Genomic DNA, 144,179 nt, shown 5'->3' with positions numbered 1-144,179 from the left:
GTGTAACAACAGCCCCCCCCTGAAGATATTCATATGGTTTTAAGAAATGGGCGTGGCAAAAAAACTGACCAGCGCCCCCTATAGGGCAACCCCGGCACTACGATGGCCGACATTTATACAAATCTATCGGGACATGTGTCGTTTCATAACAAACAAAAAAATATCTTGGATAGGTATGCTTGACCAAACAGGGAGGCCGCCATTTTGGATTAAGTGGCCATTTTTTTTCCATATTCCACATTTTTACTTGATGCACTTGTCCCAGGGCTTTCATCAGATTAACTTCAAATTAAGATCAGTGCCATCACAACAAGATGGAGATAAAAAGTGATTAAGAGATTGACCTTTCGTCACACCGTGTGACCGTGGCGTGGCGTCTTGAGTTTGATTAAACGCCATCAAAACACGAGGTTCTGTATCTCGGACATACATTGTCCAATCGAGTCCAAACTAGACATGTAAGACAAGGGTGCCATCCTGATGACATCTACACAGAAATTATGACTTGAAATTACAGCGCCCCCTGGTGGCTACATGAAGTGACATGTTTTATACTTTGATGAACTGCTCCTGGCTGATTTACAATATACAGCTCAAATCAGATCAGTCAAGTCATTACATCATGGTCAGAATTGTGACGTTTCCTCAAACCGTGTAAACATTGATGTGCGGCGAAGGATTTTCCTTCGCCAAAGGACACGATGTTATCATAACTCCACTGTGCATTGTCCTATCACTACAAAACTTCTGTCACATGGTCAGAGTCCAAGCCTGAACAGCTCTATGTGTCAATATTTCCTCAGTGTCATAGCGCCACCTACTGATTCGCCAGGAAACAGGAAGTACTTTGTTAATCCACTCTGCATTATACAACCGGCTCCAAACTACTGACCTATGATCACAATCCTGAATAGAACAGCTCCATATATGAATATTAGTTCAGGATCATAGCGCCACCTATTGATCAGTGTGAAAATTAAGTTGCGGAAACATTGTCCAATTGACACAAAATTTCTCACGCTACATCAGAGCGCCTACTTGAACAGATCTATATGTCTGTGCGTAATAATAGTGATGGCGCCACCTACTGGCAAACCTACTGCCGCAGAGCGCAAAACGCATGCAACGTGGAGAAGTGCATGCTCGATCGATGATGTGCGCTTGGTCATCGATCGCTCTCTCCACCGACCGCAACAGGCTTCAACGTGCGGGTGCTCGGGCCCGCAAGTGCTACAACGTAGCCCTAGTTATTATTATTTCCCTTTGGGGGGCTTTTTCAGGGTCTAGACATGCTCAAAAAGTTATGAAACTTTGCAGGAAATTCAAGGTCTGCGGATATTTTAGTATTCTGGAGTAATTGGAATTGGGCGTGGCAAAATGGCTCTACAGCGCCCCCTGGAACCAGCCCCTAGGTTTCCACATAACGGATTTTCATCAAAATCTGGATATAGGTGTATCGTGACCAGTCATGAAAAAAAGTCTCATGGAGCATTATGAAAAACGCAACAGGAAGTCCGCCATTTTGCTTTTAGTGGCCATTTTGGCAATATCCCACATTTTTACTTTTACGTACTTGTCCCAGGGCTTTCATCAGATCAACTTCAAATTCAGATGAGTGTCATCACAACAAGATGGAGATAAAAAATGATTGAGGGATTTTTTTTTTATCACACCGTGTGACCGTGGCATGGCGTTAAAAATTGGTTACACGCCATCAAAACACGGGCATCTGTATCTCGGACATACATGTTCCAATCAAGTCCAAACTAGACATGTAAGACAATAGTCCCCGCCTGATGACATCTATGCATAAATGATGACTTAAAACCGCAGCGCCCCCTGGTGGCAACAGGAAATGTCTTGTTTTTTGCTTGTCTTACACTTGGATGAATTTCTCCTCATCCACTGACCTCAACCATGTCAAACTGTATCAAATGGGTCCCAAGACATTGACAATGAAGACATAAGATTACCGTGACTTTTCGTCAAACGCCATATGAATGGCGTGGCATTAAAGTTCATCAACTCGCCGTGAAACACGAAATTGCTGTAACTTCAGTGTTCATGATTCTATCTCTCTCAAACTACATGTGTGTAACAACAGCCCCCCCCTGAAGATATTCATATGGTTTTAAGAAATGGGCGTGGCAAAAAAACTGACCAGCGCCCCCTATAGGGCAACCCCGGCACTACGATGGCCGACATTTATACAAATCTATCGGGACATGTGTCGTTTCATAACAAACAAAAAAATATCTTGGATAGGTATGCTTGACCAAACAGGGAGGCCGCCATTTTGGATTAAGTGGCCATTTTTTTTCCATATTCCACATTTTTACTTGATGCACTTGTCCCAGGGCTTTCATCAGATTAACTTCAAATTAAGATCAGTGCCATCACAACAAGATGGAGATAAAAAGTGATTAAGAGATTGACCTTTCGTCACACCGTGTGACCGTGGCGTGGCGTCTTGAGTTTGATTAAACGCCATCAAAACACGAGGTTCTGTATCTCGGACATACATTGTCCAATCGAGTCCAAACTAGACATGTAAGACAAGGGTGCCATCCTGATGACATCTACACAGAAATTATGACTTGAAATTACAGCGCCCCCTGGTGGCTACAGGAAGTGACATGTTTTATACTTTGATGAACTGCTCCTGGCTGATTTACAATATACAGCTCAAATCAGATCAGTCAAGTCATTAGATCATGGTCAGAATTGTGACGTTTCCTCAAACCGTGTAAACATTGATGTGCGGCGAAGGATTTTCCTTCGCCAAAGGACACGATGTTATCATAACTACACTGTGCATTGTCCTATCACTACCAAACTTCTATCACATGATAAGAGTACAAGCCTGAACAGCTCTATGTGTCAATATTTCCTCAGTGTCATAGCGCCACCTACTGATTCACCAGGAAACAGGAAGTACTTTGTTAATCCACTCTGCATTATCCAACCGGCTCCAAACTACTGACCTATGATCACAATCCTGAATAGAACAGCTCCATATATGAATATTAGTTCAGGATCATAGCGCCACCTATTGATCAGTGTGAAAATTAAGTTGCGGAAACATTGTCCAATTGACACAAAATTTCTCACGCTACATCAGAGCGCCTACTTGAACAGATCTATATGTCTGTGCGTAATAATAGTGATGGCGCCACCTACTGGCAAACCTACTGCCGCAGAGCGCAAAACGCATGCAACGTGGAGAAGTGCATGCTCGATCGATGATGTGGGCTTGGTCATCGATCGCTCTCTCCACCGACCGCAACAGGCTTCAACGTGCGGGTGCTCGGGCCCGCAAGTGCTACAACGTAGCCCTAGTTAGGGCCCGAGCACCGAATGGTGAGAGGCCCTATTGAATCTGTAAGGATTTTTATTATTAGGGCCCGAGCACCGAATGGTGAGAGGCCCTATTGAATCTGTAAGGATTTTTATTATTATTATTATTATTATTATTATTATTATTATTATTATTATTATTTCCCTTTGGGGGGCTTTTTCAGGGTCTAGACATGCTCAAAAAGTTATGAAACTTTGCAGGAAATTCAAGGTCTGCGGATATTTTAGTATTCTGGAGTAATTGGAATTGGGCGTGGCAAAATGGCTCTACAGCGCCCCCTGGAACCAGCCCCTAGGTTTCCACATAACGGATTTTCATCAAAATCTGGATATAGGTGTATCGTGACCAGTCATGAAAAAAAGTCTCATGGAGCATTATGAAAAACGCAACAGGAAGTCCGCCATTTTGCTTTTAGTGGCCATTTTGGCAATATCCCACATTTTTACTTTTACGTACTTGTCCCAGGGCTTTCATCAGATCAACTTCAAATTCAGATGAGTGTCATCACAACAAGATGGAGATAAAAAATGATTGAGGGATTTTTTTTTTATCACACCGTGTGACCGTGGCATGGCGTTAAAAATTGGTTACACGCCATCAAAACACGGGCATCTGTATCTCGGACATACATGTTCCAATCAAGTCCAAACTAGACATGTAAGACAATAGTCCCCGCCTGATGACATCTATGCATAAATGATGACTTAAAACCGCAGCGCCCCCTGGTGGCAACAGGAAATGTCTTGTTTTTTGCTTGTCTTACACTTGGATGAATTTCTCCTCATCCACTGACCTCAACCATGTCAAACTGTATCAAATGGGTCCCAAGACATTGACAATGAAGACATAAGATTACCGTGACTTTTCGTCAAACGCCATATGAATGGCGTGGCATTAAAGTTCATCAACTCGCCGTGAAACACGAAATTGCTGTAACTTCAGTGTTCATGATTCTATCTCTCTCAAACTACATGTGTGTAACAACAGCCCCCCCCTGAAGATATTCATATGGTTTTAAGAAATGGGCGTGGCAAAAAAAATGACCAGCGCCCCCTATAGGGCAACCCCGGCACTACGATGGCCGACATTTATACAAATCTATCGGGACATGTGTCGTTTCATAACAAACAAAAAAATATCTTGGATAGGTATGCTTGACCAAACAGGGAGGCCGCCATTTTGGATTAAGTGGCCATTTTTTTTCCATATTCCACATTTTTACTTGATGCACTTGTCCCAGGGCTTTCATCAGATTAACTTCAAATTAAGATCAGTGCCATCACAACAAGATGGAGATAAAAAGTGATTAAGAGATTGACCTTTCGTCACACCGTGTGACCGTGGCGTGGCGTCTTGAGTTTGATTAAACGCCATCAAAACACGAGGTTCTGTATCTCGGACATACATTGTCCAATCGAGTCCAAACTAGACATGTAAGACAAGGGTGCCATCCTGATGACATCTACACAGAAATTATGACTTGAAATTACAGCGCCCCCTGGTGGCTACAGGAAGTGACATGGTTTATACATTGATGAACTGCTCCTGGCTGATTTACAATATACAGCTCAAATCAGATCAGTCAAGTCATTAGATCATGGTCAGAATTGTGACGTTTCCTCAAACCGTGTAAACATTGATGTGCGGCGAAGGATTTTCCTTCGCCAAAGGACACGATGTTATCTTAACTCCACTGTGCATTGTCCTATCACTACAAAACTTCTGTCACATGGTCAGAGTCCAAGCCTGAACAGCTCTATGTGTCAATATTTCCTCAGTGTCATAGCGCCACCTACTGATTCGCCAGGAAACAGGAAGTACTTTGTCAATCCACTCTGCATTATCCAACCGGCTCCAAACTACTGACCTATGATCACAATACTGATCTGAACAGCTCCATATATGAATATTAGTTCAGGATCATAGCGCCACCTACTGATCAGTGTGAAAATTAAGTTGCGGAAACATTGTCCAATTGACACAAAATTTCTCACGCTACATCAGAGCGCCTACTTGAACAGATATATATGTCTGTGCGTAATAATAGTGATGGCGCCACCTACTGGCAAACCTACTGCCGAAGAGCGCAAAACGCATGCAACGTGGAGAAGTGCATGCTCGATCGATGATGTGCGCTTGGTCATCGATCGCTCTCTCCACCGACCGCAACAGGCTTCAACGTGCGGGTGCTCGGGCCCGCAAGTGCTACAACGTAGCCCTAGTTATTATTATTTCCCTTTGGGGGGCTTTTTCAGGGTCTAGACATGCTCAAAAAGTTATGAAACTTTGCAGGAAATTCAAGGTCTGCGGATATTTTAGTATTCTGGAGTAATTGGAATTGGGCGTGGCAAAATGGCTCTACAGCGCCCCCTGGAACCAGCCCCTAGGTTTCCACATAACGGATTTTCATCAAAATCTGGATATAGGTGTATCGTGACCAGTCATGAAAAAAAGTCTCATGGAGCATTGTGAAAAACGCAACAGGAAGTCCGCCATTTTGCTTTTAGTGGCCATTTTGGCAATATCCCACATTTTTACTTTTACGTACTTGTCCCAGGGCTTTCATCAGATCAACTTCAAATTCAGATGAGTGTCATCACAACAAGATGGAGATAAAAAATTATTGAGGGATTTTTTTTTTATCACACCGTGTGACCGTGGCATGGCGTTAAAAATTGGTTACACGCCATCAAAACACGGGCATCTGTATCTCGGACATACATGTTCCAATCAAGTCCAAACTAGACATGTAAGACAATAGTCCCCGCCTGATGACATCTATGCATAAATGATGACTTAAAACCGCAGCGCCCCCTGGTGGCAACAGGAAATGTCTTGTTTTTTGCTTGTCTTACACTTGGATGAATTTCTCCTCATCCACTGACCTCAACCATGTCAAACTGTATCAAATGGGTCCCAAGACATTGACAATGAAGACATAAGATTACCGTGACTTTTCGTCAAACGCCATATGAATGGCGTGGCATTAAAGTTCATCAACTCGCCGTGAAACACGAAATTGCTGTAACTTCAGTGTTCATGATTCTATCTCTCTCAAACTACATGTGTGTAACAACAGCCCCCCCCTGAAGATATTCATATGGTTTTAAGAAATGGGCGTGGCAAAAAAACTGACCAGCGCCCCCTATAGGGCAACCCCGGCACTACGATGGCCGACATTTATACAAATCTATCGGGACATGTGTCGTTTCATAACAAACAAAAAATATCTTGGATAGGTATGCTTGACCAAACAGGGAGGCCGCCATTTTGGATTAAGTGGCCATTTTTTTCCCATATTCCACATTTTTACTTGATGCACTTGTCCAAAGGCTTTCATCAGATTAACTTCAAATTAAGATCAGTGCCATCACAACAAGATGGAGATAAAAAGTGATTAAGAGATTGACCTTTCGTCACACCGTGTGACCGTGGCGTGGCGTCTTGAGTTTGATTAAACGCCATCAAAACACGAGGTTCTGTATCTCGGACATACATTGTCCAATCGAGTCCAAACTAGACATGTAAGACAAGGGTGCCATCCTGATGACATCTACACAGAAATTATGACTTGAAATTACAGCGCCCCCTGGTGGCTACAGGAAGTGACATGTTTTATACTTTGATGAACTGCTCCTGGCTGATTTACAATATACAGCTCAAATCAGATCAGTCAAGTCATTAGATCATGGTCAGAATTGTGACATTTCCTCAAACCATGTAAACATTGATGTTTGGCGAAGGATCATCCTTCGCCAAAGGACACGATGTTTTCATAATTACACTGTGCATTGTCCTATCACTACCAAACTTCTGTCACATGATAAGAGTACAAGCCTGAACAGCTCTTTGTGTCAATATTTCCTCAGTGTCATAGCGCCACCTACTGATTCACCAGGAAACAGGAAGTACTTTGTTAATCCACTCTGCATTATCCAACAGGCTCCAAACTACTGACCTATGATCACAATACTGATCTGAACAGCTCCACATATAAATATTAGTTCAGGGTCATAGCGCCACCTACTGATCAGTGTGAAAATTAAGTTGCGGAAACATTGTCCAATTGACACAAAATTGCTCACGCTACATCAGAGCGCCTACATGAACAGATATATATGTCTGTGCGTAATAATAGTGATGGCGCCACCTACTGGCAAACCTACTGCCGCAGAGCGCAAAACGCATGCAACGTGGAGAAGTGCATGCTCGATCGATGATGTGCGCTTGGTCATCGATCGCTCTCTCCACCGACCGCAACAGGCTTCAACGTGCGGGTGCTCGGGCCCGCAAGTGCTACAACGTAGCCCTAGTTATTATTATTTCCCTTTGGGGGGCTTTTTCAGGGTCTAGACATGCTCAAAAAGTTATGAAACTTTGCAGGAAATTCAAGGTCTGCGGATATTTTAGTATTCTGGAGTAATTGGAATTGGGCGTGGCAAAATGGCTCTACAGCGCCCCCTGGAACCAGCCCCTAGGTTTCCACATAACGGATTTTCATCAAAATCTGGATATAGGTGTATCGTGACCAGTCATGAAAAAAAGTCTCATGGAGCATTATGAAAAACGCAACAGGAAGTCCGCCATTTTGCTTTTAGTGGCCATTTTGGCAATATCCCACATTTTTACTTTTACGTACTTGTCCCAGGGCTTTCATCAGATCAACTTCAAATTCAGATGAGTGTCATCACAACAAGATGGAGATAAAAAATGATTGAGGGATTTTTTTTTTATCACACCGTGTGACCGTGGCATGGCGTTAAAAATTGGTTACACGCCATCAAAACACGGGCATCTGTATCTCGGACATACATGTTCCAATCAAGTCCAAACTAGACATGTAAGACAATAGTCCCCGCCTGATGACATCTATGCATAAATGATGACTTAAAACCGCAGCGCCCCCTGGTGGCAACAGGAAATGTCTTGTTTTTTGCTTGTCTTACACTTGGATGAATTTCTCCTCATCCACTGACCTCAACCATGTCAAACTGTATCAAATGGGTCCCAAGACATTGACAATGAAGACATAAGATTACCGTGACTTTTCGTCAAACGCCATATGAATGGCGTGGCATTAAAGTTCATCAACTCGCCGTGAAACACGAAATTGCTGTAACTTCAGTGTTCATGATTCTATCTCTCTCAAACTACATGTGTGTAACAACAGCCCCCCCCTGAAGATATTCATATGGTTTTAAGAAATGGGCGTGGCAAAAAAAATGACCAGCGCCCCCTATAGGGCAACCCCGGCACTACGATGGCCGACATTTATACAAATCTATCGGGACATGTGTCGTTTCATAACAAACAAAAAAATATCTTGGATAGGTATGCTTGACCAAACAGGGAGGCCGCCATTTTGGATTAAGTGGCCACTTTTTTTCCATATTCCACATTTTTACTTGATGCACTTGTCCCAGGGCTTTCATCAGATTAACTTCAAATTAAGATCAGTGCCATCACAACAAGATGGAGATAAAAAGTGATTAAGAGATTGACCTTTCGTCACACCGTGTGACCGTGGCGTGGCGTCTTGAGTTTGATTAAACGCCATCAAAACACGAGGTTCTGTATCTCGGACATACATTGTCCAATCGAGTCCAAACTAGACATGTAAGACAAGGGTGCCATCCTGATGACATCTACACAGAAATTATGACTTGAAATTACAGCGCCCCCTGGTGGCTACAGGAAGTGACATGTTTTATACTTTGATGAACTGCTCCTGGCTGATTTACAATATACAGCTCAAATCAGATCAGTCAAGTCATTAGATCATGGTCAGAATTGTGACGTTTCCTCAAACCGTGTAAACATTGATGTGCGGCGAAGGATTTTCCTTCGCCAAAGGACACGATGTTATCATAACTCCACTGTGCATTGTCCTATCACTATAAAACTTCTGTCACATGGTCAGAGTCCAAGCCTGAACAGCTCTATGTGTCAATATTTCCTCAGTGTCATAGCGCCACCTACTGATTCGCCAGGAAACAGGAAGTACTTTGTTAATCCACTCTGCATTATCCAACCGGCTCCAAACTACTGACCTATGATCACAATCCTGAATAGAACAGCTCCATATATGAATATTAGTTAAGGATCATAGCGCCACCTATTGATCAGTGTGAAAATTAAGTTGCGGAAACATTGTCCAATTGACACAAAATTTCTCACGCTACATCAGAGCGCCTACATGAACAGATATATATGTCTGTGCATAATAATAGTGATGGCGCCACCTACTGGCAAACCTACTGCCGCAGAGCGCAAAACGCATGCAACGTGGAGAAGTGCATGCTCGATCGATGATGTGCGCTTGGTCATCGATCGCTCTCTCCACCGACCGCAACAGGCTTCAACGTGCGGGTGCTCGGGCCCGCAAGTGCTACAACGTAGCCCTAGTTAGGGCCCGAGCACCGAATGGTGAGAGGCCCTATTGAATCTGTAAGGATTTTTATTATTAGGGCCCGAGCACCGAATGGTGAGAGGCCCTATTGAATCTGTAAGGATTTTTATTATTATTATTATTATTATTATTATTTCCCTTTGGGGGGCTTTTTCAGGGTCTAGACATGCTCAAAAAGTTATGAAACTTTGCAGGAAATTCAAGGTCTGCGGATATTTTAGTATTCTGGAGTAATTGGAATTGGGCGTGGCAAAATGGCTCTACAGCGCCCCCTGGAACCAGCCCCTAGGTTTCCACATAACGGATTTTCATCAAAATCTGGATATAGGTGTATCGTGACCAGTCATGAAAAAAAGTCTCATGGAGCATTATGAAAAACGCAACAGGAAGTCCGCCATTTTGCTTTTAGTGGCCATTTTGGCAATATCCCACATTTTTACTTTTACGTACTTGTCCCAGGGCTTTCATCAGATCAACTTCAAATTCAGATGAGTGTCATCACAACAAGATGGAGATAAAAAATGATTGAGGGATTTTTTTTTTATTACACCGTGTGACCGTGGCATGGCGTTAAAAATTGGTTACACGCCATCAAAACACGGGCATCTGTATCTCGGACATACATGTTCCAATCAAGTCCAAACTAGACATGTAAGACAATAGTCCCCGCCTGATGACATCTATGCATAAATGATGACTTAAAACCGCAGCGCCCCCTGGTGGCAACAGGAAATGTCTTGTTTTTTGCTTGTCTTACACTTGGATGAATTTCTCCTCATCCACTGACCTCAACCATGTCAAACTGTATCAAATGGGTCCCAAGACATTGACAATGAAGACATAAGATTACCGTGACTTTTCGTCAAACGCCATATGAATGGCGTGGCATTAAAGTTCATCAACTCGCCGTGAAACACGAAATTGCTGTAACTTCAGTGTTCATGATTCTATCTCTCTCAAACTACATGTGTGTAACAACAGCCCCCCCCTGAAGATATTCATATGGTTTTAAGAAATGGGCGTGGCAAAAAAACTGACCAGCGCCCCCTATAGGGCAACCCCGGCACTACGATGGCCGACATTTATACAAATCTATCGGGACATGTGTCGTTTCATAACAAACAAAAAAATATCTTGGATAGGTATGCTTGACCAAACAGGGAGGCCGCCATTTTGGATTAAGTGGCCATTTTTTTTCCATATTCCACATTTTTACTTGATGCACTTGTCCCAGGGCTTTCATCAGATTAACTTCAAATTAAGATCAGTGCCATCACAACAAGATGGAGATAAAAAGTGATTAAGAGATTGACCTTTCGTCACACCGTGTGACCGTGGCGTGGCGTCTTGAGTTTGATTAAACGCCATCAAAACACGAGGTTCTGTATCTCGGACATACATTGTCCAATCGAGTCCAAACTAGACATGTAAAACAAGGGTGCCATCCTGATGACATCTACACAGAAATTATTATTAGGGCCCGAGCACCGAATGGTGAGAGGCCCTATTGAATCTGTAAGGATTTTTATTATTATTATTATTATTATTATTATTATTATTATTATTATTATTATTATTTCCCTTTGGGGGGCTTTTTCAGGGTCTAGACATGCTCAAAAAGTTATGAAACTTTGCAGGAAATTCAAGGTCTGCGGATATTTTAGTATTCTGGAGTAATTGGAATTGGGCGTGGCAAAATGGCTCTACAGCGCCCCCTGGAACCAGCCCCTAGGTTTCCACATAACGGATTTTCATCAAAATCTGGATATAGGTGTATCGTGACCAGTCATGAAAAAAAGTCTCATGGAGCATTATGAAAAACGCAACAGGAAGTCCGCCATTTTGCTTTTAGTGGCCATTTTGGCAATATCCCACATTTTTACTTTTACGTACTTGTCCCAGGGCTTTCATCAGATCAACTTCAAATTCAGATGAGTGTCATCACAACAAGATGGAGATAAAAAATGATTGAGGGATTTTTTTTTTATCACACCGTGTGACCGTGGCATGGCGTTAAAAATTGGTTACACGCCATCAAAACACGGGCATCTGTATCTCGGACATACATGTTCCAATCAAGTCCAAACTAGACATGTAAGACAATAGTCCCCGCCTGATGACATCTATGCATAAATGATGACTTAAAACCGCAGCGCCCCCTGGTGGCAACAGGAAATGTCTTGTTTTTTGCTTGTCTTACACTTGGATGAATTTCTCCTCATCCACTGACCTCAACCATGTCAAACTGTATCAAATGGGTCCCAAGACATTGACAATGAAGACATAAGATTACCGTGACTTTTCGTCAAACGCCATATGAATGGCGTGGCATTAAAGTTCATCAACTCGCCGTGAAACACGAAATTGCTGTAACTTCAGTGTTCATGATTCTATCTCTCTCAAACTACATGTGTGTAACAACAGCCCCCCCCTGAAGATATTCATATGGTTTTAAGAAATGGGCGTGGCAAAAAAAATGACCAGCGCCCCCTATAGGGCAACCCCGGCACTACGATGGCCGACATTTATACAAATCTATCGGGACATGTGTCGTTTCATAACAAACAAAAAAATATCTTGGATAGGTATGCTTGACCAAACAGGGAGGCCGCCATTTTGGATTAAGTGGCCACTTTTTTTCCATATTCCACATTTTTACTTGATGCACTTGTCCCAGGGCTTTCATCAGATTAACTTCAAATTAAGATCAGTGCCATCACAACAAGATGGAGATAAAAAGTGATTAAGAGATTGACCTTTCGTCACACCGTGTGACCGTGGCGTGGCGTCTTGAGTTTGATTAAACGCCATCAAAACACGAGGTTCTGTATCTCGGACATACATTGTCCAATCGAGTCCAAACTAGACATGTAAGACAAGGGTGCCATCCTGATGACATCTACACAGAAATTATGACTTGAAATTACAGCGCCCCCTGGTGGCTACAGGAAGTGACATGTTTTATACTTTGATGAACTGCTCCTGGCTGATTTACAATATACAGCTCAAATCAGATCAGTCAAGTCATTAGATCATGGTCAGAATTGTGACGTTTCCTCAAACCGTGTAAACATTGATGTGCGGCGAAGGATTTTCCTTCGCCAAAGGACACGATGTTATCATAACTCCACTGTGCATTGTCCTATCACTATAAAACTTCTGTCACATGGTCAGAGTCCAAGCCTGAACAGCTCTATGTGTCAATATTTCCTCAGTGTCATAGCGCCACCTACTGATTCGCCAGGAAACAGGAAGTACTTTGTTAATCCACTCTGCATTATCCAACCGGCTCCAAACTACTGACCTATGATCACAATCCTGAATAGAACAGCTCCATATATGAATATTAGTTAAGGATCATAGCGCCACCTATTGATCAGTGTGAAAATTAAGTTGCGGAAACATTGTCCAATTGACACAAAATTTCTCACGCTACATCAGAGCGCCTACATGAACAGATATATATGTCTGTGCATAATAATAGTGATGGCGCCACCTACTGGCAAACCTACTGCCGCAGAGCGCAAAACGCATGCAACGTGGAGAAGTGCATGCTCGATCGATGATGTGCGCTTGGTCATCGATCGCTCTCTCCACCGACCGCAACAGGCTTCAACGTGCGGGTGCTCGGGCCCGCAAGTGCTACAACGTAGCCCTAGTTAGGGCCCGAGCACCGAATGGTGAGAGGCCCTATTGAATCTGTAAGGATTTTTATTATTAGGGCCCGAGCACCGAATGGTGAGAGGCCCTATTGAATCTGTAAGGATTTTTATTATTATTATTATTATTATTATTATTTCCCTTTGGGGGGCTTTTTCAGGGTCTAGACATGCTCAAAAAGTTATGAAACTTTGCAGGAAATTCAAGGTCTGCGGATATTTTAGTATTCTGGAGTAATTGGAATTGGGCGTGGCAAAATGGCTCTACAGCGCCCCCTGGAACCAGCCCCTAGGTTTCCACATAACGGATTTTCATCAAAATCTGGATATAGGTGTATCGTGACCAGTCATGAAAAAAAGTCTCATGGAGCATTATGAAAAACGCAACAGGAAGTCCGCCATTTTGCTTTTAGTGGCCATTTTGGCAATATCCCACATTTTTACTTTTACGTACTTGTCCCAGGGCTTTCATCAGATCAACTTCAAATTCAGATGAGTGTCATCACAACAAGATGGAGATAAAAAATGATTGAGGGATTTTTTTTTTATTACACCGTGTGACCGTGGCATGGCGTTAAAAATTGGTTACACGCCATCAAAACACGGGCATCTGTATCTCGGACATACATGTTCCAATCAAGTCCAAACTAGACATGTAAGACAATAGTCCCCGCCTGATGACATCTATGCATAAATGATGACTTAAAACCGCAGCGCCCCCTGGTGGCAACAGGAAATGTCTTGTTTTTTGCTTGTCTTACACTTGGATGAATTTCTCCTCATCCACTGACCTCAACCATGTCAAACTGTATCAAATGGGTCCCAAGACATTGACAATGAAGACATAAGATTACCGTGACTTTTCGTCAAACGCCATATGAATGGCGTGGCATTAAAGTTCATCAACTCGCCGTGAAACACGAAATTGCTGTAACTTCAGTGTTCATGATTCTATCTCTCTCAAACTACATGTGTGTAACAACAGCCCCCCCCTGAAGATATTCATATGGTTTTAAGAAATGGGCGTGGCAAAAAAACTGACCAGCGCCCCCTATAGGGCAACCCCGGCACTACGATGGCCGACATTTATACAAATCTATCGGGACATGTGTCGTTTCATAACAAACAAAAAAATATCTTGGATAGGTATGCTTGACCAAACAGGGAGGCCGCCATTTTGGATTAAGTGGCCATTTTTTTTCCATATTCCACATTTTTACTTGATGCACTTGTCCCAGGGCTTTCATCAGATTAACTTCAAATTAAGATCAGTGCCATCACAACAAGATGGAGATAAAAAGTGATTAAGAGATTGACCTTTCGTCACACCGTGTGACCGTGGCGTGGCGTCTTGAGTTTGATTAAACGCCATCAAAACACGAGGTTCTGTATCTCGGACATACATTGTCCAATCGAGTCCAAACTAGACATGTAAAACAAGGGTGCCATCCTGATGACATCTACACAGAAATTATTATTAGGGCCCGAGCACCGAATGGTGAGAGGCCCTATTGAATCTGTAAGGATTTTTATTATTATTATTATTATTATTATTATTATTATTATTATTATTATTATTATTTCCCTTTGGGGGGCTTTTTCAGGGTCTAGACATGCTCAAAAAGTTATGAAACTTTGCAGGAAATTCAAGGTCTGCGGATATTTTAGTATTCTGGAGTAATTGGAATTGGGCGTGGCAAAATGGCTCTACAGCGCCCCCTGGAACCAGCCCCTAGGTTTCCACATAACGGATTTTCATCAAAATCTGGATATAGGTGTATCGTGACCAGTCATGAAAAAAAGTCTCATGGAGCATTATGAAAAACGCAACAGGAAGTCCGCCATTTTGCTTTTAGTGGCCATTTTGGCAATATCCCACATTTTTACTTTTACGTACTTGTCCCAGGGCTTTCATCAGATCAACTTCAAATTCAGATGAGTGTCATCACAACAAGATGGAGATAAAAAATGATTGAGGGATTTTTTTTTTATCACACCGTGTGACCGTGGCATGGCATTAAAAATTGGTTACACGCCATCAAAACACGGGCATCTGTATCTCGGACATACATGTTCCAATCAAGTCCAAACTAGACATGTAAGACAATAGTCCCCGCCTGATGACATCTATGCATAAATGATGACTTAAAACCGCAGCGCCCCCTGGTGGCAACAGGAAATGTCTTGTTTTTTGCTTGTCTTACACTTTGATGAATTTCTCCTCATCCACTGACCTCAACCATGTCAAACTGTATCAAATGGGTCCCAAGACATTGACAATGAAGACATAAGATTACCGTGACTTTTCGTCAAACGCCATATGAATGGCGTGGCATTAAAGTTCATCAACTCGCCGTGAAACACGAAATTGCTGTAACTTCAGTGTTCATGATTCTATCTCTCTCAAACTACATGTGTGTAACAACAGCCCCCCCCTGAAGATATTCATATGGTTTTAAGAAATGGGCGTGGCAAAAAAACTGACCAGCGCCCCCTATAGGGCAACCCCGGCACTACGATGGCCGACATTTATACAAATCTATCGGGACATGTGTCGTTTCATAACAAACAAAAAAATATCTTGGATAGGTATGCTTGACCAAACAGGGAGGCCGCCATTTTGGATTAAGTGGCCATTTTTTTTCCATATTCCACATTTTTACTTGATGCACTTGTCCCAGGGCTTTCATCAGATTAACTTCAAATTAAGATCAGTGCCATCACAACAAGATGGAGATAAAAAGTGATTAAGAGATTGACCTTTCGTCACACCGTGTGACCGTGGCGTGGCGTCTTGAGTTTGATTAAACGCCATCAAAACACGAGGTTCTGTATCTCCCACATACATTGTCCAATCGAGTCCAAACTAGACATGTAAGACAAGGGTGCCATCCTGATGAAATCTACACAGAAATTATGACTTGAAATCACAGCGCCCCCTGGTGGCTACAGGAAGTGACATGTTTTATACTTTGATGAACTGCTCCTGGCTGATTTACAATATACAGCTCAAATCAGATCAGTCAAGTCATTAGATCATGGTCAGAATTGTGAGGTTTCCTCAAACCGTGTAAACATTGATGTGCGGCGAAGGATTTTCCTTCGCCAAAGGACACGATGTTATCATAACTCCACTGTGCATTGTCCTATCACTACAAAACTTCTGTCACATGGTCAGAGTCCAAGCCTGAACAGCTCTATGTGTCAATATTTCCTCAGTGTCATAGCGCCACCTACTGATTCGCCAGGAAACAGGAAGTACTTTGTTAATCCACTCTGCATTATCCAACCGGCTCCAAACTACTGACCTATGATCACAATACTGATCTGAACAGCTCCACATATAAATATTAGTTCAGGGTCATAGCGCCACCTACTGATCAGTGTGAAAATTAAGTTGCGGAAACATTGTCCAATTGACACAAAATTTCTCACGCTACATCAGAGCGCCTACTTGAACAGATCTATATGTCTGTGCGTAATAATAGTGATGGCGCCACCTACTGGCAAACCTACTGCCGCAGAGCGCAAAACGCATGCAACGTGGAGAAGTGCATGCTCGATCGATGATGTGCGCTTGGTCATCGATCGCTCTCTCCACCGACCGCAACAGGCTTCAACGTGCGGGTGCTCGGGCCCGCAAGTGCTACAACGTAGCCCTAGTTATTATTATTTCCCTTTGGGGGGCTTTTTCAGGGTCTAGACATGCTCAAAAAGTTATGAAACTTTGCAGGAAATTCAAGGTCTGCGGATATTTTAGTATTCTGGAGTAATTGGAATTGGGCGTGGCAAAATGGCTCTACAGCGCCCCCTGGAACCAGCCCCTAGGTTTCCACATAACGGATTTTCATCAAAATCTGGATATAGGTGTATCGTGACCAGTCACGAAAAAAAGTCTCACGGAGCATTATGAAAAACGCAACAGGAAGTCCGCCATTTTGGTTTTAGTGGCCATTTTGGCAATATCCAACATTTTTACTTTTACGTACTTGTCCCAGGGCTTTCATCAGATCAACTTCAAATTCAGATGAGTGTCATCACAACAAGATGGAGATAAAAAATGATTGAGGGATTTTTTTTTTATCACACCGTGTGACCGTGGCATGGCGTTAAAAATTGGTTACACGCCATCAAAACACGGGCATCTGTATCTCGGACATACATGTTCCAATCAAGTCCAAACTAGACATGTAAGACAATAGTCCCCGCCTGATGACATCTATGCATAAATGATGACTTAAATCCGCAGCGCCCCCTGGTGGCAACAGGAAATGTCTTGTTTTTTGCTTGTCTTACACTTGGATGAATTTCTCCTCATCCACTGACCTCAACCATGTCAAACTGTATCAAATGGGTCCCAAGACATTGACAATGAAGACATAAGATTACCGTGACTTTTCGTCAAACGCCATATGAATGGCGTGGCATTAAAGTTAATCAACTCGCCGTGAAACACGAAATTGCTGTAACTTCAGTGTTCATGATTCTATCTCTCTCAAACTACATGTGTGTAACAACAGCCCCCCCCTGAAGATATTCATATGGTTTTAAGAAATGGGCGTGGCAAAAAAACTGACCAGCGCCCCCTATAGGGCAACCCCGGCACTACGATGGCCGACATTTATACAAATCTATCGGGACATGTGTCGTTTCATAACAAACAAAAAAATATCTTGGATAGGTATGCTTGACCAAACAGGGAGGCCGCCATTTTGGATTAAGTCGCCATTTTTTTTCCATATTCCACATTTTTACTTGATGCACTTGTCCCAGGGCTTTCATCAGATTAACTTCAAATTAAGATCAGTGCCATCACAACAAGATGGAGATAAAAAGTGATTAAGAGATTGACCTTTCGTCACACCGTGTGACCGTGGCGTGGCGTCTTGAGTTTGATTAAACGCCATCAAAACACGAGGTTCTGTATCTCGGACATACATTGTCCAATTGAGTCCAAACTAGACATGTAAGACAAGGGTGCCATCCTGATGACATCTACACAGAAATTATGACTTGAAATCACAGCGCCCCCTGGTGGCAACATGAAGTGACATGTTTTATACTTTGATGAACTGCTCCTGGCTGCTTTAAGATATACAGCTCAAATGAACTCAGTCAAGTCATTGAATCAAGGTCAGAATTGTGACATTTCCTCAAACCATGTAAACATTGATGTTTGGCGAAGGATCATCCTTCGCCAAAGGACACGATGTTTTCATAATTACACTGTTCATTGTCCTATCACTACCAAACTTCTGTCACATGATAAGAGTACAAGCCTGAACAGCTCTATGTGTCAATATTTCCTCAGTGTCATAGCGCCACCTACTGATTCACCAGGAAACAGGAAGTACTTTCTTAATCCACTCTGCATTATCCAACCGGCTCCAAACTACTGACCTATGATCACAATAATGATCTGAACAGCTCCACATATAAATATTAGTTCAGGGTCATAGCTCCACCTACTGATCAGTGTGAAAATTAAGTTGTGTTAACATTGTCCAATTGACACAAAATTGCTCACGCTACATCAGAGCGCCTACATGAACAGATATATATGTCTGTGCGTAATAATAGTGATGGCGCCACCTACTGGCAAACCTACTGCCGCAGAGCGCAAAACGCATGCAACGTGGAGAAGTGCATGCTCGATCGATGATGTGCGCTTGGTCATCGATCGCTCTCTCCACCGACCGCAACAGGCTTCAACGTGCGGGTGCTCGGGCCCGCAAGTGCTACAACGTAGCCCTAGTTATTATTATTTCCCTTTGGGGGACTTTTTCAGGGTCTAGACATGCTCAAAAAGTTATGAAACTTTGCAGGAAATTCAAGGTCTGCGGATATTTTAGTATTCTGGAGTAATTGGAATTGGGCGTGGCAAAATGGCTCTACAGCGCCCCCTGGAACCAGCCCCTAGGTTTCCACATAACGGATTTTCATCAAAATCTGGATATAGGTGTATCGTGACCAGTCATGAAAAAAAGTCTCATGGAGCATTATGAAAAACGCAACAGGAAGTCCGCCATTTTGCTTTTAGTGGCCATTTTGGCAATATCCCACATTTTTACTTTTACGTACTTGTCCCAGGGCTTTCATCAGATCAACTTCAAATTCAGATGAGTGTCATCACAACAAGATGGAGATAAAAAATGATTGAGGGATTTTTTTTTTATCACACCGTGTGACCGTGGCATGGCGTTAAAAATTGGTTACACGCCATCAAAACACGGGCATCTGTATCTCGGACATACATGTTCCAATCAAGTCCAAACTAGACATGTAAGACAATAGTCCCCGCCTGATGACATCTATGCATAAATGATGACTTAAAACCGCAGCGCCCCCTGGTGGCAACAGGAAATGTCTTGTTTTTTGCTTGTCTTACACTTGGATGAATTTCTCCTCATCCACTGACCTCAACCATGTCAAACTGTATCAAATGGGTCCCAAGACATTGACAATGAAGACATAAGATTACCGTGACTTTTCGTCAAACGCCATATGAATGGCGTGGCATTAAAGTTCATCAACTCGCCGTGAAACACGAAATTGCTGTAACTTCAGTGTTCATGATTCTATCTCTCTCAAACTACATGTGTGTAACAACAGCCCCCCCCTGAAGATATTCATATGGTTTTAAGAAATGGGCGTGGCAAAAAAACTGACCAGCGCCCCCTATAGGGCAACCCCGGCACTACGATGGCCGACATTTATACAAATCTATCGGGACATGTGTCGTTTCATAACAAACAAAAAAATATCTTGGATAGGTATGCTTGACCAAACAGGGAGGCCGCCATTTTGGATTAAGTGGCCATTTTTTTCCCATATTCCACATTTTTACTTGATGCACTTGTCCCAGGGCTTTCATCAGATTAACTTCAAATTAAGATCAGTGCCATCACAACAAGATGGAGATAAAAAGTGATTAAGAGATTGACCTTTCGTCACACCGTGTGACCGTGGCGTGGCGTCTTGAGTTTGATTAAACGCCATCAAAACACGAGGTTCTGTATCTCGGACATACATTGTCCAATCGAGTCCAAACTAGACATGTAAGACAAGGGTGCCATCCTGATGACATCTACACAGAAATTATGACTTGAAATTACAGCGCCCCCTGGTGGCTACAGGAAGTGACATGTTTTATACTTTGATGAACTGCTCCTGGCTGATTTACAATATACAGCTCAAATCAGATCAGTCAAGTCATTAGATCATGGTCAGAATTGTGACGTTTCCTCAAACCGTGTAAACATTGATGTGCGGCGAAGGATTTTCCTTCGCCAAAGGACACGATGTTATCATAACTCCACTGTGCATTGTCCTATCACTACCAAACTTCTGTCACATGATAAGAGTACAAGCCTGAACAGCTCTATGTGTCAATATTTCCTCAGTGTCATAGCGCCACCTACTGATTCGCCAGGAAACAGGAAGTACTTTGTTAATCCACTCTGCATTATCCAACCGGCTCCAAACTACTGACCTATGATCACAATACTGATCTGAACAGCTCCACATATAAATATTAGTTCAGGGTCATAGCGCCACCTACTGATCAGTGTGAAAATTAAGTTGTGTTAACATTGTCCAATTGACACAAAATTGCTCACGCTACATCAGAGCGCCTACATGAACAGATATATATGTCTGTGCGTAATAATAGTGATGGCGCCACCTACTGGCAAGCCTACTGCCGCAGAGCGCAAAACGCATGCAACGTGGAGAAGTGCATGCTCGATCGATGATGTGCGCTTGGTCATCGATCGCTCTCTCCACCGACCGCAACAGGCTTCAACGTGCGGGTGCTCGGGCCCGCAAGTGCTACAACGTAGCCCTAGTTATTATTATTATTATTATTATTTCCCTTTGGGGGGCTTTTTCAGGGTCTAGACATGCTCAAAAAGTTATGAAACTTTGCAGGAAATTCAAGGTCTGCGGATATTTTAGTATTCTGGAGTAATTAGAATTGGCCGTGGCAAAATGGCTCTACAGCGCCCCCTGGAACCAGCCCCTAGGTTTCCACATAACGGATTTTCATCAAAATCTGGATATAGGTGTATCGTGACCAGTCATGAAAAAAAGTCTCATGGAGCATTATGAAAAACGCAACAGGAAGTCCGCCATTTTGCTTTTAGCGGCCATTTTGGCAATATCCCACATTTTTACTTTTACGTACTTGTCCCAGGGCTTTCATCAGATCAACTTCAAATTCAGATGAGTGTCATCACAACAAGATGGAGATAAAAAATGATTGAGGGATTTTTTTTTTATCACACCGTGTGACCGTGGCATGGCGTTAAAAATTGGTTACACGCCATCAAAACACGGGCATCTGTATCTCGGACATACATGTTCCAATCAAGTCCAAACTAGACATGTAAGACAATAGTCCCCGCCTGATGACATCTATGCATAAATGATGACTTACAACCGCAGCGCCCCCTGGTGGCAACAGGAAATGTCTTGTTTTTTGCTTGTCTTACACTTGGATGAATTTCTACTCATCCACTGACCTCAACCATGTCAAACTGTATCAAATGGGTCCCAAGACATTGACAATGAAGACATAAGATTACCGTGACTTTTCGTCAAACGCCATATGAATGGCGTGGCATTAAAGTTCATCAACTCGCCGTGAAACACGAAATTGCTGTAACTTCAGTGTTCATGATTCTATCTCTCTCAAACTACATGTGTGTAACAACAGCCCCCCCCTGAAGATATTCATATGGTTTTAAGAAATGGGCGTGGCAAAAAAACTGACCAGCGCCCCCTATAGGGCAACCCCGGCACTACGATGGCCGACATTTATACAAATCTATCGGGACATGTGTCGTTTCATAACAAACAAAAAAATATCTTGGATAGGTATGCTTGACCAAACAGGGAGGCCGCCATTTTGGATTAAGTGGCCATTTTTTTTCCATATTCCACATTTTACTTGATGCACTTGTCCCAGGGCTTTCATCAGATTAACTTCAAATTAAGATCAGTGCCATCACAACAAGATGGAGATAACAAGTGATTAAGAGATTGACCTTTCGTCACACCGTGTGACCGTGGCGTGGCGTCTTGAGTTTGATTAAACGCCATCAAAACACGAGGTTCTGTATCTAGGACATACATTGTCCAATCGAGTCCAAACTAGACATGTAAGACAAGGGTGCCATCCTGATGACATCTACACAGAAATTTTGACTTGAAATCACAGCGCCCCCTGGTGGCAACATGAAGTGACATGTTTTATACTTTGATGAACTGCTCCTGGCTGATTTACAATATACAGCTCAAATCAGCTCAGTCAAGTCATTAGATCATGGTCAGAATTGTGACGTTTCCTCAAACCGTGTAAACATTGATGTGCGGCGAAGGATTTTCTTTTGCCAAAGGACACATTGTTATCATAACTCCACTATGCATTGTCCTATCACTACAAAACTTCTGTCACATGGTCAGAGTCCAAGCCTGAACAGCTCTATGTGTCAATATTTCCTCAGTGTCATAGCGCCACCTACTGATTCGCCAGGAAACAGGAAGTACTTTGTTAATCCACTCTGCATTATCCAACCGGCTCCAAACTACTGACCTATGATCACAATCCTGAATAGAACAGCTCCATATATGAATATTAGTTCAGGGTCATAGCGCCACCTACTGATCAGTGTGAAAATTAAGTTGTGTTAACATTGTCCAATTGACACAAAATTGCTCACGCTACATCAGAGCGCCTACATGAACAGATATATATGTCTGTGCGTAATAATAGTGATGGCGCCACCTACTGGCAAACCTACTGCCGCAGAGCGCAAAACGCATGCAACGTGGAGAAGTGCATGCTCGATCGATGATGTGCCCTTGGTCATCGATCGCTCTCTCCACCGACCGCAACAGGCTTCAACGTGCGGGTGCTCGGGCCCGCAAGTGCTACAACGTAGCCCTAGTTAGGGCCCGAGCACCGAATGGTGAGAGGCCCTATTGAATCTGTAAGGATTTTTATTATTATTATTAGGGCCCGAGCACCGAATGGTGAGAGGCCCTATTGAATCTGTAAGGATTTTTATTATTATTATTATTATTTTTTCCCTTTGGGGGGCTTTTTCAGGGTCTAGACATGCTCAAAAAGTTATGAAACTTTGCAGGAAATTCAAGGTCTGCGGATATTTTAGTATTCTGGAGTAATTGGAATTGGGCGTGGCAAAATGGCTCTACAGCGCCCCCTGGAACCAGCCCCTAGGTTTCCACATAACGGATTTTCATCAAAATCTGGATATAGGTGTATCGTGACCAGTCATGAAAAAAAGTCTCATGGAGCATTATGAAAAACGCAACAGGAAGTCCGCCATTTTGCTTTTAGTGGCCATTTTGGCAATATCCCACATTTTTACTTTTACGTACTTGTCCCAGGGCTTTCATCAGATCAACTTCAAATTCAGATGAGTGTCATCACAACAAGATGGAGATAAAAAATGATTGAGGGATTTTTTTTTTATCACACCGTGTGACCGTGGCATGGCGTTAAAAATTGGTTACACGCCATCAAAACACGGGCATCCGTATCTCGGACATACATGTTCCAATCAAGTCCAAACTAGACATGTAAGACAATAGTCCCCGCCTGATGACATCTATGCATAAATGATGACTTAAAACCGCAGCGCCCCCTGGTGGCAACAGGAAATGTCTTGTTTTTTGCTTGTCTTACACTTGGATGAATTTCTCCTCATCCACTGACCTCAACCATGTCAAACTGTATCAAATGGGTCCCAAGACATTGACAATGAAGACATAAGATTACCGTGACTTTTCGTCAAACGCCATATGAATGGCGTGGCATTAAAGTTCATCAACTCGCCGTGAAACACGAAATTGCTGTAACTTCAGTGTTCATGATTCTATCTCTCTCAAACTACATGTGTGTAACAACAGCCCCCCCCTGAAGATATTCATATGGTTTTAAGAAATGGGCGTGGCAAAAAAACTGACCAGCGCCCCCTATAGGGCAACCCCGGCACTACGATGGCCGACATTTATACAAATCTATCGGGACATGTGTCGTTTCATAACAAACAAAAAAATATCTTGGATAGGTATGCTTGACCAAACAGGGAGGCCGCCATTTTGGATTAAGTGGCCATTTTTTTTCCATATTCCACATTTTTACTTGATGCACTTGTCCCAGGGCTTTCATCAGATTAACTTCAAATTAAGATCAGTGCCATCACAACAAGATGGAGATAAAAAGTGATTAAGAGATTGACCTTTCGTCACACCGTGTGACCGTGGCGTGGCGTCTTGAGTTTGATTAAACGCCATCAAAACACGAGGTTCTGTATCTCGGACATACATTGTCCAATCGAGTCCAAACTAGACATGTAAGACAAGGGTGCCATCCTGATGACATCTACACAGAAATTATGACTTGAAATTACAGCGCCCCCTGGTGGCTACAGGAAGTGACATGTTTTATACTTTGATGAACTGCTCCTGGCTGATTTACAATATACAGCTCAAATCAGATCAGTCAAGTCATTAGATCATGGTCAGAATTGTGACGTTTCCTCAAACCGTGTAAACATTGATGTGCGGCGAAGGATTTTCCTTCGCCAAAGGACACGATGTTATCATAACTCCACTGTGCATTGTCCTATCACTACAAAACTTCTGTCACATGGTCAGAGTCCAAGCCTGAACAGCTCTATGTGTCAATATTTCCTCAGTGTCATAGCGCCACCTACTGATTCGCCAGGAAACAGGAAGTACTTTGTTAATCCACTCTGCATTATCCAACCGGCTCCAAACTACTGACCTATGATCACAATCCTGAATAGAACAGCTCCATATATGAATATTAGTTCAGGATCATAGCGCCACCTATTGATCAGTGTGAAAATTAAGTTGCGGAAACATTGTCCAATTGACACAAAATTTCTCACGCTACATCAGAGCGCCTACTTGAACAGATCTATATGTCTGTGCGTAATAATAGTGATGGCGCCACCTACTGGCAAACCTACTGCCGCAGAGCGCAAAACGCATGCAACGTGGAGAAGTGCATGCTCGATCGATGATGTGCGCTTGGTCATCGATCGCTCTCTCCACCGACCGCAACAGGCTTCAACGTGCGGGTGCTCGGGCCCGCAAGTGCTACAACGTAGCCCTAGTTAGGGCCCGAGCACCGAAATCGGTGGGAGGCCCTATTGAAATTGAAATGATTATTATTATTATTATTATTATTATTTTTCTTAGCTTAAATGAATTGGCTTTTTGAGGGCTTTAATGTGCTCAAAAAGTTGTAGGAGTTTGCAGTAAATTCGAAGGCGGCGTAAAATTACGTATTCTGGAGTATTTTGAAAAGGGCGTGGCAAAATGGCTCAAGAGCGCCACCTACGGAAAAGCCCCTCATTTAGCATTCACCGATCCTCAAAAAAAACAAAGATTATTGTGTATCATGACTAGATGCACAAAAAAGTCCATCAGTGCATTATGAATAACGCAACAGGAAGCCCGCCAGTTTGACTTTAGTGGCCATTTTGGTCATATTCCATATTTTTTCTTTGATGTACTTGTCGTACAGCTTTCATCAGATCAACTTCAAATTTAGACGATCGTCATCACAACAAATTGGAGATCTAAAGTTATTGAAGGATTACGTTTTAGCAAAACCGTCTGACCGTGGTGTGGCGTTAAAGTTTGATGAAACGCCATCAAAACACAAGCTTCCATATTTCAGACATATTTTGTCCAATTGAGTCCAAACTAGACACATTCGACAAGAGTCGCCACCAGAAGACATGGGTGCAGAAATTGTGACTTACAATCACAGCGCCCCCTGGTGGTAACGCGAAATGTCTTATTTTGGTACGTGTTATGTTTTTATGTACTACTCAGACAGCTTTCATCAGATCAACTTAAAAATTAGATGAGACTCTACAAAACAAGATGAAGATCTAAAGTTATCAGAATTTAAACTTTTCATCATACCGTGTGACCGTGGTGAGGTCTCAAAGTTCGACTAAACGCCAATATAAGCGAGCTTCTGTAACTTAGACATATTTTGTCCAATCGACTCCAAACTACACATATAAGACAAGAGTCGCGACCGGAAGACATCTACCTAGAAATCATGACTTAAAAGGAAAGCGCCCCCTGGTGGCATCAGGAAATGTCTTGTTTTGGTCATCTTACTCTTTGATGTATTTCCCTCCAGCCACTTTACTAAACCATGTCAAACTGTGTCAAATTGGTCTCAAGATATTGATAATGTAGGCATAACATTATTGTGACTTTTCATCATGCAGATTGTTAATGGCGTGGCATCAAAGTTCATCAGCTCACCATGACCAATGAAACCCATTTTAACAGAGTTACCCTGAACGCAGCATGAGACCGCTTTCGGTTTGTTACGTCTCACACTTGGATGTATTTCTCCTCATTCACTTTGCTAAACCATGTCAAACTGTGTCACATGGGTCTCAATATATTGATAATGTAGGCATAACATTGCTGTGAGTTTTCATCATGCGGATTATTCATAGCTTTGCAGCAGACTTCTTCAACTCGCCATGACAAACGAAGCTGCATTTAACACAGCTGCAAGTGAACGCCTCATGAGTTACGTCGTCACAAGCTGCGGAGCTGTGTATCACGAAGAACCGGAGAACGGTTGGCGAGTCTGGATGAGAGGACGGCGGCGGAGTCACTGTGGACGTTGTTCGCTCAGCAGGTTAGAGTGTGGGACTCAAAGCTTTTTTCCCCTCTCCCGTTGTGTCTTTTCCTGTGTGAACTCTGCCGCTCTCAACAGCAGCACTGGCTATGAGCTAGCTCCTGCTAGCTCCAACGAAGCATCTCTCAACTGCTACGTAAGTTAAACGGACACTTCTGACTGACTGTGATGATAAGCAAAAGAGACACTGTGGATGTGTGATGTGTTGTACTGCATTTGTTTGATCTGTTTACTAATACTAGCTCTAATAAATACTGTATAAATTATATTTTGCTCCTGAATTGAACTGTGTTAAAGGGGTTCACATGGAAAATATATGTTCAATTATGTAAAGGGTGATTTTTGTTACTATTATACTAATGGAGATTTAGCACTTGCTACACATTGTAAGAGCAGCTGTTCAAAGGAGCACTACGTCTTTTAAGGCTCTTTATTCAGAGTCACGGTGTTGATGTCCTGTCACGTGTTACAGTGAAAAATAACCGTGTCTCCCACCTTCAGTATTTAAATCGTTAATCTCAGACAGACTTCACTGAATTCTTTTGTTAAATATGAGTAAGTCATAGCCTTGTAACTTTACTAGAACAGACAGTGTCATACAGAGTTGTGGGCTTATATGCACTACCTATTTCCTAATCTGAAATGATTATGCTCTGATTAACTTTGAACTAATATTTTATTTTTACCATTTAAAAGTCTGTTAATTACTTAACCTGGCCCATGTATGACTTTACATATCTGTGTATTGGTTTCATGTTCCTCTAGAAGGTCCAACTTGACACACAACTTGAATCCAACCAGACTGAACACTGACTCCAGGTACAGACCTGATTTCATTACTTAAAAACAATCAAAGTATTGCACATAATACATAATGTATTAAATTATAATGCAATACTTTTAATGTGAAATAGCTCCATTAAAAACATTCATTGTCATGGTAGTGCACGTTTTAATCCAAAAGCATATTCAAATACACAGTTGAATATCCACAGAAAATAAGATTACACACTTTGTTCATATGTAACTCTTCCTCTACAATAATGACGATCACTTTCATGTTTCCTATCATTTTATTAGGGACAGACGAGCCTGAAGGACACAGCTGTGATGACCATGTTCTGTCTCTTATGGCAAAGCAGAAATATAAAACACTGGGTTCTTATCTAAAGTGTATCAAATCAGATCTCCACCATGTTGCTGCTGAGGACATCAGGTGCTGCAGTTCTTCATCTATGAAGAGAAAAAACGCACTGTTAAAGAATGTTTTGTGTTGTGTATAAAGCACAACAGATTTCAGATAGAACTGTTGTACTGTGGTCTTGGTTTATATCCTCATGGTGAAATGTACATATTTTAAGTCCCTTCTGATAAAAGTGCTGAAAGAAATACAACATTGTACAAATACATAAAATGTCTTTCTACCTCATCAGTACTATTCAAGGTGATAATCTCCCACAGACCTATTGATAACAGTCCAAATCAAGTCTTTCCACTTCTCTCAGTGTGAAAACATAATTCTATAATTAATTTGAGAACTGTTTACAACACTGATGTGTGGAGATTAAAATCATACCTAAACTGTCTAATTCACTGTAAAACTCCATGACATTCGCAGGCCATCTGTAGTTAAGGGAGCAACGCATGGAGTGATGTGTAGATTACTAGTTTGATGATGCATGAGGAGAGGCGGTGGTCGAGTGGCAGAAACTTGGACTATGGGCAGAGAAGGTCTCTGGTTCGTCTTTGGTTCGACTCCATGGAGAGACAACAAAAGTCGAACCTGGATTGATCTGTCCAAAAATCCAAGAGTCTCCCTACCCTCTCTAGTGCCCATGAGCAAGGCACCTCACTCCCCCAACATCTGCTCCCCCGAGCGCCGTACATGGTCGCTCACTGCTCTGTGTGTCCTGCACCAGATGGGTAAAAAGCAGCGATTAAATTTCCCTACCTGCATGAGTGTGCCTTTGCATGTCTGTGCATGTGTTTGGGATGAATAAATGGATTTTAATCTTAATCTTTTAATCTTAATCAGTTGTCTTCCAGTTGACCAGCATGAAGCTGCAGATCTCCACCATGTTGCTGCTGGGGACATCAGGAGCTGCATTAATGAGGAGCAGAAGCGTACTGTTATGAATGTTTTGTGTTGTTTATGAAGCACTACTTATTTCAGCTAGAACCGATGTACTAGGGTCTGGGTTTGTATCCTAATGGTTAAATGCACATACTTTAAATCGCTTTTGATAAAACGTGACAAAGAAATACAACATTGTACACATAGATAAAATGTCTTTCTACCTCATCTGTAATATTCAAGGTGATGATCTCCCACAGAGCTGTTGATAACAGTCCACATCAAGTCTCTCCACTTCCCTCAGTGTGAAAACATAATTATATAATTAATTGGAGAAGTGTTTACAACACTGATGTGTGGACATTATAATGTAATCACTACTGTCTAATTCACTCTACAACTCCATGACAGACTAAATAAACGATGTGAAAATAGTAATGGCGGATATACCATCCTGTATCAGAATATTAAACAGTTACTATCACATGAAACGTACACGTGTAGCGTATTGATAGTAACTCATTAAAAAAAATAATGTCACAACCAAAACAAGACTGTCGAGTTATCTTGCTTCAATCTGTTCATTAGACGTGATAAATAAACGGTAACTTTTATAACAATTACATATTACAAAAAACTTGAGGCATGTAAGCATATGATGATAAAGCAATAGGTTATGTTGGATAGTTTCCAGGTTACTTACCTCTAGTTCAGCACCAGCGGCTGGCCAGAAGAAGTGGAGCGATCTTCCTTGCCGCACAGGGCAAACGCAGGCAATGTGGAGACGAGCGCTTGGTCATCGAACGTTCTCTCTTCCCGACCGCAACAGACTTGAAATTGCCTGTGCTCGGGCCCGTTAGTGCTACAACGTAGCCCTAGTTATTATTATTATTATTATTATTTCCCTTTGGGGGGCTTTTTCAGGGTCTAGACATGCTCAAAAAGTTATGAAACTTTGCAGGAAATTCAAGGTCTGTGGATATTTTAGTATTCTGGAGTAATTGGAATTGGGCGTGGCAAAATGGCTCTACAGCGCCCCCTGGAACCAGCCCCTAGGTTTCCACATAACGGATTTTCATCAAAATCTGGATATAGGTGTATCGTGACCAGTCATGAAAAAAAGTCTCATGGAGCATTATGAAAAACGCAACAGGAAGTCCGCCATTTTGCTTTTAGTGGCCATTTTGGCAATATCCCACATTTTTACTTTTACGTACTTGTCCCAGGGCTTTCATCAGATCAACTTGAAATTCAGATGAGTGTCATCACAACAAGATGGAGATAAAAAATGATTGAGGGATTTTTTTTTTATCACACCGTGTGACCGTGGCATGGCGTTAAAAATTGGTTACACGCCATCAAAACACGGGCATCTGTATCTCGGACATACATGTTCCAATCAAGTCCAAACTAGACATGTAAGACAATAGTCCCCGCCTGATGACATCTATGCATAAATGATGACTTAAAACGACAGCGCCCCCTGGTGGCAACAGGAAATGTCTTGTTTTTTGCTTGTCTTACACTTGGATGAATTTCTCCTCATCCACTGACCTCAACCATGTCAAACTGTATCAAATGGGTCCCAAGACATTGACAATGAAGACATAAGATTACCGTGACTTTTCGTCAAACGCCATGTGAATGGCGTGGCATTAAAGTTCATCAACTCGCCGTGAAACACGAAATTGCTGTAACTTCAGTGTTCATGATTCTATCTCTCTCAAACTACATGTGTGTAACAACAGCCCCCCCCTGAAGATATTCATATGGTTTAAGAAATGGGCGTGGCAAAAAAACTGACCAGCGCCCCCTATAGGGCAACCCCGGCACTACGATGGCCGACATTTATGCAAATCTATCGGGACATGTGTCGTTTCATAACAAACAAAAAAATATCTTGGATAGGTATGCTTGAGCAAACAGGGAGGCCGCCATTTTGGATTAAGTGGCCATTTTTTTTCCATATTCCACATTTTTACTTGATGCACTTGTCCCAGGGCTTTCATCAGATTAACTTCAAATTAAGATCAGTGCCATCACAACAAGATGGAGATAAAAAGTGATTAAGAGATTGACCTTTCGTCACACCGTGTGACCGTGGTGTGGCTTCTTGAGTTTGATTAAACGCCATCAAAACACGAGGTTCTGTATCTCGGACATACATTGTCCAATCGAGTCCAAACTAGACATGTAAGACAAGGGTGCCATCCTGATGACATCTACACAGAAATTATGACTTGAAATTACAGCGCCCCCTGGTGGCTACAGGAAGTGACATGTTTTATACTTTGATGAACTGCTCCTGGCTGATTTACAATATACAGCTCAAATCAGATCAGTCAAGTCATTAGATCATGGTCAGAATTGTGACGTTTCCTCAAACCGTGTAAACATTGATGTGCGGCGAAGGATTTTCCTTCGCCAAAGGACACGATGTTATCATAACTCCACTGTGCATTGTCCTATCACTACAAAACTTCTGTCACATGGTCAGAGTCCAAGCCTGAACAGCTCTATGTGTCAATATTTCCTCAGTGTTATAGCGCCACCTACTGATTCGCCAGGAAACAGGAAGTACTTTGTTAATCCACTCTGCATTATCCAACCGGCTCCAAACTACTGACCTATGATCACAATCCTGAATAGAACAGCTCCATATATGAATATTAGTTCAGGATCATAGCGCCACCTATTGATCAGTGTGAAAATTAAGTTGCGGAAACATTGTCCAATTGACACAAAATTTCTCACGCTACATCAGAGCGCCTACTTGAACAGATCTATATGTCTGTGCGTAATAAAAGTGATGGCGCCACCTACTGGCAAACCTACTGCCGCAGAGCGCAAAACGCATGCAACGTGGAGAAGTGCATGCTCGATCGATGATGTGCGCTTGGTCATCGATCGCTCTCTCCACCGACCGCAACAGGCTTCAACGTGCGGGTGCTCGGGCCCGCAAGTGCTACAACGTAGCCCTAGTTAGGGCCCGAGCACCGAAATCGGTGGGAGGCCCTATTGAAATTGAAATGATTATTATTATTATTATTAGGGCCCGAGCACCGAAATCGGTGGGAGGCCCTATTGAAATTGAAATGATTATTATTATTATTATTATTATTTTTCTTAGCTTAAATGAATTGGCTTTTTGAGGGCTTTAATGTGCTCAAAAAGTTGTAGGAGTTTGCAGTAAATTCGAAGGCGGCGTAAAATTACGTATTCTGGAGTATTTTGAAAAGGGCGTGGCAAAATGGCTCAAGAGCGCCACCTACGGAAAAGCCCCTCATTTAGCATTCACCGATCCTCAAAAAAAACAAAGATTATTGTGTATCATGACTAGATGCACAAAAAAGTCCATCAGTGCATTATGAATAACGCAACAGGAAGCCCGCCAGTTTGACTTTAGTGGCCATTTTGGTCATATTCCATATTTTTTCTTTGATGTACTTGTCGTACAGCTTTCATCAGATCAACTTCAAATTTAGACGATCGTCATCACAACAAATTGGAGATCTAAAGTTATTGAAGGATTACGTTTTAGCAAAACCGTCTGACCGTGGTGTGGCGTTAAAGTTTGATTAAACGCCATCAAAACACGGGCTTCTATATCTCAGACTTATTTTGTCCTATCGAGTCCAAACTACACACATAAGACAAGAGTAGAGATATGAAGACATCTATACAGAAATCGTGACTTAAAGTGACAGCGCCCCCTGGTGACAGCAGGAAAAGTCTTGTTTTTGTCACGTTTTATGTTTTTATATACTAGTCGTACAGCTTTTATCAAATCAACTTAATATTTAGACGACTGTCATCACAACAAAATGAAGATCTAAAGTTATTGAAAGATCGACTTTTCGTCAAACCGTGTGATTGTGGCGTGGCGCTAAAGTTTGATGAGACTTCGGTGAAACGCACTAAAACACGAGCTTCTGTATCTTGGACATATTTTGTCTAATCAAGTCCAAACTAGACACATAAGACAATAGTTGCGATATGAAGACATCTATACAGAAATCGTGACTTAAAATGACAGCGCCCCCTGGTGGCAGCAGGAAATGTATAGCTGACACTCTGATGTATTCCTGCTCATCCAATATGCAAAACCATGTCAAACTTTGTTTAATGGGTCTCAAGACATTGATAATGTAGCCATAAGATTATTGTGACTTTTTATCATGCGGTTTATTAATGGCATGGCTTGAAAGTTCATCTGCTCGTCGGAGAGAGTCCCATTGAATACCATGTTAAAATGCCCAATTTTAGAGTAGAATTAAACCTGTTTACAGCATTATTCAAACTTTGGTTTTAGTCTCAATCGCTATGTTCTTCCTTCATTAAAACTCTGAGGGGGTGAACTTTTTCGTAACTACCTCTATATCGCTATAATAAGCGATATAGTGGTTTGAAATTTACGTGACGTCACAGTGAGCTGCGCCCTCCCTTCTCCTTACTTTTTCCTGTGTCATTGAACACAACTCGAGACTTTCGAAACCTCCCACTCAGTATCGGATGAATAACACAGTTTGATGTTTTGCTTGTTCTGCTGACGGACACGTTAAAGACGTCTGCGCTCCCGTTTCTGTGGTAAGTCAAGCTCAGTATTTTATTTAGATGTGTAGAAGTGATTCGCAGGGTGTTTTAGTACCATGCATTCGAGCTAACGTCCGTTAGCATGGAGGCTAAATACGAACTCCGATCTGGGGCATTAACTCCTGTTTAATGCGAACGGCACTATTACCGACACACACCGATATGAACCGACATGAGTAGGTCCGCCCAGCAGTGGCATGCGTTAGTTTATGAGGTTAAATCTGAGACAGGAGACTGTGTGTGTCCGGTGAATTAGCTCCATCAGGATATCTATTGCTATAAAATGGTTTCACTCGCCAAGGCATTTGACTTGACAATGTTACACAGTTAGTTATTCTACTGAAACAGACTTACAGTGATCAATTGAAACGTGCGTATTTAAAGTCACATCTGTATTTTAAGAGCAGATGTTTAAAGGGGAATTCAACTTCCAAAGCTCTTTATTCAGAGTATTGTTATGATGTCTTACAGAGAAAGCTAAACGTTCTGCTGCCTGCACTGTTTACATTGTAATCTCAGGCAGATTTCACTGAATTGTTCTGTTAAATATAAATAAATTATAGCCTTGTATCTTTATTAGAACAGACAGTGTAATAGAGAATTTGATGCTGATGTACACTAACTATTTCCTAAGCTGAAATGATTATGATCTGTTTAACTTTGAAGTAATACACTTCCTTTTTTACCATTTAAAGTGTGTTAAGGACTTAACCTGGCACATGTATGACTTTACACATTTGTATATTTATGTTGAAATTTTCTCTAGCATGTCCAGCATGAGACAACTGGAATTCAACCACATTGAACACCGACTTCAGGTACAGACCTCTTTTCATTAATTACAAACAACCATGGCAAAGTACTGCACATAATACATTGTGTATTAAATAATATATGCAATACTTTGAATGTGAAATAACTCCATACTGTACATTCATTGTCATGGTAGTGCACGTTTTAATCCAAAAGCATATTCAAATACACAGTTGAATATCCACAGAAAATAAGATTACACACTTTGTTCATATGTAACTCTTCCTCTACAATAATGACGATCACTTTCATGTTTCCTATCATTTTATTAGGGACAGACGAGCCTGAAGGACACAGCTGTGATGACCATGTTCTGTCTCTTATGGCAAAGCAGAAATATAAAACACTGGGTTCTTATCTAAAGTGTATCAAATCAGATCTCCACCATGTTGCTGCTGAGGACATCAGGTGCTGCAGTTCTTCATCTATGAAGAGAAAAAACGCACTGTTAAAGAATGTTTTGTGTTGTGTATAAAGCACAACAGATTTCTGATAGAACTGTTGTACTGTGGTCTTGGTTTATATCCTCATGGTGAAATGTACATATTTTAAGTCCCTTCTGATAAAAGTGCTGAAAGAAATACAACATTGTACAAATACATAAAATGTCTTTCTACCTCATCAGTACTATTCAAGGTGATAATCTCCCACAGACCTATTGATAACAGTCCAAATCAAGTCTTTCCACTTCTCTCAGTGTGAAAACATAATTCTATAATTAATTTGAGAACTGTTTACAACACTGATGTGTGGAGATTAAAATCATACCTAAACTGTCTAATTCACTGTAAAACTCCATGACATTCGCAGGCCATCTGTAGTTAAGGGAGCAACGCATGGAATGATGTGTAGATTACTAGTTTGATGATGCATGAGGAGAGGCGGTGGTCGAGTGGCAGAAACTTGGACTATGGGCAGAGAAGGTCTCTGGTTCGTCTTTGGTTCGACTCCATGGAGAGACAACAAAAGTCGAACCTGGATTGATCTGTCCAAAAATCCAAGAGTCTCCCTACCCTCTCTAGTGCCCATGAGCAAGGCACCTCACTCCCCCAACATCTGCTCCCCCGAGCGCCGTACATGGTCGCTCACTGCTCTGTGTGTCCTGCACCAGATGGGTAAAAAGCAGCGATTAAATTTCCCTACCTGCATGAGTGTGCCTTTGCATGTCTGTGCATGTGTTTGGGATGAATAAATGGATTTTAATCTTAATCTTTTAATCTTAATCAGTTGTCTTCCAGTTGACCAGCATGAAGCTGCAGATCTCCACCATGTTGCTGCTGGGGACATCAGGAGCTGCATTAATGAGGAGCAGAAGCGTACTGTTATGAATGTTTTGTGTTGTTTATGAAGCACTACTTATTTCAGCTAGAACCGATGTACTAGGGTCTGGGTTTGTATCCTAATGGTTAAATGCACATACTTTAAATCGCTTTTGATAAAACGTGACAAAGAAATACAACATTGTACACATAGATAAAATGTCTTTCTACCTCATCTGTAATATTCAAGGTGATGATCTCCCACAGAGCTGTTGATAACAGTCCACATCAAGTCTCTCCACTTCCCTCAGTGTGAAAACATAATTATATAATTAATTGGAGAAGTGTTTACAACACTGATGTGTGGACATTATAATGTTATCACTACTGTCTAATTCACTCTACAACTCCATGACAGACTAAATAAACAATGTGAAAATAGTAATGGCGGATATACCATCCTGTATCAGAATATTGGTGAAACAGTTACTATCACATGAAACGTAAACGTGTAGCGTATTGATAGTAACTCATTAAAAAAAATAATGTCAAAACCAAAACAAGACTGTCGAGTTATCTTGCTTCAATCTGTTCATTAGACGTGATAAATAAACGGTAACTTTTATAACAATTACATATTACAAAAAACTTGAGGCATGTAAGCATATGATGATAGATAAAGCAATAGGTTATGTTGGATAGTTTCAAGGTTACTTACCTCTAGTTCAGCACCAGCGGCTGGCCAGAAGAAGTGGAGCGATCTTCCTTGCCGCACAGGGCAAACGCAGGCAATGTGGAGACGAGCGCTTGGTCATCGAACGTTCTCTCTTCCCCGACCGCAACAGACTTGAAATTGCCTGTGCTCGGGCCCGTTAGTGCTACAACGTAGCCCTAGTTAGGGCCCGAGCACCGAAATCGGTGGGAGGCCCTATTGAAATTGAAATGATTATTATTATTATTATTATTATTTTTCTTAGCTTAAATGAATTGGCTTTTTGAGGGCTTTAATGTGCTCAAAAAGTTGTAGGAGTTTGCAGTAAATTCGAAGGCGGCGTAAAATTACGTATTCTGGAGTATTTTGAAAAGGGCGTGGCAAAATGGCTCAAGAGCGCCACCTACGGAAAAGCCCCTCATTTAGCATTCACCGATCCTCAAAAAAAACAAAGATTATTGTGTATCATGACTAGATGCACAAAAAAGTCCATCAGTGCATTATGAATAACGCAACAGGAAGCCCGCCAGTTTGACTTTAGTGGCCATTTTGGTCATATTCCATATTTTTTCTTTGATGTACTTGTCGTACAGCTTTCATCAGATCAACTTCAAATTTAGACGATCGTCATCACAACAAATTGGAGATCTAAAGTTATTGAAGGATTACGTTTTAGCAAAACCGTCTGACCGTGGTGTGGCGTTAAAGTTTGATGAAACGCCATCAAAACACAAGCTTCCATATTTCAGACATATTTTGTCCAATTGAGTCCAAACTAGACACATTCGACAAGAGTCGCCACCAGAAGACATGGGTGCAGAAATTGTGACTTACAATCACAGCGCCCCCTGGTGGTAACGCGAAATGTCTTGTTTTGGTACGTGTTATGTTTTTATGTACTACTCAGACAGCTTTCATCAGATCAACTTAAAAATTAGATGAGACTCTACAAAACAAGATGAAGATCTAAAGTTATCAGAATTTAAACTTTTCATCATACCGTGTGACCGTGGTGAGGTCTCAAAGTTCGACTAAACGCCAATATAAGCGAGCTTCTGTAACTTAGACATATTTTGTCCAATCGACTCCAAACTACACATATAAGACAAGAGTCGCGAGTGGAAGACATCTACCTAGAAATCATGACTTAAAAGGAAAGCGCCCCCTGGTGGCATCAGGAAATGTCTTGTTTTGGTCATCTTACTCTTTGATGTATTTCCCTCCAGCCACTTTACTAAACCATGTCAAACTGTGTCAAATTGGTCTCAAGATATTGATAATGTAGGCATAACATTATTGTGACTTTTCATCATGCAGATTGTTAATGGCGTGGCATCAAAGTTCATCAGCTCATCATGACCTATGAAACCCATTTTAACAGAGTTACCCTGAACGCAGCATGAGACCGCTTTCGGTTTGTTACGTCTCACACTTGGATGTATTTCTCCTCATTCACTTTGCTAAACCATGTCAAACTGTGTCACATGGGTCTCAATATATTGATAATGTAGGCATAACATTGCTGTGAGTTTTCATCATGCGGATTATTCATAGCTTTGCAGCAGACTTCTTCAACTCGCCATGACAAACGAAGCTGCATTTAACACAGCTGCAAGTGAACGCCTCATGAGACTCTGGAAAAAGTTACGTCGTCACAAGCTGCGGAGCTGTGTATCACGAAGAACCGGAGAACGGTTGGCGAGTCTGGATGAGAGGACGGCGGCGGAGTCACTGTGGACGTTGTTAGCTCAGCAGGTTAGAGTGTGGGACGCACTCAAAGCTTTTTTCCCCCGTCCGTCGTGTCTTTTCCTGTGTGAACTCTGCCGCTCTCAACAGCAGCACTGGCTATGAGCTAGCTCCTGCTAGCTCTAACGAAGCATCTCTCAACTGCTACGTAAGTTAAACGGACACTTCTGACTGACTGTGATGATAAGCAAAAGAGACACTGTGGATGTGTGATGTGTTGTACTGCATTTGTTTGATCTGTTTACTAATACTAGCTCTAATAAATACTGTATAAATTATATTTTGCTCCTGAATTGAACTGTGTTAAAGGGGTTCACATGGAAAATATATGGTCAATTATGTAAAGGGTGATTTTTGTTACTATTATACTAATGGAGATTTAGCACTTGCTACACATTGTAAGAGCAGCTGTTCAAAGGAGCACTACGTCTTTTAAGGCTCTTTATTCAGAGTCACGGTGTTGATGTCCTGTCACGTGTTACAGTGAAAAATAACCGTGTCTCCCACCTTCAGTATTTAAATCGTTAATCTCAGACAGACTTCACTGAATTCTTTTGTTAAATATGAGTAAGTCATAGCCTTGTAACTTTACTAGAACAGACAGTGTCATACAGAGTTGTGGGCTTATATGCACTACCTATTTCCTAATCTGAAATGATTATGCTCTGATTAACTTTGAACTAATATTTTATTTTTACCATTTAAAAGTCTGTTAATTACTTAACCTGGCCCATGTATGACTTTACATATCTGTGTATTGGTTTCATGTTCCTCTAGAAGGTCCAACTTGACACACAACTTGAATCCAACCAGACTGAACACTGACTCCAGGTACAGACCTGATTTCATTACTTAAAAACAATCAAAGTATTGCACATAATACATAATGTATTAAATTATAATGCAATACTTTTAATGTGAAATAGCTCCATTAAAAACATTCATTGTCATGGTAGTGCACGTTTTAATCCAAAAGCATATTCAAATACACAGTTGAATATCCACAGAAAATAAGATTACACACTTTGTTCATATGTAACTCTTCCTCTACAATAATGACGATCACTTTCATGTTTCCTATCATTTTATTAGGGACAGACGAGCCTGAAGGACACAGCTGTGATGACCATGTTCTGTCTCTTATGGCAAAGCAGAAATATAAAACACTGGGTTCTTATCTAAAGTGTATCAAATCAGATCTCCACCATGTTGCTGCTGAGGACATCAGGTGCTGCAGTTCTTCATCTATGAAGAGAAAAAACGCACTGTTAAAGAATGTTTTGTGTTGTGTATAAAGCACAACAGATTTCAGATAGAACTGTTGTACTGTGGTCTTGGTTTATATCCTCATGGTGAAATGTACATATTTTAAGTCCCTTCTGATAAAAGTGCTGAAAGAAATACAACATTGTACAAATACATAAAATGTCTTTCTACCTCATCAGTACTATTCAAGGTGATAATCTCCCACAGACCTATTGATAACAGTCCAAATCAAGTCTTTCCACTTCTCTCAGTGTGAAAACATAATTCTATAATTAATTTGAGAACTGTTTACAACACTGATGTGTGGAGATTAAAATCATACCTAAACTGTCTAATTCACTGTAAAACTCCATGACATTCGCAGGCCATCTGTAGTTAAGGGAGCAACGCACGGAGTGATGTGTAGATTACTAGTTTGATGATGCATGAGGAGAGGCGGTGGTCGAGTGGCAGAAACTTGGACTATGGGCAGAGAAGGTCTCTGGTTCGTCTTTGGTTCGACTCCATGGAGAGACAACAAAAGTCGAACCTGGATTGATCTGTCCAAAAATCCAAGAGTCTCCCTACCCTCTCTAGTGCCCATGAGCAAGGCACCTCACTCCCCCAACATCTGCTCCCCCGAGCGCCGTACATGGTCGCTCACTGCTCTGTGTGTCCTGCACCAGATGGGTAAAAAGCAGCGATTAAATTTCCCTACCTGCATGAGTGTGCCTTTGCATGTCTGTGCATGTGTTTGGGATGAATAAATGGATTTTAATCTTAATCTTTTAATCTTAATCAGTTGTCTTCCAGTTGACCAGCATGAAGCTGCAGATCTCCACCATGTTGCTGCTGGGGACATCAGGAGCTGCATTAATGAGGAGCAGAAGCGTACTGTTATGAATGTTTTGTGTTGTTTATGAAGCACTACTTATTTCAGCTAGAACCGATGTACTAGGGTCTGGGTTTGTATCCTAATGGTTAAATGCACATACTTTAAATCGCTTTTGATAAAACGTGACAAAGAAATACAACATTGTACACATAGATAAAATGTCTTTCTACCTCATCTGTAATATTCAAGGTGATGATCTCCCACAGAGCTGTTGATAACAGTCCACATCAAGTCTCTCCACTTCCCTCAGTGTGAAAACATAATTATATAATTAATTGGAGAAGTGTTTACAACACTGATGTGTGGACATTATAATGTTATCACTACTGTCTAATTCACTCTACAACTCCATGACAGACTAAATAAACGATGTGAAAATAGTAATGGCGGATATACCATCCTGTATCAGAATATTGGTGAAATAGTTACTATCACATGAAACGTACACGTGTAGCGTATTGATAGTAACTCATTAAAAAAAATAATGTCACAACCAAAACAAGACTGTCGAGTTATCTTGCTTCAATCTGTTCATTAGACGTGATAAATAAACGGTAACTTTTATAACAATTACATATTACAAAAAACTTGAGGCATGTAAGCATATGATGATAGATAAAGCAATAGGTAATGTTGGATAGTTTCAAGGTTACTTACCTCTAGTTCAGCACCAGCGGCTGGCCAGAAGAAGTGGAGCGATCTTCCTTGCCGCACAGGGCAAACGCAGGCAATGTGGAGACGAGCGCTTGGTCATCGAACGTTCTCTCTTCCCCGACCGCAACAGACGTGAAATTGCCTGTGCTCGGGCCCGTTAGTGCTACAACGTAGCCCTAGTTATTATTATTATTAGGGCCCGAGCACCGAATGGTGAGAGGCCCTATTGAATCTGTAAGGATTTTTATTATTATTATTATTATTTCCCTTTGGGGGGCTTTTTCAGGGTCTAGACATGATCAAAAAGTTATGAAACTTTGCAGGAAATTCAAGGTCTGCGGATATTTTAGTATTCTGGAGTAATTGGAATTGGGCGTGGCAAAATGGCTCTACAGCGCCCCCTGGAACCAGCCCCTAGGTTTCCACATAACGGATTTTCATCAAAATCTGGATATAGGTGTATCGTGACCAGTCATGAAAAAAAGTCTCATGGAGCATTATGAAAAACGCAACAGGAAGTCCGCCATTTTGCTTTTAGTGGCCATTTTGGCAATATCCCACATTTTTACTTTTACGTACTTGTCCCAGGGCTTTCATCAGATCAACTTCAAATTCAGATGAGTGTCATCACAACAAGATGGAGATAAAAAATGATTGAGGGATTTTTTTTTTATCACACCGTGTGACCGTGGCATGGCGTTAAAAATTGGTTACACGCCATCAAAACACGGGCATCTGTATCTCGGACATACATGTTCCAATCAAGTCCAAACTAGACATGTAAGACAATAGTCCCCGCCTGATGACATCTATGCATAAATGATGACTTAAAACCGCAGCGCCCCCTGGTGGCAACAGGAAATGTCTTGTTTTTTGCTTGTCTTACACTTGGATGAATTTCTCCTCATCCACTGACCTCAACCATGTCAAACTGTATCAAATGGGTCCCAAGACATTGACAATGAAGACATAAGATTACCGTGACTTTTCGTCAAACGCCATATGAATGGCGTGGCATTAAAGTTCATCAACTCGCCGTGAAACACGAAATTGCTGTAACTTCAGTGTTCATGATTCTATCTCTCTCAAACTACATGTGTGTAACAACAGCCCCCCCCTGAAGATATTCATATGGTTTTAAGAAATGGGCGTGGCAAAAAAACTGACCAGCGCCCCCTATAGGGCAACCCCGGCACTACGATGGCCGACATTTATACAAATCTATCGGGACATGTGTCGTTTCATAACAAACAAAAAAATATCTTGGATAGGTATGCTTGACCGAACAGGGAGGCCGCCATTTTGGATTAAGTGGCCATTTTTTTTCCATATTCCACATTTTTACTTGATGCACTTGTCCCAGGGCTTTCATCAGATTAACTTCAAATTAAGATCAGTGCCATCACAACAAGATGGAGATAAAAAGTGATTAAGAGATTGACCTTTCGTCACACCGTGTGACCGTGGCGTGGCGTCTTGAGTTTGATTAAACGCCATCAAAACACGAGGTTCTGTATCTCGGACATACATTGTCCAATCGAGTCCAAACTAGACATGTAAGACAAGGGTGCCATCCTGATGACATCTACACAGAAATTATGACTTGAAATTACAGCGCCCCCTGGTGGCTACAGGAAGTGACATGTTTTATACTTTGATGAACTGCTCCTGTGTGATTTACAATATACAGCTCAAATCAGATCAGTCAAGTCATTAGATCATGGTCAGAATTGTGACGTTTCCTCAAACCGTGTAAACATTGATGTGCGGCGAAGGATTTTCCTTCGCCAAAGGACACGATGTTATCATAACTCCACTGTGCATTGTCCTATCACTACAAAACTTCTGTCACATGGTCAGAGTCCAAGCCTGAACAGCTCTATGTGTCAATATTTCCTCAGTGTCATAGCGCCACCTACTGATTCGCCAGGAAACAGGAAGTACTTTGTAAATCCACTCTGCATTATCCAACCGGCTCCAAACTACTGACCTATGATCACAATACTGATCTGAACAGCTCCACATATAAATATTAGTTCAGGGTCATAGCGCCACCTACTGATCAGTGTGAAAATTAAGTTGCGGAAACATTGTCCAATTGACACAAAATTTCTCACGCTACATCAGAGCGCCTACTTGAACAGATCTATATGTCTGTGCGTAATAATAGTGATGGCGCCACCTACTGGCAAACCTACTGCCGCAGAGCGCAAAACGCATGCAACGTGGAGAAGTGCATGCTCGATCGATGATGTGCGCTTGGTCATCGATCGCTCTCTCCACCGACCGCAACAGGCTTCAACGTGCGGGTGCTCGGGCCCGCAAGTGCTACAACGTAGCCCTAGTTATTATTATTTTTCTTAGCTTAAATGAATTGGCTTTTTGAGGGCTTTAATGTGCTCAAAAAGTTGTAGGAGTTTGCAGTAAATTCGAAGGCGGCGTAAAATTACGTATTCTGGAGTATTTTGAAAAGGGCGTGGCAAAATGGCTCAAGAGCGCCACCTACGGAAAAGCCCCTCATTTAGCATTCACTGATCCTCAAAAAAAACAAAGATTATTGTGTATCATGACTAGATGCACAAAAAAGTCCATCAGTGCATTTTGAATAACGCAACAGGAAGCCCGCCAGTTTGACTTTAGTGGCCATTTTGGTCATATTCCATATTTTTTCTTTGATGTACTTGTCGTACAGCTTTCATCAGATCAACTTCAAATTTAGACGATCGTCATCACAACAAATTGGAGATCTAAAGTTATTGAAGGATTACGTTTTAGCAAAACCGTCTGACCGTGGTGTGGCGTTAAAGTTTGATGAAACGCCATCAAAACACAAGCTTCCATATTTCAGACATATTTTGTCCAATTGAGTCCAAACTAGACACATTCGACAAGAGTCGCCACCAGAAGACATGGGTGCAGAAATTGTGACTTACAATCACAGCGCCCCCTGGTGGTAACGCGAAATGTCTTGTTTTGGTACGTGTTATGTTTTTATGTACTACTCAGACAGCTTTCATCAGATCAACTTAAAAATTAGATGAGACTCTACAAAACAAGATGAAGATCTAAAGTTATCAGAATTTAAACTTTTCATCATACCGTGTTACCGTGGTGAGGTCTCAAAGTTCGACTAAACGCCAATATAAGCGAGCTTCTGTAACTTAGACATATTTTGTCCAATCGACTCCAAACTACACATATAAGACAAGAGTCGCGACCGGAAGACATCTACCTAGAAATCATGACTTAAAAGGAAAGCGCCCCCTGGTGGCATCAGGAAATGTCTTGTTTTGGTCATCTTACTCTTTGATGTATTTCCCTCCAGCCACTTTACTAAACCATGTCAAACTGTGTCAAATTGGTCTCAAGATATTGATAATGTAGGCATAACATTATTGTGACTTTTCATCATGCAGATTGTTAATGGCGTGGCATCAAAGTTCATCAGCTCACCATGACCAATGAAACCCATTTTAACAGAGTTACCCTGAACGCAGCATGAGACCGCTTTCGGTTTGTTACGTCTCACACTTGGATGTATTTCTCCTCATTCACTTTGCTAAACCATGTCAAACTGTGTCACATGGGTCTCAATATATTGATAATGTAGGCATAACATTGCTGTGAGTTTTCATCATGCGGATTATTCATAGCTTTGCAGCAGACTTCTTCAACTCGCCATGACAAACGAAGCTGCATTTAACACAGCTGCAAGTGAACGCCTCATGAGACTCTGAAAAAAGTTACGTCGTCACAAGCTGCGGAGCTGTGTATCACGAAGAACCGGAGAACGGTTGGCGAGTCTGGATGAGAGGACGGCGGCGGAGTCACTGTGGACGTTGTTCGCTCAGCAGGTTAGAGTGTGGGACGCACTCAAAGCTTTTTTCCCCTCTCCCGTTGTGTCTTTTCCTGTGTGAACTCTGCCGCTCTCAACAGCAGCACTGGCTATGAGCTAGCTCCTGCTAGCTCCAACGAAGCATCTCTCAACTGCTACGTAAGTTAAACGGACACTTCTGACTGACTGTGATGATAAGCAAAAGAGACACTGTGGATGTGTGATGTGTTGTACTGCATTTGTTTGATCTGTTTACTAATACTAGCTCTAATAAATACTGTATAAATTATATTTTGCTCCTGAATTGAACTGTGTTAAAGGGGTTCACATGGAAAATATATGTTCAATTATGTAAAGGGTGATTTTTGTTACTATTATACTAATGGAGATTTAGCACTTGCTACACATTGTAAGAGCAGCTGTTCAAAGGAGAACTACGTCTTTTAAGGCTCTTTATTCAGAGTCACGGTGTTGATGTCCTGTCACGTGTTACAGTGAAAAATATCCGTGTCTCCCACCTTCAGTATTTAAATCGTTAATCTCAGACAGACTTCACTGCATTCTTTTGTTAAATATGAGTAAGTCATAGCCTTGTACCTTTACTAGAACAGACAGTGTCATACAGAGTTGTGGGCTTATATGCACTACCTATTTCCTAATCTGAAATGATTATGTTCTGATTAACTTTGAACTAATATTTTATTTTTACCATTTAAAAGTCTGTTAATTACTTAACCTGGCCCATGTATGACTTTACATATCTGTGTATTGGTTTCATGTTCCTCTAGAAGGTCCAACCTGACACACAACTTGAATCCAACCAGACTGAACACTGACTCCAGGTACAGACCTGATTTCATTACTTAAAAACAATCAAAGTATTGCACATAATACATAATGTATTAAATTATAATGCAATACTTTTAATGTGAAATAGCTCCATTAAAAACATTCATTGTCATGGTAGTGCACGTTTTAATCCAAAAGCATATTCAAATACACAGTTGAATATCCACAGAAAATAAGATTACACACTTTGTTCATATGTAACTCTTCCTCTACAATAATGACGATCACTTTCATGTTTCCTATCATTTTATTAGGGACAGACGAGCCTGAAGGACACAGCTGTGATGACCATGTTCTGTCTCTTATGGCAAAGCAGAAATATAAAACACTGGGTTCTTATCTAAAGTGTATCAAATCAGATCTCCACCATGTTGCTGCTGAGGACATCAGGTGCTGCAGTTCTTCATCTATGAAGAGAAAAAACGCACTGTTAAAGAATGTTTTGTGTTGTGTATAAAGCACAACAGATTTCAGATAGAACTGTTGTACTGTGGTCTTGGTTTATATCCTCATGGTGAAATGTACATATTTTAAGTCCCTTCTGATAAAAGTGCTGAAAGAATAACAACATTGTACAAATACATAAAATGTCTTTCTACCTCATCAGTACTATTCAAGGTGATAATCTCCCACAGACCTATTGATAACAGTCCAAATCAAGTCTTTCCACTTCTCTCAGTGTGAAAACATAATTCTATAATTAATTTGAGAACTGTTTACAACACTGATGTGTGGAGATTAAAATCATACCTAAACTGTCTAATTCACTGTAAAACTCCATGACATTCGCAGGCCATCTGTAGTTAAGGGAGCAACGCATGGAGTGATGTGTAGATTACTAGTTTGATGATGCATGAGGAGAGGCGGTGGTCGAGTGGCAGAAACTTGGACTATGGGCAGAGAAGGTCTCTGGTTCGTCTTTGGTTCGACTCCATGGAGAGACAACAAAAGTCGAACCTGGATTGATCTGTCCAAAAATCCAAGAGTCTCCCTACCCTCTCTAGTGCCCATGAGCAAGGCACCTCACTCCCCCAACATCTGCTCCCCCGAGCGCCGTACATGGTCGCTCACTGCTCTGTGTGTCCTGCACCAGATGGGTAAAAAGCAGCGATTAAATTTCCCTACCTGCATGAGTGTGCCTTTGCATGTCTGTGCATGTGTTTGGGATGAATAAATGGATTTTAATCTTAATCTTTTAATCTTAATCAGTTGTCTTCCAGTTGACCAGCATGAAGCTGCAGATCTCCACCATGTTGCTGCTGGGGACATCAGGAGCTGCATTAATGAGGAGCAGAAGCGTACTGTTATGAATGTTTTGTGTTGTTTATGAAGCACTACTTATTTCAGCTAGAACCGATGTACTAGGGTCTGGGTTTGTATCCTAATGGTTAAATGCACATACTTTAAATCGCTTTTGATAAAACGTGACAAAGAAATACAACATTGTACACATAGATAAAATGTCTTTCTACCTCATCTGTAATATTCAAGGTGATGATCTCCCACAGAGCTGTTGATAACAGTCCACATCAAGTCTCTCCACTTCCCTCAGTGTGAAAACATAATTATATAATTAATTGGAGAAGTGTTTACAACACTGATGTGTGGACATTATAATGTTATCACTACTGTCTAATTCACTCTACAACTCCATGACAGACTAAATAAACGATGTGAAAATAGTAATGGCGGATATACCATCCTGTATCAGAATATTGGTGAAACAGTTACTATCACATGAAACGTACACGTGTAGCGTATTGATAGTAACTCATTAAAAAAAATAATGTCACAACCAAAACAAGACTGTCGAGTTATCTTGCTTCAATCTGTTCATTAGACGTGATAAATAAACGGTAACTTTTATAACAATTACATATTACAAAAAACTTGAGGCATGTAAGCATATGATGATAGATAAAGCAATAGGTAATGTTGGATAGTTTCAAGGTTACTTACCTCTAGTTCAGCACCAGCGGCTGGCCAGAAGAAGTGGAGCGATCTTCCTTGCCGCACAGGGCAAACGCAGGCAATGTGGAGACGAGCGCTTGGTCATAGAACGTTCTCTCTTCCCCGACCGCAACAGACTTGAAATTGCCTGTGCTCGGGCCCGTTAGTGCTACAACGTAGCCCTAGTTATTATTATTAGGGCCCGAGCACCGAAATCGGTGAGAGGACCTATTGAAATTGAAAAGATTATTATTAGGGCCCGAGCACCGAAATCGGTGAGAGGACCTATTGAAATTGAAAAGATTATTATTATTATTATTTTTCTTCGCTCAGTGAATTGGCTTTTTGAGGGCTTTAACATGCTCAAAAAGTTTCTAAAGTGTACAGTAAATTACAAATGTGCGCAAGTTTACGTTTTCTGAAGTATTTTGAAAAGGGCGTGGCAAAATGGCTCAAGAGCGCCACCTACGGAAAAGCCCCTCATTTAGCATTCACCGATCCTCAAAAAAAACATAGACTATTGTGTCTCATGACAAGATGCACAAAAAAGTCCATCAGTGCATTATGAATAACGCAGCAGGAAGCCCGCCAGTTTGACTTTAGTGGCCATTTCGGTCATATTCCATATTTTTTCTTTGATGTACTTGTCGTACAGCTTTCATCAGATCAACTTCAAATTTAGACGATCGTCATCACAACAAATTGGAGATCTAAAGTTATTGAAGGATTACGTTTTAGCAAAACCGTCTGACCGTGGTGTGGCGTTAAAGTTTGATGAAACGCCATCAAAACACAAGCTTCCATATTTCAGACATATTTTGTCCAATTGAGTCCAAACTAGACACATACGACAAGAATCGCGACCAGAAGACATCGGTGCAGAAATTGTGACTTACAATCACAGCGCCCCCTGGGGGCAACAGGAAATGTCTTGTTTTTAAGACGTGTTATGTTTTTATGTACTACTCGGAGAGCTTTCATCAGATCAACTTAAAAATTAGATGAGACTCTACAAAACAAGATGAAGATCTAAAGTTATTAATATTTAAACTTTTCATCACACCGTGAGACCGTGGTGAGGTCTCAAAGTTCGACTAAACGCCAATATAAGCAAGCTTCTGTAACTTAGACATATTTTGTCCAATCGACTCCAAACTACACATATAAGACAAGAGTCGCGACCGGAAGACATCTACCTAGAAATCATGACTTAAAAGGAAAGCGCCCCCTGGTGGCATCAGGAAATGTCTTGTTTTTGTACATCGTGCGCTTTGATTTATTTGTCGGAGAGCTTTCATCACATCAATTTAAAATTTAGACGGGTGGCATCACAACAAGATGGAGATCTAAAGTTATCAAAGAAACAACTTTTCGACACACCGTCTGACTGTGGCGGGGCGTCAAATCAGCTCACCATGACACACGAAACCGCTTAAAGGGGACATATTCGCTTTAAAGGGGACATATTATTTCCATTTCAACACAGTTGATATGGTTCCTTGGGGTCTTAATGAAATGTCTGTAAAATATTTTGGTAAAAATACCCCAAGGATAATTTAAAACAGCACCTTTTTACTCTGTCTAAAACAGACCTCCTCAGATCAACCCGCCCCCATCTTACCCCACCCCCTTTCACCCCTCTCATCCCTCCCCCTTCTCACCCCTCCCCCCTCTCATGGAGGTGTAGGACATGTGCTTGAATGTGTTCTCACTACAGAATAAATTCAACATCTATAGGGCAGATTATGGGCCTCGTGAAAATTTACGTAATCTGGGGTATTTGGAAATGGGTGTGGCAAAATGGCTCAACAGCGCCACCAACGGTGCTTTCCCTCATTTACGGAGAAACACCTCATTTAGCATTCACTGATCCGCACGAAATTGAAGACAGTTGTGTATCATCACCAGATGCACAAAAAACGCGCTCGGAGCAATATGAAAAACGCAACAGGAAGCACGCCATTTTTGATTTCGTGGCCATTTTGGTCATATTCCATAATCTTTTACTTTGATATACTTCTCGTACAGCTTTCATCACATCAACTGAAAATTTAGACGAGCGTCATCACAACAAGATGGAGATCTAAAGTTATCAAAGAAACAACTTTTCGTCACACTGTCTGACTGTGGCGGGGCGTCACATCAGCTCGCCATGACACACGAAAACGCTTTAACTTCCGTGTTCATGGGTCCATCTCCCTCAAACTACATGTGTGTATCATCAGCCCCCCTCCCTTGAAGATATTCAGATGGTTTTAAAGAATGGGCGTGGCAAAATGGCTCAACAGCGCAACCAACGGAGCTTCCCCTCATTTATGGAGAAACACCTCATTTAGAATTCACTGATCCTCACGAAATTGAAGACAGTTGTGTATCATCACCAGATGCACAAAAAACGCGCTCGGAGCAATTTGAAAAACGCAACAGGAACCCCGCCATTTTCTATTTGGACCATATTCCATGTTTTTTATTTTCAAGTACTTCTTGGAGAGCTTTCATCAGATCAACTGAAAATTTAGACGAGTGTCATCACAACAAGATGGAGATCTAAAGTTATTGAAAGATCAATTTTTCGCCACACCGTGTGACCGTGGCGAGGCGTCAAAATGTGACTAAACGCCATCAAAACACAAGCTTCTGTATCTTGGACATATTTGGTCCAATCGAGTTCAAACTACACATGTAAGACAAGAAGCGCGACCTGATGACATCAACAAAGACACCATGACTTAAAATCATAGCGCCACCTGCTGGCTACAGGAAGTGAAGCGTTTATATCGCAGCAGTGCGCAAATGCATGCAACGCTGAGACGAGCGCTTGTTATTATTATTTTTCTTCGCTCAGTGAATTGGCTTTTTGAGGGCTTTAACGTGCTCAAAAAGTTTCTAAAGTGTACAGTAAATTACAAATGTGCGCAAGTTTACGTTTTCTGAAGTATTTTGAAAAGGGCGTGGCAAAATGGCTCAAGAGCGCCACCTACTGAAAAGCCCCTCATTTAGCATTCACCGATCCTCAAAAAAAACATAGACTATTGTGTCTCATGACAAGATGCACAAAAAAGTCCATCAGTGCATTATGAATAACGCAGCAGGAAGCCCGCCAGTTTGACTTTAGTGGCCATTTCGGTCATATTCCATATTTTTTCTTTGATGTACTTGTCGTACAGCTTTCATCAGATCAACTTCAAATTTAGACGATCGTCATCACAACAAATTGGAGATCTAAAGTTATTGAAGGATTACGTTTTAGCAAAACCGTCTGACCGTGGTGTGGCGTTAAAGTTTGATGAAACGCCATCAAAACACAAGCTTCCATATTTCAGACATATTTTGTCCAATTGAGTCCAAACTAGACACATACGACAAGAATCGCGACCAGAAGACATCGGTGCAGAAATTGTGACTTACAATCACAGCGCCCCCTGGGGGCAACAGGAAATGTCTTGTTTTTAAGACGTGTTATGTTTTTATGTACTACTCGGAGAGCTTTCATCAGATCAACTTAAAAATTAGATGAGACTCTACAAAACAAGATGAAGATCTAAAGTTATCAATATTTAAACTTTTCATCACACCGTGTGACCGTGGTGAGGTCTCAAAGTTCGACTAAACGCCAATATAAGCAAGATTCTGTAACTTAGACATATTTTGTCCAATCGACTCCAAACTACACATATAAGACAAGAGTCGCGACCGGAAGACATCTACCTAGAAATCATGACTTAAAAGGAAAGCACCCCCTGGTGGCATCAGGAAATGTCTTGTTTTTGTACATCGTGCGCTTTGATTTATTTGTCGGAGAGCTTTCATCACATCAATTTAAAATTTAGACGGGTGGCATCACAACAAGATGGAGATCTAAAGTTATCAAAGAAACAACTTTTCGACACACCGTCTGACTGTGGCGGGGCGTCAAATCAGCTCACCATGACACACGAAACCGCTTAAAGGGGACATATTCGCTTTAAAGGGGACATATTATTTCCATTTCAACACAGTTGATATGGTTCCTTGGGGTCTTAATGAAATGTCTGTAAAATATTTTGGTAAAAATACCCCAAGGATAATTTAAAACAGCACCTTTTTACTCTGTCTAAAACAGACCTCCTCAGATCAACCTGTTTTTAAGGCCCCGCCCCCCTCTCACCCCGCCCCCATCTTACCCCACCCCCTTTCACCCCTCTCATCCCTCCCCCTTCTCACCCCTCCCCCCTCTCATGGAGGTGTAGGACATGTGCTTGAATGTGTTCTCACTACAGAATGCATTCAACATCTATAGGGCAGATTATGGGCCTCGTGAAAATTTACGTATTCTGGGGTATTTGGAAATGGGTGTGGCAAAATGGCTCAACAGCGCCACCAACGGTGCTTTCCCTCATTTACGGAGAAACACCTTATTTAGCATTCACTGATCCGCACGAAATTGAAGACAGTTGTGTATCATCACCAGATGCACAAAAAACGCGCTCGGAGCAATATGAAAAACGCAACAGGAACCCCGCCATTTTCGATTTGGACCATATTCCATGTTTTTTATATTCAAGTACTTCTTGGAGAGCTTTCATCAGATCAACTGAAAATTTAGACGAGTGTCATCACAACAAGATGGAGATCTAAAGTTATTGAAAGATCAATTTTTCGCCACACCGTGTGACCGTGGCGAGGCGTCAAAATGTGACTAAACGCCATCAAAACACAAGCTTCTGTATCTTGGACATATTTGGTCCAATCGAGGTGCAAACTACACATGTAAGACAAGAAGCGCGACCTGATGACATCAACAAAGACACCATGACTTAAAATCATAGCGCCACCTGCTGGCTACAGGAAGTGAAGCGTTTATCTTGCAGCAGTGCGCAAATGCATGCAACGCTGAGACGAACGCTTGGTCATCGAACGTTCTCTCTTCCCCGACCGCAACAGACTTGAAATTGCCTGTGCTCGGGCCCGTTAGTGCTACAACGTAGCCCTAGTTATTATTATTTTTCTTCGCTCAGTGAATTGGCTTTTTGAGGGCTTTAACATGCTCAAAAAGTTTCTAAAGTGTACAGTAAATTACAAATGTGCGCAAGTTTACGTTTTCTGAAGTATTTTGAAAAGGGCGTGGCAAAATGGCTCAAGAGCGCCACCTACGGAAAAGCCCCTCATTTAGCATTCACCGATCCTCAAAAAAAACATAGACTATTGTGTCTCATGACAAGATGCACAAAAAAGTCCATCAGTGCATTATGAATAACGCAGCAGGAAGCCCGCCAGTTTGACTTTAGTGGCCATTTCTGTCATATTCCATATTTTTTCTTTGATGTACTTGTCGTACAGCTTTCATCAGATCAACTTCAAATTTAGACGATCGTCATCACAACAAATTGGAGATCTAAAGTTATTGAAGGATTACGTTTTAGCAAAACCGTCTGACCGTGGTGTGGCGTTAAAGTTTGATGAAACGCCATCAAAACACAAGCTTCCATATTTCAGACATATTTTGTCCAATTGAGTCCAAACTAGACACATACGACAAGAATCGCGACCAGAAGACATCGGTGCAGAAATTGTGACTTACAATCACAGCGCCCCCTGGGGGCAACAGGAAATGTCTTGTTTTTAAGACGTGTTATGTTTTTATGTACTACTCGGAGAGCTTTAATCAATCAACTTAAAAATTAGATGAGACTCTACAAAACAAGATGAAGATCTAAAGTTATCAATATTTAAACTTTTCATCACACCGTGTGACCGTGGTGAGGTCTCAAAGTTCGACTAAACGCCAATATAAGCAAGCTTCTGTAACTTAGACATATTTTGTCCAATCGACTCCAAACTACACAAATAAGACAAGAGTCGCGACCGGAAGACATCTACCTAGAAATCATGACTTAAAAGGAAAGCGCCCCCTGGTGGCATCAGGAAATGTCTTGTTTGTGTACATCGTGCGCTTTGATTTATTTGTCGGAGAGCTTTCATCACATCAATTTAAAATTTAGACGGGTGGCATCACAACAAGATGGAGATCTAAAGTTATCAAAGAAACAACTTTTCGACACACCGTCTGACTGTGGCGGGGCGTCAAATCAGCTCACCATGACACACGAAACCGCTTAAAGGGGACATATTCGCTTTAAAGGGGACATATTATTTCCATTTCAACACAGTTGATATGGTTCCTTGGGGTCTTAATGAAATGTCTGTAAAATATTTTGGTAAAAATACCCCAAGGATAATTTAAAACAGCACCTTTTTACTCTGTCTAAAACAGACCTCCTCAGATCAACCCGCCCCCATCTTACCCCACCCCCTTTCACCCCTCTCATCCCTCCCCCTTCTCACCCCTCCCCCCTCTCATGGAGGTGTAGGACATGTGCTTGAATGTGTTCTCACTACAGAATGCATTCAACATCTATAGGGCAGATTATGGGCCTCGTGAAAATTTACGTAATCTGGGGTATTTGGAAATGGGTGTGGCAAAATGGCTCAACAGCGCCACCAACGGTGCTTTCCCTCATTTACGGAGAAACACCTCATTTAGCATTCACTGATCCGCACGAAATTGAAGACAGTTGTGTATCATCACCAGATGCACAAAAAACGCGCCGGAGCAATATGAAAAACGCAACAGGAAGCACGCCATTTTCGATTTCGTGGCCATTTTGGTCATATTCCATAATCTTTTACTTTGATATACTTCTCGTACAGCTTTCATCACATCAACTGAAAATTTAGACGAGCGTCATCACAACAAGATGGAGATCTAAAGTTATCAAAGAAACAACTTTTCGTCACACTGTCTGACTGTGGCGGGGCGTCACATCAGCTCGCCATGACACACGAAAACGCTTTAACTTCCGTGTTCATGGGTCCATCTCCCTCAAACTACATGTGTGTATCATCAGCCCCCCTCCCTTGAAGATATTCAGATGGTTTTAAAGAATGGGCGTGGCAAAATGGCTCAACAGCGCCACCAACGGAGCTTCCCCTCATTTATGGAGAAACACCTCATTTAGAATTCACTGATCCTCAAGAAATTGAAGACAGTTGTGTATCATCACCAGATGCACAAAAAACGCGCTCGGAGCAATTTGAAAAACGCAACAGGAACCCCGCCATTTTCTATTTGGACCATATTCCATGTTTTTTATTTTCAAGTACTTCTTGGAGAGCTTTCATCAGATCAACTGAAAATTTAGACGAGTGTCATCACAACAAGATGGAGATCTAAAGTTATTGAAAGATCAATTTTTCGCCACACCGTGTGACCGTGGCGAGGCGTCAAAATGTGACTAAACGCCATCAAAACACAAGCTTCTGTATCTTGGACATATTTGGTCCAATCGAGTTCAAACTACACATGTAAGACAAGAAGCGCGACCTGATGACATCAACAAAGACACCATGACTTAAAATCATAGCGCCACCTGCTGGCTACAGGAAGTGAAGCGTTTATATCGCAGCAGTGCGCAAATGCATGCAACGCTGAGACGAGCGCTTGGTCATCGAACGTTCTCTCTTCCCCGACCGCAACAGACTTGAAATTGCCTGTGCTCGGGCCCGTTAGTGCTACAACGTAGCCCTAGTTATTATTATTATTTTTCTTAGCTTAAATGAATTGGCTTTTTGAGGGCTTTAATGTGCTCAAAAAGTTGTAGGAGTTTGCAGTAAATTCGAAGGCGGCGTAAAATTACGTATTCTGGAGTATTTTGAAAAGGGCGTGGCAAAATGGCTCAAGAGCGCCACCTACGGAAAAGCCCCTCATTTAGCATTCACCGATCCTCAAAAAAAACAAAGATTATTGTGTATCATGACTAGATGCACAAAAAAGTCCATCAGTGCATTATGAATAACGCAACAGGAAGCCCGCCAGTTTGACTTTAGTGGCCATTTTGGTCATATTCCATATTTTTTCTTTGATGTACTTGTCGTACAGCTTTCATCAGATCAACTTCAAATTTAGACGATCGTCATCACAACAAATTGGAGATCTAAAGTTATTGAAGGATTACGTTTTAGCAAAACCGTCTGACCGTGGTGTGGCGTTAAAGTTTGATGAAACGCCATCAAAACACAAGCTTCCATATTTCAGACACATTTTGTCCAATTGAGTCCAAACTAGACACATTCGACAAGAGTCGCCACCAGAAGACATGGGTGCAGAAATTGTGACTTACAATCACAGCGCCCTCTGGTGGTAACGCGAAATGTCTTGTTTTGGTACGTGTTATGTTTTTATGTACTACTCAGACAGCTTTCATCAGATCAACTTAAAAATTAGATGAGACTCTACAAAACAAGATGAAGATCTAAAGTTATCAGAATTTAAACTTTTCATCATACCGTGTGACCGTGGTGAGGTCTCAAAGTTCGACTAAACGCCAATATAAGCGAGCTTCTGTAACTTAGACATATTTTGTCCAATCGACTCCAAACTACACATATAAGACAAGAGTCGCGACCGGAAGACATCTACCTAGAAATCATGACTTAAAAGGAAAGCGCCCCATGGTGGCATCAGGAAATGTCTTGTTTTGGTCATCTTACTCTTTGATGTATTTCCCTCCAGCCACTTTACTAAACCATGTCAAACTGTGTCAAATTGGTCTCAAGATATTGATAATGTAGGCATAACATTATTGTGACTTTTCATCATGCAGATTGTTAATGGCGTGGCATCAAAGTTCATCAGCTCACCATGACCAATGAAACCCATTTTAACAGAGTTACCCTGAACGCAGCATGAGACCGCTTTCGGTTTGTTACGTCTCACACTTGGATGTATTTCTCCTCATTCACTTTGCTAAACCATGTCAAACTGTGTCACATGGGTCTCAATATATTGATAATGTAGGCATAACATTGCTGTGAGTTTTCATCATGCGGATTATTCATAGCTTTGCAGCAGACTTCTTCAACTCGCCATGACAAACGAAGCTGCATTTAACACAGCTGCAAGTGAACGCCTCATGAGACTCTGAAAAAGTTACGTCGTCACAAGCTGCGGAGCTGTGTATCACGAAGAACCGGAGAACGGTTGGCGAGTCTGGATGAGAGGACGGCGGCGGAGTCACTGTGGACGTTGTTCGCTCAGCAGGTTAGAGTGTGGGACTCAAAGCTTTTTTCCCCTCTCCCGTTGTGTCTTTTCCTGTGTGAACTCTGCCGCTCTCAACAGCAGCACTGGCTATGAGCTAGCTCCTGCTAGCTCCAACGAAGCATCTCTCAACTGCTACGTAAGTTAAACGGACACTTCTGACTGACTGTGATGATAAGCAAAAGAGACACTGTGGATGTGTGATGTGTTGTACTGCATTTGTTTGATCTGTTTACTAATACTAGCTCTAATAAATACTGTATAAATTATATTTTGCTCCTGAATTGAACTGTGTTAAAGGGGTTCACATGGAAAATATATGTTCAATTATTTAAGGGTGATTTTTGTTACTATTATACTAATGGAGATTTAGCACTTGCTACACATTGTAAGAGCAGCTGTTCAAAGGAGCACTACGTCTTTTAAGGCTCTTTATTCAGAGTCACGGTGTTGATGTCCTGTCACGTGTTACAGTGAAAAATAACCGTGTCTCCCACCTTCAGTATTTAAATCGTTAATCTCAGACAGACTTCACTGAATTCTTTTGGTAAATATGAGTAAGTCATAGCCTTGTACCTTTACTAGAACAGACAGTGTCATACAGAGTTGTGGGCTTATATGCACTACCTATTTCCTAATCTGAAATGATTATGCTCTGATTAACTTTGAACTAATATTTTATTTTTACCATTTAAAAGTCTGTTAATTACTTAACCTGGCCCATGTATGACTTTACATATCTGTGTATTGGTTTCATGTTCCTCTAGAAGGTCCAACTTGACACACAACTTGAATCCAACCAGACTGAACACTGACTCCAGGTAAAGACCTGATTTCATTACTTAAAAACAATCAAAGTATTGCACATAATACATAATGTATTAAATTATAATGCAATACTTTTAATGTGAAATAGCTCCATTAAAAACATTCATTGTCATGGTAGTGCACGTTTTAATCCAAAAGCATATTCAAATACACAGTTGAATATCCACAGAAAATAAGATTACACACTTTGTTCATATGTAACTCTTCCTCTACAATAATGACGATCACTTTCATGTTTCCTATCATTTTATTAGGGACAGACGAGCCTGAAGGACACAGCTGTGATGACCATGTTCTGTCTCTTATGGCAAAGCAGAAATATAAAACACTGGGTTCTTATCTAAAGTGTATCAAATCAGATCTCCACCATGTTGCTGCTGAGGACATCAGGTGCTGCAGTTCTTCATCTATGAAGAGAAAAAACGCACTGTTAAAGAATGTTTTGTGTTGTGTATAAAGCACAACAGATTTCAGATAGAACTGTTGTACTGTGGTCTTGGTTTATATCCTCATGGTGAAATGTACATATTTTAAGTCCCTTCTGATAAAAGTGCTGAAAGAAATACAACATTGTACAAATACATAAAATGTCTTTCTACCTCACCAGTACTATTCAAGGTGATAATCTCCCACAGACCTATTGATAACAGTCCAAATCAAGTCTTTCCACTTCTCTCAGTGTGAAAACATAATTCTATAATTAATTTGAGAACTGTTTACAACACTGATGTGTGGAGATTAAAATCATACCTAAACTGTCTAATTCACTGTAAAACTCCATGACATTCGCAGGCCATCTGTAGTTAAGGGAGCAACGCATGGAGTGATGTGTAGATTACTAGTTTGATGATGCATGAGGAGAGGCGGTGGTCGAGTGGCAGAAACTTGGACTATGGGCAGAGAAGGTCTCTGGTTCGTCTTTGGTTCGACTCCATGGAGAGACAACAAAAGTCGAACCTGGATTGATCTGTCCAAAAATCCAAGAGTCTCCCTACCCTCTCTAGTGCCCATGAGCAAGGCACCTCACTCCCCCAACATCTGCTCCCCCGAGCGCCGTACATGGTCGCTCACTGCTCTGTGTGTCCTGCACCAGATGGGTAAAAAGCAGCGATGAAATTTCCCTACCTGCATGAGTGTGCCTTTGCATGTCTGTGCATGTGTTTGGGATGAATAAATGGATTTTAATCTTAATCTTTTAATCTTAATCAGTTGTCTTCCAGTTGACCAGCATGAAGCTGCAGATCTCCACCATGTTGCTGCTGGGGACATCAGGAGCTGCATTAATGAGGAGCAGAAGCGTACTGTTATGAATGTTTTGTGTTGTTTATGAAGCACTACTTATTTCAGCTAGAACCGATGTACTAGGGTCTGGGTTTGTATCCTAATGGTTAAATGCACATACTTTAAATCGCTTTTGATAAAACGTGACAAAGAAATACAACATTGTACACATAGATAAAATGTCTTTCTACCTCATCTGTAATATTCAAGGTGATGATCTCCCACAGAGCTGTTGATAACAGTCCACATCAAGTCTCTCCACTTCCCTCAGTGTGAAAACATAATTATATAATTAATTGGAGAAGTGTTTACAACACTGATGTGTGGACATTATAATGTTATCACTACTGTCTAATTCACTCTACAACTCCATGACAGACTAAATAAACGATGTGAAAATAGTAATGGCGGATATACCATCCTGTATCAGAATATTGGTGAAACAGTTACTATCACATGAAACGTACACGTGTAGCGTATTGATAGCAACTCATTAAAAAAAATAATGTCACAACCAAAACAAGACTGTCGAGTTATATTGCTTCAATCTGTTCATTAGACGTGATAAATAAACGGTAACTTTTATAACAATTACATATTACAAAAAACTTGAGGCATGTAAGCATATGATGATAGATAAAGCAATAGGTTATGTTGGATAGTTTGAAGGTTACTTACCTCTAGTTCAGCACCAGCGGCTGGCCAGAAGAAGTGGAGCGATCTTCCTTGCCGCACAGGGCAAACGCAGGCAATGTGGAGACGAGCGCTTGGTCATCGAACGTTCTCTCTTCCCCGACCGCAACAGACTTGAAATTGCCTGTGCTCGGGCCCGTTAGTGCTACAACGTAGCCCTAGTTATTAGGGCCCGAGCACCGAATGGTGAGAGGCCCTATTGAATCTGTAAGGATTTTTATTATTATTATTATTATTATTATTATTATTATTATTATTAGGGCCCGAGCACCGAATGGTGAGAGGCCCTATTGAATCTGTAAGGATTTTTATTATTAGGGCCCGAGCACCGAATGGTGAGAGGCCCTATTGAATCTGTAAGGATTTTTATTAGGGCCCGAGCACCGAAATCGGTGGGAGGCCCTATTGAAATTGAAAAGATTATTATTAGGGCCCGAGCACCGAAATCGGTGGGAGGCCCTATTGAAATTGAAATGATTATTATTATTATTAGGGCCCGAGCACCGAAATCGGTGAGAGGACCTATTGAAATTGAAAAGATTATTAGGGCCCGAGCACCGAAATCGGTGAGAGGACCTATTGAAATTGAAAAGATTATTATTAGGGCCCGAGCACCGAAATCGGTGGGAGGCCCTATTGAAATTGAAATGATTATTATTATTATTATTATTATTTTTCTTAGCTTAAATGAATTGGCTTTTTGAGGGCTTTAATGTGCTCAAAAAGTTGTAGGAGTTTGCAGCAAATTCGAAGGCGGCGTAAAATTACGTATTCTGGAGTATTTTGAAAAGGGCGTGGCAAAATGGCTCAAGAGCGCCACCTACGGAAAAGCCCCTCATTTAGCATTCACCGATCCTCAAAAAAAACAAAGATTATTGTGTATCATGACTAGATGCACAAAAAAGTCCATCAGTGCATTATGAATAACGCAACAGGAAGCCCGCCAGTTTGACTTTAGTGGCCATTTTGGTCATATTCCATATTTTTTCTTTGATGTACTTGTCGTACAGCTTTCATCAGATCAACTTCAAATTTAGACGATCGTCATCACAACAAATTGGAGATCTAAAGTTATTGAAGGATTACGTTTTAGCAAAACCGTCTGACCGTGGTGTGGCGTTAAAGTTTGATGAAACGCCATCAAAACACAAGCTTCCATATTTCAGACATATTTTGTCCAATTGAGTCCAAACTAGACACATACGACAAGATTCGCCACCAGAAGACATCGGTGCAAAAATTGTGACTTACAATCACAGCGCCCCCTGGTGGCAACAGGAAATGTCTTGTTTTTGGTACGTGTTATGTTTTTATGTACTACTCAGACAGCTTTCATCAGATCAACTTAAAAATTAGATGAGACTCTACAAAACAAGATGAAGATCTAAAGTTATCAATATTTAAACTTTTCATCATACCGTGTGACCGTGGTGAGGTCTCAAAGTTCGACTAAACGCCAATATAAGCGAGCTTCTGTAACTTAGACATATTTTGTCCAATCGACTCCAAACTACACATATGAGACAAGAGTCGCGACCGGAAGACATCTACCTAGAAATCATGACTTAAAAGGAAAGCGCCCCCTGGTGGCATCAGGAAATGTCTTGTTTTGGTCATCTTACTCTTTGATGTATTTCCCTCCAGCCACTTTACTAAACCATGTCAAACTGTGTCAAATTGGTCTCAAGATATTGATAATGTAGGCATAACATTATTGTGACTTTTCATCATGCAGATTGTTAATGGCGTGGCATCAAAGTTCATCAGCTCACCATGACCAATGAAACCCATTTTAACAGAGTTACCTTGAACGCAGCATGAGACCGCTTTCGGTTTGTTACGTCTCACACTTGGATGTATTTCTCCTCATTCACTTTGCTAAACCATGTCAAACTGTGTCACATGGGTCTCAATATATTGATAATGTAGGCATAACATTGCTGTGAGTTTTCATCATGCGGATTATTCATAGCTTTGCAGCAGACTTCTTCAACTCGCCATGACAAACGAAGCTGCATTTAACACAGCTGCAAGTGAACGCCTCATGAGACATGAAAAGTTACGTCGTCACAAGCTGCGGAGCTGTGTATCACGAAGAACCGGAGAACGGTTGGCGAGTCTGGATGAGAGGACGGCGGCGGAGTCACTGTGGACGTTGTTCGCTCAGCAGGTTAGAGTGTGGGACGCTCTCAAAGCTTTTTTCCCCCGTCCGTCGTGTCTTTTCCTGTGTGAACTCTGCCGCTCTCAACAGCAGCACTGGCTATGAGCTAGCTCCTGCTAGCTCCAACGAAGCATCTCTCAACTGCTACGTAAGTTAAACGGACACTTCTGACTGACTGACTGACTGTGATGATAAGCAAAAGAGACACTGTGGACTGACTTTGCAGAGTCAATTCCGTAGCGACATTGAGACTGCATGCTGGTGCACGTGTGATGTGTTGTACTGCATTTGTTTGATCTGTTTACTAATACTAGCTCTAATAAATACTGTATAAATTATATTTTGCTCCTGAATTGAACTGTGTTAAAGGGGTTCACATGGAAAATATATGTTCAATTATGTAAAGGGTGATTTTTGTTACTATTATACTAATGGAGATTTAGCACTTGCTACACATTGTAAGAGCAGCTGTTCAAAGGAGCACTACGTCTTTTAAGGCTCTTTATTCAGAGTCACGGTGTTGATGTCCTGTCACGTGTTACAGTGAAAAATAACCGTGTCTCCCACCTTCAGTATTTAAATCGTTAATCTCAGACAGACTTCACTGAATTCTTTTGTTAAATATGAGTAAGTCATAGCCTTGTAACTTTACTAGAACAGACAGTGTCATACAGAGTTGTGGGCTTATATGCACTACCTATTTCCTAATCTGAAATGATTATGCTCTGATTAACTTTGAACTAATATTTTATTTTTACCATTTAAAAGTCTGTTAATTACTTAACCTGGCCCATGTATGACTTTACATATCTGTGTATTGGTTTCATGTTCCTCTAGAAGGTCCAACTTGACACACAACTTGAATCCAACCAGACTGAACACTGACTCCAGGTACAGACCTGATTTCATTACTTAAAAACAATCAAAGTATTGCACATAATACATAATGTATTAAATTATAATGCAATACTTTTAATGTGAAATAGCTCCATTAAAACATTCATTGTCATGGTAGTGCACGTTTTAATCCAAAAGCATATTCAAATACACAGTTGAATATCCACAGAAAATAAGATTACACACTATGTTCATATGTAACTCTTCCTCTACAATAATGACGATCACTTTCATGTTTCCTATCATTTTATTAGGGACAGACGAGCCTGAAGGACACAGCTGTGATGACCATGTTCTGTCTCTTATGGCAAAGCAGAAATATAAAACACTGGGTTCTTATCTAAAGTGTATCAAATCAGATCTCCACCATGTTGCTGCTGAGGACATCAGGTGCTGCAGTTCTTCATCTATGAAGAGAAAAAACGCACTGTTAAAGAATGTTTTGTGTTGTGTATAAAGCACAACAGATTTCAGATAGAACTGTTGTACTGTGGTCTTGGTGTATATCCTCATGGTGAAATGTACATATTTTAAGTCCCTTCTGATAAAAGTGCTGAAAGAAATACAACATTGTACAAATACATAAAATGTCTTTCTACCTCATCAGTACTATTCAAGGTGATAATCTCCCACAGACCTATTGATAACAGTCCAAATCAAGTCTTTCCACTTCTCTCAGTGTGAAAACATAATTCTATAATTAATTTGAGAACTGTTTACAACACTGATGAGTGGAGATTAAAATCATACCTTAACTGTCTAATTCACTGTAAAACTCCATGACATTCGCAGGCCATCTGTAGTTAAGGGAGCAACGCATGGAGTGATGTGTAGATTACTAGTTTGATGATGCATGAGGAGAGGCGGTGGTCGAGTGGCAGAAACTTGGACTATGGGCAGAGAAGGTCTCTGGTTCGTCTTTGGTTCGACTCCATGGAGAGACAACAAAAGTCGAACCTGGATTGATCTGTCCAAAAATCCAAGAGTCTCCCTACCCTCTCTAGTGCCCATGAGCAAGGCACCTCACTCCCCCAACATCTGCTCCCCCGAGCGCCGTACATGGTCGCTCACTGCTCTGTGTGTCCTGCACCAGATGGGTAAAAAGCAGCAATTAAATTTCCCTACCTGCATGAGTGTGCCTTTGCATGTCTGTGCATGTGTTTGGGATGAATAAATGGATTTTAATCTTAATCTTTTAATCTTAATCAGTTGTCTTCCAGTTGACCAGCATGAAGCTGCAGATCTCCACCATGTTGCTGCTGGGGACATCAGGAGCTGCATTAATGAGGAGCAGAAGCGTACTGTTATGAATGTTTTGTGTTGTTTATGAAGCACTACTTATTTCAGCTAGAACCGATGTACTAGGGTCTGGGTTTGTATCCTAATGGTTAAATGCACATACTTTAAATCGCTTTTGATAAAACGTGACAAAGAAATACAACATTGTACACATAGATAAAATGTCTTTCTACCTCATCTGTAATATTCAAGGTGATGATCTCCCACAGAGCTGTTGATAACAGTCCACATCAAGTCTCTCCACTTCCCTCAGTGTGAAAACATAATTATATAATTAATTGGAGAAGTGTTTACAACACTGATGTGTGGACATTATAATGTTATCACTACTGTCTAATTCACTCTACAACTCCATGACAGACTAAATAAACGATGTGAAAATAGTAATGGCGGATATACCATCCTGTATCAGAATATTGGTGAAACAGTTACTATCACATGAAACGTACACGTGTAGCGTATTGATAGTAACTCATTAAAAAAAATAATGTCACAACCAAAACAAGACTGTCGAGTTATCTTGCTTCAATCTGTTCATTAGACGTGATAAATAAACGGTAACTTTTATAACAATTACATATTACAAAAAACTTGAGGCATGTAAGCATATGATGATAAAGCAATAGGTTATGTTGGATAGTTTCAAGGTTACTTACCTCTAGTTCAGCACCAGCGGCTGGCCAGAAGAAGTGGAGCGATCTTCCTTGCCGCACAGGGCAAACGCAGGCAATGTGGAGACGAGCGCTTGGTCATCGAACGTTCTCTCTTCCCGACCGCAACAGACTTGAAATTGCCTGTGCTCGGGCCCGTTAGTGCTACAACGTAGCCCTAGTTATTATTATTTTTCTTCGCTCAGTGAATTGGCTTTTTGAGGGCTTTAACGTGCTCAAAAAGTTTCTAAAGTGTACAGTAAATTACAAATGTGTGCAAGTTTACGTTTTCTGAAGTATTTTGAAAAGGGCGTGGCAAAATGGCTCAAGAGCGCCACCTACGGAAAAGCCCCTCATTTAGCATTCACCGATCCTCAAAAAAAACATAGACTATTGTGTCTCATGACAAGATGCACAAAAAAGTCCATCAGTGCATTATGAATAACGCAGCAGGAAGCCCGCCAGTTTGACTTTAGTGGCCATTTCGGTCATATTCCATATTTTTTCTTTGATGTACTTGTCGTACAGCTTTCATCAGATCAACTTCAAATTTAGACGATCGTCATCACAACAAATTGGAGATCTAAAGTTATTGAAGGATTACGTTTTAGCAAAACCGTCTGACCGTGGTGTGGCGTTAAAGTTTGATGAAACGCCATCAAAACACAAGCTTCCATATTTCAGACATATTTTGTCCAATTGAGTCCAAACTAGACACATACGACAAGAATCGCGACCAGAAGACATCGGTGCAGAAATTGTGACTTACAATCACAGCGCCCCCTGGGGGCAACAGGAAATGTCTTGTTTTTAAGACGTGTTATGTTTTTATGTACTACTCGGAGACCTTTAATCAATCAACTTAAAAATTAGATGAGACTCTACAAAACAAGATGAAGATCTAAAGTTATCAATATTTAAACTTTTCATCACACCGTGTGACCGTGGTGAGGTCTCAAAGTTCGACTAAACGCCAATATAAGCAAGCTTCTGTAACTTAGACATATTTTGTCCAATCGACTCCAAACTACACATATAAGACAAGAGTCGCGACCGGAAGACATCTACCTAGAAATCATGACTTAAAAGGAAAGCGCCCCCTGGTGGCATCAGGAAATGTCTTGTTTGTGTACATCGTGCGCTTTGATTTATTTGTCGGAGAGCTTTCATCACATCAATTTAAAATTTAGACGGGTGGCATCACAACAAGATGGAGATCTAAAGTTATCAAAGAAACAACTTTTCGACACACCGTCTGACTGTGGCGGGGCGTCAAATCAGCTCACCATGACACACGAAACCGCTTAAAGGGGACATATTCGCTTTAAAGGGGACATATTATTTCCATTTCAACACAGTTGATATGGTTCCTTGGGGTCTTAATGAAATGTCTGTAAAATATTTTGGTAAAAATACCCCAAGGATAATTTAAAACAGCACCTTTTTACTCTGTCTAAAACAGACCTCCTCAGATCAACCTGTTTTTAAGGCCCCGCCCCCCTCTCACCCCGCCCCCATCTTACCCCACCCCCTTTCACCCCTCTCATCCCTCCCCCTTCTCACCCCTCCCCCCTCTCATGGAGGTGTAGGACATGTGCTTGAATGTGTTCTCACTACAGAATGCATTCAACATCTATAGGGCAGATTATGGGCCTCGTGAAAATTTACGTATTCTGGGGTATTTGGAAATGGGTGTGGCAAAATGGCTCAACAGCGCCACCAACGGTGCTTTCCCTCATTTACGGAGAAACACCTTATTTAGCATTCACTGATCCGCACGAAATTGAAGACAGTTGTGTATCATCACCAGATGCACAAAAAACGCGCTCGGAGCAATATGAAAAACGCAACAGGAACCCCGCCATTTTCGATCTGGACCATATTCCATGTTTTTTATTTTCAAGTACTTCTTGGAGAGCTTTCATCAGATCAACTGAAAATTTAGACGAGTGTCATCACAACAAGATGGAGATCTAAAGTTATTGAAAGATCAATTTTTCACCACACCGTGTGACCGTGGCGAGGCGTCAAAATGTGACTAAACGCCATCAAAACACAAGCTTCTGTATCTTGGACATATTTGGTCCAATCGAGGTGCAAACTACACATGTAAGACAAGAAGCGCGACCTGATGACATCAACAAAGACACCATGACTTAAAATCATAGCGCCACCTGCTGGCTACAGGAAGTGAAGCGTTTATCTTGCAGCAGTGCGCAAATGCATGCAACGCTGAGACGAACGCTTGGTCATCGAACGTTCTCTCTTCCCCGACCGCAAAAGACTTGAAATTGCCTGTGCTCGGGCCCGTTAGTGCTACAACGTAGCCCTAGTTATTATTATTATTTTTCTTCGCTCAGTGAATTGGCTTTTTGAGGGCTTTAACGTGCTCAAAAAGTTTCTAAAGTGTACAGTAAATTACAAATGTGCGCAAGTTTACGTTTTCTGAAGTATTTTGAAAAGGGCGTGGCAAAATGGCTCAAGAGCGCCACCTACGGAAAAGCCCCTCATTTAGCATTCACCGATCCTCAAAAAAAACATAGACTATTGTGTCTCATGACAAGATGCACAAAAAAGTCCATCAGTGCATTATGAATAACGCAGCAGGAAGCCCGCCAGTTTGACTTTAGTGGCCATTTCGGTCATATTCCATATTTTTTCTTTGATGTACTTGTCGTACAGCTTTCATCAGATCAACTTCAAATTTAGACGATCGTCATCACAACAAATTGGAGATCTAAAGTTATTGAAGGATTACGTTTTAGCAAAACCGTCTGACCGTGGTGTGGCGTTAAAGTTTGATGAAACGCCATCAAAACACAAGCTTCCATATTTCAGACATATTTTGTCCAATTGAGTCCAAACTAGACACATACGACAAGAATCGCGACCAGAAGACATCGGTGCAGAAATTGTGACTTACAATCACAGCGCCCCCTGGGGGCAACAGGAAATGTCTTGTTTTTAAGACGTGTTATGTTTTTATGTACTACTCGGAGAGCTTTCATCAGATCAACTTAAAAATTAGATGAGACTCTACAAAACAAGATGAAGATCTAAAGTTATCAATATTTAAACTTTTCATCACACCGTGTGACCGTGGTGAGGTCTCAAAGTTCGACTAAACGCCAATATAAGCAAGCTTCTGTAACTTAGACATATTTTGTCCAATCGACTCCAAACTACACATATAAGACAAGAGTTGCGACCGGAAGACATCTACCTAGAAATCATGACTTAAAAGGAAAGCGCCCCCTGGTGGCATCAGGAAATGTCTTGTTTTTGTACATCGTGCGCTTTGATTTATTTGTCGGAGAGCTTTCATCACATCAATTTAAAATTTAGACGGGTGGCATCACAACAAGATGGAGATCTAAAGTTATCAAAGAAACAACTTTTCGACACACCGTCTGACTGTGGCGGGGCGTCAAATCAGCTCACCATGACACACGAAACCGCTTAAAGGGGACATATTCGCTTTAAAGGGGACATATTATTTCCATTTCAACACAGTTGATATGGTTCCTTGGGGTCTTAATGAAATGTCTGTAAAATATTTTGGTAAAAATACCCCAAGGATAATTTAAAACAGCACCTTTTTACTCTGTCTAAAACAGACCTCCTCAGATCAACCTGCCCCCATCTTACCCCACCCCCTTTCACCCCTCTCATCCCTCCCCCTTCTCACCCCTCCCCCCTCTCATGGAGGTGTAGGACATGTGCTTGAATGTGTTCTCACTACAGAATGCATTCAACATCTATAGGGCAGATTATGGGCCTCGTGAAAATTTACGTAATCTGGGGTATTTGGAAATGGGTGTGGCAAAATGGCTCAACAGCGCCACCAACGGTGCTTTCCCTCATTTACGGAGAAACACCTCATTTAGCATTCACTGATCCGCACGAAATTGAAGACAGTTGTGTATCATCACCAGATGCACAAAAAACGCGCTCGGAGCAATATGAAAAACGCAACAGGAAGCACGCCATTTTCGATTTCGTGGCCATTTTGGTCATATTCCATAATCTTTTACTTTGATATACTTCTCGTACAGCTTTCATCACATCAACTGAAAATTTAGACGAGCGTCATCACAACAAGATGGAGATCCAAAGTTATCAAAGAAACAACTTTTCGTCACACTGTCTGACTGTGGCGGGGCGTCACATCAGCTCGCCATGACACACGAAAACGCTTTAACTTCCGTGTTCATGGGTCCATCTCCCTCAAACTACATGTGTGTATCATCAGCCCCCCTCCCTTGAAGATATTCAGATGGTTTTAAAGAATGGGCGTGGCAAAATGGCTCAACAGCGCAACCAACGGAGCTTCCCCTCATTTATGGAGAAACACCTCATTTAGAATTCACTGATCCTCACGAAATTGAAGACAGTTGTGTATCATCACCAGATGCACAAAAAACGCGCTCGGAGCAATTTGAAAAACGCAACAGGAACCCCGCCATTTTCTATTTGGACCATATTCCATGTTTTTTTATTTTCAAGTACTTCTTGGAGAGCTTTCATCAGATCAACTGAAAATTTAGACGAGTGTCATCACAACAAGATGGAGATCTAAAGTTATTGAAAGATAAATTTTTCGCCACACCGTGTGACCGTGGCGAGGCGTCAAAATGTGACTAAACGCCATCAAAACACAAGCTTCTGTATCTTGGACATATTTGGTCCAATCGAGTTCAAACTACACATGTAAGACAAGAAGCGCGACCTGATGACATCAACAAAGACACCATGACTTAAAATCATAGCGCCACCTGCTGGCTACAGGAAGTGAAGCGTTTATATCGCAGCAGTGCGCAAATGCATGCAACGCTGAGACGAGCGCTTGGTCATCGAACGTTCTCTCTTCCCCGACCGCAACAGACTTGAAATTGCCTCAAAAAGTTGTAGGAGTTTGCAGTAAATTCGAAGGCGGCGTAAAATTACGTATTCTGGAGTATTTTGAAAAGGGCGTGGCAAAATGGCTCAAGAGCGCCACCTACGGAAAAGCCCCTCATTTAGCATTCACCGATCCTCAAAAAAAACAAAGATTATTGTGTATCATGACTAGATGCACAAAAAAGTCCATCAGTGCATTATGAATAACGCAACAGGAAGCCCGCCAGTTTGACTTTAGTGGCCATTTTGGTCATATTCCATATTTTTTCTTTGATGTACTTGTCGTACAGCTTTCATCAGATCAACTTCAAATTTAGACGATCGTCATCACAACAAATTGGAGATCTAAAGTTATTGAAGGATTACGTTTTAGCAAAACCGTCTGACCGTGGTGTGGCGTTAAAGTTTGATGAAACGCCATCAAAACACAAGCTTCCATATTTCAGACATATTTTGTCCAATTGAGTCCAAACTAGACACATTCGACAAGAGTCGCCACCAGAAGACATGGGTGCAGAAATTGTGACTTACAATCACAGCGCCCCCTGGTGGTAACGCGAAATGTCTTGTTTTGGTACGTGTTATGTTTTTATGTACTACTCAGACAGCTTTCATCAGATCAACTTAAAAATTAGATGAGACTCTACAAAACAAGATGAAGATCTAAAGTTATCAGAATTTAAACTTTTCATCATACCGTGTGACCGTGGTGAGGTCTCAAAGTTCGACTAAACGCCAATATAAGCGAGCTTCTGTAACTTAGACATATTTTGTCCAATCGACTCCAAACTACACATATAAGACAAGAGTCGCGACCGGAAGACATCTACCTAGAAATCATGACTTAAAAGGAAAGCGCCCCCTGGTGGCATCAGGAAATGTCTTGTTTTGGTCATCTTACTCTTTGATGTATTTCCCTCCAGCCACTTTACTAAACCATGTCAAACTGTGTCAAATTGGTCTCAAGATATTGATAATGTAGGCATAACATTATTGTGACTTTTCATCATGCAGATTGTTAATGGCGTGGCATCAACGTTCATCAGCTCACCATGACCAATGAAACCCATTTTAACAGAGTTACCCTGAACGCAGCATGAGACCGCTTTCGGTTTGTTACATCTCACACTTGGATGTATTTCTCCTCATTCACTTTGCTAAACCATGTCAAACTGTGTCACATGGGTCTCAATATATTGATAATGTAGGCATAACATTGCTGTGAGTTTTCATCATGCGGATTATTCATAGCTTTGCAGCAGACTTCTTCAACTCGCCATGACAAACGAAGCTGCATTTAACACAGCTGCAAGTGAACGCCTCATGAGACTCTGAAAGAAGTTACGTCGTCACAAGCTGCGGAGCTGTGTATCACGAAGAACCGGAGAACGGTTGGCGAGTCTGGATGAGAGGACGGCGGCGGAGTCACTGTGGACGTTGTTCGCTCAGCAGGTTAGAGTGTGGGACTCAAAGCTTTTTTCCCCTCTCCCGTTGTGTCTTTTCCTGTGTGAACTCTGCCGCTCTCAACAGCAGCACTGGCTATGAGCTAGCTCCTGCTAGCTCCAACGAAGCATCCCCTAACTGCTACGTAAGTTAAACGGACACTTCTGACTGACTGTGATGATAAGCAAAAGAGACACTGTGGATGTGTGATGTGTTGTACTGCATTTGTTTGATCTGTTTACTAATACTAGCTCTAATAAATACTGTATAAATTATATTTTGCTCCTGAATTGAACTGTGTTAAAGGGGTTCACATGGAAAATATATGTTCAATTATTTAAGGGTGATTTTTGTTACTATTATACTAATGGAGATTTAGCACTTGGTACACATTGTAAGAGCAGCTGTTCAAAGGAGCACTAAGTCTTTTAAGGCTCTTTATTCAGAGTCACGGTGTTGATGTCCTGTCACGTGTTACAGTGAAAAATAACCGTGTCTCCCACCTTCAGTATTTAAATCGTTAATCTCAGACAGACTTCACTGAATTCTTTTGTTAAATATGAGTAAGTCATAGCCTTGTAACTTTACTAGAACAGACAGTGTCATACAGAGTTGTGGGCTTATATGCACTACCTATTTCCTAATCTGAAATGATTATGCTCTGATTAACTTTGAACTAATATTTTATTTTTACCATTTAAAAGTCTGTTAATTACTTAACCTGGCCCATGTATGACTTTACATATCTGTGTATTGGTTTCATGTTCCTCTAGAAGGTCCAACTTGACACACAACTTGAATCCAACCAGACTGAACACTGACTCCAGGTACAGACCTGATTTCATTACTTAAAAACAATCAAAGTATTGCACATAATACATAATGTATTAAATTATAATGCAATACTTTTAATGTGAAATAGCTCCATTAAAAACATTCATTGTCATGGTAGTGCACGTTTTAATCCAAAAGCATATTCAAATACACAGTTGAATATCCACAGAAAATAAGATTACACACTTTGTTCATATGTAACTCTTCCTCTACAATAATGACGATCACTTTCATGTTTCCTATCATTTTATTAGGGACAGACGAGCCTGAAGGACACAGCTGTGATGACCATGTTCTGTCTCTTATGGCAAAGCAGAAATATAAAACACTGGGTTCTTATCTAAAGTGTATCAAATCAGATCTCCACCATGTTGCTGCTGAGGACATCAGGTGCTGCAGTTCTTCATCTATGAAGAGAAAAAACGCACTGTTAAAGAATGTTTTGTGTTGTGTATAAAGCACAACAGATTTCAGATAGAACTGTTGTACTGTGGTCTTGGTTTATATCCTCATGGTGAAATGTACATATTTTAAGTCCCTTCTGATAAAAGTGCTGAAAGAAATACAACATTGTACAAATACATAAAATGTCTTTCTACCTCATCAGTACTATTCAAGGTGATAATCTCCCACAGACCTATTGATAACAGTCCAAATCAAGTCTTTCCACTTCTCTCAGTGTGAAAACATAATTCTATAATTAATTTGAGAACTGTTTACAACACTGATGTGTGGAGATTAAAATCATACCTAAACTGTCTAATTCACTGTAAAACTCCATGACATTCGCAGGCCATCTGTAGTTAAGGGAGCAACGCATGGAGTGATGTGTAGATTACTAGTTTGATGATGCATGAGGAGAGGCGGTGGTCGAGTGGCAGAAACTTGGACTATGGGCAGAGAAGGTCTCTGGTTCGTCTTTGGTTCGACTCCATGGAGAGACAACAAAAGTCGAACCTGGATTGATCTGTCCAAAAATCCAAGAGTCTCCCTACCCTCTCTAGTGCCCATGAGCAAGGCACCTCACTCCCCCAACATCTGCTCCCCCGAGCGCCGTACATGGTCGCTCACTGCTCTGTGTGTCCTGCACCAGATGGGTAAAAAGCAGCGATTAAATTTCCCTACCTGCATGAGTGTGCCTTTGCATGTCTGTGCATGTGTTTGGGATGAATAAATGGATTTTAATCTTAATCTTTTAATCTTAATCAGTTGTCTTCCAGTTGACCAGCATGAAGCTGCAGATCTCCACCATGTTGCTGCTGGGGACATCAGGAGCTGCATTAATGAGGAGCAGAAGCGTACTGTTATGAATGTTTTGTGTTGTTTATGAAGCACTACTTATTTCAGCTAGAACCGATGTACTAGGGTCTGGGTTTGTATCCTAATGGTTAAATGCACATACTTTAAATCGCTTTTGATAAAACGTGACAAAGAAATACAACATTGTACACATAGATAAAATGTCTTTCTACCTCATCTGTAATATTCAAGGTGATGATCTCCCACAGAGCTGTTGATAACAGTCCACATCAAGTCTCTCCACTTCCCTCAGTGTGAAAACATAATTATATAATTAATTGGAGAAGTGTTTACAACACTGATGTGTGGACATTATAATGTTATCACTACTGTCTAATTCACTCTACAACTCCATGACAGACTAAATAAACGATGTGAAAATAGTAATGGCGGATATACCATCCTGTATCAGAATATTGGTGAAACAGTTACTATCACATGAAACGTACACGTGTAGCGTATTGATAGTAACTCATTAAAAAAAATAATGTCACAACCAAAACAAGACTGTCGAGTTATCTTGCTTCAATCTGTTCATTAGACGTGATAAATAAACGGTAACTTTTATAACAATTACATATTACAAAAAACTTGAGGCATGTAAGCATATGATGATAGATAAAGCAATAGGTTATGTTGGATAGTTTCAAGGTTCATTAGACCGCATTGTTTTGGTCAACTCACACCTGGAGTTATTTTTATTCAGCCACTTTACGAAACCATTTCAAACTGTGTGAAATGGGTCTCAAGATATTGATAGTGTAGGCATAAGATTGCTGTGACTTTTCATCATGATGATTAACTGCTTGGCAGCTGAGGTCATCATCTCGACATGAAAAACGAAACTCAATTGAACACAGCTGCAAGTGAACGCATCATAAGACTTTGAAAAAAGTTACAGCGTGACAAGCTGCGGAGCTGTGGGTGACGGGGAACCGGAGAACTGTTGGCGAATCTGGATGAGAGTTCGGCGTCAGAGTTACTGTGGACGTTGTTCGCTCAGCAGGTTAGAGTGTCTCCACGCTATTTCCCCTCTCCCCTCGTGTTTCTTCCTGTGTGAACTCTGCCGCTGCCTTTGTCAACATCAGCACTGGCTATTAGCTAGCTCCTGCTAGCTCCAACAAAGCATCTCTCAACTGCTACGTAAGTGAAACGGACACTTCTGACTGACTGTGCAGAGTACAGTGCGCGGCACACACTCTAAGAACAATTCCATAGCGACAGTGAGACTGCATGCTGGTGCACGTGTGATGCGTTGTACTGCTATTTGTTTGATCTGTTTACTAATAATAGCTCTAATAAATACTGTATAAGTTATATTTTGCACCGGAATTGAACTGTGTTAAAGCGGTTCACATGGAAAATAAATGTTCAATTATGTGAAGGGTGATTTTCATTACTATTATACTAATGGAGATTTAGCACTTGCTACACATTGTAACAGCAGCTGTGAAAAGGAGCACTACGTATCCTAAGGCTCTTTATTCAGAGTCACGGTGTTGATGTCCTGTCACGTGTTACAGTGAAAAATAACCGTGTCTACTAGTGTTTACATCGTTAATCTCAGGCAGACTTCCCTGAATTATTTTGTTAAATATAAATACATTATAGCCTTGTAACTTTATTAGAACAGACAGTGTTCATAGAGAATTTGAAAATGATGTGCACTACCTATTTCCTAAGATGAAATGATTATGATCTGATTATTTTTATGTTTCCTCTCATTTTATTAGGGACGGACGAGCCTGAAGGACACAGCTGTGATGACCATGTTCTGTCTCTTATGGCAAAGCAGAAATATAAAACACTGGGTTCTTATCTAAAGTGTATCAAATCAGATCTCCACCATGTTGCTGCTGAGGACATCAGGTGCTGCAGTTCTTCATCTATGAAGAGAAACAACGCACTGTTAAAGAATGTTTTGTGTTGTGTATAAAGCACAACAGATTTCAGATAGAACTGTTGTACTGTGGTCTTGGTTTATATCCTCATGGTTAAATGTACATATTTTAAGTCCCTTCTGATAAAAGTGCTGAAAGAAATACAACATTGTACAAATACATAAAATGTCTTTCTACCTCATCAGTACTATTCAAGGTGATAATCTCCCACAGACCTATTGATAACAGTCCAAATCAAGTCTTTCCACTTCTCTCAGTGTGAAAACATAATTCTATAATTAATTTGAGAACTGTTTACAACACTGATGTGTGGAGATTAAAATCATACCTAAACTGTCTAATTCACTGTAAAACTCCATGACATTCGCAGGCCATCTGTAGTTAAGGGAGCAACGCATGGAGTGATGTGTAGATTACTAGTTTGATGATGCATGAGGAGAGGCGGTGGTCGAGTGGCAGAAACTTGGACTATGGGCAGAGAAGGTCTCTGGTTCGTCTTTGGTTCGACTCCATGGAGAGACAACAAAAGTCGAACCTGGATTGATCTGTCCAAAAATCCAAGAGTCTCCCTACCCTCTCTAGTGCCCATGAGCAAGGCACCTCACTCCCCCAACATCTGCTCCCCCGAGCGCCGTACATGGTCGCTCACTGCTCTGTGTGTCCTGCACCAGATGGGTAAAAAGCAGCGATTAAATTTCCCTACCTGCATGAGTGTGCCTTTGCATGTCTGTGCATGTGTTTGGGATGAATAAATGGATTTTAATCTTAATCTTTTAATCTTAATCAGTTGTCTTCCAGTTGACCAGCATGAAGCTGCAGATCTCCACCATGTTGCTGCTGGGGACATCAGGAGCTGCATTAATGAGGAGCAGAAGCGTACTGTTATGAATGTTTTGTGTTGTTTATGAAGCACTACTTATTTCAGCTAGAACCGATGTACTAGGGTCTGGGTTTGTATCCTAATGGTTAAATGCACATACTTTAAATCGCTTTTGATAAAACGTGACAAAGAAATACAACATTGTACACATAGATAAAATGTCTTTCTACCTCATCTGTAATATTCAAGGTGATGATCTCCCACAGAGCTGTTGATAACAGTCCACATCAAGTCTCTCCACTTCCCTCAGTGTGAAAACATAATTATATAATTAATTGGAGAAGTGTTTACAACTATGATGTGTGGACATTATAATGTTATCACTACTGTCTAATTCACTCTACAACTCCATGACAGACTAAATAAACGATGTGAAAATAGTAATGGCGGATATACCATCCTGTATCAGAATATTGGTGAAACAGTTACTATCACATGAAACGTACACGTGTAGCGTATTGATAGTAACTCATTAAAAAAAATAATGTCACAACCAAAACAAGACTGTCGAGTTATCTTGCTTCAATCTGTTCATTAGACGTGATAAATAAACGGTAACTTTTATAACAATTACATATTACAAAAAACTTGAGGCATGTAAGCATATGATGATAGATAAAGCAATAGGTTATGTTGGATAGTTTGAAGGTTACTTACCTCTAGTTCAGCACCAGCGGCTGGCCAGAAGAAGTGGAGCGATCTTCCTTGCCGCACAGGGCAAACGCAGGCAATGTGGAGACGAGCGCTTGGTCATCGAACGTTCTCTCTTCCCCGACCGCAACAGACTTGAAATTGCCTGTGCTCGGGCCCGTTAGTGCTACAACGTAGCCCTAGTTAGGGCCCGAGCACCGAAATCGGTGGGAGGCCCTATTGAAATTGAAATGATTATTATTATTATTATTATTATTTTTCTTAGCTTAAATGAATTGGCTTTTTGAGGGCTTTAATGTGCTCAAAAAGTTGTAGGAGTTTGCAGTAAATTCGAAGGCGGCGTAAAATTACGTATTCTGGAGTATTTTGAAAAGGGCGTGGCAAAATGGCTCAAGAGCGCCACCTACGGAAAAGCCCCTCATTTAGCATTCACCGATCCTCAAAAAAAACAAAGATTATTGTGTATCATGACTAGATGCACAAAAAAGTCCATCAGTGCATTATGAATAACGCAACAGGAAGCCCGCCAGTTTGACTTTAGTGGCCATTTTGGTCATATTCCATATTTTTTCTTTGATGTACTTGTCGTACAGCTTTCATCAGATCAACTTCAAATTTAGACGATCGTCATCACAACAAATTGGAGATCTAAAGTTATTGAAGGATTACGTTTTAGCAAAACCGTCTGACCGTGGTGTGGCGTTAAAGTTTGATTAAACGCCATCAAAACACGGGCTTCTATATCTCAGACTTATTTTGTCCTATCGAGTCCAAACTACACACATAAGACAAGAGTAGAGATATGAAGACATCTATACAGAAATCGTGACTTAAAGTGACAGCGCCCCCTGGTGACAGCAGGAAAAGTCTTGTTTTTGTCACGTTTTATGTTTTTATATACTAGTCGTACAGCTTTTATCAAATCAACTTAATATTTAGACGACTGTCATCACAACAAAATGAAGATCTAAAGTTATTGAAAGATCGACTTTTCGTCAAACCGTGTGATTGTGGCGTGGCGCTAAAGTTTGATGAGACTTCGGTGAAACGCACTAAAACACGAGCTTCTGTATCTTGGACATATTTTGTCTAATCAAGTCCAAACTAGACACATAAGACAATAGTTGCGATATGAAGACATCTATACAGAAATCGTGACTTAAAATGACAGCGCCCCCTGGTGGCAGCAGGAAATGTATAGCTGACACTCTGATGTATTCCTGCTCATCCAATATGCAAAACCATGTCAAACTTTGTTTAATGGGTCTCAAGACATTGATAATGTAGCCATAAGATTATTGTGACTTTTTATCATGCGGTTTATTAATGGCATGGCTTGAAAGTTCATCAGCTCGTCGGAGAGAGTCCCATTGAATCCCATGTTAAAATGCCCAATTTTAGAGTAGAATTAAACCTGTTTACAGCATTATTCAAACTTTGGTTTTAGTCTCAATCGCTATGTTCTTCCTTCATTAAAACTCTGAGGGGGTGAACTTTTTCGTAACTACCTCTATATCGCTATAATAAGCGATATAGTGGTTTGAAATTTACGTGACGTCACAGTGAGCTGCGCCCTCCCTTCTCCTTACTTTTTCCTGTGTCATTGAACACAACTCGAGACTTTCGAAACCTCCCACTCAGTATCGGATGAATAACACAGTTTGATGTTTTGCTTGTTCTGCTGACGGACACGTTAAAGACGTCTGCGCTCCCGTTTCTGTGGTAAGTCAAGCTCAGTATTTTATTTAGATGTGTAGAAGTGATTCGCAGGGTGTTTTAGTACCATGCATTCGAGCTAACGTCCGTTAGCATGGAGGCTAAATACGAACTCCGATCTGGGGCATTAACTCCTGTTTAATGCGAACGGCACTATTACCGACACACACCGATATGAACCGACATGAGTAGGTCCGCCCAGCAGTGGCATGCGTTAGTTTATGAGGTTAAATCTGAGACAGGAGACTGTGTGTGTCCGGTGAATTAGCTCCATCAGGATATCTATTGCTATAAAATGGTTTCACTCGCCAAGGCATTTGACTTGACAATGTTACACAGTTAGTTATTCTACTGAAACAGACTTACAGTGATCAATTGAAACGTGCGTATTTAAAGTCACATCTGTATTTTAAGAGCAGATGTTTAAAGGGGAATTCAACTTCCAAAGCTCTTTATTCAGAGTATTGTTATGATGTCTTACAGAGAAAGCTAAACGTTCTGCTGCCTGCACTGTTTACATTGTAATCTCAGGCAGATTTCACTGAATTGTTCTGTTAAATATAAATAAATTATAGCCTTGTATCTTTATTAGAACAGACAGTGTAATAGAGAATTTGATGCTGATGTACACTAACTATTTCCTAAGCTGAAATGATTATGATCTGTTTAACTTTGAAGTAATACACTTCCTTTTTTACCATTTAAAGTGTGTTAAGGACTTAACCTGGCACATGTATGACTTTACACATTTGTATATTTATGTTGAAATTTTCTCTAGCATGTCCAGCATGAGACAACTGGAATTCAACCACATTGAACACCGACTTCAGGTACAGACCTCTTTTCATTAATTACAAACAACCATGGCAAAGTACTGCACATAATACATTGTGTATTAAATAATATATGCAATACTTTGAATGTGAAATAACTCCATACTGTACATTCATTGTCATGGTAGTGCACGTTTTAATCCAAAAGCATATTCAAATACACAGTTGAATATCCACAGAAAATAAGATTACACACTTTGTTCATATGTAACTCTTCCTCTACAATAATGACGATCACTTTCATGTTTCCTATCATTTTATTAGGGACAGACGAGCCTGAAGGACACAGCTGTGATGACCATGTTCTGTCTCTTATGGCAAAGCAGAAATATAAAACACTGGGTTCTTATCTAAAGTGTATCAAATCAGATCTCCACCATGTTGCTGCTGAGGACATCAGGTGCTGCAGTTCTTCATCTATGAAGAGAAAAAACGCACTGTTAAAGAATGTTTTGTGTTGTGTATAAAGCACAACAGATTTCTGATAGAACTGTTGTACTGTGGTCTTGGTTTATATCCTCATGGTGAAATGTACATATTTTAAGTCCCTTCTGATAAAAGTGCTGAAAGAAATACAACATTGTACAAATACATAAAATGTCTTTCTACCTCATCAGTACTATTCAAGGTGATAATCTCCCACAGACCTATTGATAACAGTCCAAATCAAGTCTTTCCACTTCTCTCAGTGTGAAAACATAATTCTATAATTAATTTGAGAACTGTTTACAACACTGATGTGTGGAGATTAAAATCATACCTAAACTGTCTAATTCACTGTAAAACTCCATGACATTCGCAGGCCATCTGTAGTTAAGGGAGCAACGCATGGAATGATGTGTAGATTACTAGTTTGATGATGCATGAGGAGAGGCGGTGGTCGAGTGGCAGAAACTTGGACTATGGGCAGAGAAGGTCTCTGGTTCGTCTTTGGTTCGACTCCATGGAGAGACAACAAAAGTCGAACCTGGATTGATCTGTCCAAAAATCCAAGAGTCTCCCTACCCTCTCTAGTGCCCATGAGCAAGGCACCTCACTCCCCCAACATCTGCTCCCCCGAGCGCCGTACATGGTCGCTCACTGCTCTGTGTGTCCTGCACCAGATGGGTAAAAAGCAGCGATTAAATTTCCCTACCTGCATGAGTGTGCCTTTGCATGTCTGTGCATGTGTTTGGGATGAATAAATGGATTTTAATCTTAATCTTTTAATCTTAATCAGTTGTCTTCCAGTTGACCAGCATGAAGCTGCAGATCTCCACCATGTTGCTGCTGGGGACATCAGGAGCTGCATTAATGAGGAGCAGAAGCGTACTGTTATGAATGTTTTGTGTTGTTTATGAAGCACTACTTATTTCAGCTAGAACCGATGTACTAGGGTCTGGGTTTGTATCCTAATGGTTAAATGCACATACTTTAAATCGCTTTTGATAAAACGTGACAAAGAAATACAACATTGTACACATAGATAAAATGTCTTTCTACCTCATCTGTAATATTCAAGGTGATGATCTCCCACAGAGCTGTTGATAACAGTCCACATCAAGTCTCTCCACTTCCCTCAGTGTGAAAACATAATTATATAATTAATTGGAGAAGTGTTTACAACACTGATGTGTGGACATTATAATGTTATCACTACTGTCTAATTCACTCTACAACTCCATGACAGACTAAATAAACAATGTGAAAATAGTAATGGCGGATATACCATCCTGTATCAGAATATTGGTGAAACAGTTACTATCACATGAAACGTAAACGTGTAGCGTATTGATAGTAACTCATTAAAAAAAATAATGTCAAAACCAAAACAAGACTGTCGAGTTATCTTGCTTCAATCTGTTCATTAGACGTGATAAATAAACGGTAACTTTTATAACAATTACATATTACAAAAAACTTGAGGCATGTAAGCATATGATGATAGATAAAGCAATAGGTTATGTTGGATAGTTTCAAGGTTACTTACCTCTAGTTCAGCACCAGCGGCTGGCCAGAAGAAGTGGAGCGATCTTCCTTGCCGCACAGGGCAAACGCAGGCAATGTGGAGACGAGCGCTTGGTCATCGAACGTTCTCTCTTCCCCGACCGCAACAGACTTGAAATTGCCTGTGCTCGGGCCCGTTAGTGCTACAACGTAGCCCTAGTTATTATTATTTTTCTTCGCTCAGTGAATTGGCTTTTTGAGGGCTTTAACGTGCTCAAAAAGTTTCTAAAGTGTACAGTAAATTACAAATGTGCGCAAGTTTACGTTTTCTGAAGTTTTTTGAAAAGGGCGTGGCAAAATGGCTCAAGAGCGCCACCTACGGAAAAGCCCCTCATTTAGCATTCACCGATCCTCAAAAAAAACATAGACTATTGTGTCTCATGACAAGATGCACAAAAAAGTCCATCAGTGCATTATGAATAACGCAGCAGGAAGCCCGCCAGTTTGACTTTAGTGGCCATTTCGGTCATATTCCATATTTTTTCTTTGATGTACTTGTCGTACAGCTTTCATCAGATCAACTTCAAATTTAGACGATCGTCATCACAACAAATTGGAGATCTAAAGTTATTGAAGGATTACGTTTTAGCAAAACCGTCTGACCGTGATGTGGCGTTAAAGTTTGATGAAACGCCATCAAAACCCAAGCTTCCATATTTCAGACATATTTTGTCCAATTGAGTCCAAACTAGACACATACGACAAGAATCGCGACCAGAAGACATCGGTGCAGAAATTGTGACTTACAATCACAGCGCCCCCTGGGGGCAACAGGAAATGTCTTGTTTTTAAGACGTGTTATGTTTTTATGTACTACTCGGACAGCTTTCATCAGATCAACTTAAAAATTAGATGAGACTCTACAAAACAAGATGAAGATCTAAAGTTATCAATATTTAAACTTTTCATCACACCGTGTGACCGTGGTGAGGTCTCAAAGTTCGACTAAACGCCAATATAAGCAAGCTTCTGTAACTTAGACATATTTTGTCCAATCGACTCCAAACTACACATATAAGACAAGAGTCGCGACCGGAAGACATCTACCTAGAAATCATGACTTAAAAGGAAAGCGCCCCCTGGTGGCATCAGGAAATGTCTTGTTTTTGTACATCGTGCGCTTTGATTTATTTGTCGGAGAGCTTTCATCACATCAATTTAAAATTTAGACGGGTGGCATCCCAACAAGATGGAGATCTAAAGTTATCAAAGAAACAACTTTTCGACACACCGTCTGACTGTGGCGGGGCGTCAAATCAGCTCACCATGACACACGAAACCGCTTAAAGGGGACATATTCGCTTTAAAGGGGACATATTATTTCCATTTCAACACAGTTGATATGGTTCCTTGGGGTCTTAATGAAATGTCTGTAAAATATTTTGGTAAAAATACCCCAAGGATAATTTAAAACAGCACCTTTTTACTCTGTCTAAAACAGACCTCCTCAGATCAACCCGCCCCCATCTTACCCCACCCCCTTTCACCCCTCTCATCCCTCCCCCTTCTCACCCCTCCCCCCTCTCATGGAGGTGTAGGACATGTGCTTGAATGTGTTCTCACTACAGAATGCATTCAACATCTATAGGGCAGATTATGGGCCTCGTGAAAATTTACGTAATCTGGGGTATTTGGAAATGGGTGTGGCAAAATGGCTCAACAGCGCCACCAACGGTGCTTTCCCTCATTTACGGAGAAACACCTCATTTAGCATTCACTGATCCGCACGAAATTGAAGACAGTTGTGTATCATCACCAGATGCACAAAAAACGCGCTCGGAGCAATATGAAAAACGCAACAGGAAGCACGCCATTTTCGATTTCGTGGCCATTTTGGTCATATTCCATAATCTTTTACTTTGATATACTTCTCGTACAGCTTTCATCACATCAACTGAAAATTTAGACGAGCGTCATCACAACAAGATGGAGATCTAAAGTTATCAAAGAAACAACTTTTCGTCACACTGTCTGACTGTGGCGGGGCGTCACATCAGCTCGCCATGACACACGAAAACGCTTTAACTTCCGTGTTCATGGGTCCATCTCCCTCAAACTACATGTGTGTATCATCAGCCCCCCTCCCTTGAAGATATTCAGATGGTTTTAAAGAATGGGCCTGGCAAAATGGCTCAACAGCGCAACCAACGGAGCTTCCCCTCATTTATGGAGAAACACCTCATTTAGAATTCACTGATCCTCACGAAATTGAAGACAGTTGTGTATCATCACCAGATGCACAAAAAACGCGCTCGGAGCAATTTGAAAAACGCAACAGGAACCCCGCCATTTTCTATTTGGACCATATTCCATGTTTTTTATTTTCAAGTACTTCTTGGAGAGCTTTCATCAGATCAACTGAAAATTTAGAGGAGTGTCATCACAACAAGATGGAGATCTAAAGTTATTGAATGATCAATTTTTCGCCACACCGTGTGACTGTGGCGAGGCGTCAAAATGTGACTAAACGCCATCAAAACACAAGCTTCTGTATCTTGGACATATTTGGTCCAATCGAGTTCAAACTACACATGTAAGACAAGAAGCGCGACCTGATGACATCAACAAAGACACCATGACTTAAAATCATAGCGCCACCTGCTGGCTACAGGAAGTGAAGCGTTTATATCGCAGCAGTGCGCAAATGCATGCAACGCTGAGACGAGCGCTTGGTCATCGTACGTTCTCTCTTCCCCGACCGCAACAGACTTGAAATTGCCTGTGCTCGGGCCCGTTAGTGCTACAACGTAGCCCTAGTTATTATTTTTCTTCGCTCAGTGAATTGGCTTTTTGAGGGCTTTAACGTGCTCAAAAAGTTTCTAAAGTGTACAGTAAATTACAAATGTGCGCAAGTTTACGTTTTCTGAAGTATTTTGAAAAGGGCGTGGCAAAATGGCTCAAGAGCGCCACCTACGGAAAAGCCCCTCATTTAGCATTCACCGATCCTCAAAAAAAACAAAGATTATTGTGTATCATGACTAGATGCACAAAAAAGTCCATCAGTGCATTATGAATAACGCAACAGGAAGCCCGCCAGTTTGACTTTAGTGTCCATTTTGGTCATATTCCATATTTTTTCTTTGATGTACTTGTCGTACAGCTTTCATCAGATCAACTTCAAATTTAGACGATCGTCATCACAACAAATTGGAGATCTAAAGTTATTGAAGGATTACGTTTTAGCAAAACCGTCTGACCGTGGTGTGGCGTTAAAGTTTGATGAAACGCCATCAAAACACACGCTTCCATATTTCAGACATATTTTATCCAATTGAGTCCAAACTAGACACATACGACAAGAGTCGCCGCCAGAAGACATCGGTGCAGAAATTGTGACTTACAATCACAGCGCTCCTGGTGGCAACAGGAAATGTCTTGTTTTTGGTACGTGTTATGTTTTTATGTACTACTCAGACAGCTTTCATCAGATCAACTTAAAAATTAGATGAGACTCTACAAAACAAGATGAAGATCTAAAGTTATCAATATTTAAACTTTTCATCATACCGTGTGACCGTGGTGAGGTCTCAAAGTTCGACTAAACGCCAATATAAGCGAGCTTCTGTAACTTAGACATATTTTGTCCAATCGACTCCAAACTACACATATAAGACAAGAGTCGCGACCGGAAGACATCTACCTAGAAATCATGACTTAAAAGGAAAGCGCCCCCTGGTGGCATCAGGAAATGTCTTGTTTTTGTACATCGTGCGCTTTGATTTATTTGTCGGAGAGCTTTCATCACATCAATTTAAAATTTAGACGGGTGGCATCACAACAAGATGGAGATCTAAAGTTATCAAAGAAACAACTTTTCGACACACCCTCTGACTGTGGCGGGGCGTCAAATCAGCTCACCATGACACACGAAAACGCTTAAAGGGGACATATTCGCTTTAAAGGGGACATATTATTTCCATTTCAACACAGTTGATATGGTTCCTTGGGGTCTTAATGAAATGTCTGTAAAATATTTTGGTAAAAATACCCCAAGGATAATTTAAAACAGCACCTTTTTACTCTGTCTAAAACAGACCTCCTCAGATCAACCTGTTTTGAGGGCTTTAATGTGCTCAAAAAGTTGTAGGAGTTTGCAGCAAATTCGAAGGCGGCTTAAATTTACGTATTCTGGAGTATTTTGAAAAGGGCGTGGCAAAATGGCTCAAGAGCGCCACCTACGGAAATGCCCCTCATTTAGCATTCACCGATCCTCAAAAAAAACATAGACTATTGTGTATCATGACTAGATGCACAAAAAAGTCCATCAGTGCATTATGAATAACGCTACAGGAAGCCCGGCAGTTTGACTTTAGTGGCCATTTTGGTCATATTCCATATTTTTTCTTTGATGTACTTGTCGTACAGCTTTCATCAGATCAACTTCAAATTTAGACGATCGTCATCACAACAAATTGGAGATCTAAAGTTATTGAAGGATTACGTTTTAGCAAAACCGTCTGACCGTGGTGTGGCGTTAAAGTTTGATGAAACGCCATCAAAACACAAGCTTCCATATTTCAGACATATTTTGTCCAATTGAGTCCAAACTAGACACATACGACAAGAGTCGCGACCAGAAGACATCGGTGCAGAAATTGTGACTTACAATCACAGCGCCCCCTGGTGGCAACAGGAAATGTCTTGTTTTTAAGACGTGTTATGTTTTTATGTACTACTCGGACAGCTTTCATCAGATCAACTTAAAAATTAGATGAGACTCTACAAAACAAGATGAAGATCTAAAGTTATCAATATTTAAACTTTTCATCATACCGTGTGACCGTGGTGAGGTCTCAAAGTTCGACTAAACGCCAATATAAGCGAGCTTCTGTAACTTAGACATATTTTGTCCAATCGACTACAAACTACACATATAAGACAAGAGTCGCGACCGGAAGACATCTACCTAGAAATCATGACTTAAAAGGAAAGCGCCCCCTGGTGGCATCAGGAAATGTCTTGTTTTTGTACATCGTGCGCTTTGATTTATTTGTCGGAGAGCTTTCATCACATCAATTTAAAATTTAGACGGGTGGCATCACAACAAGATGGAGATCTAAAGTTATCAAAGAAACAACTTTTCGACACACCGTCTGACTGTGGCGGGGCGTCAAATCAGCTCACCATGACACACGAAAACGCTTAAAGGGGACATATTCGCTTTAAAGGGGACATATTATTTCCATTTCACCACAGTTGATATGGTTCCTTGGGGTCTTAATGAAATGTCTGTAAAATATTTTGGTAAAAATACCCCAAGGATAATTTAAAAAAGCACCTTTTTACTCTGTCTAAAACAGACCTCCTCAGATCAACCTGTTTTGAGGGCTTTAATGTGCTCAAAAAGTTGTAGGAGTTTGCAGCAAATTTGAAGGTGGCTTAAATTTACGTATTCTGGAGTATTTTGAAAAGGGCGTGGCAAAATGTCTCAAGAGCGCCACCTACGGAAAAGCCCCTCATTTAGCATTCACCGATCCTCAAAAAAAACATAGACTATTGTGTATCATGACTAGATGCACAAAAAAGTCCATCAGTGCATTATGAATAACGCAACAGGAAGCCCGCCAGTTTGACTTTAGTGGACATTTTGGTCATCGTCCATATTTTTTCTTCGATGTACTTGTCGTACAGCTTTCATCAGATCAACTTCAAATTTAGATGATCGTCATCACAACAAATTGGAGATCTAAAGTTATTGAAGGATTACGTTTTAGCAAAACCGTCTGACCGTGGTGTGGCGTTAAAGTTTGATGAAACGCCATCAAAACACAAGGTTCAATATTTCAGACATAGTTTGTCCAATTGAGTCCAAACTAGACACATACGACAAGAGTCGCGACCAGAAGACATCACTGCAGAAATTGTGACTTAGAATCACAGCGCCCCCTGGTGGCAACAGGAAATGTCTTGTTTTTAAGACGTGTTATGTTTTTATGTACTACTCGGAGAGCTTTCATCAGATCAACTTAAAAATTAGATGACACTCTACAAAACAAGATGAAGATCTAAAGTTATCAATATTTAAACTTTTCATCATACCGTGTGACCGTGGTGAGGTCTCAAAGTTCGACTAAACGCCAATATAAGCGAGCTTCTGTAACTTAGACATATTTTGTCCAATCGACTCCAAACTACACATATAAGACAAGAGTCGAGACCGGAAGACATCTACCTAGAAATCATGACTTAAAAGGAAAGCGCCCCCTGGTGGCATCAGGAAATGTCTTGTTTTTGTACATCGTGCGCTTTGATTTATTTGTCGGAGAGCTTTCATCACATCAATTTAAAATTTAGACGGGTGGCATCACAACAAGATGGAGATCTAAAGTTATCAAAGAAACAACTTTTCGACACACCGTCTGACTGTGGCGGGGCGTCAAATCAGCTCACCATGACACACGAAAACGCTTAAAGGAGACAAATTCGCTTTAAAGGGGACATATTATTTCCATTTCACCACAGTTGATATGGTTCCTTGGGGTCTTAATGAAATGTCTGTAAAATATTTTTATAAAAATACCCCAAGGATAATTTAAAACAGCACCTTTTTACTCTGTCTAAAACAGACCTCCTCAGATCAACCTGTTTTGAAGGCCCCGCCCCCCTCTCACCCCGCCCCCATCTTACCCCACCCCCTTTCACCCCTCTCATCCCTCCCCCTTCTCACCCCTCCCCCCTCTCATGGAGGTGTAGGACATGTGCTTGAATGTGTTCTCACTACAGAATGCATTCAACATCTATAGGGCAGATTATGGGCCTCGTGAAAATTTACGTATTCTGGGGTATTTGGAAATGGGTGTGGCAAAATGGCTCAACAGCGCCACCAACGGTGCTTTCCCTCATTTACGGAGAAACACCTCATTTAGCATTCACTGATCCGCACGAAATTGAAGACAGTTGTGTATCATCACCAGATGCACAAAAAACGCGCCGGAGCAATATGAAAAACGCAACAGGAAGCACGCCATTTTCGATTTCATGGCCATTTTGGTCATATTCCATAATCTTTTACTTTGATATACTTCTCGTACAGCTTTCATCACATCAACTGAAAATTTAGACGAGTGTCATTACAACAAGATGGAGATCTAAAGTTATCAAAGAAACAACTTTTCGTCACACTGTCTGACTGTGGCGGGGCGTCACATCAGCTCGCCATGACACACGAAAACGCTTTAACTTCCGTGTTCATGGGTCCATCTCCCTCAAACTACATGTGTGTATCATCAGCCCCCCTCCCTTGAAGATATTCAGATGGTTTTAAAGAATGGGCGTGGCAAAATGGCTCAACAGCGCCACCAACGGAGCTTCCCCTCATTTATGGAGAAACACCTCATTTAGAATTCACTGATCCTCACGAAATTGAAGACAGTTGTGTATCATCACCAGATGCACAAAAAACGCGCTCGGAGCAATTGGAAAAACGCAACAGGAACCCCGCCATTTTCGATTTGGACCATATTCCATGTTTTTTATTTACAAGTACTTCTTGGAGAGCTTTCATCAGATCAACTGAAAATTTAGACGAGTGTCATCACAACAAGATGGAGATCTAAAGTTATTGAAAGATCAATTTTTCGCCACACCGTGTGACCGTGGCGAGGCGTCAAAATGTGACTAAACACCATCAAAACACAAGCTTCTGTATCTTGGACATATTTGGTCCAATCGAGTTCAAACTACACATGTAAGACAAGAAGCGCGACCTGATGACATCAACAAAGACACCATGACTTAAAATCATAGCGCCACCTGCTGGCTACAGGAAGTGAAGCGTTTATCTTGCAGCAGTGCGCAAATGCATGCAACGCTGAGACGAGCGCTTGGTCATCGAACGTTCTCTCTTCCCCGACCGCAACAGACTTGAAATTGCCTGTGCTCGGGCCCGTTAGTGCTACAACGTAGCCCTAGTTATTATTATTATTATTATTTTTCTCTGTTTAAACTCATTGGCTTTTTGAGGGCTTTAATGTGCTCAAAACGTTGTAGGAGTTGGCAGCAAATTCGAAGGCGGCGTAAAATTACGTATTCTGGAGTATTTTGAAAAGGGCGTGGCAAAATGGCTCAAGAGCGCCACCTACGGAAAAGCCCCTCATTTAGCATTCACCGATCCTCAAAAAAAACATAGACTATTGTGTATCATGACTAGATGCACAAAAAAGTCCATCAGTGCATTATGAATAACGCAACAGGAAGCCCGCCAGTTTGACTTTAGTGGCCATTTCAGTCATATTCCATATTTTTTCTTTGATGTACTTGTCGTACAGCTTTCATCAGATCAACTTCAAATTTAGACGATCGTCATCACAACAAATTGGAGATCTAAAGTTATTGAAGGATTACGTTTTAGCAAAACCGTCTGACCGTGGTGTGGCGTTAAAGTTTGATGAAACGCCATCAAAACACAAGCTTCCATATTTCAGACATATTTTGTCCAATTGAGTCCAAACTAGACACATACGACAAGAGTCGCGACCAGAAGACATCGGTGCAGAAATTGTGACTTAGTATCACAGCGCCCCCTGGTGGCAACAGGAAATGTCTTGTTTTTAAGACGTGTTATGTTTTTATGTTTTACTCGGAGAGCTTTCATCACATCAATTTAAAATGTAGACGGGTGGCATCACAACAAGATGGAGATCTAAAGTTATCAAAGAAACAACTTTTCGACACACCGTCTGACTGTGGCGGGGCGTCGAATCAGCTCACCATGACACACGAAAACGCTTAAAGGGGACATATTCGCTTTAAAGGGGACATATTATTTCCATTTCACCACAGTTGATATGGTTCCTTGGGGTCTTAATGAAATGTCTGTAAAATATTTTGGTAAAAATACCCCAAGGATAATTTAAAACAGCACCTTTTTACTCTGTCTAAAACAGACCTCCTCAGATCAACCTGTTTTGAGGGCTTTAATGTGCTCAAAAAGTTGTAGGAGTTTGCAGCAAATTCGAAGGCGGAGTAAATTTACGTATTCTGGAGTATTTTGAAAAGGGCGTGGCAAAATGGCTCAAGAGCGCCACCTACGGAAAAGCCCCTCATTTAGCATTCACCGATCCTCAAAAAAAACATAGACTATTGTGTATCATGACTAAATGCACAAAAAAGTCCATCAGTGCATTATGAATAACGCAACAGGAAGCCCGCCAGTTTGACTTTAGTGGCCATTTTGATCATATTCCATATTTTTTCTTTGATGTACTTGTCGTAGAGCTTTCATCTGATCAACTTCAAATTCAGATGAGTGTCATCAAAACAAGATTAAGAAAAAAAGTGACTAAGGGATTTTTTTTCCATCACACCGTGTGACCATGGCGTGGCGTCAAAGTTTGAATAAACGCCATCAAAACACGAGCATCTGTATCTCGAACATGCATGGTCCAATCGAGTCCAAACTAGACATGTAAGACAAGAGTCCCGGCCTGATGACAGCTACACAGAAATCATGATTTGAAATCACAGCGCCCCCTGGTGGCTACAGGAAGTGACATGTTTTATATTTTGATGAACTGCTCCTGGCTGCTTTACAATATTCAGCTCAAATGACCTCAGTCAAGTCATTGGATCAAGGTCAGAATTGTGACATTTCCTCAAACCATGTAAACATTGATGTTTGGCGAAGGATCATTCTTTGCCAGACGAGTCGATGTTTTCATAAGTCCACTGTGCATTGTCCTATCACTACCACACTTCTGTCACATGATAATAGTACAAGCCTGAACAGCTCTATGTGTCAATATTTCCTCAGTGTAATAGCGCCACCTACTGATTCGCCAGGAAACAGGAAGTACTTTGTTAATCCGCTCTGCATTATCCAACCGGCTCCAAACTACTGACCTATAATCACAATACTGATCTGAACAGCTCCACATATAAATATTAGTTCAGGGTCATAGCGCCACCTACTAATCAGTGTGAAAATTACGTTGTGGTAAAATTGTCCAATTGACACAAAATTGCTCACGCTATATCAGAGCGGCTACTTGAACAGATCTATATGTCTGTGTGTAATAATAGTGATGGCGCCACCTACTGGCAAACCTACTGCCGCAGAGCGCAAAATGGATGCAACGCGGAGACATGCGCTTGGTCATCGATCGCTCTCTCCACCAACCGCAACAGGCTTCAACGTGCGGGTGCTCGGGCCCGCCAGTGCTACAACGTAGCCCTAGTTTATAATTGTATTATTTTTAAAAAAATAATTTTATTTTAATAATCACATTTTATGGTTATAAAGAGTTGGCCAACATCAAGTCTACCTAATTTTTCACAACAGTACTTAAGCCAATTAAACATGCATTCATATTGAATACTGCTCTGTATTAACGTATACAGTTGCAATCAGAAATATTCAACCCCCTCACCTCCATAGACATTATAGTGATGTGGATGACAGATAATGACAATAAATGACAAAAAAACCTCATCAAACAACAAAAGATATTTATTGATGCGTATTTTAGTTATTTTGACAACAGAAGTTGACTTAACTGTGAAGTTCAAATGAAAAATGTAACTCTTTCAACACATGTGCATGTGCAGTATTTTTCAACCCCCCAGCTTCAGTACTTTGTGGCGCATCCTCTAGCTTTTATAACTTGTTTTCGGTTAGTGCAGACAAGCTTCTTACACCTCTCGATTGGAATCTTTGCCCATTTTTCAAGTGCAAATGCCTCTAGATCAGTGATGTTTGATGGCTTCCATGCTGCTACTGCCTTCTTAAATCCCAACAAAGATTTTCAATCAAATTTGAATCTGGTGACTGTGAATGCCACTCCAGGTCGTTCCAGGAGCTTTTTCTCAACCAAGCTTTGGTGGATTTGGAGATTTTGCTTTGGATCATTGTCTTGCTGGAAAGTCCAATGATCACCAAGGTTTAATTTGTCAACAAAAGGAATCACATTCCTCTTTAAAAATGGCCTGGTATTTCTTTGAATCAATGATGCCATGTACAAAACAAAGATTGCTAGTTCCTGCCACAGAAAAACAGCCCAACATCATCTTTGACCAACCTCCATGCTGGACTGTGGGGATGGTATTCTTCTGGTCATAAGCCTGGCCTTTCATACGCCAGACATAGTGCTGGTCCATACGTCAAAACAGTTCCAGTTTGGTTTCATCAGTCCATAGAACTGTCACCCAAAACCCTGTAGGCTTATCCAAATTCCTCCTGGCATATTCTCTTTGACTTTTGATGTTGCTTGTGGTCAAGAGCTGAGTGCGTCTTGGAGCCGGCCATTAAGTCCTTTATTATTCAGTGCATGTCTTATTGTTGCCACTGCAGCACTTGTACCAGCCTTCATCAGGTCATCTTGTAGGTGTCTTGTAGTCACACAGGGGTTTATCTGAGTTGTTCTGACTAAGTTGCTGAGGGTCCTTGATGAAATGCTGGGCTTTCTTCCACGGCCAGGCATGTTTGAAGCTGCTCCATCAGTTGTAAACTTCCTTATAATGTTACCAATTGTGTCTCTTGGAATATAATTTTTTGGGGAATTCTTCTTCTACCCAAGGCCTTTAAGGTGTGATGAAATAATCTCCTTTCTCAGCTTTTGTGTAAGCTCCTTTGTCTTTCCCATGATTGCAACTCACCTTGAATACCTTCATGGGTGGGGTTTATATATGCATCACAGCTGAAGCAAATGAAGGATCAGTATAGAGTTCCCAAAGGCTTAATAATGTTTCAACTCAACTTTAGGACAAAAAAAACTGTCAGACACCTTTAAAAACAATTTTATATAGGGGTTGAATAATTGTGACATGGCTATCTTAACAAAATATACTGCTACACACAAATACTACATCATGCATTTTCCGTGTTGATTTTCTGTATCACTCAACTCATGAAGAAGGCATCCGAAGCAGAATCTTGATCCAAGAACAAGATTCTGTCTACTTTAATTGATAAATCCTTAAAATCTTTGGGGGGTTGAATATTTCTGATTGCAACTGTACATGTGGGCCAATATACACACAGCTCTTGCTGGCTTTAAGCAGCACATGTGAGGAGCACCTGCCCTAAACAAAAAGTCACTCAAAAAGCAGACAGCCACAAGAGCATCAGTTCAATATTAGAGATCTTTATTAGAAAATGCTTTTGAGTTGAATAACATCAGCCTCCTCAGTTACAGTAGCAGTTATTCCAGTTAGAGCGTCTGTGACGTCAGTTCCACTTCACCTTCTGCTTTCACTTCCCTCATGTGACGCTGCCTAGCAGCTCTTCTTTTATTTCAGTTAAGTGTGCACAAAGGTGCTAAGACACATAAACCAAGAGTGAGGGATCACAGAGGTGTCATACAAGGAGGATGCCACCGTTTAGAACAGTAAGGCAGGTGGACTGGTCAAAAAACAGGTAGTCAGCAAAGCAGAAAGATATAAACAGGCCAGACACGCACACCTCCCAGAAAGCCAATAACAGTAGCATTATGAAAAACACTTGGATAAAGTGTGTGTGCGATGGTGTGTTACAATAATAAGAAAATTGCTTCTGTGAATAATTATTTTTCCCATTTCGACATTTGAAAACTGAAACTGACATAAACAGACACACATCTTTAAGAAACAGTGATGAAGTGTACAGGCAGAACAAAGACAACACACACCAACTGAAAACAGGTAAACTATCAACAGGATCATCCTACAGTGTTTCACATCATGTCACATCATCTCACTACTTTATAAACTTCTGAAGTATTGAAACAAATCTACATCTATCAAAGCTTTAGTGGAATCACAGGGTTTAACCAGTTTACACAAATTTGTTTTGGTATCAACAAACATTTTCAAAGCTAAGTTCCAGAAGATTTTACAAAATGTATCCCATGTCTTCTGTCATTTTACTTGTTTATAAAATCTGACATCATGTACAAATGTTACAGGTAAAATAATTTAGCTTGTTGCATATTGTCATTTGCTTTTTGTTCAGAATGTTAGCATAAGGTTTAGTGATGGACTTCATTTTCACAACTCCAATCTTCCTCCTCCTCACTCTGCTGCTTTCAGGAATGTTTGTTGTCAATCATTTCTAATGCAGGAAGGTCAGATGTGTATTTAAAGCAGTACAGACATAACGTCAGTGGATCAGTGTCACTATTGTGAGTTTTCAAATTTGTTTTCCAAGGAACACATATTAATTTCCATCATCTTCCTCTTCACTCTGTTCACCACAGAATACATCACATATGTGTAAACAACCAGCGATGACAACTCTGAAAACAAAATCACCTGTGTTTGCAGGAGACCTGTGACTCATGTTTGACCTTCGGTCAAGAATAAAAGTATTAAACCTAAGGAAAAGTGACTTCATATCAAGGTGTCTTTGTGGGAACTTAATAATTTGTTAGACTGTGCCGCTGAGCGTAAAACATGATGTTTAACATGTCAGTTTAGGTCAGGTGTGGTTGAGAGAAGTCTAAGAATATTAGCTGGGCTGACTTAATAACATATCAAATTTACTTCTAAGGTTTGTGCCATATGACGATAAATAAAGTGTGAACCATTATATATCTGTCAGCTATTACACTGACGAGCTGTCCCTTTAATATCTAAGGTTATATTAGATACATTAAGTGGTCAAAATTCACATAAGGGACTATTTTGTTGTATTGTTTTTGGACATTTCCATCTGATCATTCTGTCGAACAACTGAATTTCTTACTTATTTGTTCTTATTTATATGATAATTGTGAAATGGATTGTGATTTATGGATGTTGAGTTTTAATTATCTGCTAAATTTAGCACACAAAGGTGTTCAGAAAACACCTTTGTTGGTGTTGCAAATGTAAGGGAATCTGGAATGTCTGAGCTAAAACACACAAACTACATCTGATCTCAGTTTTTCACTTGAGCCTCAAATAAATAGAATATGGTGCGTCATTGCTTGCTTACACAGCTTGCAGCAAGTAAACTCAGACTATAGCAGTACAACAATCAAATGCATATAGCTGGTCACACACACAATGATCACCTAATGTTGGTGCGGGCATCACAGATAGAAGATGGAAGCAGATGGCAAATGCCTACTCATTAGCTATGCTTACTAACAGCATAGCATATGTGCTAAAGTTAAGTGTGTTTATCTCATTGTACAGGGTACAATGACAATAAAGCTTTCTATTCTATGTGCACATATAGATAGAATAAGCTGCTAAACACTGTGTATTCATTTATTCTCATAAAAACTATTGCCACAGTTAATAAATTATAGGCACAACTAAAAATATCCAGATCACAGTGGTTCCAGGCTCAGAATCCATCGCCCTCACTGTCTGTTGTGCAGCGCCTAAAACTGTGGGTTTACTTAGCATGCATCAGTACACTGTGGGTTACTCAGCGGAGTGTGTGTGTCAATGCATGTGTATGCACACAAGTGTAAATTAAGTCCACTTCAACAATTAGAAAAGCCACAACCAACCCCCTGAAGGACAATGTCTGTGCCTTCATCATTACATATATTGTGTGTGTGTGTGTGTGTGTGTGTGTGTGTGTGTGCGTGTGTGTTATTGAATCTAGTGTTGGCTTGGACAGAGCAACATTTCCAGTAAAGTGTCACAGTGTTGCATGCTGGGACAGAATCTAAAGATGGAGGGAGAAAGACTATAATTTAAATGGGTGGGGCCCCTCCATCTCTGTCTTGTTTATCTGTTCATCCTCCCATCACTCTATCCATCCCTTTATCTGTCAATTCATCTGTGTCCATCGCAGTATCCCTCTATTTATTCTAACCTACTTTCTCTCTATCTTTACACCCTTTTCTATTCCACTTGAATCCTCTCCCTTTGCAAGAACCCCCAGGTTTCTGTAATTCCTCTTTCAGTGTTTCAGTAACAGAGAAGAGGTGAGAAAAAGGGAGGGTAAATCTAATACATTCAGTTGCTCTCGTGCTTCTGGTCATCTTAACTTTAGTTCACTCAGTCTTGGTGAGGGCTAATTCATTGTCAACAATTCTCCAGAAACGCTGGCAGACAGGTAAACATTTGCAGGGCCAGCCATTGTGCAGTCAGAGTTCCAGCTCATAGACAAAGCCCATTGCCCATAGTGTCGTGTCCACAACTGGGCTGTAAGTGTTATGTATTCTCAGACTTCAGACACTGCAGCTTGCATCTCCATTTCAATAGATATTCAAATTGGAATGCTTTAAAAAAGTATTAACATCTGGATCACAATCTGGTCAAAACATCCACAATTTGCCTCAAATACAGTCAAGAATGGAAACACCATTTAAAAAAAACAGCTCCTTTGGCAGCTTTGTTGCCCAAGAGAAAAGTCCATCATATGGACATAGGTGGTTTGCTGGATCAAGCTCAACATGCTGATAACAAACAAGCAAAGCTTCATGATTTCAAGCATTGTCAGAGACTTTAGTGTGAAGTTCATATCTTAATCCCTATATATTGCATCTGCCGCTGAGAGTCACTTCTAGATTATGATAATGATATTAGAACCGACACCACAGATCCAGTAGTTGGGCTATGACGTGATGTTTGTGAATAGCTGAAATCCGGCAGCTCCTTAGCTTAAGAAAGCTTCCCCACTGACTGTTTTTATCAGCCATGTTGGCAGCAGGTGTTTGGGATCTGGTTTGGTTCATATACAAGTTTGTACCAGAAAATACAAACTTTAGTCCTTCATGCTGAGTTTTTAAATGCCCATATACTTCCTGTGACTGTTGCTGTGTTGGAACAACGTTTGACCACAGGCTTAAAAGTTCCAAGATTTATCCACAAGACAAAGAACTCAGTTCACACAGCTCCAGCATCTAGCTCATGCAGACTGAAGTTAAGAGTATTTGGTTCCAGGTTTTTAGACACAACCATACTCATACCATACTGTTTGGGGGTCGTTGTTGGGGTCAGGGGATGCTGGTGTGCTTTTTGGGCGTTCAACAGAGCTACATGTCGCGGTCTCACTTTCTTTCTTTAAGTGGGAGGAGTCATCCGACTGTCCCTCTCTTAACACCTCCCCTTCCTCAGAGGCCTCATTAGGCGGTTTTGCTGGCACAGCCCTTGTGGGAGTAACCATGGCGACCTCGCCATGGCTATGAAAGGAAGAGGATGAGGACGGGCCATTCTGGGATGCAGGAGTCCTCCCTCTCTCTCTTTCTCGCTCTTTGTATCTTTCCGTCTGCAGATTCAGAGAGGATGAGTGGTGAATGGGTTGGTTTAGGAAGCTGCCATCTCCAATTTGTTTGGTTGGACCAGCCAGACGGGCAGAGAGTGGCCGTTCTCTCCCGTTTACTCCTCCTCCTTGCCGTCGAACTACCACATCTGATTGGCCAGGAGAGGTCTCATTTCCGCGGAAACTGTCTGGTCCACTAGAACGCAGCAAATCAGCTGAGGCCAAGCTGAAGGCACGGCTCAATGATTGGCTGGTTCTCTGGCCGAGGGGCGGGCATGAGGATGGAGACTGGCCCACTGGTTGGCGAGGGGAAGGCTTCACGCTCTGGCCAGGTCTTTGGTTGGATGTTTGTACAGTGGGCAAGACAAAGCTGGTGGGAGCCACCTGATCTCTGATAGTGGGAACTGAGGCGGCAGGACTTCTGGTGAAATAGTCAGTCATCAAGTCTTCCTTGCTTCCTGTAGAGACCTAGAGAGAAAGAGAGAGAATGTGGAAAATAAGTTAGGATAGTTAGTCAGATTTGTTTTCCTTTTTAGGCTGTAGCTCATACGGATGACTTGAGTGATGCAGATATTTTAAAGTGACTAATGGTATGTCACTGCTGCACCAGTATATGCCACAACTTACAATAAATGCATGATACCATTTACAGGTACCACTTTCCACAAGCAATAAGATAACATGATGAACTGATAGCATATAACCTAACGGCAGTGTAAAATATGAAGAGGCGAGTGCTTTTCTTCTGTTGGGGCTGAGCCTGCAAGGCTAAGCACAGCTACATATTACCCCTGAATAGCTAACGACCAAAGTCCTAGACAAGGTTTGAATGAAAAAAGGTCAAATTACACAGTCGCTCACGGCACATATTAACGCGACTTAACCCGACTCCAAAGTAGCAGTAGCTGAACCTGATGTGAACATGACAGGAGTTCTGTTAAAGTCAGAATCTGACCGAACACTGTTAATGTGAGCAAAAGCACTTAGTTTGTGTTACCATGTTCATAGCATGCCTGTTTTCCCTGATTATACATGTCTTGTTTCAACAAGCATTTATATACAGGCTATAAGTATCATCCACTTTGAACGTTAATGAACAGGTGAAATAGTAATTGTAGCATGTGAAAAAATGTTTGGCATTCCTCATTAACTCAATAGGCTGTAACTCCCTTGGTAGGTTTTGTGAAGTGGGTCAAGAACTTTCACTGGGAATTGTCAGCTGGTGACGACTACTGTTTGGTAAATTCTCTGACTTTTCAAACCTTGTGATAAGACTCAACAGTCATAGGCTCCTCTAAACAACTATTAGAATCAATGTTAGAATGCCTTTATGTCACTGTAAGCTATGCATACAACACAATTGGAAGTTCTACTTATCTTTTTCATAAAAACACAAATCAACTGCGGTATGACCCGCAAGTCATCACACAATCTGTTCCCCCAGAATCTTCTCGCCTAGATTCAGACTGACATACCAGTCTGGCGGTCATCCATTCATCAATTCATAGAACTGCAGTTAAACATTACTGCCTGGTTGTCCACCCTGCTGTGCCCTGCTGTAATGGCAGCTAAAAATACTTCAACATCTGACGGCATCCAACAATGAATGCAGGAAACCACCGAAAAGCAAACAAGCAACTCTCCATTACATTGGAGAGTGTCCTGCACCACAAGCTTTCACCTACTAGCGTAGAGTTGCCTGGTGGAAGGAGCCCATGAACTTGTGGATCTCTGACTGGTCACGGAATGCCAGGTTAAAAATAATTTAGATTAAATATCTCCTCTAAAAATAATGGTTTTGCTTTGATGATATAGATTGAGTGCAAATTGATGGTTGCAAATGATAATTTCATAAATTTACTGTTAAATTAAAAAAAAAAGTGTGCAAATTCAGAAAAGGGGTCTGAAAACATTCCTTCTTTGTGTTCCCCGCAGGGTTCTCTTGTTGAGTAGTGGTGAAGGGTCAGTAACACAAAGAGGGAATTTTGGCAAATACTTTTTACTAGCTTTACTCAATCTGCATTGGCCACATGTTAAGTCACTGAACATGTGAGCATGCAAATTATCTAAATTCTTAGAAATGACATGATACATGTATATACATCAAAAATTGTCAATTGAGAATCTTCTGAGATCGTTTCATATTAGCAGAAGCTTTTTGTGAAATATCCTGATTCAAAATGAAAGTTTAATCCTCTAACCTAAAACCAGACTCCAATTAGGTTTGGTTAAAGTCTGAGGTTCACGTACTTCTTTTGTTTGTTGTAACTTAGATAAAGATAAGCACACATGCGCACGCCAGTGTTAATGTCGTTGACGAAAACTACGACGAAATATATTCGTTAACGACCCTTTTCCCATGACTAAGACGAGACGAAGACGTAACGAGAACGAATCTTTGAAAATAAAAACTATGAATAAAAATATTTTAACTTTCGTTGACGAGACGAGACAAGACAAAAATGGTTGACTAAGTTGCAATAATTTTTAAAACATCATCGTATCAGGCCATCATGAAGTATCAGGAGCGGGCGAGTGAGTCTGTGTGTCTGTGTGTGTGTGTGTCTGTGTGTGTGTGTCCTCCCAGATAGCGCTCCGGTCCGTAGCTCCGCCCCCCCGCCCCGCGTACTCGCTCAGAGAGACACAGTGAGATCAGAGCTCGTTCACGTGGAGCGACCTCTCAGTGACTGACTGCTGCTTAACTATGGAAACAGTGAAAACACAGAGTTTCTCTGGTCTCAGCTGCTCAGAGATCAGCGCAGCAGCTTCTTGATCAGAAGCTGCAGTTGGTTTCTACCGAGCTGCAGTGTCTGTGTTCGCCTCCAGTCTGACCTGCTCTCCCTTTTTGTTTTCACATTTAAAATTATATATTTTTAAGGCTGCAGCTATATGTTTTTATAGAAAAGGAGTTTAATCTGGCTTTTAAATGTGACTAAAACTAGACTAAAATGGAATTAGTTTTCGTCGACTAAAACTAGACTAAAATGTTCTGAGTTTTCATCGACGAAAACTAGACTAAAACTAACAAGAATAAAAATGACTAAATGTGACTAAAACTAATATCCAAAAGACTAAGACTAAATCAAAAATAGCTGCCAAAATTAACACTGGCGAATGCACACACAAACACACCCCTTACCATAGGAGGTGACTTCAAGTTGCTCTCGTGTAAAAACTCCTCCAGCGACACCATCTCACTTCCAGGTGATGATGACCTTATCTTGGTTCTAACTCCGCCTCCACGTTGAGGTTGGGCCCTCTGGGGCGAGTGGTCGTATGGGAGGGTCGAGCTACGCGACAGAGTCTGCTGTGATCGGCTGAGACCCATGACATCGTCACTTGAGAGGCTGGCTGAGCGCCCCGGACAATCCAGTGAGTCTGAAACAGACACAAAATAGTATAGTGTAATACAGTCTTATTAGCAACTGATTCTGGGCATTAACTGATTACAGAAGAGTTTAAGTGTGATATATAGCAATCAATGTCATTATTTATTTGAGGTTACGTGTGTAAATTTGGCAACATCAACCTGTTTACAGACCGACAGTACAGACTGCAGAACTCTTTTGTTGCTCTGTCTGTCAAAATGTTGTCCTGTCAAATTTATAGTGTTCCAAGTAGGTTTCAGTATGTCTGTGGAGACTAAGTACTGAATGTGAGAGTGGGAGATCAAATTAAGTTCACTACAGCTACTTATATCTGATTTCAAACATGTTTGCAGTGTTTTTTCCATTTTTTTATAAAGTTTTTGTGTTTCTGTTATGTTTGCATTGTAAGTATAGCCCTTTTAACAAATATTCAGAAATACGGCAAATATTCAGATATAAATTTATAGAAATCTACATCAAATCAAGTATTCATACAGTTATCAGCTGAACATTGCTTTGTACCTCTGCAATTCACAGGTGAGTTGGAGCTGGAGGTGTTGTGGCTAAAGTCGCCGGATCCTGGGCGACCTCCAATGTTGCCATGGTGACCAAACACAGAGTCAGATGTATTGTGGCAAGAGTCTTCATTAAGTAACAGACCTGAAAATACGAACCAAACACCTTAAAAAAAAAACTTCATAAATTTACATATGGTTTATGTATGAATATCTTTAGCTACCTCTGGGTCTGCGGCTAGGGCCTGGTCCAATTCTGGAGCTGGAATTGTTGCTTAGGCCCAGTGAGGACAAGTGGTGGCTCGGAGTGGAGCTCAGAGTTTTATATGTCTGACCTAGGGGGAAAATACAGAGGTTACTTTGCTAGTAGGAAAACAGGCAGCATTTGTTACACCATGTTATAGTCTGTATATCCTTCACCTCAGACTGCACTATCTTCCTACTAGAGTTCACCATGGCGACTGAGGTGATTATTGTAGCTTCAAAATGGGCAGGGACAGTGAGGGCCTCCTCCAGTAACCAGGAGAGGTCAGTTGGAGAAAGCCTGAGACTGGGAGATGTTGGTGGGTGAGGGCCAGCGGCTTACAGTCCCATCACATATTGTCACTACCATCCTAAGACCTGAACTGATACTCTAGTCCAATGCCTTCTCCACTTTGTAGAATTGACAGAACCCTGGGAGGATAAGGCTAACGAAGCAAATGAGAGGAAAAGGAAGACATGGCATTTGAGGCACAACAACTTAGTTTGAAAGCAATAGTTTGCCCTGTTGAGGTTGGCTGCAGGGGTGTCCGTGCAACATCCACCAGCAGGTTGCTCAAAGATCTGGGGATCCATGGACAACCCCTGCACAAGACCATAAAATAAACACCTCACACTGCAGCCAATGGCTCTAGATCAAAGGGAAAGATCCCAACTGGGCCCCCAGATGCTAGGGACATGCACCTAGGTCTGGTCAACCTGTGGTGGGTCTGCCTTAGAGGGTATATTGTGAGTTAAAGGCTGAAACGATAATGACGATAAAGAACACAGCTGAAGATGTATCACTAACATCTGCTGGTCACTAATATCCGATAACATCAATTCGCAGTAGGCATTAATTAGTGTGGAAGAACATAAAAGGGATATGTCTCATCTTGGGTTATGTTCTAAAATGGGAAAGCGTTTAGTTTTAAAAAGGTATAGAGGTAATAATGTCTGATCTACTGAGCGGGCCACATGGTTTCATAGTACTGCTGATTTATACAGCCAATCAAAGCAGGTGGTGGACAGTTAAGCTTTTATAAGCTGCAAAAATGTTTGTCTAAAATAGTTCAATGATTTTAAACGTGCGAAAATGTAATTGAATTTTCACTGAACTGTACTCCGTGTTATATTATATCAATGAGTGTCATATTTGATATATATTATTGTTATAAATTGTTAATGTATTAATTACCTTGTCCGTTTCCATCTTCTCCATTGAAGCTCTCACTGCTGCCTCCTGGTGTACTGCTCCTGAAAACTCTGTGGCTTCTGTCAGTCAAACCTGCAGACCAATAAGAATGAGGTGAAGAATGACTCTGGCACACTGTCCACAGAGTAACCATCAGATATAAATCCACAGGAAGCACAGTGCTGAGAGGGCGCAGATATACAACACTGGGGCAGGTTGTGGATGCAAAGAAGAACATTGAGAATCCATTCAGACGCGCTGGAAGTGATACAACACGGTGACATCTGTTATTACTCAGCATGTGTCTCTGATTCTATGTATATAAATTAGTTTTAATAGACCGACTACCTAGATCTCACTCAAACATGATCAAATAATCAACTTTTATAATTAAATTTCAACAATTACGGAAAAGGTGACACTGGTTACTGTAGAGGATAGAAGTGTCCAGGAACATCACTGATAGAAGTCCCTTATACTATACGTGCCATCACAAGAATAGACCTACTGAATTTAAGTCATGGTCTAAACGCGTTTCTAGAAGCAAAGACAAAAATGTATGGACCTGAAATTAGACTACAAAACTTTTGCTAAACAGCAGTCACTGTGGGCACAAGTGAATAATACAAGATCATGGCTGACTGAATTTCCCTTAATTTCCTGGGACTCTCTTGATTTAAGAAATGTGAACAGATTTTATTCAAGTGTTTCTAGAAACAATACTCACATCCAAAGGGCATTCAGATTAAATACATCACTGTAATTGTTCTTCATGGCTTTGAAGAGTTACTTCCAAAAATACGCCTAAACTTCAGTTAATAGGTTAATAGCACCCAACATCAATCTGATAAGTCGATACATTTCAAAGCTGTAGTGTTTTAGGAAAACATTCCTGCTTTTTCAGGGAATTTTGGCAAATACTTTTTACTAGTTTGACTCAATCTGCATTGGCCACATGTTAACTTTTAGCTGAATTTGTGTTAAGACACAGTATAAGGTAAGGTACTGTGTGCCTCATCTCTTGCACTGCAATTGATGTAAGAAGGGATCTGTTTGTGTACACAATCGAGCATATAGGGGACAATTACAACAACTTAAAACTGTTTAAATGCTCAGAACGACCAATGAGTATTGTTAAGAGACACACCTGAAAAGATCAGAAGAAACATGAGAACGAGCTGAACTGCACCCACAAGCAAAAAATAATATAAATACGATTCCTGGACATAGTTTGTGATTTTATTCTGTGATTAATGAGATCAAAACATAGCCTAACAGTATCATAAGTTCCTGGTCATAAGAGTCTTGTTTTTAAATTATACATATTCTGATATTAGGATAAAATCCTGATTTTAAAAACGCATACCAGCCTCTTGTGCCAATCAAAGTCATACCTCAGCAAGAGGAAGGACGAGAGGAGAGTAACAGCCACAGACATACAAGTTGAACTCTGAGGTGGCAGGTGAAAGGTGTATGTGTGCAGTCGCTGGTTGCTATGGTAACCTAACATTGGCAAGCTAATGAGGAAAAACTGCAGCAAAGCTTCGTGAAGCAGACACATCTATCTTCAAGCAACTCACAGAGCAGGAGACTGAGAGTACATATTCTCTTATTACAACCATTCATTCACACTGACAGAGACTGATCAAAAATGTTAAGGGAGGTGACAACACGCACAAAGATACATAAAGATATGAATCCCAAACAAAGAAGCATGCAGATATATGGAGGCGAGCCTGGCGTGCTTGGAAATATGAGCCCGCAAACACAAAAATATATAAATCACTTCTACACACTACTTACTAGAAATACCGGCCAGCTCACTGCGGAAACATGCACCTGTTTGTGTTTCATTTTAGCATGTATATGTAGAATATATTAGTGTTTATGAAGAGGAAATATGTTCTACGTGTGCATTTTAAATGTGAAATACTGAAAGTCACAGCTGTATGTGTGGAGGGCGACAGTGACATTGATGATGAGGAGGATGATGATGAGGATGTTTTGCTTGAAAATGTAGATGAGAAGGGAGTTATTAGAATACTCCGTCGGCTGAGATTGACTGGCTAGTGAGGACGTCAGCTGTGATGTCAGTGGAAGACCAAAATCGCAGTCGTCTGTTGAGAGAGAGGGAGAGACGAGAGGAGGAAGGGGAGGTGGAAGATGGGGAGGGGGCGGGGGCGAGCATTTTTTCTTGACTTTTACTGCGGAGAAAACGGAGGCGTTTTTTGGCAGGAGGAGCTTAGAGGGAGAAGAAATGGACAGAGAGATGGAGAAATGAAGAGAGAATGATAAACAATGACAGTGAGTCAAATAGTTGTCATGAAGCATCTGATTGACAGAATGTAAAATGACAGATGACATGCAAGATAACCAATCAGAATCATTAAGGACAAAGAATTCTGTTGCTAAGTGAAATCATGCATTTGACACAGGACTGAGCTCAACTCACTCTGAATTTAAACAAATCACAGTGAATTGTGGGGAGATCAATGCACAGGAAATAACAGATAACAACTGTAGATGCAATGTTCGGGAAATTTTTTCAGGAACACCTATCTAAAACTAAAACATCATGAAGTTATTGGTCATGAAAGGAATTATCCAGTCAAAATTATTACAATCATTAGTTCAGTGTTTATTAAATTAATGATCTTTAAGGGGAAGGTAGTTTGTGCTAGTGTCAAAATGCTTTATGGCAAACAGAGAGGCGTTTTGTTCTTTTGGCCTAACCTCAACAATATAAATAGGGAGGACAAAAACAGCTTAACACAATACAATTCAACAGCACACAACAGCCAACTCAATCTAGAATCAAGGTCTAATAAAAACTGTCTCAACTAAAGAAATACATTTTTTGGTTGGCTATTGACTGCATAATGCAGTTTCCACTGGTCAAAAAACTCACTAACATCTGGCTATTGTCCGCAATGGGAGGGGATACAATTGGCATTCACTCCCAGGTCAACAAACTCTGCAGCTGAAAGAGCGTTTAATCAGCTCCGATTGGCACTAAAAGAAACGGGTAACCCTGGTAAACATGCTAATTAGGCAAGACAGGAAGTTGAAAGAGCGCCTCACGTCTTGGTGAGACAAGAACAGAAAGGCAAACTCGATACTGACCTGGGAAATTAGTCCTTTGCCAGTTATTTTTGGTTAACCGGTGCTTAAAACAACCTGCCCAACCTGCCCAACCCTTTGAAAGCTTTATTAGTAATGTTTCAATATACCTTAACAGCTTTCACGTGCCATCAGGATTTGAAAAAAGAAAAAGGAAATAGTTGAAGTGAGTGAATTGAGCTCAGCCTATTAAGAAAAGTAATAGAAGTAAAAACATAAAACATTAGAACCATGTACTAAAACCCAATTGTATTATTAGGATAGAAAGACGAAAAGTATGCATTAGGTAACTACAGTGTGATCAGGTGATTCTCTGAATTTGTGCATGTGAGATCCTTTAATACAAAGTCCAGAGTGAGTGACAATCTCATGCTAAAAATGTGTCAGTCACTAAAGTCCATACATTATGAAGAGCCAAGAAAAGCCCAAACTAGGTCAGGCTGACAGTCTTCTATTTTGTTTTGTTTCCATTTTGTGGTTATATCTTTACCATAGAACCTCAAATACACATAGCCAAGGTACACTGGCGCGGAGTTGCACTTATTTTTGTTCCCACTAGATAAAGGCATCCATGTTTGGATCAAAATATTCTAAATTGATCAGAAAATGTATTAAAGTGCAATTAAAATGTATTTGAATACATTGCATCAAGTAAATAAATACTGAGCTTACCTATTCAAAATGAAAATATGAGCTAATACTGGAAAATAAACTGTGGAAAGGACTACATGTTAAAATAATAAAAGAAACGAATTTCACAGAAAATGTGTAATATACCTGTAAAGTTTCTAATGTTAGGCCAGAAGACACTACAACCTGATACCTCCCAGTAAAAAAACAGCTTGGACCTTAAAGAACAGATTAAAGTGGATGTTAACAGTTGTGAGAAACAGTGGTCTAGAATTATCAGTCAGTGATGAGAGGGCCAACAGCGCCCTGTGTAGGCACACCAAGGAAGTGGACCTCAAAAGTCCTGTGGAAAATTACTGACAAAAGTGGGTTTGATATATGCTCTACATGTTTTTCATAATAAAATACTGTACTTGTACCGCTCTCGTCAGCCATAGAGCATGGGGTGGAGACCACGGACAATAGTTTCTCTTCCGAAGACAAATGAAACAAATTTATTCTGAATGTGAACATGTCTTTGTTAAAATTGTCAGAGACTTTATAATAAAATGACCCATCAGGTGAGAAGGAGGGTGATTTTTTGATGGACATGTTTGTTCTGACATTGCTTGTACATCACACTTACCTCTGATGGGTGTCAGTGGCGCTGGACTCTGGGACCCAAGGCCGGGGCTGCTGATGTGGTTGTTTAGACTACTGTGAGCGTGGCCCACCTCTTGTGAGTCACTTCCCGACCGATGGGGAAGAGGGGGCGGCGTCTCAGGGGGGAGGAGTGGGGGTGGGGCAGGTAGCGGGATGTCTGGGGCACTCTTTGCTCGGTCTTTCTCCTTGACCCCTTCCTTGTCCCGGTCGCCCCCTCTATCCTTGCTGCTGTCCTTCCGGGGTTTGATCAGGTTGACTAAAGCTTTGGCTCCAGACCACTGACTCCTCCTGAAAACACACAGCACCAATTAAATCTGTTGTACTGCATATTGAACGTCAATATGTGCTGTGTAGTGAGCTTGTTTTTAATATATTTATTTTTAACTAAACAACTGTAAGACATTATATGCAAAGGATGTGTGGTACTTTCACATCAGTCCATACAGAAATAAAGTTAACATTTGTTTTGTTTTGTTGTTATATATGATATTCATCAGCTTGAGTTAATCTTTTTTGGCTTTCTGTATAAGTACAATCTATGATCAGTACTATGCCAACTGTAAAGTGTGTATTACATTACATTACATTACATTTCATTTAGCTGACGCTTCTATCCAAAGCGACTTACAATAAGTGCATTCAAACCCGAGGGTACATACCAAGGACGACAAGAATCAAGAAAATACAATTTCTTCAAATAAAGCAAAACTACAAAGTGCTATAAGTAAGTGCCATTTAAGTGCTACTAAAGTGTTAGTTTCAAAAAGTTGTTAGGTAAAGTCGGAAGAGGTATGTTTTTAGTTTTCGGCGGAAGATGTGTAGACTTTCTGATGTCCGGATGTCAATGGGGAGCTCATTCCACCATTTAGGAGCCAGGACGGAAAACAGTCGTGTTTTTGATGATTGTTTAGCTCGCAGTGAGGGAGCAACGAGCTGATTGGCCGAAGCAGAGCGGAGTGAACGGGGTGGGGTGTAACGTTTGACCATGTCCTGGATGTAGACTGGACCGGATCCGTTCACAGCATGGTACGCAAGTACTAGTGTTTTGAACCGGATGCGAGCAGCCACTGGTAACCAGTGAAGGGAGCGGAGGAGAGGAGTAGTGTGAGTGAATTTAGGTTGGTTAAAAACCAGTCGAGCTGCTGCATTCTGGATGAGCTGCAAAGGTCGGATGGAAGTAGCAGGTAGACCTGCCAGGAGCGAGTTACAGTAATCTAGACGTGAGATGATCAAAGCCTGGACCAGAACCTGCACCGCCTTCTGAGTGAGAAGGGGGCGTATTCTCCTGATGTTGTACAGCATGAATCTACAGGACCGTGTTGTTGCAGAAATGTTGGCAGTAAGGGAGAGTTGGCTGTCGAGTGTTACGCCCAGGTTCCTAGCCGTCGGAGTGGGGGTTAACACAGAGTTGTCAAAGTTAATAGTCAGGTCGTGGATGGGAGAGTCTTTCCCTGGAAGGAAAAGAAGTTCAGTTTTGTCAAGGTTAATCTTCAGGTGGTGTTGAGACATCCACTGAGAGATGTCGGTCAGACAGGCAGTGATTCGTGCTGCTACCTGTGTTTCTGATCGGGGAAAAGACAGGATTAGTTGGGTGTCATCAGCATAGCTATGGTAGGAAAAGCCGTGCGAGTGAATGACAGAGCCGAGGGAGTTGGTGTACAAAGAGAAGAGGAGAGGACCTAGGACAGAACCTTGAGGGACCCCAGTAGTGAGGGGACAAGGTTCAGACACAGACCCTCTCCAAGTTACCCTGAGGTAGGAAGAGAGCAGGGAGAGAGCAGAGCCTGAGACACCGAGGTCCTGAAGGGAGGAAATAAGGATCTGGTGGTTCACTGTGTCGAATGCAGCAGAGAGGTCTAGAAGGATGAGGACAGAGGAGAGAGAGGCTGCTCTAGCAGTGTGAAGCTGCTGAGAGACAGCAAGGAGGGCAGTCTCAGTTGAGTGACCTGCCTTGAAACCAGACTGGTGAGGGTCAAGAAGATTATTGTGGTTAAGATAGGAGGAAAGTTGATTAAAGATAGCACGCTCAAGAATTTTGGAAACAAAGGGAAGGAGAGAGACAGGTCTGTAGTTATTTACTTCAGACGGGTCCAGGGTGGGTTTCTTCAGGAGAGGATTTACTCTTGCCTCCTTCAGAGAATTAGGAAAACAGCCAGTTGACAGGGAAGTGTTGATTAGATGGGTAAGAAAAGGAAGAAGGTCAGGGGCAATAGACTGGAGAATGTGAGAAGGGATGGGGTCAAGGGGGCAGGTGGTCGGGCGGGCGGAGGTTACCAAGGTCAGAACTTGATTGGGAGACAGGGGGGTGAAAGAGGAGAGCGAAGGGGACGAAGATGAAGTTGTTGGAAGTGTGGTTATAGAAGGAGGATCAGAAAATGAAGAGCGTATGTCATCTATCTTTTTGGTAAAGTAGTTGACAAAGTGGCTTGGTAGAAGAGAGGAAGGAGGAGGGGGACTGGGAGGGTTGAGGAGGTTGGAAAAGATGGAGAAGAGTTTTTTGGGATTAGAAAATGAGGCTTGAATTGCAGTTTGGTAAAAAGTGCTTTTGGCTGTGGAAATGGAGGCAGAAAAAGAGGAGAGAAGAGACTGATAAGATAGCAGGTCATCCAGGTGTTTAGATTTCCGCCATTTCCTTTCTGATGATCGCATAGTGGCTCTGACGGCACGTACCGAGTCAGACAACCACGGAGCTGGGACAAGTGTTGAACATACACTATAGTACTCCTATTTCCCAGCACAAATTCTAAACATAAGGTGCAGTTAATGATGTAAAAATCACTTTTTAGGTGTTGGGTCGTAGAACTTGTATTGGTCCATGATCTTTTCTTCTAGTTTCTCCTTTTGCCGACGAAGAGTGTTCAACTTGTCACTGATTAGAGAGAGAGACAGGCAGAGAGAAGAAACAGAAAAACATGAGTTGAATTTATATTATTGTTCTGTTTTAACCATTCATTCAATTTATGTACAATATAATATTTTAATGAAGGTTAACGGAAAAAATCTGGCTGTCTGAAATGGAGTCTTCCTATTAAGTCTCTGCCAAAAACATACTTTTTTGGAAGGCATATTCCTGCATTTATATGATCTGCCAGGTTATTCTTTTTCGTTTAACTCTAATATTATTACCATTATTATTTATGTCCCTCCTTCTGTATTGTTATCAATTATTTTCTTGTTATGCGAGTCACTGCTTGACCACAAGGGCAAAATTCATCAGCTGAGGCAGATTGGCCCAACAGCGTCACCTACTGGAAACTGCAAGTAGTCTCTCTTGTTCAAACTACATTGGAATAACATATATGTTTTACAGCCAACTCAAGACCTCAGATGAATCATGATACATGATCAGTGAGCGTTCTCCAGCACCAACCGATGGACATTGGGACACGGTCTGACATCTTTCCCTTTGAGTTTCGAGTGAATTCCTTTTCGTGGGGTCGACAGGGGGGACGTGGCGCCTCGCTTCCCCTGCTTGGGACCGCACCATACTGGACTAAATGTGTAGTTATTATTATTATTATTACTACTATTATTATATCTGATGTGCCACCACTAACTCCAGTTTGTGTTGCAGGTGTTGCATTCTGTGTACTTACATGTATAGTTTCTGCTCCTGGTGATACAGCTCTTTGCTCTCCATGCTCCTCTCAAGCAGGGTGTGGTTCTGCTGACTCAGCAGGTTGATCTGACTCAAGAGGTGGTGGTTCTCCTCTTCCAGGTTCCCTTTCAGTCGACTCAGCAGCTAAACACAAGATAATAAATTAAACATTTAACAAATACAAAACAGAACGTTGTATGCCTCATTGGCCTGCGTTAACTCAAGGGGAGTAATAAGATTCTCTCTTTCAGCTGGTAGGTGTTCTGCCTCTTGTGACGACAGCAGAGTGCAATGCATCACTAATAATAATCCCCTCTGCAACTGCTATCAAATATTTGTTCCTCCATGAAAACACCACATTCTCAGAAACTGAATCATATATATACAAAAATAATTATATCGCCCAACAAAGATTATTATTAATTAACCTAAATGATTTCACCTTGAACAAAATATCTTACTTAAACTTTAAACTGTATAACTGACTTTGATGTCAGCTACAAAATACATGTGCAAACCAACCAAGTCAGTTCAGGGTTTTATGACAAATCTTCAAAATGTATTTGTTTGGCCCATTAAGGCCTTGTTTACCTCACAGTGGTTGTCTAGTTTGGTCATGGTAAGATCCAGGCCCTGGTGTTGTTCCATCAGTGAATCGTATTGTGCCTTCCATTGACTCTCTTCCAGCTTGGCAGAGCTTAATGACCTCTTAAGTTCGTTCATTCTCTGCTGAAGTCCTTCACTCTTCTCTGAGTACTGTGATTGGCTTTCTGTCAATCTAACAGGGGGGAAGTCAAAATTAGGGGAGCACTGCAACAATATAAGAAGAAACCAACTCCAGCATATTTAAAATCATTAGCTAACTTTACTCCCAGGTTCTTTCTCTCACCTTACCCACACTACATCTACACTGTACCTGAATGTGACCATTTCAGTGCTTACACCTACAGATAATAACGTCTAGGCTTCTTTGGAAACCTGAAATCTGAAATGATCGGATTACATTACGTTGGTTTTTAACATATCAGTGTATGACAGTGGTGATCGCCATGTCCTGAACAGAATACCACACCTGACCAGTCATGGTGGCAAAGGATATTGACGAATATACATTTAAATCAGGACCACTAAAGTCAAAGAAAATTATTTGTAGGCAGAAAGGGTAGGAAGCCTCGAGCAGCTTAAAAAGAGCGCACAGTGTGAGTTGATGAGATTTGCTGCTATCAGCTAATAAACACGGTTTGTGGACTGAACTTGACTTAGTGACCTGCCTGAACAAAACACTTTGCTCAACAACAGTCAACATGTGTGTAACCACAGTTCACAACACACAACAGACAGATTAAAGATAAAGTGTTTGCATTGATTTCAAACCATGACATATGTCAAAGGAGACCCTTGTGCTTCATCATTAGACGATCCCTTCGGCTAGAACCGAGTGTTATTTGTTTCCACAATATGAGAGCTATTTATTTAAGTCAATACATTAGAGGCAATTGAAAATTAATGCAGTGAAGTTTAAATATTCACCAAGGTTTTAATTGTACAGACAAAAACTGAAGAAAAATTACAAGACTACCATTAACTATTAGTAAATATTTTCTGAGACATTCATTTGATTTTACATTTACCAAGTTAGGACAAATTGATACAGTATATAGAATACTAAATACTTATTATTACTGTCTATTTTTCGTAATGACCTCGTGGCTAAAGATCCTGTGATTCAGCAAGCATTTGAACAAATACTTTAAATGAGTTTTGAGTTCATTGATGAGGCGTTTAGGGAAGTAGTGTGGCAATTTATGTCATTGCATTCTGCAGTGTTTTGTAAGAAGAAGTCTCTGAAACCTTATCATACATTTATCTGTAATTTTCAGATTAAGAAAAGAAAATAATTTGTTGCATATGAGTTCCTCAGGCAGGTCAATCCACACTCCTTGGGTGTCTTAACAGCATAAGCACCTTCTCCACTAGGCTGATGGTGATTATCACAATGATACACTACCTGTCCACTTCTGTTTTTAGCTGCAGATTCTCTTGCTGCAGTAGCCGATTCTTCTGGATCTCTTGGTTAAGTTCTTCCTTCTCTTTCTGGCCATGCCCTGCCTGTTCATCCCACTTCTCCTTCTGCTGCAGCAAAACGCAATGCCTGCAAAAAGACGCACACGGACAGACAGAGCAGAGGTGTTTTTTCTACTTGATGAGAACTGTCATTAGATCTTGAGTTGTTGTATTGGTTATACGATTTATATAAAAATGTATACATTGATTCAGTTTTCAGGGGGAGGACTGTGAGATCAAATAATTGTCAGACCTTCTATCTTGATACTGTTAGTAGGGTTTGTTATAAACTTACTTGCTGTGCAGAGTCCTTTGTTCACTCTCTAGCGCCCTCTGTTTGTATTTCAGTGCAGCGTGCTGACTGATAAGCTGCTCATACTCGTGCGCTTGCCTCTCATGGACGCTCAGAAGGCGTTCGTGGTCACTGAGCACACTTTCCCGAGCCCGCCATGCCTCCTCACGCTGTCGCTGCCACGACTCTACTTCTGTCTCCAAGGCAGTGACTTGGCCTTGCAGCACAGCATTCTGGGCCATGAGAGATGCACTCTGGGAAGAGAGTGTAGAGTTCTCCACCTAATTGATCAAATAGAATCAATAGTAAAATAACAACACAATCAGAATGAGCTAAAAACTTTTACACAAATTTGTCCAAATTGTAGAATATACCTGCAGCTTTGCAGTCTGTGTGTGTAGGGATGAGTTCTGTTCCTGCAGTGTGGTGGTATGTCGCTGCAGCGCCACCATCTGGTTGTTAAGAGAATTGTTCTGGTTCTCCAGCTGTTTAAGCTGCTCCTTCAACAGACTGGTCTCTGTTTGAAAGGAGGCATTCTGGGGAAAATAATGATACCACAGACATTTAATGAATCTATTCAACTAGAAATGTAACAGCACATCAAGTCAATCATGTGGCTGTGGCAATGCAAATATATTGTTTAGACATTATTGATTACTGTAGGAAGGTTAAAAACATTTCTGTAACAAATATCACAAGACAGACAAACTCAGACAAAACAGAGGTTATAATACTTGGCCCCAAACACCTTAGAGATGCATTATCTAATGATATAGCTGCGCTAGACGACATTGCCCTTGCTTCCAATGAAACAGTCAGGAACTTGGGAGTGATCTTCGATCCTGATTTATCCTTTAATAGTCACTTAAAACAAATTTCTAGGACCGCTTTTTTCCACATGCGTAATATTTCAAAAATTAGACATGTCCTTTCACAAAAAGATGCAGAAAAACTAGTCCACGCCTTTGTTACATCGAGACTGGACTATTGTAATTCATTATTATCAGGCTCCAGCAGGAAGTCGTTAAAGACTCTACAGCTTGTCTAAAATGCTGCAGCACGTGTCCTGACGAGAACCAAGAGAAGAGAGCACATTTCTCCAATATTAGCATCGCTGCACTGGCTTCCAGTTAAATCTAGAATAGAATTTAAAATTCTCCTCCTCACCTTCAAGGCCCTTAATAATATAGCGCCTTTATACCTTAAAGAGCTGTTAATACCTTATAAACCCACTAGAGCACTCCGCTCCCAGAATTCAAGCCTACTTGTCGTCCCTAAATTCTCTAAAAGTAGAGTAGGAGCCAGAGCTTTTAGCCATCAAGCCCCTCGGCTGTGGAATAATCTACCACTTTCAGTTCGGGAGGCAGACACCATCTGTTCGTTTAAAAGTAGGCTCAAAACCTTCCTTTTTGATAAAGCTTATAGTTAGAGCTAATTAGTGCGCCAGAACGTTACTTGTTCTATTTTATGACACATGACACACGGAGCTTCTCTTTCCAGCTTCTCCTTCCTCTTCTCCATCCCTATCCCCCTTCCCCGGAATCCCTTTGCTTTATCACCCGCAGATCCAGGGCCTCTGTGGCCGCACCATGGATTACGGTTTGTGGATCGCGCACCGGGGGTCGCGGTGTTGGATCCAGTGTGGCGGATTCTGAGTCATGTGGGCTGATCGTGGTGCTGGTGGCGGACCCTGTGTCGCGTTGGCATTGGGCACGGGCGGTGGACCAGGACCGCAGTGGTGGCTTGTGATGGGTCCTCCTGGTGGGCGGCGGTGGACGGTGACTGAGGACTGAAGTGGCGTCTGGTCTGGATGGTGGATCGTGGTCTAGATGGTTGCTGAGCATGGACTGTGCTTCATCAATGCTGCTAGAGACTTTGATTATTGATGATGTTCTCCTGCACGTGGCATCTATTGCACTTCTGTCCGTCCTGGGAGAGGGATCCCTCACATGTGGCTCTCTCTGAGGTTTCTACATATTTTTACCCTGTTAAAAGGGTTTTTTGTAGTTTTTCCTTACTCTTGCTGAGGGTTAAGGACAGAGGATGTCACACCCTGTTAAAGCCCTATGAGATGAATTGTAATTTGTGAATATGGGCTATACAAATAAAATTTGATTGATTGATTGATTGAAAAACGCAATATTTAAATTCTGAAGAAATAGGCATATTACCTTCAACACAACAATAAGATACATCACTGGCTGATAATGTGTCACTCACTTTCTTTTCCACATCAATAAGATGATCTTTGATTCGTAGAAGCTCAGCAGTGGCTGACCTTTGACCCTGGTCAAAACCGAATCGCTGCTGGGAGATGTGGTTTTCTTCCTCCTTCTGTTTATGACTCAGGTCAGACACTGTCGTGTGACCCTAGACATACAAACACACACAAATACATATCTATATGTTTAAGTATGGGATAGTTTATGATGCATATTTATAAATATAAAATATTGCAAGACAACAAAGTTGCTTATTGTAAATTAATGCTTTTTCAGTGACAAATAACAATATAATATATTGTCCAGCAACCAACTGCTGAGCTGCTGATACCATTTATAGACAAGTACAACATATCCATTTCAGCTGTTGGGGGAAAAGTTAAATTAATCAGAAGGAGTTAAACCTCTTAGTTTCTCATTAACCTGTTACTTAGTCTCATTAAAGCTGGAGTTAGGGACTTTTCCACATGAAAGACTTAGCTGTCACATTAAAGCACTCCCTAAATGGGTTCACACAGTGCTGATTAACCTGATCAGCATCATGCAAATCTCTTTGTATTTCACAGTATAATAAATCTGGTGCCTGTGGCTACATTCCCACATTGGCACACTGGTAGTGAAGTACTTTGTGTGAACAAGAAATTATTTGTTTGTCAGAGCTGAGGAGCAAGGATAACCACAGAGACTAAAAAGGCTACAGCAAGTAGGTGAATGGTGGAAAAACCAAGTAAGTGATCTCAGTATTAATGAATACAAATAAGAAGAAACAGAAAACCAAATTTCCCTTGTTTGACAGCACTATTTATGCTATTACTCTTGATGCCAAAGGGGAGACAACATTTCCACAATCCTGGTGGATTTGACACTACACTGCTTTAGCACCTAGTTATAGCTGCATATTCTAATCGAGAGAACTGAGTGGGAAAGGACAGGGCATGCATAGTAGAGTTTGGTAACAATATCTGTTACTAATTGGGCACCTGTTCGTAAGGTTGGAGTTGGGGTGTTTTGGTTTATTAAAAAAATCCCAAACGATACACAACTCTAATGCAAAGTGGGTCCTTACATTAGCTCGTTCAGCACGTAACGTAGCGTTGAGTGTGTGGCTCTCATGTAGCTTCTTTTCCAGAGTGAATATTTTCTCTTCCTTAATCTTCATTGTCTGTTGGACAGTTTCCTCCAGCCGAGACTCCAGCAGCCTGTACCTGCTGACACCCACACACAAACACCCACCATCAGCTAAACAAAGAATTATCGATACACTCATACCATAAATACTTTAATGGGGCGGTCCTCATTAAATCTCTCTTCACAGTCACCCAAGAATCAAACTGAACTCCGTACACGACTGTTTGCTGTCCTGGCTCCTAAATGGTGGAATAAGCTCCCCATCGACATCCGGACAGCAGAAAATGTACATAGCTTCCACCGCAAACTGAAAACATACCTCTTCTGAACTACACCTTGAATAAAATAAAATAAAAAATACTAACTTTCTTAATTCTTGTTGTTCTTGGTTTGTACCCTCGGGTCTAATGCACTTATTATACGTCACTTTGGATAAAAGCGTTAGCTAAATGAAATGTAATGTGTTGTAATGTACATATGAGAGAAAGAAACCTGTCTTCCAGGGTGTGCTCCTGCTGCAGTAGTTTTTCTCTGTTCAGTCCAATCTTCTCCAGTTCTTCATTGAGTCTTTCTAACTCAACACTCTGCTGCTGAACACTCAACTTCTCTGACACCAGCTCCTGCAAAAACGTGTGTGATACACAAATATTGAAAAACTCTTATCTTGCTTAGAAAAATGTATACTGTAGATTCATCTAAATGATGGGCTAATATTCATCTTGTATTTACTAAAAGATAGAAACCAGTCTGTGTTATTTACGGTGCACTATAAGTGGTTATATACATATCTATTGCAGAGTAAGTCTATACTGGTCTATAAAGATATAAAGAATAAAGAAATAAATGATAAAATCAATAGACTGTGTGGTGAAAAACTCTAATTATAGCCTCTGCAGTATCTGGGTGACCCCGCAGGCAGCGCCACTCTTAATTGTTAATTTTGAACATAAGGGAAACCCTTAGATTGTGAGCTTACTCATACTAGCCGTTGGAAACATTCATTGATAAAATAATTTCCACGAGGTAATCTTTTTAATTGAGGTTTGGATAATTTCACATGTGCATTCTAAAGAATTTCCACCATTGTCAAGTGAAAGTTTTGACAGTGAAAGAGTCAGAATCTAAATGATCTGTGTGATGAGATTGGTTAAATGCCAATGATAATGACAAGATTCAAAATGTTCCCCATGTTTATAACCATTTGTAGCCTTGAGGTTTTTCCTCTCACCTCTCTCAGTGTAGCCAGAGTTCTCTTGTCAATAGTCGCCTGTTTGTGTAGATCCTTGTTCTCCCGCTCCAGCTCTTTGGCTTTGACTGCCACCTCCTTCAGCCTGTCCACTTCCTTACTCAGCGCTCCGCCTTCCTTTTCAATTGTAGCCAATAGTCTTACCCTCTCCTCAAGTTCTGTCTCTTTTCCCTCCAGCAGAGTTCTGATCTTCAAGCTCTCCTTCTCCAGTTGCTTTCTGCCTTCCTCTGACTGCTCCAGGTCCAGTTGTAGCTTCCTCCTCTCCTTGTCTCCCTCCTCCCTCCTTTTACGCTCCTCTCTCAGGTCCTCTACTTCCCTTCTCCATTCCTCCATTCTGCTCTGTGTCTCCTGTCGCTTCCTCTCTACCTCCTCCCTATCATCTTTACTCCTCTCTAGTTCCTCTTCTAATCGATGCTTCTCCATATTCAGAGTTGCCATGTTCACCTCCAGCCTTTCTGCCCTCTTCCTCTCTGTTTGTGCCTCCTCTCTGACCTCTTCAAGCCTCCTATTCAGCACCTGTGTCTCTCTCTGGATTTCTGTATGCTCCTCCTGCAGGGTAACTAGACGAGCGGATGAGGAGCGCAGGTTTTCCATTGAGCAGCGGAGGTCAAGGTTCTCTTTTGACAGCAGGCTGTTCTCTACCTCGTGCCTTTTCAGGTGCTGCAGTTGTTGCTGGGCTTCATCTGTCTCCCTCTTCAGTCGGTGCACCTCCTGTTCAAATGAGGACACCTGTTTCTCAAGCGCCTCTGACCGCTCGCTGCATGCACGCAGAGACACCACCTGGGAGCAAAACAGGGACAACTACACTTTACAGGCGTTGTTGTGGTAATAAGATTAGTTTTCAATTACGAATACAGGAATACATAAATACATGTATTATTATTATTACTTCTCTGTTCACAGTGTCCCTGCTCCGCTCCAGCCTTATTGCCTCTCTCTCCGCCTCCTCGCACCGTCCTGCCTTCTCCCTCAGCCGCTCTGCTTCCTCATGTGATACTTTGAGTTGAGTTTCCAAGATGGCCAAACGGGAGCTGGTATCGGTGATGCTCTGGTGCAGTAAACGGTTCTCTGTTTCCACCTCACGGACTCTTGCCTCACTGTTGGACTGCGCACGCTCCTGAAGGGACACCACCGCATCAGACAGGTGATGCTTCTCACTCTCCAACTCTGAGATCTGATTTGATAACAAAGGGGCAAGGGCATCAACAAAAAGTGCGTTTCAGTCCCATATTTAAGTGAGAGAGTGTGCTGTGTGATATTTACCAGCTGATCCTTCTCTGCCCTCAGAACATGCATATCTCTCTCCAGACTCTGCTTTTCCTTCAAAATTTCCTCCCCCAGAGATTCCATGTCCTGATTAGTCAGTCTCTCCTGGTCCAATAAGCCCTGCATACGCTCCAGCTAATAAAATGATAAAGATACCATACTTATTGGTAACAAGTAATAGAGAAAATATGACTAGTTTTTCTCTGTAATAGTAACAAACTATAGTTTGAAGCAAAATTTCGAACAAAATTTCCGTCTGCATCTTTGTCTTTTATCAAGTAATTGTTATTTCTTCCTAGCTGTACAAATAGCTCTGCCACACTGAGGCCTCCCACCTTCTTGCTGAAACTCTGGTTCTCCCTGTCCAGCTCCTGGGTGTAGAGCTGCTGCTCCTGCAGGAGGTGACTGTCTTCCTTCAGTCTTTCTATAGAGGACTGGAGCTCCCGGTTTTCCTTCTCAAGCTTCAACACTCGACTGGAAACACACTCGTTAAGCTCATGGACCAGTGACTTACGAGCTGCAGCAGAGAAAATTACTTTGGTTAGGACAGGATATTGAAAATATTTCTGGAAACACAAACTGAAGAGCGTATAAGAGAAAATAGTAGAAAAGGATATTGGGCTTTTACTCTCTGTCTTAGTGTTGTCATTGTTTTTGCTCAGCTGCTCCAGCTCCCAGCCGAGATGAGCTGACTCGTTCATACTCTGTTTCTGTCCAATCTCCAGCAGCATGTTCTCCTCCACAAGTTCTTCCAGCCTCTGACGTTCATTGTCCCTCTCCTGCACAATACACTCACAAAAATTAGCACAATGTGTTCTCAAACACAATGTGTTCTCAAACACTCAAACTAGAGGAAGAAAGCTGGTTCACCACACATAATTATAGATGGTAAATTATTTATCAGCTATCCTTCAACATTGCTGTGATAGAACTCAAAGCAAGTTAAAGAGAGATTGTGGACTCATCATCTACTCACCAGTAGGCCGATAGAGGGTTGGGTGAAATGTTCGAGTCCACAAATCACTTCTGGCGTTTGAAGGGTAAACTTTGTTGCAGCTGAATGCGATTGAAGAAAGTCAATGGCAACATACGTACACTACAGAGGTAATAAAACAACTGAAAAAACACAGCATGCCTTTATACTGCTTGTGTGGCGTCATCCAAGTGTGGAGGCATGTTGTGTTTTTTCTGTTGTTTTATTATGTCTGAAGTGTTTTTCGCCATGACTTCAACTATATTGGATTAGGCTGCAACAAGGTTTACACCTTAAACTCCAGAAAAGTTTTGTGGAATCAAACACTTCACTCACCATGCCATCAGCGAGTAGATGAGAGCATTGACATTTCTCTGTGAATTATCAATTTAGGAAAACTCACAATTAAATCAAGTCTTGAACATGTATACAGCTTCTTTGCTGACAGAAATTGCTGCTTTTAAAGTTTTAAATAATATATGAAAATGCTTATTATATATAAATAAAGTTGCAAAACATATATATTTGTACATGGAGAGGCACAGAATAATACCATTTCCAGATCGTGTATCTTAGATCGTAGTAAAAGGTTGTCTTTCTCAAGAGTATGAAGTTTTTCAAAGCGCCCCCTAGAGGCTGTCAGCTGCTCTTCCAGCAACATCTTTGTCTCCATCAGAGTAAAGTTGTCCTCACGAAGCTCCTGCATAACCACACAAACAAACACACATTTTAAAACTAATCAAACGGAATATGAAATTATCTACAACATCAAACTAAATGTCTCTATTAATCAGATTTAAAACTATTATCCGGTTGTGTTATAAGATAAGATAAGATACATTTATTGATCCCAAACACATGCACAATCACACGACATGCAGAGTAGGCCAATTTGTCTTCTGCTTTTGTCCCATCTGGTGAACATCACAGGACACACAGAGCAGTGGGAAGCCATGCACAGCACCCGGGGAGCAGATGTTGGGGGAGTAAGGTGCCTTGCTCAGGGGCACTTAGACAGTGGGGGTAGGGAGAGTGCTCTTTGAACTTTGGAACAGATCCGGGTGTTGTCCTGGCAGGTATGTTGTATTGTCACCGCAAGAAATCAAATCAGCGACCTTCCAGTCCGATGTCCGTAACTTTCTGCCCATAGTCCAATTATAATATGATGGTTAAGTGCACACTTGTGTTTTGCATGAAACTGTGACTGTACCTCTACTCTGGTCTTGTAGAAGTGAACATCATTGAGCTTTTCTTTACATCTGGTCAGTTCAGTCTCCAGCCTGTCCACCCTGGAAGCTTTCTCCCTCAGAGAGTCCACTTCGTCCCGGTACACTCGGGCTGAGCGAGCCTCACAAGATAGCAACTGATTCTGAACACAAACGCATTATTATAATTTTTCATGAAATAAATTGTTCCTATAACAATAGAGAAATATAAATAACTATAACCAAGTTAACAAATGTAATATATAGTATAACTAGAATAAAGTATCATAGTATAATAAAGAACTGTATAATCTTCATTAAATATATATATATTTATATACACACACATACAGACAAAGTGGTAAGCTAAACTTGTCACAAATTGACCAGTATTTAAATACAACCTTTAATTACCTGTTAAGGAAGTTTCAAAACCAAGGATTTGGATTATTGGGTGGATTTCCAGCAGAAATGAAGTGTTGACCGAAATCACATTATCACTACAGCTAACTCAAAGAAGATAATGAAATAACGAAAGGGCGAAAACTCCAGAGAACATAGGAGAGCCCTTTCAGCGGTGGAGAGACCACAGAGCTGAAAATTATGAAAAGGGACATGTATGCGTGTTGAGTGTGCAGCTTCTGAAGGACCAGTGAAGGGAAATGTGATTTTGTTTTAGCCTTTAATTCAAATATCAACTCCCCAGAATCACTTACCACTTACTTATTCAACAGCAAAACGCTACCACTAATCGACTCTAACCCCTGTCTCGACTCCAACAAAACAAAGCATGTGAAGAACCGTAATTTTTTTCTCTTTTTATAACTGTTTCTCTCCATACAGATGTGTGTTACATACACATCTGATATGTATAAAGGTGTCCTAACCTCTTGTTTTAGTTTCTGTAACTCCTGATCCAGACGCTCCCCTTCATGCTTTGAATCCATCAGCTGCTCGGTTTTTTCCTCGCTGAGAACACACACACATATATAATTGAGTAGCTTCAATAAAAATGGATCAATCATTTTGCTGTATAATCTGCTTCACACCAAGATGATTCCCAGATGGGTTGAAAGTCATTTAAGATATTAAAATGTCACAGTAATGAGATTATAATCTCATTAAAACTTAAACTCACTGTAAACTATCATTTAAACCTTACTTTTAGGGTGAAATAATAGAGATTATATTTTCTGTAGAATAACTTCCAGTTGCTGTGTGCTGAGGGAGATTATATAATGTAGTTAATCTCCAAATACATGGACTTTCTGAATGATTGTGATGGGTAACAATGTGCAAACTGAAAAATATGACCATGAAATACCATTTTAAAAAGGTCTGATGAGTATCAGATGGACTACATCAGATTGATTCATAGATTGGGTTTAGGTCATTATGCAAACATCCAGGTTTTCACTCCTAAGACTTACAGTTCTTGTCTGTATTTGCGGAGCTTTGCCTTGGTATCTGCAAGCTCCACAGAGAGATGCTGTCTCTCTTCTTTGGTCAGAGTAAGAGCTGATCCTCCAACATTTACTCCCACACCTCCAGCGCTCTGCTCTCGCTGTTGGCTGCTCATGCCCAGGTTTCTGCACCCTTCCTGGGGCTGCTGACTGAACAGGTAATCCCTTTCCTGGGTTAAATCCAAAATCACCTGGAGGACAGATATTTTGTTTGCCTATTGAAATAATGCTACAAGAAGACTTTAATTTCTGCCTTGTACCACAAAATGTGTTGATTAGTGTTAGAGTGGAAAATATGATGAAGCAGCATAACATCACTGAACAATTGAAACCTTAATATACCAAATATATCATATAAGAATGTAAACAATAATGAATCTATTGTGCGCTTAAACATTAATTCACTTCAATAAGCCATATATAGATTAAATATATTTTATAATAATTGATTAAATAGCAATATGCCTGGTAGTGGCTCTTGTGTCTCTGTACCTCACTGGCTTTGTCTCTCTGGTCAATCAGTTGCTGTAGTGATGTAGCCATGTTGCGGGACAGAGGCTCCAGCTCTTCACGCACAAGCTCTGCTCCTTCCTCCAGCCAGGAGAGGTCGAGTACATTCAGTTGGTTATGGGTAACCTGCAATATACACACACACAATATTGCTTTTTAAAATGAACTGTCTTTACACTGATTGATACTGACCAGCTGTTATTGTTTCATGCTGTACGGAGATAAAACAATGCAAATGGTTTGAGGCAGTCATGGGGCATTTCTTGGAGGTTTCGAATAAACAGAAATAAGGGAACAATGTAACAACAGCCTCTACCCCACCTGACATGACAAGTATTTCATTACAAATAAAACAAACTGCACTGCGCTAGTATAATCACATCAATAACATCAACCTATACATTAAGGTGGGGGGTAAACAGGAACAAAATAAGCAGCTGCACTGTACAGGAAACCTGCACACATGGATCACTAGTTTTATCTCTATACACCTGAGCTAACATAATATATCAGTGTTGATTAATGTTAACTTATTTAGTCCATAAAATGTAATTAAGCTCAAGTTGACATTTAAATTGCAATAACTGTCCAATCACAAGTTCGAAAGCTGAAGATTTTTTATTTTTGAAAGGCAAGAACCAGGAAACATTTGGCATTTTGCTCAAACTTAAAAAAAAAAATTATAAACCAAAGACAAAATTGTAAATATTCTAGTAAGTATATTTTTCACTGCAAAATGATCAGCATCAATAAAAGTAATTAACTGATCGACTTGTAATTTATACAGCTGCGCATGCTACTCTAAAGATTAAATAAATGAAGAGGGGGGATAAAGAGAGGGAGGAGTGGCAGGTCTGGGGTGTGTACTCCGAGCCACGGAGCCAATGGATACTAAAGGCAAATTCAAAATAATAGTTTCCAAATCTGCCAGTCTGCTGGGGTCTGCTATGGTCTTTGTCACCGTGCTGAGTGTAAATGTGCACATCAACCGCGCATGCTCCCGGCACATTGTATCCACCTACTGGAATAGAATGTGGGATCAGGTACACATTTGCTGTGGTTAAGGGGTAGAGCGGTCGACGGTGGTACGATCAACGTCTTTTCCATCTGCATCCCGAAGTGTCCTCGGGCCAAATACTGAACCCCAAATTGCCCCTAATAGAAAAAACTAGTGCTATCTATTAATGCACTGTATGAATGTGTGTGTGCGTGTGTGTGTGAATGGGTGAACGGTACAAAACTGTACTGTAAAGCGCTTTGAGTTGTCATCAAGACTAGAAAAGTGCTACAAAAATACAGATAATTTTCCATGTGTGGAATGCAAGACTGACAGAAACAAGAGACAGACCACATCTGATATCTGAAAACAAAACCTGACAACAACTGACTGACAGTTGTTTGACAGTCTTGGAAGACATAGTGAATGTAGTCTTGATAAAGATTATTTTCCCATATGCTGTAAGAGTAAGGAAAACACCACAACAGATATTTTAAGTCATGATCTACACCGATCACTGGATGATTTTATCACAGACACCAGACTCGTGATCTACTGACCTCCTGGATGTGAGAGACAATGGCGGCCTGGGTCTCGATGTTCAGGAGTTTGATCTTCTCTATCATCTCCTCCTTACGCTCACACTGACCATGCACACACACACACACACACAGACACACACAGGGAGATAAATTGAACAAAGAAGCATATTCTATTAAAACTGTAATGTTTTTTATTAAGACAAAAACTCAAGGTTGCTGCCTTTATACTGGTGTTTATTATAGTTTAATGTAAAATGTTAGTTGGTTTAGACTTGGTATGCTGAGTAAATGAACAACAGGAACAACATTTCAATGTGACTTTATCAGTCCTTCCATCCCTCTGGCTTTCCATTCATTGCTCCCTCATGGCCCTTCCTCTTTTATGGAACCAGTAAGACCAGAACAGGGAGGGAGGGAGGGAGACAAAAGGGAGGGGAATTAGGAAGAAGGGGCTGAGGAGGGGAGAAACAGTGCAGCCGTGGGCAAAGAAACACAAGCAAAAGTGGGTTGAAACCATGGTTGAAACCCATTGGAAAGATGGAGACGAGAGACAACAAAGAGCTGCATGAGCAAAACCCCAGTGATCCCACCTCCCATGTCTGGCCACTCCTCTTTACCGACAGGTAACCCGGTAAACCTTTTCTGGATACTTCTAACAATTATAACTTCATTCGTGATTACTAAGGATGGATTAAAAAAATTGCTGAATTTTACAATTTTACCCAACCTAGTTGCCTTAAATAACGTATACAAATATAAGTTAATACAAAGTCATACTAGCTAATGTGGTGCCCTTCAGAAGGACTACTTTGCTAAAATATCCAACATTTTCCTTCTGTAGTTCCCCAATCATGATGACTGTTCTTTCAGGAAATCATTAATATGACTCCATGTGTTTTTGAATACTGCAGTCCCACCCAAGTCCAGTCCCACCCTGCACCTTATCAGGACATACACTGAACGACTGTGCTCGGACATGCAAAACTAAACACACAAAAACTCGCTGGGAGACACTGGGTGGCACAGTTACCTGCTGTGTTTGGGGTGTGTGTGTGTGTATTATACCTGAACAGCACAGCCTAGTATCAGCAACAACATTCTTTTCAGTTCTTCCATGCTCTTGGCTGGAGGGAACAAAACACAGATTCATTAGATGCTGTCTATCAGAGGCATTCATATTCAACAATTTTACAAAAAGTGTACAATTGCGTCAATATTAGGGAACCATTGCACATCTGAATTAAAGTGAAAATAAAAAGTTACTTAAATAAAATTGTTAATAAAAAAATCTTTGAACGAGTCTTTGAACATTATGTTTGAAGAAATAATCTCAAGGTTGACGCTGATGCCTGACATTTCAGCTAACATTTCCCTGACTACACTAGCTATAATTATTCATTTAGCAAGAAAAACAAATATAAGATGCAGTTTTCATCTCTGCAAAGATGCAGCAACTCAGTTATAATTGAAGTCTCCAGGAGATCAGTGTTTGCAATGATGTCATGGCAGCAGAATCAAGAACGACAAAACAAGAAGAAACATGAACAAAAACCATGTCGATCTTGACAACTGCTGCCCTCATCAGTTTTTTGTTATTAATCTTTGTATGAGAGAAGATTTCAGGATTAAAAGTAGGTGTATTGTACAATGTGTAGAAAATGTGTTACCTGATATTGGATCCTTAGCGATGCAGAGGATGTTAGGAAGGGGCATGACTATTAACTGCTGTAAGTTCTCCTGCAACACAGATGGGGAGGTTGAGGAGTGGAAGAGGAAAAGACAGGGAACAAATGATAACTGTGTATTAGAACATGTATATGGTTTGTATTTATATAGCACTTATCTAGTCTTAATGGCCACTCAAAGCGTGTTACAGTATAGTACAGGTCTCACTATCTTGCTCAAGGACACCTCAAACCGCAAAGATTCTGGGTAGAGGGTGGCTGCTTTACCCTCTAAGCAGCAGTCAATGCACCTGACAAAGTGAGGGACTCCAAGCTCAGTCAGATCAGCAGCCAACTTGGGGTAGGTCCTTGTTACAAATTAGATATCACTATACTTTTGTCTAATTCTGATCTCAAACAAAGAGAATGGCTGCATGTTTTAGATGGATAATATTTGAAAATGAACAAATCAAATTACAGTGTATGGTTGTGTGTTTGTTTACTTATATCAACATTTAGACAAGGGTCTCCTTCTTAAATAAGATTCTTAAAGAAATCTGACCATGATAAGTTAGTCAGTGGGACATTGAACACTTATATCAGTTCTAACAGTTGCTACTTTTACTGCAGCTTGTTTATTGTGGTGTAGATGGACCCAAACACAGAGTAGGAGCAAAACTGAAAGTGACTGCTAAACGGTGCTCTCGTTATTACAAGAGCTGCTCAACTTTGATCAAACTCATTCTTTAGAAATGAATCAAAGTCCATTGACTAACTGACCCAGACTTGCGTGCTACATGTTTGCATGTGGGTGCAAGTGTGTTGGCCAGCAGCCAACAGGAAACACCCTCCTGTCGACAGGAGAGAGGGAGTGAGAGAGAGTCAGGAAATTATCACCCCTCTAGGAGGGAATGCTTTCCATTCCAGGACATCCTCCCCTGTCTCCTAAACGCACCTGACAGTCAAAAATATTCCAGACCAATTAAAATAAACTAAATATTTTCAAATATGTAAAAAGCAATCACAGAATAGAGTCTATCAGGGGAGGCAGGGCTAAAGTTGTGTCACCCAAATAAGGCAGGAGAATAACATAGAAGGAAATAAGTATAAGGTTTACAGAAGGACACATGGTAGGGGGGATGCTAATCACTTCTGGCTGAGGAGAAGGAAATGGTACTGTTGGTTGTGTGTGTGTGTGTGTGTGTGTGTGTGTGTGTGTGTGTGTGTGTGTGTGTGTGTGTGTGTGTGTGTGTGTGTGTGTGTGTGTGTGTGTGTGTGTGTGTGTGTGTGTAGGTGCTTGTGTGCGTGCGTGGATGGAAGGGCCTGGCACAACACACATCTGTACACAATCTCACAGTCAGCTTCTAATCATAAGAGATATATCAAAGGTCACATGTGAGGCTGTGCTTTTAAATATATATATTAAAAAAAAATCCACGTTTCTTCAAACATTTTATATGACATATACTAGTGTGAATATTTATCCAAAGTCACACCTTAATAAGATGTAGTCCTCTGGTCTAGAGTGTCATCTGCTAACCAGGCAAGGTAAGTAGGTAAGTCAATAGCTGCAGATACTGTTACACTGACCTAAAACCAGGATGTAACGAGAGACCACGCCAGTCTCTCTCTCTCTCCCTCGCCCTCATACACACAGAGCCTGAATAAAACATGTGGGCTGGCTACAAGATGTCTTTATGTACCTCAACTGAAACCCACTGACTGGAAGCTTTGCCATAAAGTTTAAGTTTGTTTAACTCAGATTCATGACAGATAGGGTCAATTACAACCCTGAACTAACACAAATTATATCTAAGTAATCTTTGAAAGAGCAAGAGTTGATTCAATTTGGCTTATGTTTTTTTTATATTTTCCAGTCCACCTCAACAACTGACGGATAATGATTGTTGGTTAAAAAATGTATTTGAACAATAGATAGAGAAACAGCTTTGTTCTAATCAGCGACCTGAACATTACCCTGGTGAGAGGAAAAGTCATGTTGCCTTCTGAAGAATCAAAAGGGTGAGGCCACATACAACACTCCATATAATTATACAGTAGGATTTATAGTTAGCCAAGGCAGAGAGTTTGTGTGGCTCTGCGAGCTTAGTCGGCAGAGGCTCCACAGCAGGAGGGTTATAGTGAACCCAGACTGCTGTCCTGGGAATGACATTTCAATCACAACATTGCCACAAGGTTAATGGATGCCCAGGAAATTTGTACTTAAATGTGGTAGAGAGCATCAATGATGCTCTCCCACATGTCTAATATATGACAACAGTTGAGTTGTAGTGATATTAATTTAAAAAAACACACCAGAAGGATTTCTAAGCTTTCGATTAACTTTTCCTGTCATGTTATTGGTCACAATAAATCGATATGAAACTAGTCCTTTCATATTTTCAGAATTAAACTTTTAATACTTGCAATGACTCTATAGATTAATGCAAGGATAGATATATAGATATCATATGCATCACATATGGAAATATCAGCCCATACACATATGTTTAACTCAACACTGCGACAGAATATTTTGACAGTAACAAATCCACCAGCAATTTCTATCACAGTCATTACTGTGATTATCATCATTCTCTGAGCGAAGCGTGGTCAAACAGCAGAAATTGCTCTCACAGCAGGGCTAGCAAACCAGGATTTTTGTCTGGTTTGTACAATTCAGTCAATATATTGTCCACAATAACTGTTGCAACAAAAATCGATACTGTACATCCCTGGGAAAAGGAACGATATTAAAGCTGTATGAAAATGCAAGTTGATCAGCTTAAATACACTATTCTCTGTAGCAAATATCACATGTACACATCAACACAATACCGAGCTGTCAATTACAATTGTTCTGTCTGTTTACAATAAAAAAATACTCAAGACTGTGTGAATTAGGTGTATACCAATGTGAAATGTCTCTATTATTTACATGTATGCTAGAATGTGTGATCTAGGGAGAGCTGCGAGCTATCAATATTGTCCTGCAGCAATAGCACCAGCAGCATCTATCACTTAATATTGACAAGGGATCTATACAGCTTGCCACACTGACCCATTTAGACACACACACACACACACACACACACACACACACACACACACACACACACACACACACACACACACACACACACACACACACACACACACACACACACACACACACACACACACACACACACACACACACACACACACACACACACACACACACACACACACACACGGTCAAATCCGTGGCCAACTAACACATTGGGCTCCAATTTCTAATCCAAGATCGATAAAATGGTGGCAGCTAACAGTATAATTTTAAGAGTGACGCTGCTCTGTGTTGCACTAACTCTCTCATGACTGTGACTGATTTAAAATACAAATAAAAGCTTGCTCCTTTCTGTATACATATACAATGTATAAAATGCTTAGTGCCAAAATGCCCTAGAATTTGTCATTTGTTTCTGTGCCTCATAGTTTGAGTGTTATAAGCACAAACATAACTCAAAACAAATAAAGTTAATAATGGCTTGCATCTATAAAGCGCCTTTCAGAGGACTCAAGGAGGCTTACATATGTCTGTGAGGACAAAACAGAGGAGAAACTAAAAAAGTAATAATACAAAACAGGATAGAAATAAACAGCAAGGTAAAGCATTAACTGAGGTCAAAGGCCTTCGTGAAGAGGTGGTGCTTGAGGAGTTTTTGGAAGATGTCGAGAGATGCAGCTTTGTGAATTTCGCCAGGGAGAGAGTTCCAGAGGGTGGGGGCTGCGTCAGTGAAGGCTCTGTTGCCAAAAGTGTGCAGTTTACTGAGGGATTGAGAGCAAACATGAGTTTGAGGAAATCGGGGGGGGGGGTTAAGGCCATGTTGAAGGATGATACGACCAAGGGGGAGCTATACACACATGCACCAGAGAGTGTAGATCCTCCAAAGCTGCTAGTCAATAAACTGAAGTACTGAAATAAAGAGTAATATATGTTCATCAATCTCTATTAGGGATGTCATGAGATTTTGGTGGCAAAATAAAGGGTATCCACTACGGTCCACTGCTGCTTCCTGATCAGGTTGGTTTGCTTTTACCTTGAATGAATGAATGAAAAAAAAAAAAAGAAAAACCTAACAACTCTTTGAAACTAACACTTCTAGTAGCACTTAAATGGCACTTACTTATAGCACTTTTGTTTTATTTTGAAGAAATTGTACTTTCTTGGTTCTTGTTGTTCTTGGTCTGTACCCTCGGGGTTGATGCACTTATTGTAAGTCGCTTTGGATAAAAGTGTCAGCTAAATTAAATGTAATGTAATGTAATGTAATGTTTGCACCATGATGGAGTTTCCTGTTTCCTCCCTCCACACTCCTGCTGGCTTGCACTCAACTAATAAGTAACAACACTCATCAAAACTTATTAGGACCTGATAAGTACAGTACATGAAGTTTACTAATTGTTTGTTTGATTCACTCCAGAGTTTAGGAGGCTGCATTTAAACATAATGTAGATTTTGTCACCAACAACTGAAGAGAACAGCCGTGACTCAATGTTAAAGTGACGGGAGCGATGCGGATTCATGATCCCACACCATTGATTCTTAAATTGATACATTATCGATACATTAAGTTTTTCATCTAAATTTTAACCATCCCATCCCATTTACTGAGCTGGTTACATATACCCTGTGCCAAATGTTTAATATTTATTGATAGCAATTTCTGTTAACAGTAAAATTTCTTTTAACAGTCAATTTTCTTTATTGGTTTAGCTGCATATGGTTTATTTTATTTATGATTTAATTTATTGAGAATATTGCAATACTTTTAAATATTCTTAAGAATTAAAAAATCAATGCTCTTTGAAAGGGTTAACTTGAGTGGTACTTCATTAGTATGAAATTGTTTAGAAATCATGATAATAATATCATCATCGAATCGGAAATAAAATCGAAACCCTGCAAATCTGAATAGAATTGTTTTGGGAAATCAGTGGCAATTCCCAGCCCTAATCATCATGTACTTAAGTAACAAAAGTGCTGGATAGCAAATTTCAGAATAATATATGTATTGTCAGCACAGAAGAGGATGTATCTGAGGCCAGAGGGTCCCTGCATGTGGACCCAGTGTCGGGCCTGATTAGAATATGTCATGAGGGAAATAGCTCGGTGGAGTTTGATGCCAATGAAAAGGTACAGATGAGGTTCAGTTAGGGCAAAGGAGCCCTAGTACTCCTCAGGGTGATGTGCTCTAAAGGGAGGGGGAGAGAGGCATAACAAAGAGGAAGTTCCTTATTTACTTGTTTAGTTGTTCTGTAATGTACAGTAATGATTTGCCCACATCATTTATGTTTACATTTATAATTTTTCTAGTAGGTGTTAATGTTTGCACCATTTAACGTAATTAGTTGTTTTTTTTCTCACCCCTAAAGCATCATTCAATTTGTTGACTTTAAAATAATACAGCACATTTTGTTTAGGTAAATTATCCATTTGTTAGTAAAACAGTTAAGATGAGAAAACATATGAAGGTGTTGTGTTGCATGTTGTTACAGTGCGCTTAAATTGTGTGTTGGTTCTCCTAAAATTTTCCGTATGGAGGGTAACTTATTCATGAACACAAAAATCTCATCCCTTCAGTATGTTCATACCAGCTCACTCTCCTAATAACTGAATAAATAATAAAATAAAAATAATAAAATAATGAATTTGACCAGAGTAAGCAAACACACATTCACACTGTATATATTACAATGTATGTGTGTTTGAATGAAGAAGGCCAAAGGATATGGAGTTGAAAACAACCCATGTAGGCTCAGGGCTTTGTTCTCCAGTTTCCATGGTTACCAAGGAGTGGTAAAGTGAGAGGGGAAAGGGGGTGACCGACAGAGAGTGCACATTCAAATGACTTCCACAGGAGCCACAGGATATTGTGTATTAAGTATAGACACTGTGATGTGGAAAGACAAAACAGACAGCAGTCATTTAAATGTTGAAGGAGACCAAGCTACTTCAATTATTCAGTTTAGAAAGTAAAATGTGTGTAATGTCCCTCCAGAAATTTTGTGTCACTCAGTGACACCAAGTTATGACTGCGCTGAGTTATTTTCACCATCACTAGATCTACTTGTGAGGCAGTCAGAGTGCACTCTCAAAAGTTCCTCTTTTGGGTGGATATGTTCATAATTAAATGTTTCACTGATATATAATCAGCCATGCTTTTTGTGGCTGGTCTCTCTAGTGAGGCAGTATCCAGGGTCACTATTGAGATCTGAGCTGTTCTCTTCTCCGCAGGCCTCAGAGTTAGCAAACTGCACATAAGACTAGCCCAGCAGCATGTTGACATGTCAACATTTCTGATTGTTTTCCCTCACTTGACAGATTAATTGAATAGGTTTCGTTATGGTGATTGCCCACTGAATATACAAGCATTACACTCTCATTCACACAGGATTGGTAGGAGAGAGAGGAAGTGTTAAGATCAAACATGGTAAAGCCTTTATGAATAGTTTGAAGGGCAAATGAAGCAGTGGGATTTCTCCCGGTTCCTGCTGATGACCAGTGCCGATGTAACAGATGGGGTCAATGTGTGCTCAAATGAAACTACTTGTGCACTGGTCAGGAGTATTTTCCCTTGCACCAGAGGAAGAGCTGCTAGCCTCTACACCACTGTCACCAGATTGGTAAACATTTTAGAGTTCATAAAATGCTGAAATATTGGCCTGACTTTCAGAAATCGTGGGCTGACATCTCTCCATTATCGGTTTTAGAGGGATTTATGACACTTATTGGAAAGATTTAACTTTACTTAATATGAGGACTTGTCAACCGGTCTCTCTTCTATTCGTTACTGCTCCATGGCTTAAACAAAGACAGTGAAACAGGGAGCAGAGGAGAAAAATGCAGGAGACTCACACTGAGCGGAAATGAAACCTATACACATAAATCGTCTGACTTATTCCACAAACAACAGTCGGCCTTTTTGTTTATCTGTGTGTCTGTATGTGGAACAAATCTATCACAAATCTAATTGGCTTTACTCATGCAATGTGTATTGTTAATTGTTCAAGACACGTGATTCGTTCAATATTAACAGAATACAAAAACATATACAAAATAACAGCAGTCTGTCAATCATTCAAATATAAATCACGACCATGAACAGTAATTTGTCAAATTTAGTTTGCTGTATATAAAAAGCGCTGTACACAACGTTCAGCACACAACGTTCCACACGCCATAAATACAAATGTGACAATTACTGTTTGAGGAGTAGATTTCATTCTTCCAGTAGGTTACTTCATAGAAGTAGTTGGATGGAAACCTAAGAAGGGGTGGGAAAACAGTTTCGCTTTGTATTGAAACCTTGTGATATCAGGTTACTGTCCGTAGTACAAGAGGGACCAAACAGAAGGGAGGGAGGAAGGGAGGGAGGGAGGGTCTCTCTCTCTCATCATCTAATTAGAAGAAAGCCAACGCCTAGCCCCAACTGAATGTGTGTCTGTGTGACAGATAACATTTTTTTTATACACTGTATTATGTTGTAGATTTAATTGAACTCAATGACCCACAGATATTTTTTGAGGTTTAAGCTTTTGGCTTTAGCTTGGCTCAGTCACTCAAGAACTGTCAGAGACTTGTTGTTTGCTTCAGTTAATTTTTGTGCTGAAAGCTGAAATGTCATCCCAGTCCCAGGTTTGGTTCAGCCTGGGGCAGGTTTTCTTCCATGATCTCTCTGTCTTTGGCTATATTCATCCTTCTACACGATTCTCAGCCTTCCCAGTCTGAGAATCTCCCCTATAATATGATGCTTCACTGTAGGGATGGTGTTATCCATTTGATAGTATGGCTTTATGACCAGTCAAAGCACATTACAGTACAGTTTAGATGTTACCCATTCATATAGTGTATCTAGAAAACAGCATTTCTCCTTCACTAATCACCAATAGATTGACGACACTTGGCAAGGGGCAGTTTGGGGACAAGTTCTGTATGTGTCAGTGGCCTCCTAAAGCATCCTTAAAGTTTGAACTGTCCTTTGAAGACAGGACGGATTCAGCATAAACTTAGTTGATACCACTTCGAATAATTGACATTTTTTTTTTTCGATTATAGGGTCAAACGATCTCCAAACTACTATAATCGAGTTGAAACAATTAGTTGGCATTTTTTTTCGAAAGAGACGCGCATGCGCAATTCAGTCCCTCCCCCAAAGCATTCAGCGGCCCAGCTGATTGGCACTCACTCTCAAGCAGCTGTAAAATAAAGGAGGCGAGTTGTGTGTATGGTGACCGGCGGTCAGCCCGTCAGAGAGTGTTACGGTTGCCATCATTAAGGGTTTGAATAACCGGGCACCGATATCCTGGTTTCACGGAGGAATAAGACACACAGGAACCGGAAGTGATTCACTTTTCATTGTGCATGCTCCAGTCATTTAATGAATAAAGCATAGACTTCAGAATAAGGGCACATATTAATAATCATGCTTTTGATATTGTCCAAAATAATCGCTATATAACCCCGGGTGCAAATGCACCCCCTAATCCATGACCACTCTGTTAACTTAAACTAAGCAACAAGTCAAACATCTGAGCAGGATTTCTCCATGCTGTCAAAATGCTCCCATCCAGTCATCACCAAATCATGGACTAGTGCTTGCTGACCTCACAGCCTGCAGGGCAGAGTAGAGCAAATATGTCAACCCTTATATACAGGGATTACATTGTGAGGTGTGTGAGTGTGAAGGGGGCTGTCGTTTCCCAGTGTCACTATTCTGGACATACTGTTTGGTTCTGGTCCAGGCTTTGATCATCTCACGTCTAGATTACTGTAACTCGCTCCTGGCAGGTCTACCTGCTACTGCCATCCGACCTTTGCAGCTCATCCAGAATGCAGCAGCTCGACTGGTTTTTAACCAACCTAAATTCACTCACACTACTCCTCTCCTCCGCTCCCTTCACTGGTTACCAGTGGCTGCTCGCATCCGGTTCAAAACACTAGTACTTGCGTACCATGCTGTGAACGGATCCGGTCCAGTCTACATCCAGGACATGGTCAAACGTTACACCCCACCCCGTTCATTCCGCTCTGCTTCGGCCAATCAGCTCGTTGCTCCCTCACTGCGAGCTAAACAATCATCAAAAACACGACTGTTTTCCGTCCTGGCTCCTAAATGGTGGAATGAGCTCCCCATTGACATCCGGACATCAGAAAGTCTACACATCTTCCGCCGAAAACTAAAAACATACCTCTTCCGACTTTACCTTGAATAAATAAAAAAAAAAAAAAAAAAAAAAAAAAAACTAACAACTTTTTGAAACTAACACTTTACTAGCACTTAAATGGCACTTACTTATAGCACTTTGTAGTTTTGCCTTATTTGAAGAAATTGTATTTTCTTGATTCTTGTCGTCCTTGGTATGTACCCTCGGGTTTGAATGCACTTATTGTAAGTCGCTTTGGATAAAAGCGTCAGCTAAATGAAATGTAATGTAATGTAATGAAACCACAGCAAGTTTTTTTGATCACAACTCATTCAGATGAGGTTTAATTATGAGGCGTATGCATGCATATGTGTGGCTGAGTGTGTCTGAAGGCCAGGGTATTTGACTGTGGTTAGAGATTAACCGGACAGATTAACCCCATACTGCCCAGAATGACCCACTTCAGACTGAGAAGCACGCACACACACAAAAACAAATAGTAAAAAATGTGTCTACAGCATTTACTGTGCTATTGTGCACTAGTCAGCTTTTTAAGGAATATAATAAACCTTCAGTGATATCAGTTTTTCCAAGCATCACAAAAAAAATCTGCAAGTGCAAGCTACAATAACTATTTTTTCCTCCTAAATAAACCACATTGTGCTACTCACTGTGTAAATCTTTATCTGCCAAACTATTTGGATTTAATTAAGAAACCTGCAACTACATGTAAGCGAACACTGTCATCGCTGTGTGAGGTTAGAGCTTAGAGTAAACATGACATGACTGCAGCTCAGCCAAATCAACTGCATCTGATCTGCTTATCTCAGATTTATACGAAAAACTAACTGTAGACATGCACACACATGAACGTGATATTTATGCCTCAGACCATCTGCTCAAAGCTAATCATATTACATCACTGAATTTGGGATCAGGCTTGAAGGCAGTTTTTGCTATTTCTGTGTTTAATGTAATGTAATGTAATACGAAAACATGAGCATGTTTCTGTATAATATCTTTTTTTCGTAGACGTTTTGAATGTTTTTTTAAACATAAATGTACTGCTCCCATCTGTGTCTTTGTCTTTTGTGCTGTGCATTGGCTACGGAATCGAGCCCAACCGTCATCTCCTCCGGATCTCCATACTTGGTCAAGTTTATAAATTCTGTTGTTTTTACCCAGTCTGAGTTTACACGTGACTGATGACACTGTTTATGTGTGTGAGTGCATGTGTCTGTGTATCTGCACTTGAGAGAGAGACCGATCAGAGCCAGGACCAGCTGAATAATGAATGAACACGCCCAGCTATGAAGAATGATTTTACTAAGTTAAAGGGGACATATTATGAAAATTCAACTTTTTTAGTGCTTCTAAATGTTAATTTGGATATCTGGCATGTCTACCGACCCAAAAACTCTGGACAAAAAAAAAACTCCTGCGATTTGTTATGGTTCCTCTGTCAGAAACGTCACGCTTGAGTGACTATGAATGAGTTTTCGTATCAGTCTCTCGTCGCAATGAAATGGGAGTCTCTCCACATGGCCGACACCCCGTGTCACAGGCAGGCTTCGGCCACCGGACTCTGGTTCAAAACTATATGGTTGCAAGATTGTATCTTCGTCTCCAGTAGCCATATTTCTACAAAAGTAATGGATAGCAAAAAATCCGGGAGCTAGTAGCTCGTGGAGGATTGAGGAGGGGTGAGGGGGAGAGGAGGGAGGGGGGAGCTGACTCATTAGCTTTTAAAGGAACAGGCACTCAAAACAGGTCACTCTGAGGAGGGCTGTTTTAGAAATGGCAAAAAGGATGCTGTTTTAAAGGATCCTTGTGGTACTTTGACCAAAATATGTTACAGGCATTTCATTAAGACCCCAAGGAACCATATCAACTTGTGGTAAAATGTGCATAATATGTCCCCTTTAAGAAAAGTATTGATAGTGATGTGGTGATCCGTGTTGACATTGTGGCAACATTTTCAAAAATACATTTTAACTGTAGCAGGTTAGAGACGTCAGCTGAGTTAATGTGTGTCAGAGATAGAGAGAGGGAGAGCATACCCTATGATATCAGCCTTGTTTTAAAAAGTACAGTTACCTTCCCCTCAAGTCCTGGGACTATCATTCAGAACGACGTTAGTCCGTTATTGTAATCAACCGCTCAGTGTTTTTTTTGGCCTCCGCAAACGTGATCACGTTTTAATGAATACAAAGTGAAGTGACTTTACTACTTTGTAAAATAAAATCATTGGGATAAGAGGTCTCGCCATTTCATCAACCCCCAGACCCGGCGAGCAGGGGCGGCTCAGTACCACCCCCGCTTAATTTTTGTTAAGCAATACCCCTGATGAAGACATAGGTATAAAATGATATAAGAGGTATGTTCTCTTTTCAGGCGATGAAAGTCTTCCTCTAAGTTTTCCGGAGGTAAAGACTGTACGGAGACTGTTGGCACTTGGTGGAGGTACGAATTATACTGAATGATATTCTAGTTAAGTAATCAATTTATTAGTAAGAGTAAGGGAGAATGGTTGGTGAATGGTTTGGTGAGACAAACGGTTTCTGGAAACATTTCAGAGATATATATTTGTACTCATTACATTACACTTCATTTAGCTTACGCTTTTATCCAAAGCACCCTCAATTAGTGAATTCTACATTTACGAGGGGCCATTCTGGGTTCAGCAACTTGCCCAAGGACATTTTGGAGGGATACCACTCTACCGCTCAGCCTGAGTCCCTCCTCTACCATCTTTGTTCCTGCAGGTTTGGCACTTGCTTTTTATGGACTTCAACATTATTCTTTCCTCAAATGTCAAACTGAGCTTGACATTCGCATGGGATTGTTTTCGATGATCCATCCATACTGTTATTTCCTGCCTGTATTGATAAGTGCAGATTATTGGTCATTATGCAATTACACTAAAAATGACTGGCCAGCAAGTTCAAGGTTGATCTGATCCATACTGATGCATACCATTCATCAATACAGACATGACAGACATACATGCTGATGGAATTTGGTTATATACACCCTTACAACCAAAACTGAGGAAAACCGTGATTAAATAATGAAAATAGTGTTTTGGATTTTTGCATCAGTATATAATCAAAGAAAGACTGAACCATAGATGTTGCCATAGTTAGTGAGATCACTGTTGGCAAAGTGTATGTATGTGTGTATGTTTACCTGGTAGAAAGTCCTGATGTGCCTGGTGAGAACAGTCAGGTTGTAAAGGCGAAGCGACATGTCATTGTTCACATTCTTGGTCAATCTCTGGTTACTGGGGCTAGGGTCACTATGGAGAGACATGTGCACCACAGGAGCACGAAGATTGATGTTATTGGAGGCTATTTAAGACAAAGATCATTACACACACACACAAACACATCCAGGTCCAGGGTTGTGCTAGAGAAGGATGTATGCTCACATCAACGTCAATCAGCAATGAGCTTGTGCCAGACTGATATGCATATGAACAGGAAGAGTGTAAACTAGTCTGGCTGACTTACGATGACTGTCATGACGTAAGTTTCACATTGGAGCCCAATTCTACTCTGTTAGAAAGCTTCTGAATATAAATAGGCCAGAAAACAGACTGATTATACTGGAGTTGCATTACTATGGGTCTTAACTGCCTAAGCTCCACGTGCCTGACACTTGCCGTGGATCACAGTTCAACTTTTCTTTACAACTAACTAACTAACTTCACTAGACTTTGTGGTTTTCCTTCTATGGCAACAGTTATTGCAATATTTAACTCCTTTCATTTATCTTACACACTGATTTTAAGCCAGGAAGACTTGAAGCCAACAAAGCCATTAAAGATTCACCTTAGAACCGAACGTAACTCTCTTACTGTATATATTGTTGTTTAATATTGTTGTTGTTTTTATATTGTTGTTTGTACAGTGCAACAACCACACCAAGGCACTTTCATGTATGTGCAAATATACATAGCAATAAAAATAATTCTGATTTCGATGAATTAGTATATATGGTTTTAAAGGTTGCAGTCAATTGCTTTAATATGATGATAATGATACTTACACTGACTCGGTTTTTACCTTTGAATACAAAAATGCTTGCAGCTCATCTACCATCCAGACTTCATACTTTCATATTTGATTTGACCCGGCTGCCTCTAGAACTTAGTTCTGCCATTAACTTTTCATGTTAACTTAAACATCCAGCTCAATTTATCTTCAACTTTTTTCCTAATTTAAATTATTTCATCTCTGTCCCTTTAACTCAGCCTTTAATTAGATGTCATGTAAGCTTTTTTCAGTACTTCCAATTTAAATGCTGGTCCAGCCTCTTTCAGTTATTGTTTCTGACACAGTACTTTTTAGACAACTTTAATCTTGTTCAGTGTTAAACCTATTTCAAATGTTTCAACAAAAACAAACATGCCATATTATGTTTAAGCTTTTTCAAATTGTATTCCCATTCTACGAGTGAATCTCGGTCAACTGATGATGCCCAGATTAAATATTATTATTGCAGAAGCTGTCCCAGTTCAAATATAATTTCCAATAAAGGTCAGGAAGAATAATAGGTTAACAGCCTGAGTGATTTAACAGCTGACTGGTTCTCTGACTGACTGATTTACCAACTGTCTTTGAGTGGCTTTACTCTTAATAGTCCTCATCTTGACCTCCTCCTCTGTAACCCACTTTCCCATAAACCCCTATAAAATCCTGGTAACCCCCACCCCAGTCAGCCTAGCCTACATTCAGTGTATGGACAACAATAGCCTGATTATCTTTGTTTCTGAAAACAATCACTAAAATATGAACATGTGGTCTGATGGTGGATGTTGGGCTGTCTGGATGGGAGAGAGATTCCACACCAGTAATAACTGGTCAACTGTTTAGGAAATTGACAAACCTTCCTTAAAATTTTGAATAATATTGAAAAAAAAACATTTCCTATGCGTCCTATCAAATTGAAAATTTATTTTAGAACTCAGGCTACCAAACTATTAAATTCTCAGTCATGATATCATAGTTGATTAGAAAAGTCCTGGTCTGTTTTTAGGTAATAATGTTTTTTCTTGTGCCCTTGTTTCTTGTGGGTTTCTTCTTTCTTTTTCGTTTTTTCTGGCGGCAAAACAAATTTCCCCTCTGGGACGTTAAAGTTGAATCTAAATCGCTGATACATTGTCAGATGGCTATGAGTTGATGAGTAAATTCAAGTTCAAACAATTCAATATAATTCTTGTTTAACCAATCTTATTTTGTGAGGTGCACAATGTCGTTTTTATGGAAAATGTAATAGGATTATTCCAGGATGGTGCAGTCACTTCACAAGTAAGCATATTGTTTGCATTTCCTTTCAGTAATGTATGTGTTGTTTTGAGAAGTATTGGTCCAAAACAATGCTTCTCCCCACAAAGCAAGCACAGTACTTACGCTCTGGGGAGAGCCAAGGAAAATCCTGTATTTGGCTAGGTATTGAGAGATTAATTAAAACACTGTTGCTTTGTTCTTTTTGTGAAAATTCAGTTCAGCTCTAAAAGAACTTATAATAAGACTCATAAACTCTCTTAAACACCATCTCGTTTTGCAACCGTTGAGCAGCACAGCTGGCTGTGACGTTTACAACCTGATACCAGCAAGTCAGGATGTGGTCACACAGAAAAACTTACACCGACACACATACAGGAAACACTGGAGTACCTCGCTCATCGCTCATGTACTCAATCAGACACACAATGCAAAGGTACACACAATGAATAATTCTTACTAACTCATGAAAATGTTAAGCAAGCACGCACTCTATATGGTGCTACCTACATGTGTGTCATGATCTTGTGCAGGAAAACCCCATCAACCAGCTCCATGAACATGCTGACTCGCTCCTCTGAGCCCACATCATCACATGAACCCAGAGGCCCCAACAGCCGCACCTAGAGACAGAGAGGTTACAAAGAAAAGAGACATCATTCTAAATATACAATTATCTAGATTTAGTCTTTCAATTGAATATGTTGGACAAAGTACATTTTTCATGATAACTTTTATAATGATTTGTCTAGTATTCACTTCTAGTAGTAAAAATATACATTCAAATATACAGAGAACAACTGACAATGAGGAAAAACAGAGAAAGTTATCGAAGGTAGCCCTGAATCTCTTTATTCTGTGTGTACATTGTAATTTTGTTGGTCTGACAAAGGTGGGAAAAAGTGTTGGCTGACCAGACAGGTCAACAGGATGTGAGAAAAGGGAGAAACAGGAAGTAGCATGGGGTAAATGACCTGTGCACTGCTCTGCAGGTTGTTTAAGTCTGGACTGGAAGCGACTGTGTTATTTAATGCAATTACACCATGGCCATGAGCAAGACAGCTGAAATCAACTGAACTATGAGAAGACTTCAAATACCTTGCATACAAAGAAACAGCAGCAACACAAGAAGTGAGATACACCAGCTGTGAGCAGTGAAGCATGGTAGAAGTGTCTGAAGTAGAAGTATCGCAGGCCGTTCCTTCCTGCTGCAGTAAGACTATACAACCTGCTCTGCTCCCAGTAAAACTGCATGCACAACTATTATGGACTGCACTTTAGCCCTTCTCAACTGTGCAATATATTCACTGGGCCATATTCACCACTCTGTGCAATATAAACGGTTAATGTGTTATTCATTCACTGTATACAAATTTGCTCACCTACTAAGTTTCTTATACACTATATATATATATATATATATATTTTCATTAATATTTTACTATATTTCTACTTTTTCCTGATGAAGTCTTGTTGCTGCTGGAATATTGCAAATTCCCCCATTGCAGGGCTAATAAAGGATGTCTTATTCATCTACTTGACAAATTCAGAAGGTCCCAGAGACACCTTCCCGATTCTCTTAAGAAACCACTTAATCTGAGGCTTTTACTCTGAAAAGCCTTCCCCCTGTCACTGAAGTCTGTCTGAAGTGTATTATTGAAAACACTCAATAGTCTCTTAAAACTGCACTTCAGTAGTAAGACTAGTACTTTTAATTCCCAGTTATCCCAGCTTTGCATATACTAGTAAGTTCTGTAACAGACGTATCTGCTGTGAGCGAGAGAGAAAGTAAACCAGAAGCAGAGGTCTGCAGCTCGTATGCATCATCATCACAACTGTGTGTGTGCGCGTGTTGCTCCCACTCACCCACACCACCAGCGGTGACTCCATGAAAGTGGCCAGCAACTCGGACAAAGTCACGTCCATGGTTGTTCCCACGGCTTCCGACTCCACTTTTTAATCACCAGCTAATCATTAAATCCACCGCTCGGTCGGTCGATATCCGCCACCTCTCTCCCCGGGGCAGAACAAAGCCCCCGCGAGGCACCGACTCCCCCTACCCTCCTCTTCCCGTGCACGAGCTCCCTCTCTCCCTCGCCACTATTGTCTCGCGCTTTCCCGTTTCCCTAAACAAAAGTTTCGAATTAAAAGCAAGTTAGTTGTGAACGGGGGCCGTTTGGAGAACTTCAACACACGGTAGCATGCCCCCAGAGTAAGTTGCGTTGGTCTAGCGGTTTAATATCCAGTCTGTTTTCCGTCGGAGGCAAAAACACTTGATCCAAACTTTGAAGGACTGTTGGTCGCGTTGCCAGGGATACAGTTCCGGACCGTAAAGCGACGAAACCACCGTGAACAAAAGGAAAACTCCACAGAGTATAAATAAGCACAAAAAAACCACGACGTGAGGTGGGCATGGAGCGTTAGAGCTGTTGTTTCCGTTGTTCTACATGTCCACCGCGTCCCTGTCGCTTTCTCCTCTCCTTCGCTCCATCAACCGGACTCTGAGACCAGAGACAGGGGAGGGTCGATTGACAGCAAGGCAAACCAATCCGCTCACGCAGGTGACGCAGTTCCCGCCCTTCAAGACGAATCAGCCAATGACAATGTCGCCATTTGTTAGATTTTTCTTTTAAAAACATGACGTCACATTAATATTGACTCAAACAAGCCAAAGACTTGCAAGATAGTGAGCGTCCTTCCACACGCTTCCTAAACAAGTTGTTATCAGTTCGGTAATAAAGTGAGGTATATAAAAACGTTATAATAAATGTATTTACATATTGCTTTGAGCTTCTTATAGCATATTTAAGATAACCATGCCAAACCATGGTTGTACAATGAAAGTTATTACCATTATATTTCATTGGGCATTACATTAATACACTGAAAAGGCCATAGTAGCCATTTAAAAAGCTGATCCATCTCTTCTTAGTCTTATGTCCAGGTCAATTGAATAGATACGCCAGATATTTAATTTATTTTGTAAAGCAGTTTTAAATGTGTACACCAGTTACCGACTTAATGTTGTGGCTGATTGGCAGACAGTGGGATTGTTTTTTTAACTAGTCAGTATAAAGTTGTCAGATGTTTGGGGTAAAATGATCAGTGAGCTCACATAGGAAATAATGGGAAATTTAATAACCTTTTCTTTTATAACATTGAGAATTTGGAGTTATTTTTATGATGTTATAGACACCTAGGGGGTATGCACACACTATATCACCCAAATTAGATATACGTTTCACGTTAAATTATTTAATGCTCATCAACCATGGTAACTTATACTTCAGAGCTTGCCTGCTCCATACCAAGATAACTGTCTAGCTATGTTTAGCTGTTTCTCACTCTTTGTGAATGAGGCCCATGAGGCTACTTCTTTGCGGCAGGCTTAGCATTGCTCAGCAGCTCGATGCAGGCTATAGGATTGGCATATTGTGTATTAGTTTTGATGAGTCAGGCTTTGGTTTGTTTGAAAAAATTAAAATAAACTGCCAGTACGTTTTATCAACAGGTGCCACTGGTGGAAATCTATTAGAACTGTACTTACCAAAGGTCCTTTATAGGACAAGTGATACTTACAAGGTTAGTCTCTCTG

General features: G+C 40.9%; 1 protein-coding gene and 2 long non-coding RNA genes across 6 annotated transcripts; 2 read left to right on the top strand and 1 right to left on the bottom strand.

Annotated features, from left to right (window-relative positions):
• The first annotated feature begins 33,648 nt into the window (after window positions 1-33,648).
• LOC133962090 (uncharacterized) lies at window positions 33,649-35,039 on the top strand. Its single transcript, XR_009922075.1, has 3 exons — window positions 33,649-33,819; window positions 34,592-34,643; window positions 34,911-35,039. It is a non-coding gene; the product is annotated as an uncharacterized LOC133962090 (long non-coding RNA).
• Window positions 35,040-78,126: 43,087 nt separating this feature from the next.
• Window positions 78,127-79,517, top strand: LOC133962091 (uncharacterized). The gene is made up of 3 exons (XR_009922076.1): window positions 78,127-78,297; window positions 79,070-79,121; window positions 79,389-79,517. It is a non-coding gene; the product is annotated as an uncharacterized LOC133962091 (long non-coding RNA).
• A 13,653-nt stretch (window positions 79,518-93,170) lies between these two features.
• ccdc88c (coiled-coil domain containing 88C) lies at window positions 93,171-143,074 on the bottom strand. Of its 4 annotated transcripts, none has more exons than XM_062397529.1 (31): window positions 142,451-143,074; window positions 141,095-141,207; window positions 138,486-138,594; window positions 126,111-126,180; window positions 125,509-125,567; window positions 124,462-124,545; window positions 122,887-123,030; window positions 122,362-122,585; window positions 121,819-121,900; window positions 120,937-121,095; window positions 120,280-120,426; window positions 119,382-119,532; window positions 119,089-119,270; window positions 118,751-118,888; window positions 118,377-118,661; window positions 117,470-118,267; window positions 116,734-116,861; window positions 116,180-116,321; window positions 115,112-115,261; window positions 113,266-113,427; window positions 112,895-113,172; window positions 112,544-112,687; window positions 111,127-111,313; window positions 110,534-110,679; window positions 109,717-109,806; window positions 106,921-107,225; window positions 102,549-102,638; window positions 101,335-101,445; window positions 101,118-101,255; window positions 100,367-100,605; window positions 93,171-97,695 (listed from the first exon to the last, which is right to left on the bottom strand). In XM_062397529.1, the coding sequence occupies exons 1-31, from the start codon at window positions 142,508-142,510 to the stop codon at window positions 96,913-96,915; spliced, it is 5,898 nt and encodes a 1,965-aa protein (XP_062253513.1). In that variant the 5' UTR covers window positions 142,511-143,074; the 3' UTR covers window positions 93,171-96,912. The 4 variants fall into 4 exon arrangements, 3 of the variants coding, with proteins under 3 accessions (XP_062253513.1, XP_062253514.1, XP_062253515.1); XM_062397530.1 differs by having other exon boundaries at window positions 116,180-116,318; XR_009922074.1 differs by lacking the exons at window positions 93,171-97,695; window positions 100,367-100,605; window positions 101,118-101,255; window positions 101,335-101,445 and adding an exon at window positions 104,349-104,786 and having other exon boundaries at window positions 102,552-102,638.
• Between the last annotated feature and the right edge of the window lie 1,105 nt (window positions 143,075-144,179).

This window comes from Platichthys flesus, chromosome 10 (assembly GCF_949316205.1).
Source record: "Platichthys flesus chromosome 10, fPlaFle2.1, whole genome shotgun sequence".
Classification (NCBI taxonomy): Eukaryota; Metazoa; Chordata; class Actinopteri; order Pleuronectiformes; family Pleuronectidae; genus Platichthys; species Platichthys flesus.
This window is presented reverse-complemented; position numbering and strand designations above follow the sequence as displayed.

Excerpts from the sequence above, each read along its gene's own strand:
- ccdc88c (XM_062397529.1), bottom strand. The coding sequence starts at position 142,510 with ATGGACGTGACTTTGTCCGAGTTGCTGGCCACTTTCATGGAGTCACCG. Across the intron at positions 119,533-120,279 it reads AGATACACGATCTGGAAATG|GAGAGGGACAATGAACGTCA; the intron begins GTATTATTCTGT and ends TGTATTGTGCAG. Across the intron at positions 112,688-112,894 it reads CAAAGGACTCTGCACAGCAA|GCATTGCGTTTTGCTGCAGC; the intron begins GTAAGTTTATAA and ends GTCTTTTTGCAG.